At 42.1% G+C, this 144,179-nt stretch overlaps 1 protein-coding gene and 1 long non-coding RNA gene across 3 annotated transcripts in view; both read left to right on the top strand.

Annotated features, from left to right (window-relative positions):
- The window catches only part of MYRFL (myelin regulatory factor like), a 59,710-nt gene extending 8,931 nt beyond the window's left edge, over positions 1-50,779 (top strand). Inside the window, exons 7-28 of the mRNA XM_075126214.1 lie at positions 4-154; positions 6,272-6,467; positions 7,825-7,901; positions 10,700-10,810; positions 11,667-11,757; positions 15,957-16,157; positions 16,551-16,659; positions 19,915-20,024; positions 29,491-29,654; positions 30,316-30,379; positions 32,929-33,014; positions 33,693-33,764; positions 33,853-33,899; positions 34,005-34,163; positions 40,035-40,075; positions 40,668-40,786; positions 41,185-41,291; positions 44,572-44,659; positions 44,933-45,007; positions 47,186-47,294; positions 50,116-50,190; positions 50,286-50,779. Coding sequence (XP_074982315.1) covers positions 4-154; positions 6,272-6,467; positions 7,825-7,901; positions 10,700-10,810; positions 11,667-11,757; positions 15,957-16,157; positions 16,551-16,659; positions 19,915-20,024; positions 29,491-29,654; positions 30,316-30,379; positions 32,929-33,014; positions 33,693-33,764; positions 33,853-33,899; positions 34,005-34,163; positions 40,035-40,075; positions 40,668-40,786; positions 41,185-41,291; positions 44,572-44,659; positions 44,933-45,007; positions 47,186-47,294; positions 50,116-50,190; positions 50,286-50,372 — 2,339 coding nt within the window. The 3' untranslated portion in view covers positions 50,373-50,779. The remainder of the gene's footprint in view (positions 1-3; positions 155-6,271; positions 6,468-7,824; positions 7,902-10,699; positions 10,811-11,666; positions 11,758-15,956; positions 16,158-16,550; positions 16,660-19,914; positions 20,025-29,490; positions 29,655-30,315; positions 30,380-32,928; positions 33,015-33,692; positions 33,765-33,852; positions 33,900-34,004; positions 34,164-40,034; positions 40,076-40,667; positions 40,787-41,184; positions 41,292-44,571; positions 44,660-44,932; positions 45,008-47,185; positions 47,295-50,115; positions 50,191-50,285) is intronic.
- Positions 50,780-65,762: 14,983 nt separating this feature from the next.
- Positions 65,763-143,398, top strand: LOC125630202 (uncharacterized). 2 transcript variants are annotated; one of them, XR_012666778.1, is made up of 5 exons: positions 65,763-66,317; positions 68,695-68,802; positions 93,328-93,459; positions 141,577-141,745; positions 142,794-143,398. It is a non-coding gene; the product is annotated as an uncharacterized LOC125630202 (long non-coding RNA). The 2 variants fall into 2 exon arrangements; XR_007354587.2 differs by having other exon boundaries at positions 93,324-93,459.
- Positions 143,399-144,179: the final 781 nt, after the last annotated feature.

The raw sequence follows: 144,179 nt of genomic DNA, 5'->3' as shown, positions 1-144,179 counted from the left end.
CAGTGACAGTAAAGGACTGTGGCACTGAAGTGCAAGACTATGACAGCGATGGACAGAATGTAGCGGCTGTGGACAAATGTTATCAGGCTCTAACATGGCAGCCATATCAAACTTCTCACTGGAGCAGCTTATTTAACTATAGTTACGAAACACTGTAAGCACAGATGTTTACACTTGGATTTATTTTTGTTTGTTTGCACTGAGCTGCTGAAATAAATGGTACATGTAGTTTTCAGAATGAAATGAGGTGGGGAGGGAAAGTGACAGTCAGAAGTGAGGATGAATCTGATCACCAGATTTTAAGGAATCACTGAATGTTCATGCCAAGCATTCTGATATATTTTTTTCAGCACAGCAGAAGGACTCTAAATCAGGTGGCTTCAGGCATGAGAACACTTCCAAGCTAACTTAAATCTATTTGATTTTTTTTTCTCTTTTTGGCAAGACAGATTGGAGCAAATAACTATTGCACATACTGCACATCACCTTCCCATGGCCTAAGGTCCTCTTAACGTAGTTACCTTTGTTACTTTGTTATTGCTGCATGGGCTCTTGTAACCTATGCGACAAGGTTTTAATATTGTGCACCTGTTTTAGAGTTTGCCTGTACAGACACAGAATTTTGCAGCAGCAACAAAAGGGGGGAAAAAACCTCCGCAATATCAACATACCACCTTCGGAAAGGTCACTGCAAGTTCAGCCCTCCCTCCATCCCCCAATTTTCTATGTTCTCCTATTCAGAGAACATTTTTTTAGCAGAGATCCTTCCATGTCAGCTTGTTTATCTCCCAGGGTTGCAGCAATTAGTCACTGTGCACAGTAGAGAAGCCTTTTAAGTGCTAGGGTTAACTTGTATTTTCCTCCCGCTCCACCCTCCAAAAATAAAAAAAAACACTTGCCAAAAAGAACACTTTCCAAAAAAGGTTAATTTGGGTGCATCATGTTCAGCCCTGAACACTAGTGTCTTCCATTTATGCACAGACAGCACTATGTAGCTGCAATATGAGGTGTGGGTTTTTTTTTTTTAAACACAACCCCATGCTGAAGGGATTCAGAGTAGCAGCCGTGTTAGGCTGTATTCGCAAAAAAAAAAGGAGTATTTGTGTACTTAGTCTCTAAGGTGCCACAAGTACTCCTTTTCTTTTTACTCTGAAGAGACTGTCTTACGGGTGAGCCAATAGTTCAATGTCTCTGCCTTTCAAACCTTGGTGCCTTTGCTGGGAAAGCCTACGAGCCTCCCAGTCGGCTTGGAGAGGTGATTGTGGCCTGGATACCTCTCCACAAGGAAGTGGCCTGCCACAGCCAATATATTGCACATCCACTTTTAGTCAATGGCTACATTTGAGCTGTGAATTAGAGGTGATAGGCTCTGAATCCAGTCTTATCAGCTATTTAGTTCCCCAGATGTTGAACACTTAAAACAGATGTACTTTTTTGGCGCATTAAATCAAGGAACAGATACTATGATGATTACCATAAAAGTACCTAACTAGATAAATTATGACCATTATTTGGTCACTTAGGGGATTAGGATCTTTTTTTTTTTTTTTTTGAGTATAGGTCCATGTTAGTAGTCTTTCTCCCAAGATGCATTGTAGTTATGATCTGTGTACAGAATTTCTCTGCTTCCTGATATTATATCCTGTTTGTGTCAAAAGAACGTTCATATTATCACTGCTAAGTCTAGATAGATTGTCATTGAGCCTAAAAAACCTTACTGTTTCCTCTTTTTTTAGAATTTTGTTTCTAAGAAAAAATTACCATTTTCTTTTTAATCTTTTGGTATTTTCACCATCACAGTTTACAGCAGGTGGGATTCCATTCTGAAACATGTCTCGAGCCAATTTGTTCTTGTTATAAAAGCTAAGATGAGATGGAGCTAAAATTCTAGATCTGAAAATTCCCTTGTTCTGGGAAAATTTAAATCTGAGCTGTGTGGCTCTGGCCTGTTTCTATTAAAAAAAAATTCTCAAATTTCAGCTAACTCTTAAGTCATGGGTTAAGATTTTCAAAGGTAACTGCTGATTTTTGTGGGCCTCAGTTTTGGGATATCCCATCTGAAACCCCTGAAAGTGGCCTGAGTTTTCAGAGGGTGGATACTCCGCACTTTCAGAAAAGATGGCCCCTTTATGGTGTCTCAATTTGGACACCCAAAATTACTAGTTATTTCTGAAAATTCTGGCTATTGAGTGTTAGTTTTTCAGCCTTCAGCAGTCAGAATGTAAATGCTAATTAAAATTAAGTCAGGTGGTGATCCTGTAAACACTTAAGAATGGGCTTAATGTTATACACATTAGTAGTCCCATTAAGTTCAATGGAGCTATTCATGTGTGAAAATGTAAGCACATGCACACATTTTCCCAGGATTCTGGCCAGTATATATTTGAGAAATCAGTAATCCTAACTGCAGGAATGCAGTTCATGTAATCTTAAACTCACAGAATCTGTGAAATGAATAAACTTCCTGGAGACTTCAAATCAAGAAAACGAGAATAAATCTGTTTATTTTTAATTCCTAGCTACAAGTGCAAAAATTAGGAGGAGGAAAAAGTAATTCAGTGTTTATTTAGGGCAGCCAGTCTCAAACTATGGGTTGGGACCCCAAAGTGGGTCCCAACCCTGTTTTAATGGGGTCACCAGGGCTCGTGTTTGACTTGCTGGGGCCCGGGGCCAAAGTCGAAGTGTGAATCCCACCGCCCAGGGCTGAAGCCCAAGGGCTTCATGCCTGGGCGGCAGGATCAGGCTTCAGTCCTGGGTGGCAGGGCTTAGGTTACAGGCTACCTGCCTGGGGCTTGAAGCCCTTGGGCTTCGGCTTTGGCCCCCCCACCCAGGGTGGTGGGAGTAGAGCTTTGGCTTTGCCCCCATCTCGCCTGAGTGGGCAGGGCTTGGGTGGGCTCAAGCTTCAGTCCCCCTCATGGGGTCGTGTAGTAATTTTTGTTGTCAGAAAGGGGCTGTGATGCCATGAAGTTTGAGAACCCCTGATATAGGGGAAACAGAATTACATGTTTATATAAAAAAAACCCTAATCTGTTTATTTTCAAGTGCAAAAATGTTTACAACTCCCTTTAAACATTTAAATCCATCAGTTAACAAACTCGCCTCCACTTGCACTCTATCTATTTAATTTGCTGCTGCTGCTAAACGATTTATTTACAGCTACATTTTAAAGAGATGTGTAAGGCATTGTTAGTCAGTGCACTAGAAATGGCCTCATGTCACGGCTGACTGCTTTCATAACACACATACAGGGCATGATCTTCACTGTTTTATGTGCGTGATTATCCTTTTTCACATGAGCAACTTTACTGACATCAGTTGGACCACTTGTGCATAAACCTTCGTATGTCCTGGGCCTGAAGGTTCTGATCTTGCAGCCCCTCTGACCATGGAACTGATATCGACTTCATTGGCAGCTCCATGTGTGGAGGGCTTGAAGGAGTGGGGTTCTCAGTCTGTGATTTAACTCTGTGGATCAGATTACACCTCCCCTTAGATGAGTGGGAAGAAAGGTATGAGAGAACATTTCTCTTCCCCTCCCATACACCTTGGGCCTCTGCATGGAGTCCACACAGAGTCCCTCCCAGTGCTATGAAAGAAATACTGTTGGATTTGCTAGCAACCCAGGCAGAGGTGTGCTGATGTGGAGTGTATTCCAGGAAAGCTGCACTGGAGGAGCACTGTCAACATTACAGAGGCATAGACAGGTGAAGCATGCTGTCTCCTCATGCTAGCATTCCAGCCGTCTGCCTCCTCCCCAACCGCACCATGGCTCAGACTCATAAGAAATATCACTGAGCCCTAGTTAGGCAAAGGAACAGGCTCAGCACCTTCAAATCCCAATAAAACTCCTTGCAAAATCAGGCCTAGATACTCCATGTGTTTCTTAACTGCTTTATGAAGATGTGCCTGGGTACAGTAGGTAAGAATCCAACCATGACAGTACTCTTCAGAATAACCTTCAACCCAAATCATTCCTCTTGGGGAAGGAAAAGCTGTACTTCTATTTCTTGACCTGTGTGTCTGCATTGAAGCAAATGTTCAGAAATTGCTTTAAATCGTCATCTTATAAATTGGCATTGCCCTTACCTAGAAGAAATTTCAAAATTTATATAGAGGCTTAAGGAGTTTCTTCAGCGATGATGCTTTTAAAACCTGCTATACTCATTATTACTTATGTTAAAAAATAAGGGAGTTCAGAAGCAATATGGTAGTTTATGAAGCCTTTTTATCTTTGCTCTATATGCCAGAAAATCTATGATTAAAGTTTGTTCAGAAGATGATAGTCTTTATAAATCTTTTGTAAAATCTTTATATTAAATCCTTCCAACCTATAATGACCAAATAAATGGATTAGTCTTGAAAAGTTGTCATTAATGGTTGTGCTAATGAGGGGTTCCATAGTGGAACTTGATCATTATCGTCAAATCCCTCATTAATGAGGAAAGTCATTCTCCGTATCTGGAAGATTTGCCGTGTAGTCCTGTTACTTCAAGATTATCAGTCACTTATGTCAGCAGACTGCAACCATTGTCTGGGTGGCTAATTTGCTGGATCTTTCTGGAAGATCTTTTGACCCCTTTGCCTGATGTGCTCTGAATCAGGGAATATAAAGACAGAGAACTTTTCTCTCTAGCTGATAAATTATCCCTTCCAATAAGTAGAATAGGGTTCCATTACTTTGTGGATGAGGAACAGTACTATAAAACAGTGCTTTATGGAGATCTCTCCAGATGTGTCAACTGTTGTATGTTTGGCCTGAGTCAAACCCTACTCCACTTCAAAAGCTACTGTGAAAGTGTTTGGCTGCATGAATTCCGGAACAAAGCAAGATGTCTACTTGGCTGATTGGCACGTCAATAAACACAACGCATTTTCAGCTCAGCTACTTACAGTGGTGCATTTTGAGCTCTGGGAATAAACTGATATGGTTTGGAGGTATGCTTTTCTATATGATTTGTAAGCGAGAATTGTGTAAATTTCCCCCACTCTTAACCTTCCTATATGTAAGGTGCCAGAGTAGAATTACAAGTCAATTTAAAAAGAATTCCTAGTCCTACCCTTATGAAGATAAAAGAACAACACATGCATAGGTGCCGACTTCTTCTGGCTCCGGTGGGTGCTTGGCCTGCCTCTGCTCCCACCCCGCCCCGCCTCCAACCCCTTCCCCAAAGTCCCTACCCCAACTCTACCCCCTCCTGGACCCTATTCAATTCGTTCCCCAAATCCCCGCCCCAGCCCCACCTCTTTGCCGCTTCCTTCCCTGAGCACACCATGTTCCCGCTCCTCCCCCCTCCCTCCCAGAGCTTGCTACAGCTGTTTGGCGGTGGAAAGCAGGGGAGGGAAGGAGGGAGGGAGGATCGGAGACACTGTGCGCTGGGAGGAGTCGGTGGAGGAGGAGGTGAGGCGGCGGGGTGGGGCAGGGAGCTTGACTGCTAGTGGGTGCAGAGCACCCACTAATTTTTCCCCGTGGGTGCTCGAGTCCCGGAGCACCCACAGAGTCGGCATGTACACATGTAGATCTGTTGCTTGAGATTATACATAATGCCACTTTCATTTAATCCGTGTTACACTGTTGCAAAAAAATCAACATCATTCTGGGATGTATTAGCAGGAGTGTTTTAAGCAAGACACGAGAAGTAATTCTGCCACTCTACTCCGTGCTGATTAGGCCTCAGCTGGAGTATTGTGTCCAGTTCTGGGCACCACATTTCAGGAAAGATGTGGACAAACTGGAGAAAGTCCAGAGAAGAGCAACAAAAATGATTAAAGGTCTAGAAAACATGACCTATGAGGGAACACTGAAAAAACTGGGTTTGTTTAGTTTGGAAAAGAGAAGACTGAGAGGGGACATAACAGTTTTCAAGTACATAAAAGGTTGTTACAAGGAGGAGGGAGAAAAATTGTTGTTCTCAACCTCTGAGAATAGGACAAGAAGCAATGAGCTTAAATTTCAGCAAGGGAGGTTTAGGTGTCAGACATTAGGAAAAACTTTTGTCAGAGTGGTTAAGCACTGGAATAAATTGCCTAAGGAGGTTGTGGAATCTCCATCATTCAAGATTTTTAAGAGCAGGTTAGACAAACACCTGTCAGGAATGGTCTAGATAATACTTCGTCCTGCTATGAGTGCAGGGGACTGGACTAGATGACCTCTCAAGGTCCCTTCCAGTCCTCGGATTTCATTATTTAACTCCACCCAAAGGAACATGAGCAGGGTTTGTCACTGAAATGTATGTTTGCTTACTGCAGCTGTTCTTTATTCCTGTTTTCGTAGCCCTGATGTAGGATACCACATTGTCACAGACAAAGGATTTAATTTTTCAACAGCAGATGATGCTTTTGTATGCCAGAAGAAGAACCATTTCCAGATCACAGTCCACATCAGTGTTGTTGGGAATCCAAAATATGTCAAAACCCAGCAGGGGTTGAAACCTATCGAAAAGTTTTACTTGAAAACTTTTGGAATTAAGGTAATTCTCCCTGTGCTTTTAATTTGTCTTCATTATAAGTATGTGATTATCAGTAGAGCAGGAGGAATAGTGCAAAAAGCATTTGCAGTAATTTATTTGAATAAAAAACGGAATTCATTTCATTACTGTTGACCCTTTTTGTTAGTTTTTTGGTGTCTGGTAGAATGGGCAACATTTTGTTCATCAGGATGTGTTCAGATAGTGAGATTGTGCACACTTGTGCAGATGTGTGCTGAAGGGTGCAATGTTTGTACAGCTATCATAACACTGATTTCCCTCCTGTTAGTTTGTCATCCAATCAGGGAATGTAGATGGTACCATGTGACTTAGGTGGTCAATCACATACCATGAATAAGGACTAATTAAAAAAAGTAGTTCACAAAAATGGTAAAAATCGAATTCTATTCCCAGACAATCCACAAACAGAAAAAGGGCTAAATTGGTCATTATGAACAATTCTGCCAGCTTGATTTATCAGGCTTACTGTATACATAAACAGTCAGGGGTGGGAAGATGGTACATGATTTGGGTGGGGAATGATAGTTTAGAGTGGAATTTCTGCACAACAAAAGTGGAGGTCATCTTTGGATGATGGCAGAGGCCTGAATCTATGAAATTTAACCAAGCTCTCTCCAGCCAGTCAAGTGGAATCCAAAATTTCATTTCTCATCCTCAATTCCTTTTGTGTATAGCAATGCTCTTGTATTCAAATTCCCTTCTGTCTGAAAGATTTGCCCTAGGTTTTATTTACCAGAAGAGGGTAGTGGTTTTAAATATTTGTATAGGTATTTTTAAAGGATACTGTAGTTAATAACTTTGCTTCGCTTCATGCTTCTTAGAACTCTAATACATAGTTAACTGGTGGAACTCACTGTCACATGGTATTATTGAAAAAAGAGCTTGACAGGATTGGGAAAAGGTTTAGACATGTCTAAAAGAATTTCTGGAATTTCCTGGTTTGTATAAATATTCATAAAAGATATCCACACTCATGCTTCAGGACATAAACCAACCGTTAACAACTTGGGATCAGGAAGAAACTTCCCCCTTGACATATTATTGCATAACTGTCCATGAAGGAGGCTTTGAAATCTCTGTTACTTACTGGCTACGGTGGGATCCATGAGTCTGGACTAGTGAAACACTGCTCTGAACAGGTGGCGATTCCTATGTCGCTATATATGTGGTTCCACAACAATTGAGAGAGTTTGGTTTTCTAATTAATTTGTATATTGACTCTTGGTCTATTCTCACTACAACCTTTTACATTTATTTGTGAGAAAATTAACCTGTTAAAAGTGTAACCTGTCACGTTTTCAAATTTGTACTTGAAAAGGTTATTTCCTTTTAATTATAGGCGGACGCCCCAAATCAGATAATCACCATTGAACAGTCTCAGTCGGACCGAAGCAAAAAATCTTTCAATCCTGTTAAGTAAGAATTTTTTTCTCCCTCCCAATTCTCCTCACCAGAAATTGTTGTTCCATGGCAAATAGATAGTAATTCTAGGCCTGGCCCTACAGTCTTTATTCAAGTAAAACTCTAATTGACTTTACTGAGTCACAAAGTGAGGAGTGCATGTCAGCCCTGGAGCTGGGGGAGAGGCTGCAGCTGTGAGCTCCACCAGGGGGAGCCCAAGACAAAATGTGAAATAATAGCAGCGGTGAAACTGACGAGTGTCGATTTCATTGCTGGTAGGCTTCTTCCTGTGAAATTGAGCCCTGGACCAAGCTCACAGCTCAACCCTGGTGACTGGGAGGGCTCCAGATATGAGCCCAGCATGGCTGTCAGTTCCCCACAATGCCCTGCTACAATTTGTGTAAGTGCTCCTGGTAAGGACACGCACCACCAGCAGAAGGAGGGCAGTGTGGACACCAACAGCTGATTTCATTACTGCTGTGGCTGACCTAACTTAAGTCAACCTAATATTGTAGTGTAGACAAGCCCTAAGACAAACTTACTGAAAGCCTTTTGTACTTCCTCATACTTCCTTTTCCTCTCGCTGCTGATAGTCAGGCTATTTGTGTCAATATCAGACATCTCCTTTCTAAACCTGCTTCCCCTGACTTATTGCCTGATATCCTCATCCAGTGTTGCAACATCATAGCCATTCTCCTGAACTATTAATGTCTCAGTTGGTTTATGTAAAAAGGCCCTTGTCTCTCTGAAAACACAAGAAATGCTTTTTTTGGGGGGGTGGGAGGGCACTTTATTTTTGGTAAAACATGTTTGCTAGAGGATTCTTTTAATTTTGATGACATATATGTCTTTATTGTAGCAGGTGCCCAATGGTTGTGTAGAAATGCACATTCCCCCTCACATCAGCAACCAATCCAACAAAAAGCAAAGAGACCTGAGATTTTTAATTTATATGCAGAGCTCCTGAACACTTGGGACTTATACCAGAACAACAGTGTTTAGAGGAGTCCCTGACAACATGGACCCCCAGAGCACTAGAGAGCCAGAAGCAGAAGAGGGGGCACTGGAGTTGATTTGGAGATGTGGGGCACAGATGGCCCGGAAATCTCCAGCGATCTACAAGATCTGTGTGTTCCAGGCACTCAGAACTGCCTGTTCCATCTGAAGTTTAGGGGGATGGTTAAGAAAAATGGCAAGGGGAAGTGTGCATGTCAAAGCCTACTCCTAATGCGGGAGAAGTTCTGCAAGGATTTCCTCTCCTCCGGCTCCCTCCTGTGTGCACCGTTATATTTTATAATGAAAGGCAGGAAGAGCTGGTCCCATAGTATTAATCCAATAATGTATAGGTCTAGTGGATACAGAGTCTGCTTTATTTTTCAGTTCAACTCCTATTCTCTGAGTTTACTTAAAATCTGTCTGTCAGATGGATCACAAAAAAAAAAAAAAATGTATGTACATTTTTGGAAAAGTTTGAAAAACAAAACAAAAAAGACCTTTTAGCTGCAGAAGCAAAATATAATGTACAGCAGAACAGAACAAAAAAAAATTCTATAGGGGAGTAGTTTCTGTCTAAAAACCAGTGTGTTTATATCACATGTATCTTAGTAGTTTGACCTCTGTTAAACACTTCCCTTTTGTTACTAGTATAAATATTCCAGTTGCAGTCATGGACTGGAATTGACTGCGTCCTATGACCGAACATTTGCTTGTGGTCATAGAAATTTTGACAAAAACAACTCACACAGCAATGTGATTTATAGGTAAATTCATACCACTTTTCTACATGGATAAAAACATCTGACCAAAAACATTTTGGATGTAGAACATGCCAAGAGAAAAGCAGCAAAATTCTATAATAGAGCTCTGTGTGGTTCAAAAGCTTCTCTCTAACCAACAGAAGTTGGTCCAGTAAAAGATATTACCTCACCCATTTTTTCTCTCTAATATCCTCGGTCCGACATGGCTACAAAAACACTGCATGTCATATAGATACGACGTAGAGGAAAAATCGCCACATTAAGTTTCAGAAAAGGTTACATCTCCTATTCAAAAATCCACAGAGGTGAACGCTGAATTGGGAAATGGGGGACAGATTAGCCCGTAGACTTTTCCGCCATGGTTCTTTGTCTAGCTACCAAGGGATGGATTCTCAGCTGGTGTAACTTGATGTAGTGCCACTGACCCTGAAGGAGTAACACTGATTTACACCAGATGAAAAGCGAGTAACTGGATGATTCTTTGTCCATGAAAAAATTCATCATTACATGCAATAGTGGACACGAAAATGCAAATCAGATATAGGTAAAAACAAACAGGAGAGAAATTACGGTTTGGTTAATGTGTTACTGTAGGTTGAATGATCTATGGTAGTATCCTAAATTAGCAACAAATACCCATGTATGTCAATGGGCCTATTATGTGCAGCTATGCATGGCTCTTGGTGCAGAGATACTTAGTATATGAATATTACTAAGAATCCAAATATTCCCGCTCTTGATTGGGTACCGTATACGATTGACTACATTCACCCCCTTACTGAACTACCTGACGGATTGTTGTGATGGATTGATTAATGTGAGGCTGATGTGCTTTGGCACCAAAGTTGAAAGGTGCCATAAAAGAAGAAAATGTGACATTTTTATAAGTGGGGGAGCATTGCACATGTACTGAGGTGCCTCTGCTGTCAGCTCAGTATATAAAATCAGAAAAATGAAGCATATTAATCAGCTTGAGCAAACCTGCAGGACAATCGGAAGTGGTCTAGGTGGAGGGTGGTGGTTTGCCTCTTAACTTGTTTCCTTTTTCTGTTTTAGACTTGATCTACCAGCAGACCAGGCAACCAAAGTGACATTGGGAAGGTTACATTTCAGTGAAACAACAGCAAATAACATGAGAAAAAAGGGGAAACCTAATCCTGACCAAAGGTAGAGTGATGGTCCTCTGGGGGGCGGGAGTGTAAGGGAGGAGTGACCTGGCTTACAATGAGGCAGATATAGTCTGTGAAAGTTTGTGTTGCCAGCTCTCATGATTTTATCTTGAGTTTTATGGTCTTTGGTGTCTTTCTTGAAGACCCAGCTCCTGAAGTTTTAGAATTATGTGAGAGTCTGTTTTCATTTTACTACCAAAAAAAGAAAAGTTTCTAGTCCTCATGGTTGCAGCACAAAGCTGGAAAATATCATCCAGATTATACTTTAACGGCTCGGAAACCAGAATGCAAATAAAAAGAAACCTAGATATAGAGTTTAAAAGCTTATTTATTTGTAGCCAATCTCATGAGTTTTTGCGGGCCTGATACATGATTTCTTGAATGGTTGGAGTTAGCAATACTGAAATCTTTCTATTGACTTCAATGAGCATTGGCTCCAAAGAGTATTTAACAGAGAATGAACAAAACAGAGAGTAAGAAGTGTTAATTTTCCTCCAATTCTGCAAAATAAGTTGTATTTTAAACATACTACTATTGTTGGTAGAATAATTTGGCCAGAAAAATAGTGAGACAGTCAGAGTCTGGACCCCAAGAGGAGGGGAAACGGGGACTGGCAGGGTTGTAGGAGTAACCAGGCTGATGGAAGCCAGGGAGAGACCTTTATGTTGGTAGACTGGCTACTGTTATCAGGGCTCTGAGCTATGGCAGCACAGTATTAAGACACCCAAAATTATAAGGCAGGCAGTGACAGAAGCCCTTAATGGTCAGGGTGGTCCCCTACAGTCACAGATACGTTATGCCTGTGAGATTATTTCAGCTTTCTTGTGAAGTCATTGAAATTAATTTCATATTAGATACTTCATGCTGGTGGTTGGACTATATGCTGTCAGTCAGGACCAGTCCTATTTATTGTCTGCACATGTCTCTGAAAGGATCATTGTGAGGGTAGGTACAAGTTTATTTGAACCATGTTCTGATTTTCTTTTCACAAGGGAGAATCTTTTGTTTATTGTTGGGCAGCGTGCATTTTATAATTGTTTGTAGTACACATGGTGATTTAGGGATCTTCATGTTTTTGAGGGCTTGTTGTGAGGCTATAAATAGTTCTGTATATCTGTGTGTGTGCATGTGTGAAAGATGGACATGTTTTAAGAGGAGTACATATTGAGAAGGGAGTGAGAAGACATTCAAAAATATGGGGAATTTTAGAAAGCTCTTGGATTGTTTTTAAAGTATGCACAGTTTATAATCTACAATAGGCACCTTTTGAACAATTAATTTTTGAAAAAGCGTATGTGTTTGTATCATATTTAGGAAAAGGAATTTAGAGTAAGGGACGACTTTTGCTCTGTCCTTTGAAGACCACATTTAGGGCAGATCCAATTGGACCCAATTCTGCTCATTTTTACATATGCCAGGAATCCTCCTAAATAGGACTACCCATGCGAGAAATGTCTACAGGATGGGCCCATGAGGGGTAGTCTTCCCATGATTTTTAGACTGCAGTTCTATTTTATGAAGAGTAACTCAAAATGGCATTCTGAAGTTCCATATTTACTATCTCTTGATTATTTTTGTATCAACTGTGCTCAGTTTACAAATAATAATTTCTAACTTCTGGGCCTGCGAACTGTCTGAGATTGGGAGTCAAAAACTTCCCATTCCATGTCTCCTCACCCATGTCAAATATTCTGCAGGCTAATTTATGTCCTTCATGACACCTGTGCAGTTCCATTGCTTTCAACGGGCTTAGTACTGGAACTTAGTAAACAACTGTGTTGATGAGGTACAAGGTAGGATAGAACCCACAGCTCATGCTGTTGTAATTGTGTTGACTCTGCAGGGTTAAAAGGAGCTGAAAACAGTGAACCTTTATTTTTCTCATTGTAGTAAAATACATTTGACTCTGAATACACAAAAGGAATAGATATGCTAAATAAAAAAGCTATTTTTTATAATCACCATTGGACTGCACTCGAAAAGGAAAAGTTCATGTTCTTTTTTTGTAGAAATATTGAGAATTAAATAAGATGAAAGAGAACTAGCATGCAGAGCTGAAAAAAGAATAGATTTTGCAGTTCACTGTCAATGCCAACAAAACAAAAACACCACAAATTGTTTTCTGTTGAACCGCAAATGATTTTTTAAAAAGTTTTTGGTGAATTAAAAAAATTCTGGGTGAATGAAACATTTTGTTTTGATTTGAGCATTTGTAAACAGTTTTATTTTAAAAATTTTAAAATAAAATTAAAGGTAATTTCAAACCAAAGTGATTTCAGACAGAAAAACTGAATCATTTAGTTTCAAAAAATGTCAAAGTGAAACATTTGATTTTTTTCCTCAATTTTTTTTCAAAATGGACAACTTAGCAAAACCGATGTGAATTTGCTAAATGTTTTTCACTGAAAAAAGTTTTCATTGAAAAATTTCACCCAGCTCTAATTACATATGCCACTGACCTATTATCAGAAACATTTAATGTTTTTCTTTTTAATAACATACCTACTTCTTATATAGTACTTTTCATCAGTAGATCTCAAAGAGCTGTAGAAATGAGATCATATACACAGCTACTATAGTCATGTAGTATTTTTTGTGTGTGATACATGTACTTCATAACAATTTAATAGTTTGTAATAACTAGGCCTAGGTCCTCCCCTTCCCCCTTTAGTTTAGTTGGGGGGGGGGGGGGACTGGGCAGGGCAGTAATTGCTGCAGTCTGTTCATTTTTGTTATAAACATTTTTTTTAAATTGCCCAGGTGCTGAGAGCTTGGGCTGGGTGTTCTTTTGTGGGTGGATTTAGTATACATTTCTATAAATCAACGAATGAGGTCTGTGCTACTTTATCTCTCCTGTAGCCTCTGTTTTCAGTGCTCTGCTCCCATGAATAACTCCAGTGCCTGCCTCTGCTACTGCCCATAGTTTTTCCAAGCAGTAGCAGCATGAAACTGATCTGAGTCTTAGCAGTTTTTCTGTTGCTCAGATTATTTTGAATAGCTGCAGTACAACTGACCCCAGTACTATAATTCTGCTTTGCTGCTGCCTGGTAAAGCAGAGCTGTTGTAGGTGTCTGTTTGCAGATTCAGGAAGACAACTGCATTTTTGCATCCAATTCACATTTGGATCATTATCTTATGAACCATAAGGGCGAGTATCTTAATTTTTGCTTTAAATAAAAGCTTATGTTCTGCAGAAGTTCATGGTTTAGGCTCCCACACCCCCCAGATTTTTTTAGCACTTGTGCCTATGGTGCCAGTCAAATAAATAAATGATTGAATGGACAAAAATAGAGGACTGAGAATGTAAATAATGGCCATATCAGTAAAAGGACTATAGCAGCGTTCTGGTCTGATATGTTTGCAATGGAAGGCGGGGTCATGTATATAAAGACATCACTTACTGCAGTGTGGCAAAACTTACTGAATGCATCGCGATGGGAAAAACATACACTCTAGTCCGCCATACTGCAGAGTTAAAGATTAAAGAACTACAAACTGAGTAGTGGTTAACAGGCACATCAGCTCATGCTCTAATTGGTCAGTTAGAAGTGCACAATTCTCTGTATCACAGATGGTATAGCCTTGCAAAAACACAAGGCCTTTATAAAGGAGTGCTGAGTTTTTGGCACTTTGGTATTTTGTTTAGATCCACATTTTAATGTCTGAATTCAGTGTTAATTTTTTATTTTTAATAAGGAAATAAACAAAAAAGCATTAGGATTTTTGTTCATTGAGCTTTTTTCTCTGAGAGCAAGATTAATTTTATTTGATTAATGTAAAGTAATAGAGTTCGGACAAGGGGTAGTATTTTGTAGAATGTGTGGACGTGCTTATTTAGGGGTCCCTCATTGAAAATGACAGCTAACTTAACTTGTGAGTGCAAAAGTTATATATATTACAGATGGTGACTTCTCCAGGAACTGCTGTTTTTAAACCTTGCATGTCTCCAGGCCTATGCAAATATGTTTGAATATGATGGAAATTTCCATGTCTCAGTTGATAAGTAGAATTCATCTGGTAGCTTTGATTTGTTGCAACTGCCATTCCAAAGTCAATTTATCTATGTCCACTTTAATCAGCAATGTTATTATCCAGGCAAAAAAAAAAAAAAGTTAAGCCGTTAGAAAATCTCATTGTTCTATTCTTTTCCTGAGGCATCTTAATAAGGTTTAGGTTGTTCAAAGCACTTAGGGGTCATGGATTCAATACATTGCTTAATTGTTGTTTTTTGTTTCTGGAAACATCCTCGAGCTGCTAAGTGCTTTTCAGACATAAAAGAAGGCTGAGTCTCGGTCACAAAGAGCTTAGATTCTAAAAGACACAAACAGGCAAAGGGAAGAGGAAATTGGTACAATGTTGTTATTAAAGTAGCACTTTGGAGCCCTTGTCCTGGACCTGGACCCCATTGTGCTGGATGCTGGACAAATACAGAACGAAAAGATAGTCCTTGTTCCAACCAGTTTACAATAAAGAAGTGGTAATCAGCCACTTCAAGTAATATAGTTGTGGGATAGTTTCATAAACATAAGTTATTCCTAGGTACCCACAATGTGGACACCAATGTACCTTCAGTCTGATTTACAGTCCAGAGTGTGTGCATGTTGGGAATGCAGTATGCATGAATTCAAGCCCAAACCCACCTCTTATCTGTTCAGAATGGACCTCGGACAAAATAAAAGGAGAGTGTCTGAAAACGGGTAAAAAAAAAGAGAGAGAGATCTGTATGTTCAATGGGTTTCTTTAGGGAATGGGGAATCTTTCGAGTGAGATGTGTTAAAATCTGCCTTTCTCTCTCTTGTCCAGTGTCCAGTCCTTAGTGAGCTAGTAGGCTAGAAGACAGTTTGTTGGCAAATCAGAAATGATTCTGAGGTCTGATCACAAACCTAGTTACTTGAAAAGCTTTGAAGTTGATCATCTTCCTTAACATTATAGTAAAATATAATACAAGAAAAGGCTTTGCGGGCACTGCAAATGTTCTAGATGGGAAACGTTTCTTTAGAGGTTATCCATTTTGATGTGTCAAAGTTCAAAAATGTAGTTTAAATGTGAAAGATTTGTATGGCATTTCATATTCCTTTGGTAAATTTGATAAAGCAATAGTAAATCCGTGCTAAAGTGTCTTTGACTGTAACAAATGTTTTCAGGCATCTAACCCTGGGCAGTTTGAGAATGACAGTGATGTGTTGTGGCAGCGAGGACATGTTCCAGAGACCATAGTCTGTCATGGTCGAGTAGGAATTAACACAGATGCACCAGATGAAGCACTGGTCGTCTGTGGAAATGTGAAAGTGATGGGGACAGTCATGCATCCATCTGACAGTCGAGCAAAACAGAATATCCAGGAGGTGAGTGAAGTGGAGCTTTTAGGGCATTTACATTTACACCACAGTGCATGTATGAATTATCCTTCTGACACACATGAAGTAGATTCTGTTATCCTAGACACGTTGGAATGTTGGCCTTAGGAAAGTGAATGCACTGCTTGCGTTGTGGAGCCATCCTGTTTGAACTGAGAGGTGGGGGGGGGGACTTTGAACTTGGATGAGGCTGTGTCTGTAAATGAAGTGGTTTGACTGAAATGTAACTGGGAATACAAGTAAAAATAACAGCTGGTTAATGTTGAATAGGGAGATGTTTGATGGCAGCTGTGTCATGCTTCTCAATATGCTTGTGCAACCCTTGATGTGACTCTGATCCTTAATATTGGAACATGTGAAACGTGGTCTTTGTGCAATTAGGTTGATACAACTGAGCAGCTGAGAAGAATAGCGCAAATGAGGCTCGTTGAGTATGACTACAGGCCTGAGTTTGCATCTGTAATGGGAATAAACAATACCCATGAAACAGGTATTCAATCAACTCTTCTTCTCTTCCAGTGTCTGTCCTTTTATATTTGTATCATAATGATTAATTCCCTGGCATTCCAATCTTATTTTTAGGATCCTAAGGCCTTTTGCAGTGTTTTTCTTTTAAAACTGATGTGTATGAGAGTATGTGGGTGTCTGATTGTGTGTGTATATGTCTCCATTTTAGTAGATGCAATCAGCTGACATTTTCCACGGTTGGTGTCGGCCCGGAGGTGATACACCTTTTCTAAGGCTTTAGCCAAATTGCTTCAACCATTTTTGTGTGTATTTGAGCATTTAAAACATAAATCCATATTATTATTTACCTGTATTACCATGGTACCTACGAGCCCTCATCATGGACCAGGATCTCATTGTGCTACATACTGCCTTACATATATGGGCTGAAAATTTGTGCTTAAAACAAAACAAAAATGTCTATTGAATCTATTGAGACTTGGCTTCTTTTGTAAATCTTGTGGCGATCTAAGGTCCAAAACAGGTTGAATACCGTCATGTCTCTTTTCCTTTGTCTATAAGTGATAAATAACAGTCAGCATGGACTTGTCAAGAACAAATCATATCAAATCAACCTAATAGCTTTCTTTGGCAAGGTAACAAGTCTTGTGGGGTGGGGAGCAGGGGCAGGGGGAAGTGGTAGATGTGGCATATCTTGACTTTAGTAAGTCTTTTGATATTGACTTGTATGACCTTCTTATAAACAAACTAGCGAAATACATCCTAGATAGAGCTACTGTAAGGTAGGTGCATAACTGATTGGAAAACCATTACATAAGAACATAAGAATGGCCATACTGGGTCAGATCAAAGGTCCATCTAGCCCAGTATCCTGTCTTCCTACAGTGGCCAATGCCAGGTGCCCCAGAGAGAATGAAAAGAAGAGGAAATAATCAAGTGATCCATCCTGTTTCCCATTTTCAGCTTCTGGCAGTTTGCAGATGATACCAAGTTGGGAGGGGTTGCAAGTGGTTTGGAGGATATGATTAAAATTCAAAATGATCTGGACAAACTGGAGAAGTAGTTTGTAGTAAATAGGGTGAAATTCTATAAGGACAAATGCAAAGTACTCCACTTAGGAGGAGCAATCAGTTGCACACATACAAAATGGGAAAGGCCTAGGAAGGAGTACTGCAGAAAGGAATCTGGGGGTCATAGTGGATCACAAGCTTAAATATGAATCAATGGTGTAACACTGTTGCAAAAAAAAAAAAAAAAAAAAAAGAGCAAACATCATTCTGGGATGTATCAGCAGGAGTGTTGTAAGCAAGACATGAGAAGTAATTCTTCAGTGCAGAGTAGAGCGGATTAGGCCTCAGCAGGAGTATTTTGTCCAGTTCTGAGCACCACATTTCAGGAAAGATGTGGACAAATTGGAGGGAGTCCAGAGAAGAGCGACAAAAATGATTAAAGGTCTAGAAAACATGACCTATGAGGGAAGAAAAAATTGGGTTTATTTAGTCTGGAGAAGAGAAGACTAAGGGTGGGGGGGGGACATAACAGTTTTCAAGTACATAAAAGTTTGTTAGAAGGAGGAGGGAGAAAAAATTTTCTCCTTAACCTCTGAGGATGGGACAAGAAGCAATGGGCTTAAGTCGCAGCAATGGCGGTTTAGGTTGGACATTAGGAAAAACTTCCTGTGAAGGTGGTTAAACATTGGAATAAATTGCCTAGGGAGGTTGTGGAATCTCCATCATTGGAGATTTTTAAGAGTAGGTTAGACAAATGCCTGTCAGGGATGGTCTAGATAATACTCAGTCCTGCCATGAGTGCAGGGGACTGGACCAGGTGAGCTCTCCCTTCCAGTCCTATGATTCTATGATCTGACTTCTACTTGGTTATTTTTGATTTAGTATTTGTAATTGTTTTTTTCTTTTCTTTCCCCTTCCTCTTCCTTTCCATGTTGTTTTCTCCCTTCTTCCTCAATGTTCACTTCGAATCCGTAGCTTCTATTTTTACCCCTGTAACCTCTCTGTTTGCTGTTCCTTCCTTCCTATCCACTCCGTCCATCTGCACTATATGAAACCAAATGGGAAGAGAAATGTTTCACGTCACTGTCTTTTCCCTGCCCTTTACATGCTCTTCAACTTAGGTGTAGCAAATAACAAATTGCAAAGGGCAGAAAACTTGTAATTATTATTTGTATTGCAGGAGCACATTCAGACCTCAGACAGAATCAGGACCCATTGTGCTAGGGAGTGTCTAAAACATATAGTAAATTACAGCCCCTGCTCCAAATGGCTTGCAAATCTAAATGACAAGAAAGAAACAAGCTGAAGGAGAAGGAGCTTCCTCAGAGCCAGTAGGATGTTATCTATTACTCCTCCTCATAATACAAGAACAAGTCAATGAATTGGAAGGGCAGCAAATCTGCATGATCATCTGGTGGTTATGAGTTCCATAGGCTATTGCAGAGGCCAAGAGTTTGGCAATTTTATAAAGGATTAGACAACTAGAACATTATATTGGATGAGATTAAAAAATAAGGATAAAAGCCCTCTTGTTTCAGAGAATAAGCCAGCCTCTAACTGAAGGGGAAGTTGGGAAGAAACTTAAGCATCTGATTATGGCCAATATCAGAAATACAGGAAATTGGGCTAGGGACCCACCTGTTCTGTCCCTATAGAGCAAATTCCATATTTCTAATTGAGCCATCCAGTAAATAATATATATATGTAGAAGCAGATAGTAGTTCTAGATAAGGGAGTGTGTGGTTTAGAATGGTGAAGACTGAAATGATAAAAACCTGTAATTAGAGCTGCTTGAAAATTTTCTGAGGGAATGTTTCTCCATCAGAAAATGCTTTTTTGTCAAAATTGAAACATTTTGGAGAAACATGCCTGGATATGGGAAAAACAAGCAAACCAGAATGAAGCATTCTGATAAAGATGATTTTTCTTTCCATTTTTTAATTTTATATTTAGGTAATATAAAATACAAAGTCAAAACTGGAATGGAACATTTAGATTTTATCAAATAAATGTTTTGATTTACCTGCAATAATAATAATAATTAATATATTTTGAATTTTGGTTCTCAGGAAATTTGTTTTGTTCCATTTTGGAATGGAAAAAAATCAAAATTGCAGAATTTCCTACAAAGAGGAAAATCTGGTTTCTGCAGAGCTCGACTTGTAACTTTTAGGATGGCCACATTAGGGAGAATACAAATTACAATCTGAGAGTAAATTGTTTTTTTGGGTTTTTTTTACACTAGTTTTTCATTATTTTGCAAACAGGAATAATAGCCCAGGAGGTGAAAGAGCTTTTGCCGACAGCTGTAAAAGAAGTTGGAGTTATTACCTGTGAAAATGGAGAAAAAGTAGAGAACTTCCTCATGATTGATAAGGTATATTATTGGTTTACTGCCATTCATTTATACAGTGCTATGGTACTGGACATGAAACAAAGACTTTAAGACAATGCATTTTTAAAAAAATTCAGAAGCAAATGCAAGTGCTTTTTTGTCCAGAATCAGCCACATAGGTTTTGGCATTCAGAACTAATTTGCTTTTTTTTCCTTTGGGGAAAGGAAGCTTTGCTCTTGAACCATATTTTTTTATTAGTCCAGTGGTAGGACTTGGTGAAGATCCTGGCTGTCTAGTAAATCAGTTTCAGTTTAATTTTTTGCTGACCAACAAAAATTAATTTCCTTTTTCTTAATAATTTGGTAATGTGCTGCAGAAACATTTTTGAGGGTCTTGAGGCAAAATGCATTAAAGCGGAAATGACAGTTAAAGAGAGTTGCAAGTAAATAGTTCTTCTGGATTCTTTAAATACCTGTCTCTGTTAGTCACTTTTGGTCTTCAGTGTCTGATTCATATTTGCTGCCTTTAGTTCTCATTAAGGAGTCATGTGAAGAGGTCTATGTGGACAGTAAGGGCCTGATCCCGCATGATGATGTGTGTTTGTAGACCGCTGCCCCCATATGGAGCCTCACTGAAGTCAGTGGGGTTCAACATAGGCACAGGAGTCTGCACACATGGAGCCTAATATGCTCCTGCCAGTCAGGGGTATCTTAGTCAGCCAAGAGAGTGAAATTTCATCACGCTAACTTGATCACTAATTATTAAGGCTCACAAACAGGTAAGAAACTTCTGCTGGACCACATATTTTGTGTTTGTCAAGATGCAAATGTCAGTCTTTCAAATTTGAATTGATCTCCTCTCTGTAGGTATTTGACTAAGAGTTTTTTTTTAATTATTTGAAATCTTAATATAGTAGTATTTTAATTGAGAGATACTTAAAATGAAGTGTGGTCACACAAAATTTGGATAGAGATGTCTTAGTGGTAGAGCTAGAGCAGCCAATCTTATTACAACAAAAGTCTTTTGTGTCGGAAAGTCTGAATTAATTTAATGGTTCTTAAGAAGAATTAAGCTCTTGTGGTATTTTACTTCACAAACTGGTAACTTTCTTATTCTAATCCTCTTGCTTTACACAAATGTAAAAGCTAATTCTGTATGTGGTGTGTGAAATTTCTCTATCTTAGACCATTATCATAACTTCAAAATCCTACAGGAAGAAATGTGTATGGTACACAGAGAAATTAACATGCTTTAATGATGAAGATAATGCTGTTAGGTTTGTACTTTGCAGTGTCCTGCTATATTCTGATTTGTTGTGTTTCACAAATGTGTAGTCATAAGCTGAATGTTGAATAGTCAGAACAGTCGACCTTAGAAATCAAAGTGTCGTCTCTTCTAGTCTCTACAGTGACAATATCAAAAAGCAGATCTTACTGTGGAGGGTACTTATGTTATCATAGATAAAGATTATAGATTTGTGTGCATAAACCTGGGATTTGAGCAAAACTTGATTTAACAGGAAAAATTCTGCCAAAGTGAAATGAAAATTAGTAGGGAGAAGAGAACATTTATAAATATTGGAGGTAGTTACATTTGGTCTGAACGACAGCATGGCTATTATCCCATATTCATTGTTAACTATGTCATTTCAACTGATTTTTTATTCTGTATTTTATTGAAACTGTTGTATCAACCAGGCAAGGTACTAACAAGCTTCAACAGGACTTTATTTTCAAAGTGGAAACCTCTTTACCAAGCTATTGCCGCACCCTGTGTAGCTCTCTCCCAACCTCTCAACTCCTCCCCCCTCCTTCCTGTTTTCTGTCCTTTCAGACTCCCAACAGCCAGTGCTCTCAATTCTAATAATTACAAGCAACATCTAAACACCACATTCCCTCCTCTCTTAAGAAACTCTCCCAATTAAAATAAACATTATTGTTCTAACCACAAGAACAAATATGAAACAAGACACTATACTGTTGGCAGAAATATTACACTGAAAACACTGTAGATACTACATAACATAGTCTCTAGTCCAGACAGGTTGTTGTCTGGTTCAGACAGGCCATCTCTCAAGCCCTGGTTCCAGTTCAATGTCTTGTTGTGTTGGTACTACGGTGAAGTCATCCAATGCAGACTGGGTGTTGGCATAATCTCCTCTTGGTGCATAGGCAGGTGCAAGATAAGAAGCGTTCCATACCCACCCATCAGAAAGTCGATAGGTGTAAGGTCCCTTCTTCTCTATGATTTTAAAAGGAGCTGTGAATTTATGGTCCTTTGCATAAAATTCCAGGTTTTCATACTCTAATGAAGGAACCACACTCAAACTTTGGTTCCTTAGCACCCTGCCACTTGTCTGTGAAAGCCTTAGAGTTTGCTTGGTTCTGTTCAACTGTTTTTTCTCACATCATCGTCGTTTGGGGCCTCAGGTCGTGCCTTTAACAATCCAGCAATGTTCAGTTTAGTATTCATCTGTTTCCCATGCAGTAACTCTGCGGGTGGTCTTTGCATTGTGACATGTTGTGTAGCCTGGTATGCTTGCAAGAAATCAGTGGTGAAGGGTATCCACAATCGCCCTTCCAGTTTAGCCATTTGCAAACTCCCTTTCAAACTTCTGTTAAACCGTTCGATTTCCCCATTGGCTTGAGGGTGATATAGGGTCGACCTTCTGTGTAAAATGTTCCTCTTTGCTAGAAAAGTTTCAAACTCCAGGGAAGTAAATTGACTACCATTATCTGAAACCAGTTCTTTGGGGTTACCTTCACTGCTAAAAACTGAAGAGAGGAACTTAATTACTGTAGCAGAAGAGATTTGCGATGTAAATGCTACCTCAGGCCATTTACTGAAATAGACTATTAAAGTGATGGCATAATGGCAGTCAATTGGAGCAGTATCAAAGGGTCCTACAATGTCAATCGCCACTTTTTCCTATGCAGATTCAAGAAGAGAAACAGGCTGTAATGGAGGGGTACATGTCACTGCTGTCTTATCATGCATTTGGCAAGTGACACAGGATTTTATGAGTGCTTCAGTTTGAGAGTCCATCCCTGGCCACCAATACAGATCCCGTAGTCGTTGTTTGGTTCGGACAGTTCCTTGATGAGTATCGTGTGCCAGGTGTATGAGTTTTGACTGTAATTCTTCTGGCACAAGGAACTGGTGTGTACCTCGTAGCACACAGCCATCAAACAAAGAAAGTTCATCCCGAACTCTAATCAAATATCAAATAAGGCAGCAAAACTGAGTCAAGGTTTTTAGGGTTACTGAGCTCTTTGTCAGAAATTCCTGTAGTTTTCGTTGAATTGGACACGCTGAACAAGCAGCTTGAAATTGTTCTCTTGTAACTGCAGTGAGAGCACTTGTAATAAGCGCAACTACTACATCCTATCCTCCAGTGGACCATCTGGTGAAGGCAAAGGCAGGTGAGAAAGGCAATCAGCTACCACATTTTGGTTTCCAGGCTTATATTCCAGTTCATAATTGAAAGAGAGTAGTCTTGCAGACCATCGAGCAATACGGTATCCTGCTCTTCCCAGTCCTTTTGTGGTGAGCAGCATCGTCAAAGGGCTGTGGTCTGTGCGCAACTTGAATGTGCGGCCCCACAGGTAGAGTTCTCCATTTTTCAGTAGTCCAGACACAAGCAAGTGCTTCTTTTTCGACCGTAGAATATTTTCTCTCAGCATTACTTAGTGTCCTTGAAGCAAATGCAACAGTCCTCTCTGTGTTGTCCTCATGAAGTTGTGTGAGGACAGCCCCAAGTCCATAATCAGAAGCATTAGTAGTTACAATTGTGGGCAATGCAGGACTGAATAGTGCAAGTACTGGACTATGTACAATCAAGTCTTTCACCGTTTTGAAACTAGCTTGTGCATCGGTTGTCCACACTAAGGTTGAACTTCTCTGTAGTAATTCCCATAATGGTTCAATGACAGATGCATAATTGGGAATGAATTTTGCATACCAGGAGGTAAGACCCAAGAAGGAACATAAAGTTTGCAAATCTGTTGGAGGAGGAGCATTTGAAATTGCCAGGATATGATCTGGATCAGGTTTTAGTCCAGCCCGTGAAATTGTATGCCCCAGAAAGGAGAGTTCAGTTTGTCTAAATTTGCATTTGGACCTATTGAGCTGGAGGCCTGCTGTGCTGATGCAGTTTACTACAGACTGAAGGTTATTGTCATGCTTCTCAGAAGTATTTCCAAACACAATAATATCATCCAGATAGCACTGAACTCCATGTTGATTCTTCAGAATCAATGAAATCATTTTTTGAAAGGCACTAGGGACAGATGTGAGACCATATGGAACACGTTTAAAACGAAATAGTCCCTCATATGTAATAAATGCTGTGCTCTGCTATCTTCATGCAACATAACCTGGTGGGTATGCGCTCTGCAAATCAAGAGTAGAGAACATCCTTGTTCCACGGAGTTCTGCAAATACTTCTTCTATGTGAGGAAGAGGATGGCTGTCAATCACAATAGCTTTATTTGGCTCCCTTTAGTCCACACAAAGGCAAATGCCTCCACCCTTCTTCTGCGTCACTACTATAGGAGAAACCCATTCCAAGAAGTCAATCTCTTCAATAATGTCCTTTTGAATAAGTTTTCTAAGTTCCTCTGAAACAGCTTCCCTGACTGAAAATAAGTGCCGTAACTTCTGTCGTACAGGCATCACATTATTCCACATTTTAACTTTATGCAGAAACTCATAAGCACAGCCGAGTTTCTCCTCAGCCTGGTGTTGGGTCCCAGCTGAAACTGGTGTGTGTACCGCAAGAGTGCTTTGCTGAGGAAGATCAATTCGTCCATTAACTACCCTGAGATTTAAAGCACCCAATAAATCTCTGTCAAGGATAGGAGTGCCTTTGTGGACAATGTTACACAGCAATCACCAAAAGTAACTATTGCTGGCAGGCAGCCATGTACTGGAATATGGTTTTTCAAATAGCACACCAAGAGAAGTTTGGGTTCAGTAAAAGGCACATCTTCAATGTAAGGCAGATAGATGGAATCAGGTAGTATAGATACTGCTGAGCCAGTGTTCAACATTAGCTGAATAGAGTGTGGTTTGCCTGAGGGTATGATGGAAACGTTTACAGTGCACTTTATCTGTTCTGGAATATGTGCAGTAGTGATTTTGTCCATGCTCAGCACAGTAACATCTGGTATTGTAACTGCATGCACCTGTTGATTGAACTGGTTACTGCGACATATTTTAGCAAAAGGTCCAATCTTTTTGCAATGATTGCACTGAGCTACTTTTGCCGGACATCCTGTGTAGCTTGCAAGGTGTTGTGGGGATCCATAGCGAAAGCATGTTTTTACTGTATTTTGAATTTGCTGATTCGGTGGTTTTTCATTAGTTTTCCTCTTGCAGTTGTGTGTCTGCAGCGATAGTGAACTTTTCTGCAAAGGAGTCACAGCCTGGACTGCCTCCTGTATCCATTATTTTGGCTTCAGCTGTAGCTGACTAATCTGAGTAACAATGGTTATTGCTTTTCCTATTGTAAGTTGTGGTTCTAGAAATAAGCGCTCTCTTACATGAAGCATGATTGTTTTCTCAATGAGCTGGTCTCTAATCATCTCATCTGCCATATTCCCAAAGTCACAAATTACAATCTGACTCCTCAGGGAAGCAATATACTGCATTATAGCTTCCCCTGGTTTCTGCTCACGCTGGCAAAATCTGTAGCAATTAGCTACTACATTCACTTCTGGCACAAAAAAATTCTTTAATGCAGTGAATGGTCACATATTTATCATCTGCAAAGGGAAAAGTGTAAAATATACCTTGCCCTTCTGCTCCAAGGCAGTGGATTAGCAGAGCATGCTTGCTTTCTTCAGAAATCTCTGTAGCACTGATTGCAAGCAGATAAGTCTCAAACATATGGATCCACGTAGTAAAAGCAATTGGAGGCTCACCTTGGCTTTGCAGAAAGGGTGCAGGTGGGTTCAGAGGCAGAAGATCCATCCTCGTCACCAAAACGTTGTATCAACCAGGCAAGGTACTAACAAGCTTCAACAGGACTTTATTTTCAAAGTGGAAACCTCTTTACCAAGCTGCTGCTGCATCCTCTGTAGCTCTCTCCCAGCCTCTCAACTCCTCCCCCCTCCTTCCTGTTTCCTGTCCTTTCAGACTCCCAACAGCCAGTGCTCACAATTCGAATAATTACAAGCAACATCTAAACACCACAAAAATCTCAGATTGTGCGTATGGAATCCTACCTACCATTAATCAAACCCACCCAGCTCATATGAAAGAGCCATCAGGAGTATGAAATATTCAGTATTACACTTCACCTATATGTATCATATTAAGAAATAAGTTTACAAAGACAAACTTGAAAACAAGCTCTTTCTTGCCTATGCTGTAGTCCATATAAATGAAGCATTTGTCAAACTAGTAGAATAAAAGTTTTGTGATAGTGGTCCCTGTATACTCTTTACCTATATTCATGAATAGTGCTGGGCAAAATTGTTTGTCTGAAACAGATTTTCAGTGAAAAATGTGGATTCAGTGACACTGAAATATTTAGCAAATTTGTGTCAGTTTTACAAAATTCTTTGTATCTTTTCATGAGCCACTTCAGTTTTCAAAAGAACCATGGAAAGAGGAGACAAGAGGCAGAAAGCTCTGATTCCTCTCAATTGTGGCTTAGAGTTCTTATGTTCCTTCCTCACAGTGGTGATGGAAGCTGTAAGAAGTTTCATTCCTGTCCTTCACTGTTTGTGAAGTTCAGGCCAGGGCAGCTGTCCTGTGTGAAGGGCAGGCTGGCAAATTCAGACCACTCAATAATCTCCCCTCTGTAACAGGCTAGGACATGTTCCACTGTTCCATTCCATTTGTCACTTGAAGAGTATTCAATTTATTTTGCAGAATAAGATTGGATCTGAACTAGTTTGCCTGCTTCTGTGGAAGCAATAAGGAGAAGATGAACATACCGTCTTCACTGGTGGAGTTTCAACTAGTTTGGTGTTCTGGTGAAGCTGTGGGCTATGCCCTCATACCTGATGAAAACAGGAGGGGAAGTTCTAGGTTTACTATTGAAAGGAATTGTTAATGCATTTACTCTATTAGTTCAAGATGCCAAAGACTTGTGAGTGATTGGTTGGCTCTTCATCAAAAGCCATTGTTTAATGTTAGTGACAACACCAGTGTAACTACTGCCCTATACCAAATGTTCCTATTTTAGCAATGTTCATGGCAAGGCAGCTGCATCTTCATCTGGATTTTCTAACTTCGTGGATTCCTAAACATCTGCTTTACAGCTGTGTCACAGACCTGGCTGGATGCTCCTTTTTCCTCTCCCTAATATTTCCTCTCTGGCCTTCATCTTTTCCACCATCCTACTTATGTCCCTCACTACACACTTAACCTCCCTTGAGTCTCCCCTTGAGTTCTTCTTCTATCTGAGGGGCACCCCTAAAACTCTTCCTTTCCCCTCTTTTTCTCAGGGTTTCTCTTCCTATAGAACTAGATAATTTCACAGAGGATAGGTCCATCAATGGCTATTAGCCAGGATGGACAGGGATGGTGTCCCTAGCCTCTGTTTGCCAGAAGCTGGGAATGGGCAATGGGATGGATCACTTGATCACCTGTTCTGTTCCTTCCCTCTGGGGTACCTGGCATTGGCCACTGTTGGAAAACGGGATACTGGGCTAGATGGACCTTTGGTCTGACCCGGAATGGCCGTTCTTATGTTTCTATACTGTCCTCTTCCAGCCCCTCAGTTCCATGTTCACTATTCTCTTCCATTCCAAATCATCTCCTTACCAGGTCCCCTTTCTGCTCCTCCACAACCCCCAGTCTGTTCTCTGCTCCCTACCCATAGTATTTCCCCCTCCTGTATTTCCAGCCCCGCAAACTTTCTGCTGTCTCCTTTTCTGTCTCCCCTTCTGCCTAGGTCAAGACCGGAGCTGACAGAATGCTTCAGAAGTGGTTGCAACATCTGTTCAAATAAAAATAACTTTTACTCCAATGGTCTCCATGACTGCTTTTATTCTCTTTCTGCAAACCTTAACAGGAACCTATGTGAAAATGTATTTGTACAGCTTTCAGTGACTTTAATAGGAGATGGGAGGGGGGAGTCTAAGAATTTAGTGTAACATTTTGAAGGTGTATTTAACCGAGAGCTTTGGGGGTTTTTGTGGGACCGTGAGACTCAGTACCTCATCTTCAGTGAGGCACTAAAACTCGAATCTGCCTTTTCTTCCAAAGAAAACATTCCTTTATTTTGCCAGGTGAGTCATTTTTCTCAGCTTCTCGAAGCTGCCCAGGAGAGAGTCGTGCGTGATTTGAAGAGAACAGGAAAAGCAGCCGCTTCATATCACTGATATATGGACAAGTGATCACATCCTTAATTTCATGGTTCCAAGCACATGACGCTGTTTTGAAGTCACTTGTCAATAAACATGTTATAGTAATTGTTCAGTGTGTGACTTACCATCTCTACTCTAGTGCTGGTACATGGTATTTTCAATGAAAAAGATGCATCTATGTATGTGTCTTATTTCTGCATGGCTTGACCATACTGGAGCAACTCACCAATCTTTGGCAGAATAATTGCTTTATCCAAGTCTTAATGGGAACATTCAGGTTATGCACTAGCATGGGAAGTTTCAAACGCAGCAACAAAAAAGCATGCAGTCATCCCGCTCTTAGCATAGATCAATGAAAATTTCAGCTTAGAAATGGAAATGTGCAGGTGGTGAAATATGTGCTACCCAGATAAAGGTGGCACTAACCTTCCTAACAGAACTTTGGTACCAACGATGATGTATTCCTTGCGCTGGGATAAAACAAACAGGGTGTTAGAACTGCTGGGTTGGGCAATGAGCCAGCTGAAAGGTCTGGGAATTTACAAGAAGGTCATGGGAGGCCTTCTGACAGGGTCTATGTAGTGCCATTTATCCCGTCATAGCTGAATACTTTCCTAGCCCTGGTCCTAGTAGTAGCATCAGGGTCCCTCTTCCCCATCTCTCTCTCTCTCTCTGTGTCCTTTGGAAGTTCGTGTTTGGTTTACAGGATAGGCATCTGAGCTAGTTAGCCCATCCCATAGCTAAACAAGCCAGTGAGTATGTAAATCCTGGAGACAGCGTTAAGCTGCAATGGCATAAATCAAAATGTAGATGCTTGCCATGATACTTCTGGTGCCTAAATTTCAGCACAATGTTAATTCAAGACAAATTTTAGACTTGGGTCAGCACAGTTCTTCAGCTCATTCACTATTTTTCTTATACAAGTGCTCATATCCAATTTACCGCAAATCAAACACAAGCACTTTCTCAACATAGCTAGCAATCCAGCAAAAGGATTTTATGGTCCCAAGAGGCCTCACATTTATTTTGAATTAATTTGTGTTTGTATCTTAAATGCTGAAACCATCTTTGGATGTGTGAATTCTGTACACATCCTTGGTTGTGACATCTCATTGATTAATACAGTACATGTCTGCTGTCTGTCTGTCTCTCTCGCTCTCTCCTTTTTTTTTCTTTCACTCCTCAGGATCAAATTTTTATGGAGAATGTTGGTGCAGTTAAGCAGCTCTGTAAACTAACCAACAACCTTGAAATCAGGATAGAAGAATTGGAAGTGTGGAATAGAAAACTGGCCAAGCTGAAACGGATGAGCAGTTTGAAGTCAACAGTCAGTGAAAAGAGCACATTCAGGTATCCCAGGATCAATTCAGGAGAATTGTCTGATGATTCTGATACTGGAGATGATAAAACAGCCTGGGTGATAAAAGTTAGAACTAATTTAGTCTGGTGGGGGTTTCGTTCCTTTCCAGGTACTCTTACTTCTGAATTTTGTAATTATTTTTTTAATTCAAATCATGTGCAATCATACAAAGCTTTCCTATTTCTTAAGTCACTTCTTTTTTCAAAGTTTAAAATCTCCATGTCTGAAAAGCAGCAACTCAGTAGCAATCACTTCTGGAAGCTCTGCAGCCTAATAAAATAAGGCCTGAATGACTCCGGTTATAGGCCTGTAATAGCAATTTCCAAGTTAAGGGAAATCCACAAAAACCTCTTTGATGAAGAAAATCTTACTTACAATTTGTGTGAAATTGATGAGCATTTCATATTTCTAAATCTTTTTTCAATTTTTCTTTGAAAATAAATGTAGCATTTAATAGCATGTACCTGAGCAAGTTGACGAGTGCCCTTTGTTCTTGAAAACAAAGCTATGGCCCCACTGACTTTTTTTGTTCTTTTAAAATGTTGCTATCACAAAGGCATGTATCATTAAAATCCTACTCAGAAAACATCCCTTTCCCATTTATTACTGCTGAAGCACTTGAATGGTAATCAGTTTTTTTGTATTTTACAGCAAATTTAGTCGAGCTGCTAGTCTTTTACCACCAAGAAAACCAATCCCTATACCACACAGTAAGGTGAGTGAAATGTACTATACGGTGGGTGTAAGAGTGAGTGAGACAGAGAACGTTCTTTATAAGGCTTAGGCCTGGTCTACACTACAGAGTTTAGGATGATGTAAAGCAGCTTATGTTGACCTGACTCTGTAAGCAGTTACACTAAAATGTGACTCATACCAATGTAACTCACCCACTATCTCCACAAGAGACGTAGCGCTTAAGTCGATGTAGTGAGGTTGAGGCAGTGTCAGTGTAGACACTGTGTTGCTTATATCAACTGTTGCTGCCTTTTAGAAACCATCCCATAATGTCCAACACTGGCAGTTAAATTGGTGCAAGTGCTCCTGCTGAGGATTCACACTGCCAACAGAAGGAGTGTAGTGTGGACGTGTAAAACCAATTCAAATACTGCAGTGGTTGTACATCAATGTAACCTAGGTAGACCTAATTTTGTAGTTTAGCCTTGCCCTTAGACATAAGTGCTATAAGATTTGGTGGAAATGGGGTTTTTTGACATATGTTAAACCCCATTGAAATGCATTTTTTCAGATTGCATGAAAAATGGTATTCATGCCTCCAAAATAGAATTACATGCAATCAAAGAATTCCACTACCATGTTTGTTTAGTGCAATAGGAATTGCTTAAAACCAGGACAAAGTGCCTCAGAAGAGCAAGAGTACAAATCAAAGTGAATGTATGTATGAACGTAACAAAACAGTTGTTAATTTTGAGGGGAAAACTGTACCCCTTAAAAATCAGGAGTAGTTCACCAATGCAAGCACGACATGAGGGAAGTTCCTCCTGGGATCTGAAATTTTTGGCTCTAATAAAAAGGAAGCGTGTATGAAGTCTTGTAATACATCCCAGGTGACAGGGTCAGGCCAGATGGCTACAGGAGAGTGTTAGAAGGCAGATATATTAGTCCCAGATTAAGAAGGTACATTTTCCCTGGGTAAGGTAACGGGGCAGTTCCGGAACAAGACGGAACTTGCTGGAACAAATTCAGGCAGGCAGGCTAATTAGGACACCTGGAGCCAATTAAGAAGCTGCTAGAATCAGTTAGGGCAGGCTGGCTAATCAGGGCACCTGAGTTTAAAAAGGACCTCACTTCAGTTTGTGGCGTGCGTGCGAGGAGTTGGGAGAAAGAGGCACTAGGAGCTGAGAGTGAGGACGCGGACTGTTGGAGGACTGAGGTGTACAAGCGTTATCAGACACTAGGAGGAAGGTCCTGTGGTGAGGATAAAGAAGGTGTTGGGAGGAGGCCATGGGGAAGTAGCCCAGGGAGTTGTAGCTGTCGCATAGCTGTTCCAGGAGGCACTCCAGACCTCTGCATTCCACAGGGCCCTGGGCTGGAACCCGGAGTAGAGGCCGGGCCCGGGTTCCCCCCAAATCCTCCCAACTCCTGGTCAGACACAGGAGGAGTTGACCTGGACTGTGGGTTCCACCAGAGGGGAAGGTCTCTGGGCTGTTCCCCGACCCACATGGTGGATCAGCAGAGACTGCGGGGATTATTGTTCTTCCTTTTTCCCATGCTGGCCAGTGATGAGGATAGCTGAGTGAACGGGCAGGTTTGAGCCACTAGCAAAAGTGACCAAACTAATTTCCCCTCAAAATTAACAACTGTTTTGTTACGTTCATACATGCCGTGAATCTCTGAGGCAAGCAAATCTGCCAATAAGCGCAGGACCCACAAAGGCAGAGGAGGAACTTTGTCACACTGCCCATATATTTGAGCCTTAGTCTATCATTTTTGTTTATGTGATGCCTACTTACCATCTCTCTATGGCTCAGCGGTTGCACGCCCAGTATTGTACAGTGTTTCCTCCTTCAGATTCCAAAGCTATTGTGGTGAAAAAGTTAGAACAGTTAGAAGTTAAAACATGCAAAGTGTGCAACAGGAAGTCTCATCTATGGCCATGGGGACTCCCTCTGTCACAGCAATGTTCACTGTATTCTGATACAGAAAAGAAAGGGTTAAAGGGCATGTGCTAAACTATTTTGTCATATTCTTCTCAGTCTGATATCGTTAGTCCTGCCATTTCATATCACCCATCGCTATTGTTGGTGTCAATGTGCGCTCATAGGTGATGGGACAAAGCACTCTGTATCCAGTAATGATGATCCTCAGTCTCTCCATATTCTGAGACCATTTTTCCTCTTGCCCAAATGTACTTTCTTTTTGTATTTATATTAGATTCAGTTAAGCCTCTTCCTGGGCACATACTGGAGGTTCCTCCTCTCGTAGATGTGGTTGCCACCAATTAATTTCTTTGGTTTAAACAAAGGGGCGTTTCCTCCAGGGGTGAAGATAGCAGCCGAAGAAAGCAGCATTTTCTGTGATTATTACCAATGCTAATCCATTTTGGGGACAGCATTCTTTTCCTGTCCTCATCTTTCCATTTCCCTGAACTAGTGACTTCTGTGATTCCTGCCACCAGTCCATCAGGAGACGTGGGACCCCATTTTAGGGAAAATTAGCTTTATTAGTTATTTACCAACTGACAATTCGTCAGCTACATATTACTGGGTATTTCATGTCAGCTGAATGTTTTTTTTTTTTTTCTAGGTTTGTTTTTCTGAGAGAAAACAGTCATGGCCCAACAGGATTTTCCAGATCACGGTAATAGCTTTGGTAGCTGTTATGGCACTATGGTAAGAAATATATTATCCACACATTTTGTTTCTTCTCTTGCCCCCACCTCTTATCCCTTCAGAAATCAGATTCTGGTTGTCCATAAACATTGGCTCGAAAGAAACATTTTAAATTAGAATGTGGAGCTCCTTGCAGTAACAGTTGCAAAAAATGAGCGTAGTGTTTTCTCTTCACTACTAATATTCAGTGCATGGAATATGCTCAATTTATTAACTTGATAATAATGTGCCTCTAAATGAGGCAAAGTCAAAATATTTGTCCCTCATATAAGGGTTGCCTGTTCTGTTTTTTTTTATTCTAGAAATATTCTGGTCGTACACACCTAGAAAAGGGACAAGAATATTATTACTGCAGTGTCCTCAGCTAATGCTATAGTACTTTTGATAAGGGGACGTTGAACATATTTTCTGCTGTATTTACAACTGTACTGTTGCTGTTACCTCAGAGGAGCTCTCTTCCCACAATGCAATACTTCAACCCACACTCAGAAAGGAACACATCAAAAACTGCTGGGTCCCTTATGCCAGCTAAAGGCCTGATCCTAAATTGGGTCAATGAGAATCTTTCTATTAATGTCAATGGGCTTTGGAAGAAGGGAGCTTGCTGTTGAGATCCTATTAATACGTGTGTGCATCAGATGATGGGTATGAATCTACTGACTAATTATCTTTTTACAGTGCCTTGACAATATCCACCCTTTACATACTTAGCATAGAAGAGCAAGACATTAGTCAAAATCCCATTCACAGGCAAGTAGTTAAACTATTATGACTTCTGTTTCAATAAACAACTTCTGTAGATGTTTTGTAACTAATCGTTTTTCTTCTCCTTCACCAGCAATGCTACAAGTTCCATTACGCAGCATCCCTACACCACCGTGGCAGGTACTGTATCTGTTGTTGTTCCGTATGATGTGACTTCAGTTTCTGTGCTGCTGCAAAAAGTCAAGAGACAAACAGCACTATTGAGGAGTTGGTTGTTCTTTGTAGCACTCAGTGACAGCACAGCTTCTCCAACCATGACATCCAGCATTACAGTCCCCGAAGTGAATTTCTGTGACATCTTGCCTTGTGACAAGACCTATTGCTGTTCAATTCATCAAATACAAAGAAAAATTCCAAGATACCAGACCATGATGACAGAGGAGAGTAAGTTGAAACATGAATTCCTATTACAGTAACTCCTTCTCACTTAAAGTCGTCCCAGTTAACGTTGTTTTGTTGTTATGTTGCTGATCAATTAGAGAACATGCTTGTTTAAAGTTGTGCAATGCTCCCTTATTTGGCAGCCGCCTGCTTTGTCCACTGCTTGCAGAAAGAGCAGCCGGTTGGAGCTAGCTGGTGGGGGCTTGGAACCAGGGTGGACCTGCAGCCCCCCATCAGGTCCCCTAAGTTCCCTGTGTGGCAGCTGCCCAGCAGCCTATCAATTGCCGGCAGTTCAGCTGTCCCTCCCCCCACCGCCATGTGCTGCTCCTGCCCTCTGCCTTGGAGCTGCTCTCCGGAGCCTCCTGCTTGCTGTGCGGGGGAGGGGGAGGAAAGGGGTGCTAATATCAAGGTATCCCCTTTCCCCCCATCTCCTGTACCTTATCTCCACGGGGGGGGGGGGGGGGAAACACTACAGGGCTCAGAACTGAGGGAGGTTGCTGGCAGTAGCTGCTGTCTCAATTTGCTAATCTACTTAAAAGGGCAATGTACTTACAGTGGGGTCAGCAAATTTAAAGGGGCAATGAGCATCTCTCTCTCACACAGGGTGTGTGTCTCTGTCTCTCTCTGCCATGCTGTCTCCCCTCCCTCCGTTTGTGCTGCCTTGTAGAGTGTGAGGCTACATTAACAACAATGTGTTAACCCTTGAGTGCTCAGCCGAGTGCTAGTTCATCATATATCAGTAAGGCATTCCCTGGGAAATATCCCACCCTCTGACTTCACCTCAACCAAACTTCACAATCATTGCTGTGTACAGTATTAAATTGTTTATTTAAAACTTATTGTGTGAGTGTGTGTGTGTGTGTAATATATATAAAAACAGTCTTTTGTCTGGTGAAAAAAATTTCCCTGGACCTTACCTTCACTATTTACATTAATTCTTATGGGGAAATTGGATTTGCTTAACATCGTTTTGCTTAAAGTAGCATTTTTCAGGAATGGAACTACAACATTAAGCAAGGAGTTACTGTATTATTAGAGCTCAGCAGGAAATGATTTTTTTCTTCCTGGAAAATTTTTTGAGATTTCAAAACCAGTTTCCTGTTGTGCCTCAGGACAAAACTGAGACCTTTTGAAAGTTTTCATAAAAAAACAAGGAGACACACGCACCTCAGAATAGCCATAACCCAGTTGCACTCATCTGGGATGCAGGAGAAGCAGATTCAAGTCCCTACTCTGAATCAAATAGAACAGGGGCTTGAACCTAGGTACTCCATATCCCAGGTGAATGCTCTATCCACCAGGGTATTCTGTGGTGGGTAAAAGTTCTATTGAGAATAAGCACTTAGGATCAAATTTCTAAAGGTATTTTGGCACCTAAAGATGCAGATAGGCAGCTAGTGGAATTTTAAAATGTGGTTAGGTCATTTGAAAATCCCAGTGGTCACCTATCTACATCTTGAGGCATTAGTCTATAACATCAAGCTGGGAGCACTTCTTACTAGCCAGTTATACTTAGTTAATGACCCAAGGTGAAGCTGAGGGCAGCTAAATCCTTTAATAAACCATCAGATACTTTTGACAATGAATTGACTGGATGTGGTGGAGGGAGAAGTAACTCATGTTAAAAACTGATCAACCTGGTATAGTTCCAATGTGATATTTTTTCAGGGCATGCATAGTAATTTCACTGCCATAAAAGTGAAATGTAAAGTAATAAAAACTAAGAGCTTTCTCTTCAGGTACGGGTTTTCCAAGCACTGTGATCTAAGAGATGGCATTCTGAGACACTGCACTGTAGAATAAAATAATACTTATTACTAAAATACATTTCTTCATATTCTCTCTACTATATATATGGTAGCATAGGTAGTAGCAGAAAGCGGCATTTGGTAACTGATGGCGCTGTAACATTAAATGGGGCCCCAACCTGGAAAAGGCTCAAGACTTGATTTTCTCTTTACTTCCAGACCTTAAAATAATCAACACTTAAAAATGAATGTTGGTACTCTTAATCCCAACATTCATTCTCCTTTCTTCCCCTTTCGTTGACCTGAGGATTGGCCACTAACCAGTCAGGCTGCCAGGGCATGAATCCTTGCAATGACTACAGGGGTGTAGTCCCCATGGCCTGAGTCAAACGGCATGACTTTCACAATGTCAAGGCAGGGATAGTGCTGCATATCACACTGGCCCTGACAGACCCATCCAAGATCTTTACGGTACTTCACAAGGGAATTCAGTCAGGAGAAAAGAAGATTCTGAGCCCTGAAGTAAGGAGAGTCTTGTATTTGTAATGAACTAAAAGGAGCAGCCAGTACTGGAGTCCAAGACCCAGATCTGCAAAGGCCCTGGGTAGGCAGCAGGCCTTGACTCTTCTTGACACCTGGCAGAGAGACCTGGTAAAGGGACATTTAAGTTGTCTATATTCGCCATGATCCTGGTTCAACTTTTATGGATGGGCTATGAAAATCTTGCAATTCAATATACAATTTCAGTGGTGGTGACTCCTTGACCAGTATCTGTATCATAAAGTGCTGTCCTTCATTATTTTCTAGGGCTCTCAATTAATCACAGTTAACTCATGTGATTAACTCAAAACAAATTAACTCATTTAAAAAAATTAATCGTGATTAATCGCAGTTTTAATCATACTGTTAAACAATAATTGAATACCAATTTAAATTTATTATTATTTTGGATGTTTTTCTATATTTTCAAATGTATTGATTTAAATTACAAGACAGAATATAAACTGTACAGTGCTCACTTAAAAAATAATGTAATTACAAATATTTGCATTGGAAAAAAGAAACAAAAGAAATAGTATTTTTCAATTCACCTCATACAAGTACTGTAGTGCAATCTCTTTATTGTGAAAGTGCAATTTACAAAGGTAGATTATTTTTGTTATATAACTGCACTTAAAAACAAAACAATGTAAAACTTTAGAGCTTATAAGTCCACCCAGTCCTATTCTTGTTCAGCCAATTACTAAGACAAACAAGAACGTTTACATTTACAGGAGTTAATGCTGCCTGCTTCTTATTTACAATATTACCTAAAATCAGAATAGGCATTTGCACGGCACTTTTGTAGCCAGTATCGCAAGGTGTTTACATGCCAGATATGCTAAACATTATCTCCCATAAATGTAAACAAACTAGTTTTGTCTTAGCGATTGGCTGAACAAGAAGTAGGACTGAGTGGACTTGTAGGCTTTAAAATTTTACATTGTTTTATTTTTGAGTGCAGCTATGTGTTTTTTAAAAAAGTAGTTCTTTCATGATTAAGAGATTGCACGACAGTACTTGTATGAGGTGAATTGAAAAATGATATTTCTTTTGTTTATCTAATTTCTTTTGTTTTTCTAATTTCTTTTGTTTAATAAAAATTACATTTTTAAGTGAGCGCTGTACTCTTTGTTCTGTGTTGTAACTGAACTCAGTATATTTGAAAATGTAAAAAAATCCAAAAAAATTTAAATAAACGGTATTCTATTATTGTTTAACAGTGCAATTAAAACTGATTAATTGCGATCTTTTCAATCGTGATTAATTTTTTAAAATCATTTGACAGCCCTATTTTCAAATCATTGCTGTTAGTAAATAAGTAGTGGTTCTTATGATTCCAGCTGAACTAAGCCCTGTAAAAGTCATAGCTCAACACAATACATTAAAAAGGACAGCCCTGAATGACTTGTATTACTCTGAAGCTTGAATGAGTATCAAGATTTCCTTAATTAAAAATACACTAATCTAATTTAAAAGTGAGAGAACTTCATGAAAAAGAAAAAGCTGTCATCCCCATCTGGGTATCTTTTATATTAGATGATGAGAGTGCATTCCTATAGCAGGAAAAAAAGATGCACAGAACAATACCTACTGTTGGAATCTCATGCTCTAAATAGCATGAAGTATGGATCCAAGAGTGAAAATCTGCTCAGCACACAAGCTACTGAAATATAGCAAATCTACAGCAAACTTAATGAGGCTGAACAGATCTCCCAAACGGATGGTGGTAATGTCAATAATCAATCCAATTGCAGAGAAAATCAACAAGCAGCTTAATGTAGCTGTATCCAAAACAAATGAGAAGGAAGAGGTTGAACAGACCAAAAAGCTGAAAACTAAACACAGGGAAATAATCAGGACAAACGTGTATTTTAAGGAATCAGTTCACCAATCTAAGAACGTAGTCACTGAAGGTTACAGCTGTTTGCAAATACAGTGGAACCGAATGCAAAATCCAGAGTGCATTTCAGTGGGGCCTTTCTCTGATCTCCAGGCACACGCACACTTCGTGGGTGCCAACAGCAGCGCATACACTCCTGGGTGCACAAGTGCTTTCAGTGCAGATCCTATCTAAGTATGTTTCAGATTTGTGTAAAATGAACAGTTGTGCTAGTGAGACTCAATTGCTTGAATGTTCAAGGACAGCAGAAATAAAACCACGTCCAAGCAAGGCCAAAGCAATTCTTTAAAAAATGTCAGCAGATTTTCACAGATTACATTTTGTAGCATTTGCCTCACTCTAGTTGAACATGGTCCATTTCCCCACACATTATTTCCTCAAATAGGGCTATAGTTCTTTGTTTCCAGCCTAGCAGCCACTATGGCATATCTATTCATGCTAACTGTCCCTGAGGAGGAGGGACTGTCCTTATTTTTTAGCAAAATTTTGTCATTTCCTCCGTGTGCTTCCCCCCCCCAAATCATTGCTCCTCATAGAGCTCAATGAGGGCTAAAGGCTCATTACAATTTTTAACTGTACGTGTCCCTATTAGTTTCCTTCAAATGTTGTCATTTATGGATTCATAACAGTGTGCACTCATTAGATCAACATAACATGAGGTTATGATCATATTCAGTGTCCTCCTTTCATAGAAACGTGTTGAATGCTTTGGACATTTCAATGAATACCACTGCACTTCTTCTTGGTAATTTCTGATCCTCTGGAATGATGTTCTGTGCCTCCAAACAAAAAGGACTTTACCTAGAATTCTTTTTCCTGCATTTCATTTTGATCCCACCAATGGACAGGATAAAGCAGTAATTTGGATGGATGAGGTAATATTTTTTTATTGGACCAATTTCTGTTGGTGACAGAGACAAGTTTTTGAGCTCCGTGGAGCCCTTTCTTAGGTCTGTATATAACTTGGGTGGATCAGAGGAAATCTGGAAGACCTGGATACCCAACCCCATGCACTGCCCTCCTCAAAACAGTGAAATCTAAGTTAAATAAATTTACCTTTGCCCTAATTCTATGCGTCATTCAGAGCTTGTTAACTGAAAAGCCTAACGCTTCCATCATCTTCCATCTAAAGAATCCATGGTGGAACTGCTCCAGTGTTCCAGCCTGTGTACTGAATTTTCCAGCAGAGCACTCTAAAGTAGAAGTAGCAAGACTACAGGGAGAATGTCTGCTTTTCAGTGATCAGTCTGTCAGCTCCAGCAGAGGACTGAGGACCACTTTCAGAAGGACTCTTAATGAGCACACATGCTGCCAGGGAAGTTTGCAATGCGTTATCTAAAATTTTGATCAAGATTTTCCACTGCGAAGAACATCAGAGAGGAAAGAACAGGAAGGGGGGGGGGGAGGAGACACTACAGAGAGTTTGTAAATTTAAAAGAATGAATGAGCAAATAGGAATAAGGTGATTGTGGTGGGAGACAAAACTGGCAACATGTGAATTATTCAGAACAAAACACCTCTTGAAATTCAAGTTTTTTTTCTTGCATTTCATTTCTGTCATCTTGAGTCCTTAAACTTAGCCCTTTAAACTTGTCCTGTGCTGTGGGTTTGCCACAGCCAACGTGTCAACTGCACCTCAGTGGACAGATTGTCCATCCTGAAGACAGGCAAAGGATCCCTCAGCCTCTGCGGAAAAGATACAAAACCCCACTGCCATGCTTTTAGTCTAAGGCACAGACAGTGTAGTGATTATACTGTAACCCCTGTACATTTCAAGTGTCCTTATTAGAAAATAGAGACATAAACAGTTCACAAAACATACCTAGAATTCCTTAGTCTGGTGCTGATAGTCAAATCCTTGAACTTACAGAACAGAGATCAGTAAGTACAATGATCACATTTCTAGATTTCTCCGTCAGTTTCTCTAGACTGAAGTCTCAGGCCTGATCCACACTACGGAGTTAGGTCAGCGTACATCGACCTAACTCTGTAAGCGTCTACACTAAAATGTAGCTCCCATTGACGTAACTTGCCCACTACAGGATTTAATAACTCCACCTCTGCAAGAGACATAGCACTTAAGTCGATATAGTTAGGTCGACACAGTATCAGTGTAGACACTGTGTTGCTTCCATCGACTGTTGCTGCCTTTCAGAAACCATCCCAATTGGCCCACACTGGCCTTTAAATTGGTGCTAGCGCTCCAGATGAAGACGCGCACCACCGACACAAGGAGTGTGCTGTGGACGTGTAAAACCAATGCAATTACTGTGGTGGCTATATGTTGACGTAAGTTAGCTTGACTTAATTTTGTAGTGTAGACTTGCCCTCATCCCTCTGTCCCTGACGTACTACATTTTAGGTCAGTCCTTGTTGTCCTATCCCTTATGTTCAGAGGCCTTGGATATTCCCCTTGCCTATTTTTATGTAGCCAGGTATCCATTTAGCCATTGCCATACTAGCCGGGAGGGCATCCTTGCTAATGACATCTTTACAGTCAGATGTATGCAGGTGCACTGTGTTGGGAAGTGAATTAATATCTCTTTCTTTCCCTTGTACAACAGCCTATATATTCCATGCTTCCTGGGGAAAATCCTTTCTATTTGGTTGTTTATTTTTTTCTTCTTATATACCGTAGCATTTCAAAAGCTCATTTGATTCTGTTGTCCACAGTTCCCTTTCCTTTGTATGCACCTTGGTCTGAATGAAGCTGGTTTGCGTTTTAAATGAGTCCATCATTCATGGTACATGTGCCTTGGTGGTCTGTCATTTGGGGTAGAACATTTTGCTATCTGTCTTGTGTTGATGTTTTTCTGTCCATTTTTAACATTAGAATAGTTTGTATAGGGAGATCAATAATATTGTCCCCTTCCACAGGAGACAAAATTAAAGCACTACAAGAGAGGAGATTGATGGAAAAATTTGATCTTGGAATTGACTGTAAGTCCTCCTTTTAAAAGAAATACTTTAAATACATACTTTGACTACTTTTGTTTAACTTCCTGATGGCCTGGTTTGGGGAAATTGCTTTATAACTGGTGGTTATAGGAAATTGGAGTTCTGGAATCTGTTAAATACCTGTGGTCCACTATAATTTTCTTGTGGAATAAATTGCATAGAAGTGTTCTTTAGACTTTTACAGATCTGCCTGCAACCCCCTTTAAGGATTTATTTGTCTTAGACCTGGGGATGATCTGCATAAAGGTAGCACTGCATATGTTGAACTCATCTCAGCTGAACTTCTCTTGCACTTATTTTCTCAGTATACTTATTGAGCCAAAGGACTTGACTTCAAGTCAAATTAATGGAAGGTGTGTTATATACAGTTTTCCCCTCCCCCCGGCCAAGGTAAATGACAGCTCTCAACAGAAGCTATATCCTGCATGATGCTGAGGACTCTGGGCCCGATCCAGCAAAGAACTTAAGCCACTGAATAGGCTCAATAGCAGCAAAGGGACCACTCGTGCTTAAAGTTAAACACATGCTGAAGTGTAGGTGAGCAGGGTTGTCTGCCGTTTGGTGGCACAACTGCTGTCGGGTTTACAACACTGGTGGAGACTAACTTGTGTTAGAAACAGTGGGAATTTTTGCAAAACTTCCTGGTGCAGACAAGGCTCTTAATTTAACTGAAGACTTCCCCCTTTATAGGTTGCACAACACTATCAGATCCGTTCTGGACAAACGAATCACTGTGTTTGCATCTCATGGTTGCAGATAATATGAGAGTGCACTCTGGCATTGCCGAAGCATGAAGAGCATCAGCGCTTATGTTTAAGTTAGATGGTGTTTTGTTTCTAGCAGCAGCTTGTTTAAATAAGAGTCCATGTGATCCACTGGAGGGGGCACGGGCATTCAAGTCAGGAGACCTGGGTTCTATTTCCTGGTCTGCCCTAGACTAGCTGTGTGACTCTGGAAAATCCCGCACCTCTGAGTCTGTTACCCTCCCATCCTATGGCTTGGCTGTTTAGTAGCAAGTTCTTTGGGGTACAGACAGTCTCTGATGTGTATGTACCATGCCTAACACAATGAGGCCTTGATCTTGGTTGGGGCTTCCAGCATGCTGTAATACAAATCATAATAAAGTAGTGATGTCATGAAGGGAAGGTTACTAATGTACTAGATCTTTAAGGGACAAATATGGTCAATCTATCTAAGTTATTTATGCCATCTATTGCCATAGTAGCTGAGCACCTCACGATCTTTAATCCTCATGACACCCCTGTGAGGTAGGGAAGTACTATTATCCCCATCTCACAGGTGGGGAGCTGAGGCACGACAACACTAAATGACTAGCCCAATGTCATACAGGAACCTTATGGTGGAGCGGAGAATTGAGCCCATGTCTCCCAAGTCCCAGACTATTGGCCTAACCACTGACCTTCCTTCTAGTCTGGTAACAGCTTCCTTCCTCATCCTTTCCTGTAGTCATTACTGTCACAGTTAAGAGCAACTGCACCTGGGTTCCCCTCTCCAGGGCCCTGCAAGGGCACCCACTCTAGGCTCCAGGATTCTCAGACTTCACCTCTCTTGAGTGGAAGCCTGCATGTCTTTACCTCCTGATCAGGGTATTTCCAGGCTGCACAGTTCCCTACCTATACTGTAACCTCCCCAGCATAGTCAGGCTGCCTAAGCCAGCCTGCTTTCTTGTTCTCCTGAGAGACAGTAAATAGTTTAATTGCCACAGTTATTAGTTACCCACAGCTCTCTAAGCAAGTGCTTTATTCTTACGGTAAAAGCATTACTGAGAAAATATATTAAAAACAGTAAAAGAAGTTACACACATGCTAATAAGCTTACCAGAGATCACCCCCTATTCCAGTAGTTCTCAAACTTTTGTACTGGTGGCCCCTTTCACATAGCAACCCTCTGAGTGCAATCCCCCACCTTATAAATTAAAAACACTTTTATATATATTTAACACCATTATAAATGCTGGAGGCAAAGCAGGCTCTGGGATGGGGGCTGACAGCTCATGACCTCCCCATGTAATAACCTTGCGACCCCCTGAGAGGTCCCAACACCCTAGTTTGAGAACCCCTGCACTACTCCAACAAGGGCTGTGGGCGGCAGTTAGTCATTCAACCCCCCCCCCCCCCACACACACACACACCTGGAGTTTTTCCTGTGCTCACGAGTTCGTAAAAGCTTTCACTCAGGACTTAGCTCTCCTATGAGTTGGTGAGTGCCTCCTTTATCCAGCTGGGGCCTTTGAAGAGATCATGAATAGGTAATCAGACAGACCACAAGTTTTTCTTCAAGGCACAGCTTCAAAAGGATGGCTCTGAGAGTGGGTAATGTGTATACTCCCTGTTCCCAAGTATTTTCTAGGAACCCCACTCAACTAAAAATTTGGACTTGACTTGTCCATTGTTTTAAGAGAGTTCTTGGAAGCACATAACACTTCCCAGTGTTTACGTTAGTCCTGTCACCCCTAAAATATGAAATTCAGATACAGAATCTGAACCAAGTTCAAACTTCCGTAAAGTCTGGGGAGGTGGGTTTGACCTGGTGTTCGAGTTCAACACATCCTAAAGAGAAGGAAGAGAGACAAAGCTGAGATCTGAATTTCCCAAAATCTCAGGGGCTAGAGGTGGAGAGGGGGTTGATCTGGTGTTCTGGTTTGTCCTAATTCTAGATTTTAGCTGATCTGTTTCTTGAACCACAGTTTAATTGGTATGTAAGTGCATATGTACCCATGTTGTATCAAATAGGTTAATATAAAATCAAATACTTTTACGGAATGAAACATTTTCTGCAGGTGCGAATTCTTCGAAAAGTAATTCAAGGGATTCTTAGAAAAGTAATTCCATTCCATTCTGAATCGTTTATCTAGGAAAAGGCAATGATTTTCAAATTAAGGGCTGGTGTCTCTCAGATGTATCTGTGCAAGAGCAGCTCCTGTTAAGGAAACTAAATATGCAAATACACTCAGCAACTCTACCTTAGATGCTCTGTTCTAGGAAAATGTTTTAATATGAGGTGCCCAATATGTTGCCCATGGAATTCTGACATGTGACTTTTACTTTCAATCTCCCCTTTAACTGTGGAATGAGGATAAAGCTCATCAGCTGAAGGTTTCTATTGCTGGTGACTAGACCTGCAGCAACTTCTACCATGGATAATAAGGGGCTGGGAACTACGGCGTTAACTGCAATGTTATTACTGTCTTACCCCAAACTCCTGAAGTAATCGAGAAAAAAATTGTTCCTAATGTTTTTAGGGATTGATACAACAATCAGTTCCATGCAGATTTTGGAAACGCAGCAAAAAATTGACCGTCGCTATTGTAGTAAAGGTCGACAGTGCAGGTGGGTGAAATATTTTGTTACATTTTATTAGTGTGATGAGGTATGAATGCCATTAAGGTGGCATTGGTGCCTGCCTGTCCTCTCATGTGTTTTGATAAATATCCATTCCATTTTTCAAAGTTAATTGCAAATATTATTGTTTAAAAGAGACTTTTTACAGCATAATCTATTAAATGTTTTTTCTTAATCCAGATATAATTTTCATACTCATGCAGACAAACTTCATGAACTCTTTGGTGTTAATGTTGTCCCTTTATTGTTGCCAACATTTAGGTCTGGAAATTACAGCTATGTTATTCCTGTTAACAAATACACACCCATCAATGTAATACTCTCATTGGAAATCAAGTAAGTACAATCAATGCAAGTGTCTATAGGAAAAATGTGCTCTGGGCTTTAGAATGAAATTGCTTCTGCCGCATTTTTCTGGACCCCAGATGAAACTCATTCCTGTGCAGAGGGCCAGGACTATGTCTAGGCATAACTTAAGTCTTTGAAATAGCTCTGCAGTGGGATATACTGCATCAGGCTAGTGCCAGCACTCTGCACAAGGATGCATTTCACCCACTGAGACAGACGTTAAAATGTGATCGTCTTAGGCCCAAATTCTATAGATAAGCCCATATGTAACTTTACTCACTGCCCATAAGCATTTGAAGGATTGGGGCCTTCATTTATTGTGATTTTTCTTAATAAAGGAAATGTTAATTAAGAGACTAGAAAATAGTTCCTGTCCTTACCTATGCCATGGGGCAGAGCTAACCAACAGCAAAGCTCTTAGTCAGCAAAGGCTTCTCGTCTTGAACATAGGTTGAGTTCCATTCTGTTCTCTCAGAAGGTTCTTCTGCTCCTCTTCTCCTCCAGTGGAGGCTGATCCCACTCAAAATGGTTGTTGAATTGGGAATGCTTAGTTCTGCCTCATGACATTTCATTACTCTGATCTCTCAGAATTCCAAGGCAGAGTTTTATGAAGCTAATGGAACACGCTTTAAAGGCAATCTGCTGACCTCACATACGAACACTCTCGCTTGTAAGATTAGCGTGACCATAACAGGACTCCTACTGAAGTGGCTGTGCATCATCTGAAGCGGTAGAAAGAAACCTTTTGTTTAAGCGTGTGACTTTATGTACAAATGTTGCAGCCCTCGTGCATGGATATGAATGTGTCATGCTCATAGTTTTAGAAAATAGGGTGCTAAACTTATTGTCATGCTTCCGCTGTGTTCTCCAGTTCTTTTGCTCTGAATGTATTTCAGTGACCTTTCACTGACAAAACAAACCAACCAGAAATCCACAGACAATTCACATTTAATTGTGTGTGTTGTTATATCCAAATACTATGTTCTTATTTCCACTAAATAAAATCAAGTGAAGCCAAAATACCCCATTGCAACCTATCTAGGGCGCAGTATGTGGCATGTGCATTATACATTTGTACAATTGCTGTGTTGTACAAATGTCTAAGTAAAGCTGTACAAGCCCTTTTTTTCTCCTCCCAGAAAAAAAACAACCCTACATTTTTATGCCACCTTGCTGCTTCCATTTTTCTGTCACCTGTTGCCTCATCCAGCTTCTTCTGGATCTGTTTTTTTCTGACCCTCAAGTCCTATCACAGCTGCCCATGCTGGCAGGATTGGAAGGGCATGACCATGGTCAGATACTATTGGAAAAGGAGGGAGGCAGGGTCTTTTCAGTGGAAGGATTCTGACTGGAATTCTCTCCCTGGGCCAGTGTTGACATGGGACCTCAATCAGGGCAAAGCGCAGGATGTGCTTGTTCCCTTTTTAATTGCGTGCATGTTTGTGCACAGCAGGATTGTGGTTCTTTGTGAAGGTTCCTGTTCTAATGTGTGTGTTGGGCTTGTCTTCTGTCAAGGTTTGTTTACTGTCTTGTTATGGTGTCCAAAGGTTTTCTGGCCCTGGGGAATGATAAACTAAAGCATGTAGTTATTGTTGTTTTGGAGAGATTGGAATATGCTATAGCCTTTCGTCTGAACATCCTTTAGTGTTGGAGAAGTTTATATGCAGACATGGATTTGGCTTTGCAGTTAGATGGGCTGCACCAAAACTGCAGATGCAAACTCTCCCAGGAAAGAGTCCAGATCATGATTAGAGTTTCTGAGCCACAGAAACCCTAATTTCCTTTATTTTGGCCACTAGGGGCGTGTCTACATTGCAGCTGGGGGTGTGAATGGCAGCTGGTGCGGACGTGCCCACGCTAGCTGTACTCTGGCTAACTCGCTAATAATAGAAGTGAGGTTGCCATGGCGTGGGCTGCACATGTGAGTGTTTACTCCGGGGAGTGAAATGGGCTTGTGCAGCCTGTGCTGTGCCATTTCCTTACTTCTATTTGTAGCCCTCTAGCTAAAGGACAGCTAGTGTGGGCATGTCCACATGACCTGCCGTTCACACCCCCAGCTGCAATGAAGACACTACCCTTAAGAATTTGTTTTAGTTTTTTTACAGTCTGTCTTTCAGTTCCAAGCAGCAGAGTAGAACCTTGGATTCTTTTTCTTTTTTCTTGAAGCACTACGGAGCCATTAATCGTCTTTCAATGCAAAGTCACTTTTGGAAATATGTGTTCCTATCAGTCACGAAACAGAAAGAAAAGAGAGGCTTTCCAAGAAACCACCCAGGTAACACTTTTCTGAGTTGCAAAGATAAAATCGAGGCAAACCCAGGAATACATGTTCAATGTCCCCATGAACTTGGCCCTGAGAGGTATTAAGCAAAGAAATAATTTGTAACTAGTCTCGCCCTCTGTCAAATCATTTGGCACTTCTTAAAGACATCCCTGCATACATCTTTCTGAGACAACCCTGATACCTAAATTGCATGAGACTGTGGGCCTCAGTGATGCATTTTGGGATGTCTTTAGGAAGTGCCAGTATATGTTATAGATGAGACGATAAAACTTTGAAAAGGTTAGTCATAACTCATGTATCTGCTGAACGTCCCTCCCCAGTACAGGAGATGGAGACATTCAGGTTGTAATTCTGTGAAGCTGTGGGTGCTTAACTCCCTTCCCCAGCAGAAGGCCATCCTGGGGTGATCAAAGCACAGAGATGTGTTAGGGGTAGGGGACAGAAGAGCCTACACTCAGGAACTCCAGGCACATGCAAAGGCAGCAAAAGCAAGCCAACAAATCTCTAGGTTCAGTCAATTCCGCACTTGTGGGTGCTTGAAAAATATCAATGAAAAACAGATACAAGATTAAAACCCTCAAATTATTTTGGCAAACATATTAGGCCAAATTCTGCTCACAGTTTAATGGTGGAAATCCAAACTAAAATCCAAATCTAATAGAGTTAGTCTGCATTTCCACTGGTGTAAATGAAAGTAGAACGTAACCCATTAGTGCGAATCAGTTTGCTGCTCCACATTGCAAAAACTGAATTAATGATGGTTTAAGGCTCCCATTGGGCTCTTGTGAGGGTGGCTTTTTCCTGTCTTCATTTCTCCTCTGGCCTCTGTAGACTCACTCAAATATAAAATGCATGTTACATACCACTTGGGGTGCATGGACCCTCACAAACTTCAGAGCTGAAACTCTCCACTGGTGGTAAATACCTATGGAGGAAGATGTAACACGATAGGACTCTGGGGTGTTCGCCACCGTGGCCACATGGTGATGAAGTCCCCCACCCCCAAGCCCCTGGCCATCCTACTGCTTCCACTGCTAGTGAATTATGACTTTAAGGTGAAATCCTGGCTCCATTGAAAACAAAGGTAAAACTGCCATTTAGTTCAGTGGGGCCAGAATTTCACCTATAAAGCAATGTAGAGAGAAGCTTGCTGTGTGTAGGTGAGAATTATTTTCATATATTCTCTGGGATGTCTTGGGGGGAATAGAAGTTGTCCCAAACACCAGAACTTTTCCCTCCACCCAAGCCAGTTGGAGGTCTGATCCTGCCAGGTGTTGGGCACTCACTTCCAGCAAAGAGATGGGTGCCCTAAACTACCATTAACTTCAATAAGAATTGAGGCAGCTCAGTACCTCACAGGAATGGGTATTTAGTCTTTATTGTACTTGCCTGGAAGTGCGTCTGCTAGCTTAAAAAAAGGGTGGGAGTGGGGAATAAAGGTGGTAGAAAATTTGCAAATAAAATTCTAGGGCAAACCTACATGTCATGAACACTTGGGAGTCATGTTTGGCCCATTACACATCTGCTTTTAGCTTGGGGAACATACATGCTCCTTACACCCTGCATTCTTAAGTATTATTAAATTGCTGATTTGCTGCTGTGCTGATCAGCTGGAGCCCTGTCTTCCTCTACCTGCCCAAGATGACTTTCAAATGCCATTGAAAAAGATGTAGGGTTGCTGTGGCTACAGCAAATCATCAGGTACAAGCGAATGAAGATCCTGGGAGCTCTGACCTCCAGCTGTATTTCCAGCAGCCCCTGAAGCTCTGAGTCAAACCCAGAGAGTCTCCATATCTGCCCACGTAGGGATGTCATTGGGACTGACTGGCAGCAAAGCTAGTCAGGCTTCATGTGTCAACTTGAAATTCACATCAAAGGACTAAAGCTGTCTAGTTTGACCCATAGGTAAGAAACTGCTTCCAGCAGCTGTAACAGTGAGTTATTCAAGGTTGGCATGAGTCAGAATAAAAATGCTGCTATTGAAAGTATTTGTTTTCAAGCTTATTTTCCTGAGCGTAGAGAGATTTATTCCCCAGGGGTTAGTAGCCCAGCAGTCAGCTGGCCTCTGAACAATTTCTGCCTAAAATTTATAATGTGCATAATACCTATTGCCCCAGGGCGAGGGGGTAGCTGGGACTTTGATATCTGTGACATCTGTGAGGTCCTTGAATGAAATGTGAGTGCCAAGTCAAACCATTATAACATTGTTCTTCCTGGAAATAGTGGGGTTGAATCATCCCTATACAATCTCAGGGAAAAGTGTCAGAGCCAAAATACATTACTTGCATTTGTATGTGGTAGAGTGTTATATCACACACACACAACCAAATCTTGCATGCGGACATCTTCTTGCAACAGTCCTGGAGTGAAGATGCTGCTTTATGCCTTGGAATACATAGAAGCCTGTGCACACCCAGGGTATTAGTCCTGCTGCGGCTTGTTAATCAGCTGAATCACGTTTACCACTAGTGCACTGTAAACTTTACAGAGCACTTTGGCACCTCTGGAAAATTTTTAGTTTCCTAAAGGAGTCAAGAGGGAGCTTCGTGATTCACAGCCAGCCTAGAATGCTGGGAGCCAGATGTCTGTCAATTCCTGAGCTGATCAGAACAAAACCCATTCAGAACATTAAAAGTCAGCACTTTCCTTTTGTCTTTAAGTGTGCTGACTTCTCTCACTGTAGCTATCAAGTCTTGTTATCGCAATGACTCATACTGCATTTGGCAGTGAAATGCTTTCACAGCCTATCCTTCTCTCCAACTGAATGTAAAATGAGGTTATCAAATTTCTTTTTCTATAATTCATTATCTAGGGATGTCAGCATATTTGGATTCTCCCTGTAACTTGGTGGTATGACAGCGCATACCATTTCCGAGTAGCTGCACCGGTAAGCCTTTTTCAAATGGGAAATAGACCAAAAGACAAATGACATTTTAGCTGTGATTAGTTTCTACATTAATCTCCTTTATTTTTCTCCTGCAGGATCTTGCAGACTGTTCAACAGATCCAAATTATGCTGGGATATTTTTTACGGATTACTACTTCTACTTCTATCGACAGTGTAACTAAAATATTGCTGATCATTCTGTTTATTGGGGGGAGAGATAATACTCATGGTACCGAAAAGACTATTGTCTTAGTAAAAGCTTGCAAATGAAATGAGATGTGTGGAATGTTTCCTAGTTTTTGTTTAACCGTTAACTTTTAGAGACAAGTGGGCAAAAATAAATTATTTGACTGTAGTCCAGGCTCTGCATGTCAAGTCATTACTTGTAAAAGGACGTGATTTCTGAAAATCAATGGAGAGCTCAATGTGTAGATATTAAAGGGTTCCACTGCTCTTAGCACTGCTATAAAATACAGGAGATGGGGGGAAAAATAGTGGCATTCTAATATACTTCAGACTGTTCAGAAGACTTTGACATAATAAAAATATCAGTTGCAGCTGAGACTTGTTTTTGTCCTACAAGCATCTACCCTCCAGTATTGTCTGCCTCCTTCTTTATAGTATATATGATTTCTACCAAACAAAAGCTTTGCTATAGAGGAGGTTGTACAAGTACAAAATCTCATTGACGTAATAGCGACAAGTTTAGGAAACCTCGTTCCACAGTGCATGCAATTATTTCACTGCGTCATGTGGGCCAACACACCCGTGCTAACATCACACTCAGCAACAAATGTGCAACTTTAACACCAGTGATGTTGATGCTAGAATGAAGAGTATGTTTCAGATATGATCTTTTGGTTTGATCCGTGCAGAAGAATATATCCTTGGTTATTTTTTGGAGTGTGTCACGGCTGTGCTGTGCCCCAGCTTTTAAGCAGTCTCTTGGAGAAACCACTTCAGTGGGCCAACCCCAAGAGTTTCCCGTCAAGTAAGTCACTTTCATGCACATCATTCATTAAAAAGTTACAGAAAATTCCCACTTTGTTACAATGTGTAAAGACGTGTCAGTGTGCTGGAAGAGTGAGAGAACAGGAAAATGATAATGGGATGCTGTGCATAGTTTTGTAAGATAGACGTGTACTTGGTGGTATCTACATTCTTCTATGTTTAGGAAAATTGTTTTTTTAAAGATAAGGTTAGGATGACTGTCACTTAAGTTGTACGTTTGCTGTTGAGATAGAGGAAGTACATGAATTATGAGTAGTGGATGCTGTCAGTAAGTGGGTATAAGGAAAATTATTTGTATTGGGGAGGGAGGAGAAAAAGGAATATAATGGTGATATTCTAGATTTTGGGAAATTGATGAAATGTACATGTGAGCAATCTTAATCCTAAATTAAATCTATTGTTTGTTTTTTTTTGGAAATTTCTCTGGTTTCTAAATAAACATAACAATGCTAATATATATTCAGATGTTTAGCCATGAGGGGAAAAGCTCTGAAGAAAATCTTGCCTCTAAAAATCAGTTTACTTTAATCTTTGACCACAAACACTAAAATGTCTTAATTGTAATTGTATGGCTACTGTCTGACACCACTATAGGGCAGAATTAAGGTTGTCTGGGTGCCTTAAGTTTGTATTTCTTTAATGTAATCCTTAACTCTGAACTTTGTGGGTTTATAGAAGTTTGGGGATAATTGCAACCTCCCTGAAATTTTTTACTCCCAAATGACTAGCAGAAACTCTCAACCTTGACTCCATCTTTGCCGGGGAATATGTCATATAGATGACATATTCTATAATAGCCCGGAAATGGGCTTGATATGGAAGTCCGGATCCAAAAGGATTCAGAATCTGGACAAAACCAATTTCTGCTTTTAGGTTTCAGAGGAGAATCTCCTACATTGATGGTTGTCTCTTAAAAATTACACATGCTCGCCATCAAACACATGACCATACACATGCATTTTTAACAAAACTGTAGATCAATAGGCCTACCTGCTGTTCACTGCTCTTGGTAGATATATTGTTCTAACTGACCTGTAGCACTGCAGTGGGAGAATGTGGGTTTTCCACAATGTAACTTCATCAAAACAAACCTCTGGCTAATGCAAGTGGAGACCCCCCCCCCAACATTTTTGTGCAACATTTTCATGGTGTATTTTGTACAAATTGAATTTTTGACAAATTTAGTTGAAAATTCTGTAAGTTTCAACCAGTTTCACCCATGGCACATTTATCTAGCCACTCTCCTTTTAGGACTTGATGCAGGTTCAAAGGAATAGCTGTTGAGCAGAAGCCCATATTCTAAGTTGTCCAACGTAACAAAAGTCCAACTCTTGTTGATTATTTATAAAGTAAGCAAAAGACTAGTACAGTACAAACTGGATAGTCTAAGTTAAAGTAATTGTGATATTGGGTCTTCATAGCTTCTGGAAAAGTCTCCGCTTGGTATGACAAGCTGAGATTCTAGAAAGGGGAGGAAATGTTTATAGTTAAATAACCATGTCTTTTGTTTTGTTACTTGTAAATGGGATGAGGCTGTCACTGACATCTTCTTGGACACTGAGCTTACATTGAAATGTAGATAAACAGGCTCAGGCTGAAGCCCAACCCCCTCCCCACCTCTTCCGTCCATATAAGCACTTAGGACCCAGGTCCCAGAATCTGGTGGAGGATAAGTCCAAGCCTAAATCCCTCTGGGACTTGGGTCCAAATGTTATCATTTTGTAGTGTGGATGGAACATAGGCCTGGGTTCTCAAGACTCATGTCCTTAGAGACCACCAACACTATCCCATAATCCCATGGGCCAGTGTTCCTAACCCATTCCAAAAGTAGCCTATTGACTCCCAGGAAATGGAAGCAACCCCTCTGGTGCAAGTACAGCTGCTTGGCGTTTAACCCTTCCGTTTGATTCTGACCACTGAGCTGCAGACAGAGATAACTGTCTATGACCACTGACAGGAACAAGTCTTTGACAAGTGTGCTACTACCTGGCCACTGAACCACAGTCAGATACTGGTAAATCTCTGGTGTGAGATGAGCATGACATTCAAATTCAGTCAGAATCCCAGAAACGACCATGTGTACCAAGTAGTAGTGAACATGTTGATAGTGTTGGAGATTCACTGGACCTATGACCAATGCAGAAAGCAAGTTAAGCAACGCAAGAGAGAGTGCTGGAAAGTCAGGGATGAGAACAGCCCCTCGGAGAACTCACCATCATCCTGCCTCTTTTATGAGGACTGTGACCAGGTGCTCGATACTATGCCAAAACACTGATCCCACAGCAGTTCATGATAGCCTGGTCAGCCGGGATGGTGAGCTTTTGACCCTCAAATCCAATATAGCACTGGAGGGGAGCCAGCAAACAGTGGATCAGGCTAGCAAAGTGACTCTGATGCTCATACCAGTCCCCAAGGAGGCTTTGCCGATGGAGCAGCTGTCGCATGTCCTGGATCCAAACCTGGAAGAATTTGATGACCTCCAGGAGGAGCAGCTGGTCACAGAACAGGCAGCAGAAACAGATGAAGCAGAAGTAGCCCCGGAGCCTGGTAATTTTCTGGCTCTGTTGTTGTTAATGTACAAATGGGACTGATTTCCAGTTTGAGCAATTTTTGAGCAATGCAATTTTTGTTACAAGTCATGGGTAGTAGTGTGTATTTGGTACTAGAGAAGACTTCATGCCAGCCCCATGGCATTATCCCCCACACCACAACGTGGAATTCAAAATGAAGACCAGGAAGTGAAAAACAGTTAAGCATTTCATGTGACATTTTTACCTGATATGCACACATTCTTACAAAGATGTGCTGGGGTGTTCAGAGGAAGAATCTTATATTGCTTTGCTTTTCTGAGTACTCAGAATTTTTGAGCCTTGACGTTCCAAAGGCACTTTTCTCTGAGGATGTTCTGAACCTTTTTTGAAATTCCGAGGCAATAATGCACTGTGATATATCTGCTTTCAGGCCCTTCCACCTTTGCAGCTCAGTCTCAGTCCAACAGGAGACTGGTTTTTCAAACGGTTGGAGAGCGGTCCAAGAGGCAGCGTTTCCTCAGTTGCCTTAGGGTTGACATCCTGGACAGGGCCAATATGCTAGTCAAATACCAAAGGGAAAAGGATTCATGACAAATGGAAATGCCCAGGCAGGCTGTGGAGCATGAGGAGAACATGGCAGTGCACGAGGAAAGAGTGGCAGTGCAGTTTCTGGCACAGGAACATTGCTTGGGGGAGGAAGATGGAGCACAGCAGCAAGACCTGTTTGAGAGGCTGCTTGCACTAGTGGCCACTGGAGTTCAGGCTGCTGCTCCAACTGCACCACGCCCTGAGTTCTCTCCATGGTACCAGGTCCTCCAGACCAGGAATGCATTGGCCAATACCAAGGTTGGGTGGCCAACGCCAACATGGCTGAATGGTAGTTAGACAGGAAAACATACCTCCTGCAGTTCTTCACTACTTTGCAGTGGCACCAGCTGTGCGCTAAACATGGTAGAAACAGACAGGGGAATGGTAAACCAGGAGGCACACACAAGTAGAGGGTTTAATTATTTGCAGGGACAAAACATACTTGAAGATGTGTGATGCTGTGTAAAACAAAGGTGACCATTTATATCACTCTTGTTTCCACGGTTACACCATTCCACAAACCTTATACAAAGTGTATCATATAAGGTGTCAATGGAAAAGTTATGATTTGCTAAGTACGATTATCCTGTTTATATGCATATATCATCTTTGTATCTGAAATCATGAATATTAGCTATGTACTTGTATCTTACACATGTGTTGTATTCCTGGGTGACATCCCCCAGATAGAAGTTACATCAAGGCTAGACAGCTGTGTGTTAATGGCCCCGCTCATCAAGGATACTCAGCTGTCACAGTGGGCCATTGAAGAAACTCATCCCATGCAGGTGGCTCTTCCTGAGGATGCCTTCGACAGGGAGGGGCCAATGGCCGCTCCCTGTGAGTCACAAGCCATGTGATATGCTCATGTGACCCTGGACTCCACCTTGGGCCAGTAACTTTCCAGAAACAGGGGAGGTGGGCTTTCTTTGGGACAGTAAACTTCCATGCACCGGGCAGAGGATATAAAAAGGCATGTGAGCCGTCTTCGTTTTCTTCATTCTCGGCTTCATTTCTCTGGACGGGATTTCTAACAAGGAAGGTCTGAACAAGGACTGATGACCCCCAATCTGTTTGGGTGATTCCAGAGAGACTTTTGCAAGATAGCAGTTTATTCCATCACTGCTACAAACCTGATATAAGAACTTTGCAACCACTTGCATGATTCCTTAACCATTCAATAATTCTTTTCTTTCTATTTTTAATTTAGTTTTTACTTACTAAAGGATTGGCATCAGCATGATTATTGGGCAAGATCTGAGTTTTATATTGACCTGGCTAAATGGCTAATCCCTGGGGATTATAGGGACCTTATAGCTGATGAAATTGGTTTTCAGTAACCACTCATCATAAAGTCCAGTGTCTGGGTGGTGAGACAAGGGCTGGAATGCCCAAGTAGACTGCATCTCTGACTTCTTGTTAACCAGTGTGGTGAGACAGAAGTTCACATTTGTTCCTGGCTTGGTATAATCTAATGATAGAATAACCATCAGTTTGAGGTGAATCTGCCCCATTTCTCAGCAGTCTGTCCTGAATTTGACATTCTCAGCTGTGACCCGCTGAGGCATGGTGACAAGATGTACTTACAGTGAGCATTCAAAGGCTACAGCAGGTGCTTTACTAGAGGGCTAGGCTACTCCTATTTAGTATGATCAGATCTGGATGTCAAACCACGATGACATCCCATAGTAATACTTGAGTTAACATTTTTTACTTGACTTTCAAATAAACCACCTAGCCATCTCTTGACTCCTTCAAAAAAGACATCTTTAAAAACACTGTTGGAATTTCACAGCTTTAAACACATTGGTCCAGCCAGCAAGACCACTCTGTGTTACTGATTCAAAAGTGGTTTTTGGCAAACTGCCCTACACAGAACTGAAAGCAGATTCTAGGTCCCATCATTCACACATGTTCCCCTGAAATTGAGAACTACTGGGCATCATTGGCATAAACTAGATAAGATTGTCAAAAGTCAATGTTTAATCACTTTTTATAGGGTCTCCCTTCCGGATTCAGACAAGATTCCCATAGAACATCATTACCAGATTAAACTTTGAACTCCGCACTTAAAAATGTGAGAAAACAGTCCAGTGGGGATCAATCATTTCTTAGCTTACAAATATTTGTCACCTTATTTTTCCATCATATGGGTGGAACGGGAATACTGTATCCGTGCATAATCACCTTGCATGCCGTGGAAGGAGGCAGGGAGAGGTGGGGCGCATTAGTCCGTGAGCACAGAAGTGGCACAGGCATGTCCACGTGGCATGATAATTCTCTCTGCTTCACTCATGCATCTGAATCTTTTGCCCTCATATGTAAAGGAAGATGTGCATGAGTCCCGTGAGGGAGCCAAGCAGCTGGCTGACTTGTACTCAGTTCTGGCCCCTCTACTCAAGTGTGGAGAGTGCCTGGGGCAGAAAAAGTAAACCAAAGCAGGAGTAACTGAAGTTACTCACATGAGAGAGCAGATAGGATTGGATAGGAGAGTAGCTCTGTCTAGTGCCCAGAGGTGAGTAACATTCCCCCTCTCATTTGCACATCAGGTCTCTGGTTTCTCACTCTGGTTGTGGTAGCCATGGCGATTTACAATAATTGCTACCCTGTTCTTCTGCTGTGAGGTGTTTTATGTCTATTTGCTCTAAACATTGTTTCTTACATACTTCTCGTGTTTCTCTCGTGCTTCATGCATTTGGCTCTATGGACTTCCCTATCCACACAGTGTGCATTGCTTTTTTTATGTTAACTGTGCTATTATCATTGGAATACAGTAAGTGCCTCCAAAAGACCATAGTGCAATTGTGACCTGAATACCTAATCTATATTGTTTATTTTGTTGTCTCCTTATTGAGCTATGTATTTATTTATGTAACTTAAAAACATATCAGCGACCCTGTACAGTAGCTGCTGCTTCACGGTACACAGGGAAATCGTATGAGAGATCAGAACTGAGTTTCATATGTGACGCAAGATTTTTGAGGCTGAATTTCAGGGTATTTGTTTCCTTATGTGAAGACCTCATTCTTGTTAAACGTAGTGTCCCGTGCTTATGAAGCAGCAGTACAGACATATCGTGAAAACTCTCATGATAGAAACCACAAAGTCTCTTACACTGATTATGATCTTCATCTTGGACTAGCTCCGCTGAATGGCAGGTACGCAGCTAGCTGCACTGGAAACATGTAACTAAAGCCAAACTTTTAGCTTCCAACAGGGTCAAGGGAGGCTTGCTTCTTAGAGGAAAGAATCCAAAATGGAGATTGCAGCTAGAGAAGATGCAGCAAAACCCTGCATTTTGCCCTGTATTGTCATGTAGTTTTGTCCCACCTGCTGATTGGCAGCACTAATGCACTTGTGCTTTTTAAGGTCTCCTGTAAAGCTGCCTCTAGTCTATTGTGGAAAAATGTACTTTCAAAAAATGTCTGACGTACGCAGCAGACTGTTTGCTCAGTCCTTTCTCCTCTTATTGTTCAGATCACCAAGAATAGCCACACTCTGCTTGAAACCAGGATTTTGGAGCAACCGAAGTAAAGGTAGCCCTGATTGATCTATCCCAGCTTTTACATAAGACCCAGGACCTTCTCAGACAGGATATTTGGGGCAGGTTTAGTCTGTGCTATGCAGGTATGCAGCCAGGATGGATGGTTTAAATTAAAAAAAACTGCTAACTTTTATCTTAAGTGGTAAATGTGAGTGAGAATGAGTATTGGGGCTGCCAGCGAAGTCAGTGATAGTCGCCAGTGCTTAGCCCTTTTCAAAATTAACCCCCCCCTTCTATTTAGTAGCCAAGACGTGAATTTAGGTGCCTAACTTTAGACCCCAGGTTTGAACATTTTGGTCTTAACTCAAGGTGCTCATTAATCTGGGACGCAGCTGTCTACTATGTAAACACACGTTTAGAATATATGCAGTAAAAATCGTTATGAACAGTGGTTATAGAGCAACTTAAAGAACCACTTTCCACTGCTAAATACCTCTGTTGGTTAGCAGCCCTTTCTTTCTGCCCTTCTGTCTCTCTTGTGCGTGCCCACACACAATCAGACAGACAGCAAATCATGACCATGTTATGGATTTGTTTCGTGATACTTTTTTAAAGCTGATATTAGTGGTTTTGAGTTCTGAGTGGATTACTTGTGAAACTGAGATATTTATAAATATCCCAGTCTACTCACACACAGTTGCAGTAATGGAATACAATTCAAAGGCACTAAAATCAAGCTACTAAAACACTGGTGCTTCTTAAGAATAGGATCTATAAGGCATCCACACAATAGCTACCTACTGTATGCTTAAACACACAGATAAATGTTGTTTCTGCTTCTCAAATCAAGCAACAGGAAGTTCCAAAAACCTTTTCGTTATTAGCACTCAAATCACTGGCAGTCTGCTTACCTCCATACAAGATTCAGGGAGCCATGGTCCCAACCTTGATGAGTTTACACTCTAAATATACAGAGACAAATTGTACTACTGGCTGACTAAAAGATGAGTCTTTAATAGATGCCAGAAGATGTCAGCAGGTCACTGGGTAATGTGTGACCAGATTGGCTGTGAGTTTAAAAATGTCAGCAAGGCAGTATAGTATGAAATAAGTACATTTGATATGGATTCAATGTAGGTACAACCATTTTTAACACTCTCACATATCTTAAAATAGTCGAACTGCCTTTTACAAATGTAATCTCTCCCTCTCCCCCCGGTTCCCAAATAGCTTGTTTTACTGGCCTTAGATTTCTTCTTCGAATTTCATAAAAATTGGCATTTTCAGTCAAAGTACAAGCTGCTGATTTAAAATAATAGGTTTTATAATGGAAATCCTGACCCAGTTTTAACCTTCCTTGCCATAGTCCTGGAACAGGCTGGGGAGTCTACCCAGGGTCAGTCAATGTAGTAGTGGAACAGAAGCCTTTTATGACTATTTGGCCTGAATTCAGAGAGCCTGTTTTCCCCAACAGCTGACCACGGCCATGGAGAGGAGCAGACTTGAGGTTGCGTCCTCACTTGGCTCTTCAAGAAGGTCAGTTCCTCAGATCAGTCATCTTTATTTGGCGTCTGCTATTCCAAGCAAGGGTGCTGGAACAATTTTTATAGTGGGAGTGCTCAGAGCCATTGAACCAAACTGTAAACTCTGTGTATAATGGAAACTACTTCAAGACAGGGTGTGCAGCAGCTCCCCCCCACCATACCCTGAATTCCAGTACGTATGAGTCCAGTCAGACCTATTCTCCTGAAACCCATCTCTCCCTCTCTCTCTCTCTCTCTTTGGATTATTTGTCTTTATGGAGGAAAGGCCCTCACCTGCTGGCCTCCTACTTCAGGGCCTTAACTGACTATACTTCCTTTGGCCTGACAGATATTTTCCTAGTCATCCTGGGCTCCTGCTTTATCTTTTCCAAAGAAGGGAATTGTTACAATACTTTTAAATAATGAGATTTAAAAGAGGTCATTTTAGTAATGGGAATAAGGGAAGCTGCTTTTATGAATGGAGTTTGGGACAAAACTCATTTTGTTAAGGGGCAGCTTCTTTAATTTCCAGTTGGTATAAAATGTATCGCATCAATGTTGGTGCACAGTACTACAAGCACAGAATTTACAAATTCAAGTTTCATGTCCATTTCACTTGCAGGAATATTCAGCTGGGTTACACCATTGCTTTGCATTTCTTATCCAATCTTAATGTTACACTTTCCTGTCCACAACATAATCTAAATGATAGACCAGCTGGATGTATTGATTAAAATCCTTATTTGGCTTTTTTATTAATCTTCATGGTCCTGTCCTAGAATTATGAGGTGGCCAGGGTCTATCAGAAAAGAAACCTGTAGGAGCAAAATGCAATATTTACAAGTCAAGGCTTCTACCTAAAACATATTGCTGATTCCTAAAATAAGTTGATTTGTGAACACACTGTTGTACCCACAAAGCATTATACATTTCGGGGGAGGGATATCTCAGTGGTTTGAGCATTGGCCTGCTAAACCCAGGGTTGTGAGTTCAATCCTTGAGGGGGGCATTTAGGGATCTGGGGCAAAAATTGGGGATTGGTCCTGCTTTGAACAGGGGGTTGGACTAGATGACCTCCTAAGGTCCCTTCCAACCCTGATATTCTATGATTCTGTCTGGGATAAAGCTCTTTCAGACTAGATTACTTCTAAATGATTTGCATGTATTTTGCTGACACACTGGATGGCATTTTTCTCCATATACCTTGGTGAACACACAGATTAAGAAACACCATTAGGAGCTAGACATAATCTCATTCTCTGGACTGTGTGCCAAATCCTGCCAATCTAACTCAGGAGGAATGTTCATGTAAATCCTCTGCATGAACTGTCATCTTAAACTCCCCTGCAATGTCAGCAAGGAAGGGGGTCATGATGATCAGCCTCAGATGCCCCACATTCCCAAATGTATATTTGGAGGCACGGATGTTCTTCTAGTGCATAAACTGCAATAGCAGCCCAAAGGAGCTGTGCTTTAGCCCCATGCGCTGTCCAAGAATTCCATCCTTCTACCTTGGCTTGTACAAACTGCACAAAGTCAGTTTGTACAGGCAGGGTGAAATTCACCTGAACTGAATGATTGTCCTGAGCATCTTTGCAGTATCAATACTGTTGTGTTTTAGCAAAACCCATCATATCGTGATGATTTGATTTCATCACTAACTTGATGTGATAGGCAATCATTTTAGTGTATGTTTGTTTTTCCAATAACAAAATAAGGCATTAACTAAACATAACTATATTTTCATGGTCTCTCATCAAGGATAATTTAGACCCCAGATCTTTTTCTGTTACTCATTTAGAGTCTCGGACCTCTTTTAAATGTTTGGACTAACAGGGATCATTAGCATAAATAAAATTCTGTAGTTATGCCACCTCTAGTTTGGCCTGATTTGGTTCTGATTCTGCTCTCATTGAATGGTGAAATTCCTGCTGCTTTCAGTGGAAGAATTATTGGGCCCTAAAACTCTCTCTCATGCTCTTACTATGTCCGTGTAACTACATGTAATTGTTTCCCTCACCCTTCTTCTCTCCTTCTCTTCTGTTGGTTCACACTCACATGTTGAGTGTAGAGTCTAGTTTAAGACCAGACATTTTGGAGCAGGGACTGTGCTAGATGCTGTACACAGGTATGATTGGGACCTTGGGTGCTCCCACAATATAGATACAGTACAAATAAATAGTAATAATGGGAGTTTGGGACCCAGATCGGGCCCTTCTTTTTACTCTAAGTTTCCATTTCCCCTCTTTCATTATTCAACATAAATGGCTGTACTGATTGTGGATCCTTGAAGACTTTTTGAAATTTCAGGAATAACCCTGAGTTTTGTTAGGTGAAGAGTCCTGAGCCATAGATTTTTTTTTCCTAGCATCTTCTCTTGTTGCAAGGAGCTTGTAGTTTGAAGTGTCTTTAAGCAGTCTGTCTGCAATAGTGTTCAGTCTTTCCCTGGAAGGGTGATGGAGGAGTAGGGATGGGCCATGGGTCCGTGCTTCTTGTAAAACTTGAACACTACCCTGATTAGAACTGAATTTCTCGTCAAATGCCTGCTCTGGCCATTCGGAAATAGTCTTCTGGAGACGGAATTACTTTGTGGCCACCTCCTTCCAGAGCCAGCGCCCTAGTTTGCTGCAGTGTGTTCTGTAGGTCAGGGCTTCTCAACCTTTTTGATACCAGGGACCAGCCTGCTGCCTTCCTAAACTGTGTCAGGGAGATCACAGGGACTTGCGCTGGTCCACAGACTGGTCGTTGAGAAACACCACTCTAGGGCACATGTCTCATTTTCTAGAATGGTCTGGGATTTGCTGCATCTCCGTTATTCCACCCTGTTATCTTCCAAAATCCCCATTCTTTCTCCCATTTCAGGAAATCTTGGGCCCAGACAAGTCACTTCTGGCTTCCTTTTCCCAGTTCTGTTGTTTCATCTGTAGCAGTAGCCATAATCATTTTTGAAAGATTTAATTTCTTTAGGTACAGAAGCCTGCATTAGCTGGGTTGCCATGGTAACCATCTCACTGGATGCCAAGTGTTGACTGTATGAATCCCACAGGAGCATGAGTACCCCTTTCATTTACAAAAAAATGTTACTGGATATCAAGTTTTAATTTGTGCTCAGTGTTTTCGCTCAGACTGTCAGTAGTAGTGAGCTCTTGAGCTATGCATCCATTACTTTAAATGGTCATGTCACATCTCAGATGATTTATGTGTGCATCAGCATACCCACTGTATTTGGGATCATAATCTTGCCCATGGGATATAAAATTACCCAGAAGTGCATGCAATGCAGAACTCCCTGTGGCCCTCCCAATTCCCAGCTTGTTTCCCTGTAGTCCATCAAGAGCATGGCCATTCAAACCATGTTCTGTGCTACAGTTCCTGCGGAATCCATTTGACATGTGTTCGCACTCATTTGAATCGCTCCTCTAGCTCCTCGTCTCCTCCCAAAACAAGTTCAGGAATTTTGTCCTCTTCAAGACTGTACAGTTGTGCCCCTGCCTGTATTTCTGCTCTTGTCTCATCACATGCTTCCTCACCCTCCTTGTCAGCTCCTGTTAACCCCTTAGCTCACTTTTATTGGTGCCTTCTTTCAGGCCACCACTTTCCCAGGGGGCCAGCCTACTCCATTCTCTATGTAAATTCCTCTGAAAACCCACTACTTCCCTGAGGCCCACACCCACTAACCTACATCAATATTAAGTCATTAAATGCTAAGCTAACAGAGAGCTTCCCCTGGGCCTCCAAGTGGGTTTGCACCTGATTTGTTTTGTCTTAGAGCCTAATCCTACAAGTGCACCTGTGCGAGTTGGCTCCTGTGCCTGTGTGGAGACCTGTTGACTTCTCTGAGGCTCCAATGTGACAACAGGGTCCTCCCTTAAGACGCAGTTGCAGAATCTGGGCCTTAAGCTATAAGGCCAGAACCTCAAAGGATTTTAGGTGCCTAACTCCCATTGCTTTCAATTTCATGGGAGTTAGATTCTTAAATACCTTTGAGGATCTGGGCTGAAATTCCTCTGGGCTAGGTCTGTCCATACAAGTGTATTACACAGCACCAACAACACCTGTAACACTCAGCAAATAATATAAGTGCCCTGGCGCAACTTAAGGCAAAGGATGCAGACCTAACTCTGAATTTTTGGGCAGAGGCGTTTGCCACTTCATAGCATAATGTCATTCAGGGGTGCTGGAACGCAGTGGGGGTGCTGAGAGCCATTGAACCAAACTGTAAACCCTGTATATGATGGAAACCACTTCAAGCCAGGGGGTGCTGCAGCACTTCCCACACCCCTAGTTCCAGCACCTATTATGTCATTTTAATATCTTTTTTTTTTGTATTTATGAAAAAATAATTGGAAGTGCTCACCAACACAACAAATGACATTTGGGCTTTGCAGATCTCCCTTGATTCCTCTGTGTAGAAGACGGGGATCATTTGTCTTAACATAGTTTGCACCTTTAAGCACTTCAGTACTGTGCTGCTTCTGTCTGTGTAGGTTCCAAGAGCCATTTCCCCTTATTTGAATTGGTTTAGATAAGCTTGTTCTACAGGTCAGAACAGAAGCTGCATGTATTTGTGTACAAAGAATGATTGATTGTCAGTCCAGGTTAAATGCATATATAGAATAGTTCCAGCCCACAGGATTAGCAAAAAGCATTTCAAAGTCAATTGCATCAAATTAGATGGCTCAGACCCACATACTGTACATAGTACACTGCTTCCTTCCTCCTCTGTGTCTGTCATCTGGAAGATGAAAAATTATAAAGGCGGAAGCTGAAAGCATCATTAAATGTTAATCTGCTGGGGCTTCCTTAGTGCTACTGAGGTCAGTTTCTGTTTCTGAATATAGTGACAGATGGGGTGTCCGCTGTGAAAAAATGCAGCTTTGCCAAAAGCCATCAGGACATGAGCTGTCCGTCATCCTGCACGTGCTCCCACCATGCGCCCTATTAACAGTGAATGTGAGCTCTGTGTGTGTTTTAAGATGGAAATGTTCAGAAGGGAGCATAGGGGGATGTGAATTCCCACTAAGAATAGATAGGTAGAAACACAGGCATGGATATTATGTATTGACAATAAATTAGGGAGGATAGGCTTCAAAGAAGAGCCAGTCATGAGCTTTTGGCCGCTGTAGGTACATCTCCATTGTGTTTTAAAGGCAGAGAGTCTCAGAACCCAGGTGTTCAGACCCAGGCTTGTGGAACTTGCGCTGTGACACTAGAAACAGCTGTGTAGATGTTCGGGCTCTGGCTTTGAATCTCTCACATCCTGCAGCCTTCAAATGCAATTTTAAATTGGTTTGTGCAGAAACGTTAGGGTCTTTAAATTGTTGCTAAAGGCAATTTCCCTCAAGTTGGAGGACACGATGACTTTGCCACATTTGATTCAGGAATCAAACCTTGGAGGTTTACCCATTAGTACAAAATGATATTTGAGGTCATTAGCTGACAATCTTGGGAATTTTACTTTAATAAAGGAGAGCTCCATTGCTGTTTAGTTGGCTGAAATGTAAGAAAGGTGAATGGTCTTGCTTGGGTCTCTCTATATATACACCTGTTTTGTACTGTGTGTCTGGATTGCTATAGCTTTTACAGCATCTCTTTGTAATGTACCAGGGGGAGGATGCAGTGTAAAACAAACCAATACAGGCCCTCTCCACACAGCACTACACAGCCTATTATTAGCAAGCATGGTGCAATTACTGCTTCAATTGCCACCTTGTGCTACTTGTTTGACACACTGAATGCACTACGGCTGACGAGCTAAGGTATTGCTCAGCAACTCCAGGGAGAGTTGCTGGCACTGTGACCCAAAGCCTGTCTACTGGCAGATGAGACAATGGAGAAACGAGTGACTCCCTAGGCCCAAAGAAATCCTGCTATTTCACACAGTTATGTTGGCTAGCCTGCAAACCTGCTGGTTTCAGTACGTAAGGGGTGCTGTTCCTAATGCCCCTATGGAGCGCAGGCAAGTTCCTCTGTTGCTTTAGATGGATCAGAGACTTCCTTCCCTTTCTGTCTCTAAACTCCTGTGTGTCATTGCCAGTGCTGCTGTAATGGCTGCCCCCAATCCACTCTTGAGCTGGCTGTGTTTTGATGGTGGGGGAAGGGTTTCATGTATCATTCTACAGAGCATTCTGAGGCTTGCGAAAAGGACTCTATACATCAGCAAATAATAAAATTCCTCGAGTTTGCCACCCCGAGAGGACAGGCACACTCTGCTGAACGGATAAATAAGCCCAGCTGTTTCAACTCTGCCTGACCTTACTTAACTTCACTATTCTGCAGAGTATGCAATTTACAGGGCTGCGGTTATATTAGATAGGTTAATTGGACACGTCATTCTCTGGGCTTGATTTTCTTTTAAGGGCACAAAATGCTTCAGTGCTTGTATAATTGTGTACTGTAAAAGTCAGCAGATCAGTCCAGAACGAACCTTTTTACTCTTTTAAATTGGCAAAGTTTTATAGAAAGCATTTTCCATGTCAATAAGAGAGAGCCTACATATTCAGCCTCTTGTTTCCACTGAACTGAATAGCATCATGTCTGAAACAAACGGACTATCTAGCTGTGCTTATGCACAAAGTCAGACTCTGAATGGATATGGCCTTTCCACAAGAGAAGCAGAGGCTTGACTCTGAGAGGGAGGCTGTGTTGCAGAAGCTGCAAAAGCTGCAACAAAATTATTGAAATCCTGGAACACGCTGACTTCTAGGAACTGGAATTACAAAGAAAGCCTGGCTGTGGGTGTAGCCAATGATGCTTATTGAGGCTGTTCTGTTTTCTCTCTATCTTGGTACGTATGTAGCCCCAGTTACTGTTGTATCTGAGTCTCTCACAACCAGTAATAGAATTCATGCTCACAGCCCTGTGAGTAGACAGGAAGAACTATTATTCTCATCGTACAGACGAGAAACTGAGACACAGAAGGACAAACTTGGCCAAGTTCACTCAGGAAGTCTCTGGCAGTGGAGGGGAACCAGGACTTCTGAGTCCCAGGTAAGCCTGGCACCTAAACTACTGGATCATCTTTCTTCCCATATAGACATATCTCTATTAGGATTGTGTGAGTCTTGCAGGGACTGGTTTATCACCTGCATTGTGCAGTTCAGTTTTCAGGAGATCGAAATGAGCCAACTGAAACACTCTGCTGGGGAAATCCAGGTCTGTGAGCCACTGTGATGCCTCTCTGCTTCAGCAAGAGTGAGCTTTGCTGGTGATTAGACTGTGTCAGCTCTCTGCCACACCAGTCTGTCACCTCACCAGCAAACACCTCAGCACTCTACCAGTCTTCACCTTGCCTAGCAGGTAATAATCAGTGAACTCTGGTCCCTGAGCTTTTCTGAGATGTCTCGCTGCAATTCACAGCACTTACGGCTGTACAGTCATAGAAGATATTAAGTCCCCTATTATTTTAAAGTGTTTGTGGATTTGCTCACCTTGGAGCTTCACGGCAGCGCTCAGTTTGGCTGTTTTCATGAACCCACAGTCCAGGTCAACTCCTCCTGTGTCTGACCAGGAGTTGGGAGGTTTGGGGGGAACCCGGGCCCGGCCTCTACTCCGGGTTCCAGCCCAGGGCCCTGTGGAATGCAGAGGTCTGGAGTGCCTCCTGGAACAGCTATGTGACAGCTACAACTCCCTGGGCTACTTCCCCATGGCCTCCTCCCAACACCTTCTTTATCCTCACCATAGGACCTTCTTCCTGGTGTCTGATAATGCTTGTACACCTCAGTCCTCCAACAGTATGCGTTCTCACTCTGAGCTCCTAGCGCCTCTTGCTCCCAGCTCCTTACACGCACACCACAAACTGAAGTGAGGTCCTTTTTAAACCCAGGTACCCCAATTAGCCTGCCTTAATTGATTCTAGCAGCTTCTTGATTGGCTGCAGGTGTTCTAATCAGCCTGTCTTAATTGTCTCCAGAAGGTTCCTGATTGTTCTGGAACCTTCCCTGTTACCTTACCCAGGGAAAACGGACCTACTTAACCTGGGGCTAATATATCTGCCTTCTATTACTCTCCTGTAGCCATCTGGCCTGACCCTGTCACACTGGCTAATTCTTAGCTTAGATTCCTGCATAGTCCAAGGCTCTGGTTTTCCTTGTCTCCTCAGGTGAAGGAGAACTTCAAGTTTTTCTGTGTGCCCTTAATATCTCTAAGTTTGCCTTTGTTTTCAGGGTTAAGTGGGTTCCCTGGGATTCTGTCTCCTTCAGGGGGTTTACTCCATTTTGATTAAAGTGTCCCTTAGTATGTCCCAGTGTGTTGCTTCCTGAGGCAATTTTGCAATATAACTGCTCTGTTCCTGTAAGCTGTGATACAAATGAGCAGCCCATTGAATTTGGCCACACCAGGTTTGAGGTGTTGGCCTCTTTCCTTTGTCTGGAGAACATCTGTTTATCAACTTGCCCTGACATACCTGGTTTACAAACCTTTTAGTGACAGACTTTTAACTGTAACATCAATGAGTAGCCCTAATTCCACATACAACACTGTAACGTAAATTTCACAGTGATATTTTTGACCAGTGTGGTGTTAGCTTTCATATGATCCCTCACAAGACCTAGTTTGTACAAAAGTCACTTCAGCAGTGTTTAGCGCAGGGGTAGGCAACCTATGGCACGTGTGCCAAAGGCGGCACACGAGCTGATTTTCACTGGCACTCACACTGCCCGGGTCCTGGCCACCAGTCCAGGGGGCTCTGCATTTTAATTTAATTTTAAATGAAGCTTCTTAAACATTTTAAAAACCTTATTTACTTTACATACAACGATAGTTTAGTTGTATATTATAGACTTCTAGAAAGAGACCTTCAAAAAACGTTAAAATGTATTACTGGCACGCGAAACCTTAAATTAGAGTGAATAAATGAAGACTCGGCACACCACTTCTGAAAGGTTGCTGATCCCTGGTCTAGGGTATGAATACAGTGGTGCCTAGGGTCACGCCAAGTCACACAAGTTTATGTGGAGGTTTTGAGTTTGATAGACTGTCTCAGAAGGGAAACATGCCTCCTTTCCCAAAGCAGGGATGATTTTCACAGGCTATGAAACCTGTGGTGAGAGGGGGACCCAGCCTGGGATAAGTTTTATGTTTATGCTTCTCAAAAGTGCTGGCAAAAAAATCTGAGGTTGAAATTTTGCCTTGATTCAGTGGGGCACTTGGATCCTTCGCTGGAGAGCAGAGAGAAGGGAAAAGAGAAAATTCCACCAGCCATTTCTGAGGCGAGATGAAAGGAGAGGTAACAGAGACCTAAGAGTCTCTTCACCTTTGGCAGGAGGTGATGGGGAGCAAGGAGCAAAGTGGCTGGAGCCGCTATATCATTCACTGAGGAAGGTGGGGGAAGAGAAGGGTAGTTCCCAAATTGCTGCTTTTTCCATAGGACCTGTGGGCCCAAATGCAGGAGGAAGAGTGGAGAGGCAGAAGCTCTCCTGCACACCCAGTGTTTGGGAACAGCAGCAGAAGCAAGAAACCCTGCCATAAAGGACACGTAAGTGTGTGTGTTAGGGGAGTTATCGGGGGCAGAATCAGTAGGGAGTGGAATTGCTTTAGGGCAGAGCTGATTTATTTAGAAGCCAGAAAAGGTGAGAAAAGGGGCACAATTGATTGGACTAGGAGCCGGTAGAATTAATGGGGGATTTATGTGATTTATTGGGGGGAGGATGAAAAGATGTCAGTGGAAATTAAATCTGTATGGATTTGGTGGTGTGGTAGCACACGTATTCTTCACCCAGGTTATGTAGGTATAGTCCTCAGACAGGTAGGTGTTGCGAAATATTTCGATACCTGCTCCTAACTCTTCCTCCAGGCCATATAAGGAGTGAGTGAGAAAGTTGTGCCCTGTGAAACAGAGGAGACACCTTGCCCCTGACAGCCCTTCAGGTCTAGCCCAGACACACTGGAGTGGCCTGGTGCCTGACAGCACCTGGAGAGGTATGAGGGCAAGGAAAATCATATTTGGAAAGGATACTTTGATATCAGTGTATGTAAGAAAGCCATGAGGAGGGGGACATGGTCCTCTTCCCTTTTAGTTGCTATGTGTATTGGCTGCTGTCCTTACTTCCAGAATACAGCTACTGTGGCTTGAATGTTACCTCTGCCCCTGACTGAAACTGCCCCTGCTGGGTGGCTGCTGCTTCCTGTCCCTGCTTCTGCATCTCCTCTCAATTTTAATTGTAAGCATGGAGGGGAGCTGGAATGATTCAATGGGAAAGGGTTCGCTAGGGCCCCCTCCATACTGTTGGGGTGCAAGCTCCTCAGACTTCGTAAGGGGTGTATTTTGAGTCTCTTAATCAATTTTTGTAAAAAATATATATTGTGTTCAAAAATAGCCACCCAGCTGGGGGTGTAGGGCCGATCCTGTGGATCCGTGACAACATCTCAAATGATCTGCTTATTCTTTGAAATATACAGCATATAGTTGCCCTTCTTTTTTCACTGAAAATATCTGTAGTTATGCAACTTACCATGAAATTTGCTAGATCTTTTAAAAATCCCTACACCATATTAATATAATCTGAGAAGTGAATCCAACAGGCTGACTCTCTTTGTATGATTTAATTATACATTTATCCAAATGATATATCACCAGTTTTTGTGCTGACCAATCTGTTTAAATCCAACTGCAGTTTCTGTGTTTCTCACAGTCTTCTATAGCTTTTACTAACAAACAACTCAGGGCTTGTCTACATGGCAAGTTACTGCATGGCAAGCCAGGGCATGAATCTACAGCACCCCAGCTTGTCATGCAGTAATGTCCCATGTGGACCCTGTGACAGCACAGGGGGTGGTCCCAGAGTGTGACTGGGCTTCCTGCTACTTGCAAAGTGTGCGAGGCTGCTCTCCTGGGCGTTCAGTCCGCTGTAGCAGAGTCCACACGGGGGTGTTACTGCACAGCAAACTGGTGCTCCATAGATTGATGGGTACCCTGGCTGGCTGGAAAGTAATTCACCGTGTAGAGGAGTCCTGTTGTTTGTCACCAACAAACTTCTTATCGCTTGGTCTGCTTTCAGTCTAGAACAAGGCATTTGTGCTTAACCTACAGCTACGGATTTTCCTCAGTAACCTCCTATAAAGAACTTTATTTAAAAATAAAGGGTTTGAAAATCTATTTGACTATGTAGCGTGTGCAAAGTCAAACACACACAGACACTTTTGCAGGATCAAGTCTAAAAAGACCGACCAAGGGTGAGGAAAGGGACGCAACATACAAGCACAATGAATTAGATGATTGGCTCATGTCTTGTTTGCTCTCTAGCATTTAAAAGTGTGTTATTAGAATGTTCTCAGTTGCTCCTTAATGCAGCTGTTGTTAGCTGTTGTTTTTCAGAGGCATAGTGGTAGGATTGGGCTTCGAAGATGGATTTGAGTGTGAAGAGAGAGGCAGAATGAATTGTTACAGTATCCTACTATTTCAGCTACATATATCTAATCTATTTTTATTGTAATTTGGATTATAGTTTCCAGGTATCCAAAATGACAAACATAATGACAGCTACACTTTAAAAATACATCAGTGCATCCATATTAGTATCCCCAACATGACATTAAAATCATGGCAGGATGTGCTATTAAAATTCATAGGGAAGCATAAAAGATAAAGGGTGAGTTCTAAAGTTCTGTATAAGCCTACAAAGTGGGGTAGAGTCGCTTTCCCTAATTTGAGTTGTTGTGATGTATCACAATTAAGAGATGTGACTAACTGGGTTAACAATCACCCCTCCAAACACTTGAACAAGACTGGAGCCCAGCTATAGCTATTTATAGTATTTGTTGGGCTAAAAAGACCGAGATACAGGATCTTTATATTATTTACATTATTCTATTTTCCAAATTTACAAGTCAAACATTTTATTGTGAAATCTGGAATCAAGATGACTCTATCCAGACCTTTAACCACATTGGAGGAGTTGACCCTGGAACAAAAGGTTCAATTTCTAAGATGTATAGGATTCTGATTGAAAACAGATGTTGATAAGAAAACAACCCAGATGAAAAGAGAAGAGAGGGATTTGAACAAAGAAGTTGATCTGGATGAGTGGGTTTCTATATGAGAAAGGGGATATTTATCTTCAGTCTGTGTAGATAAAAACAAGAATAAGTTATTGCATAGATGGCATTTGACTCCAGTTAAGTCCCATCCTATTTTTGCTACTAGGGGGCACTCTGTTGGAAGGGTTGCAGGGAAAGGAGAACATATTTTCATGTATGGTGGTTATGTCCAGGAATTAGACAATTTTGGGAGGAAATTATTAGAGATTCATCTTATAACAAAATGCCAGCTTCCCACAGATCTCCTAAACTTCCCACTTAATGCTCCAGTGAAGGATCTAGATTTTAAACAGAACAACAAATTAATTTACTTTTTTATTGTTAGCAGCAAGACTTTGTATTGAGCATTATTAGAAAAATCTGTTTTTTCCTCTTATGGAATTGTGGTATAGTCAAATATGGACTGTCCTTGTAAAGTAAAAACTTTCACACCAAGTATGTACACAAGAGAAGCGCCAAAAAGAGGATAGGTATTTAGAAAGTTTGTCACCCAACAAAAAACAAATTAGGTTACATTTTATTGCAACTTTGCCTTAATAAAAAGTTCCGCTCCCCCCCCCCCCCGTACGCCCCCCTCCGCCCCCATCCTATTACTACTACTACTAACCCATTCGTTCAGAATCAGGGATCTAGATGTTGGAAGAAAAAATATAGGCTTCCATTACCTCAGATGCAAGCTAGATGGTGCTAAAGCATACTAATATGATGATGTTCAACTAACAGCTGTTTGAAATGACAATCTTGATGATCAGAAGGACCTGGAATAAAGGAGACTCTGGAGTTAAGATTTGGTTTTTTGTTTGTTTTTTGTATGGCTTTGCATATAATTTTCGACCTGACTGAATAACAGTAGGTCCTGGTTCCCTAATCCAACCAGCACAGGCCCTGCTCTTTGGGGGGCCTCGTGCTTCAGGTGGTCACAGGATCCAGGGGTCCTTGGGAGTTAGGGGGGGACCTGGCGCCAGCCTGCTCTGCTCTGCCCCGCTGGCTCTTGGCGTCACCCTGGGGAGGGGGCAGAAGCCGGAAAGGGGCGAGGGTGGGGGCTTGAGGGAAGGGGTGGAATGGGAGTGGAGCAGGGCGGGCTGGGGCCAGGTCACTTGCTGCTGCTGGGACCAGGCCCTCCACTAACTCCCCAGGCCCCGCTGGACCCCACGTCCCCCTGAAGCACTGAGCCCATGGCAGTTGCCCCAGTGTGTCATATGGACGGGACAGCTCTGAAAATATAAGCCCAAACGCTGGTGGAGCCGGGCCCATGTTCCTGAATATTGGTGGAGCACAGGCACCAGGGGCCCATGTAACAAGCCGCCTATGCCATTGAGGGAATGAGACAACTAACTTCAGTAAAATCATGCATGCACTTAAGTCTGCAAGTTCAGGGCCTTTGTCTGAACTCAGGCAACTCTCATTATCGGTCAGCATAGAGCAGGTACTCAGATTTTCCCTTTGGCTCCCATAGTGAAACGTAGCCCAGTGGAGTGGGCCCTGGACTGTGAATCAGGGCTTGTCTTCACTACTGTGCTACACCGGTGCAACTGCATCAGTGCACTTGTGCTGAGGTAGTGCATCTGGTGAAGACACACTAGGTCAACAGGAGAGCGTTCTCCCGTCAACATAATGACTCACCTCAAATAACTTTACATTTATAAGTTGCACTTTCATGATAGAGATCGCACTACAGTATTTGTATGAGGTGAACTGAAAAATAAGATTTCTTTTGTTGATCTTTTTATACAGTGCAAATATTTGTCATAAATAATAATATAAAGTGAGCACTGTACACTTTGTATTCTGTGTTGTAACGGAAATCAATATATTTGAAAATGTAAAAAAACACCCAAAAGTATTTATAATAAATGGTGTTCTATTATTTAACAGTGCAATTAAAACGGTGATGAATTGTGATTAATTTTTTTAATAGTTTGATAGCCCTGGAGCTAAATATTATTAAATATACATAAAGGGTTTAAAAATAACATTGTGGAAAGCTCTGTACATACAAAGTATTTAAATATGCCTAAAGGTTAATGGTTTAACTGACAGAGTCCTATATTTATGTACAAGTCTGTTTTGTGGAGCTCTTACTGTCCTGCTGTTGCACATAGAATCATAGAATATCAGGGTTGGAAGGGACCTCAGGAGGTCATCTAGTCCAACCTCCTGCTCAAAGCAGGACCAATCCCCAACTAAATCATCCCAGCCAGGGCTTTGTCAAGCCTGATCTTAAAAACTTCCAAGAAGGAGATTCCACCATCTCCCTAGGTAACCCATTCCAATGCTTCACCACCCTCCTAGTGAAAAAGTTTTTCCTAATATCCAACCTAAACCTCCCCCACTGCAACTTGAGACCATTACTCCTCGTTCTGTCATCTGCTACTACTGAGAACAGTCTAGATCCATCCTCTTTGGAACCCACTTTCAGGTAGTTGAAAGCAGCTATCAAATTCCCCCTTGTTCTTCTCTTCTGCAGATTAAACAATCCCAGTTCCCTCAGCCTCTCCTCATAAGTCATATGTTCCAGTCCCCTAATCATTTTTGTTGCCCTCCACTGGACGCTTTCCAATTCTTTTACATCCTCCTTGTAATGTGGGGCCCAAAACTGGACACAGTACTCCAGATGAGGCCTCACCGATGTCAAATAGAGGGGAATGATCACGTCCCTCGATTTGCTGGCAATGCCCCTACTTACACATCCCAAAATGCCATTGGCCTTCTTGGCAACAAGGGCACACTGTTGACTCTCATCCAGCTTCTTGTCCACTGTAACCCCTAGGTCCTTTTCTGCAGAACTGCTGCCTAGCCATTCGGTCCCTACTCTGTAGCGGTACATGGGATTCTTCCATCCTAAGTGCAGGACTCTGCACTTGTCCTTGCTGAACCTCATCAGATTTCTTTTGGCCCAATCCTCTAATTTGTCTAGGTCTCTCTGTATCCTATCCCTACCCTCCAGCATATCTACCTCTCCTCCCAGTTTAGTGTATCTGCAAACTTGCTGAGGGTAAAGTCCACGCCATCCTCCAGATCATTAATGAAGCTATTGAACAAAACCGGCCCCAGGACCGACCCTTGGGGCATGCTGTTTGATACCGGCTGCCAATTAGACATGGAGCCATTGATCACTAACTAACCTTTGAGCCCAACAATCTAGCCAGCTTTCTATCCACCTTATAATCCATTCATCCAGCCCATACTACTTTAACTTGCTGGCAAGAATACTGTGGGAGACCGTGTCAAAAGCTTTGCTAAAGTCAAGGAATAACATGTCCACTGCTTTCCACTCATCCACAGAGCCAGTTATCTCATCATAGAAGGCAACTAGATTAGTCAGACATGACTTGCCCTTGGTGAATCCACGCTGACTGTTCCTGATCACTTTCCTCTCCTCTAAGTGCTTCAGAATTGATTCCTTGAGGACCTGCTCCATGACTTTTCCAGGGCCTGAGGTGAGGCTGACTAGCCTGTAGTTCCCCGGATCCTCCTCCTCCCCTTTTTTAAAGATGGGCACTACATTAGCCTTTTTCCAGTCATCTGGGACCTCCCCCGATCGCCATGAGTTTTCAAAGATAATGGCCAATGGCTCTGCAATCACATCTGCCAACTCCTTTAGCACTCTCGGATGTAGTGCGTCCGGCACCATGGACTTGTGCTTGTCCAGCTTTTCTAAATAGTCCCGAACCACCACTTTCTCCACAGAGGGCTGGTCTCCTCCCCATGCTGTGTTGCCCAGTGCAGTTGTCTGGGAGCTAACCTTGTTTGTGAAGACAGATCATGAGGACGCACATGAAGATTGCATCTCTAGTTGTCTGAGACACTCTGCTCCATCTTATACACTCTCCATAACATCCTGTACAGTTCAGCCTGAACTGAAAGAAAAACATTTCTCTTCACCAAATCTATCCGAAAACTAGACTTCAATGTAGTGACACCGACTTGCACTGGCTTTTGGCTCTAGTCTAGTCTAAACCTTTGGAGGTACAAGAGCTGCTCCCTCTTGCAATCTGTGAATGTGACTGACAAGCATAGCTGAAAATGGTTACAATTGACAGAGGTGGGAGCTACTGCTATGCACGCTACTCTTAAAGGCATATACACTCAAATGTATTTTCAGATGAACACTGAAAGCAGTTATGCAGGCATGAAAAGTACATTTGGGTTGGTAATTCCATGGAGAGCATAACATTCCATTAAGATAAAGGTTGTACTGTTAACGCAACAGTCCGAAAATTGAAAAGTTAGGGGTGTGCATACAATTTTAATTCTGCCCATTTGCTCGTATTACGATAGTTATTAACTGCACAGTCGCATACAATTTCTCACATAATACAGTTCAATATACAGATTATATGCCATGTGTAACATCTTGTAATATTTTTGTTTCTTGTCTACTTGCACACATTACCTACCATGGTAATCCAGCATATCTTCACAGACGTAAATCTTCACAATAAGTTCTCTTCTCTTGAAGGGATATACTTTATTAACTCTTTGTCAGCACTCACGCACTATGCATTTTCTTTCAACCAGCAGCAGAGCCAGCCTGAGGTACAATTCAGGGAAGGAAAGTAGTTAACTATGAAATTAAATTAGCTGTGCATGTACATTGGGCCTGATCCTACACAAAAAGAAGTTACTGGGAGTTTTGCCACTGACCTGAATGCGAGAGGAATGCAAGCCATGCAGTACAGCCTTTCTTAGGGGCACTTCAGGGGATGTTGTGGCATTATCTGATTCAACTATGACCATGTAAATCATTGTTGCTACCACTGTTATATAATTACAACAAATCTTGTACAAAGGTTCTCAAGTAAGGTGTCTATGGAAAGGTTATGATTTGCTGAATATGATTATGCTATCTGTATGCATGTATCATTTTTGTATTTAAAGTTATGAGTATTGGCTCTATACCTGGATTTCAAATGTTTGCTCCTCGGGCAATGCCCAACAGGTATTTAGCCTGCACATTTTGGAGGGACTATTCCAATTAAGTGGCACATCAAGGAACACAACTCACAATGGACCATGGAAGACGCCTATCTACACTGAATGGAATTTCCTGCCATGACTAAGCAAAGTCATGCATGGACATGTGACTCCAAACTCCATCCTCTACCTGTAATTTTCCACTAGCTGTACTAAGGGCTTTGTTTGAAACAATCGGATTCCCTCCACATGGCAGAAGCTATAAAAGGTGCTGGCTGGAAACACCTCAATTTTGTCTTCTTCCTGCTCAACCCCTGGACTATGAATGTATACTAATGGGAGCATTCTAACCAAGGGACTGAGGACCTTCCAATGATTTGGAAGCAACCAGAGACTTGACTTAAGCCAGCAGTTTATTCCATCACTGCTACAAGCCTGATCCAAGAACTTTGCAATTACTGCATGTATTTGATTCCTTTAACCAATTTTAACTCTCACTTTTCTCTCTTCCTTTTTATAAATAAACTTTTAGAGTTTAGATACCAAAGGATTGGCAACAGCATGATTATTGGGTAAGACCTGAGTTCTATATTGACCCGGGTGTGTGGTTGATCCTTTGGGATCAGAAGAACCTTTCATTTGATGAAATTGGTTGTAAAGAACCACTCATCTTAAAGTCTAGTGTTTTGGGTGGTGGTTCAAGGACTGGAATGCCTAAGGAAACTGCTGTTCTGACTTCTTGTTAGCCAGTGTGGTGAAACAGAAGTTTATTTTTGTTGTTGGATTCGTATATCTTAAGGGAGAATAACTGCCAGTTTTGGGATGTATCTGCCCTATTTCTCAGCAGTTTGTCCTTAATTTGGTATTCTCAGTTGTGACCCACAAAGGCACAGTTACAGATGTTTACAGCTTTCTTCATTGCCCTATCTCAGATCCCCTGAGATCTGCAGCAGCAGGGTCACACCTTCCTATGGACCTCATACAGACTGAGAAAGGACTGGTTGAGGAGAGAGGGTTTGGGTAGTGTGAAGGAATAGGGACACCATTCCTCTGGGGTCGGAGTCCTGCAGCTGGCTGATTAGCCCCACCTGCTGCATCTGAGAAAACCGCTGGAACTTAATTAGCTGACGCTTATAAAAGAAGGCAGCAGGAAATGGAGGGTGGAGATGGCAACTTTGTCCAGAAAGCTGAGGAGTCAAGAGCAGGGCCGGCTTTAGGGGCAGGCAAGCCACGTGACCGCTTGGGTGCTGGGCTCCGGGGTGCTATTTTTGTTGTTAGGGAGAAAAGGGAAAATAGAGTGTTTGAAGTGTAATGTTTCAGTTATTCTGTATGTGGATTCATTTTTCTCTAACTTCCGAGAACGTCCTGGACCTTTGTAGAATCTTGTGGAACCTTTCAGACTTTCTGAGCACTATATTTTCCTCCATTTTCCTCGAACCTTCTAGAGCGTTGTCAGCCATCCCTTGTGGGTATATGAAGGGCAGGGTATCACCAGTCAGTCATTGAGATATAAGAATGAACTGAAGTGAAATGAGAGCCCAGCTGCTGCAATATTGCGAAGGTGTGTATATATATATTGTGCGATATTCAAAAGTTTAACAAATGGTTGGGGGGGAAGATGCTTCTAGCCTGGGGTGCCATTTGGTCTAGGGCTGGCCCTGGCCAGAAGCCATGCTCCCAATGGACTGCTACTGGAGCTACTGCTGAGAAGAATTGCTCTAGAAGCCTAATGGACAGAAGGGAGACTGTGTGATGTCCTTTGATGCTGAGGCTCTGAGGTAAGAGCCAGGAAATTTTGGGTTGCTGAAGTTACTGTTGTGAGGGACAGACTTGGGGAAGGGACTTTTCAGCCGGCACAGGCTTTTGAGGGAAGAGTCTGCCAGGTTTTGATTTTTTTTTTAAAGAAGGCTTAAAATAAAACAACTAACCACACTGGAAACTGCTTCCCTGGATTTCTTGAGTGAGCTCAGGCAGATCTGCCTCAGAGAGTGAACTGTCTCAGCAAGAGCTAAACCTGGTCCAATGGGAGGAGTGTGCTATAAGACAGGCCCCAATCCTTTACAGGTGGGAAGAGACCTTGTCCTTCTCTTTCCTATAAACTGTTAGAGCATTGCAGGAGGGGAGAGTTCCCTCCTGAACCTTTGGATGGAAAAAATATATTTTCCATTGATGAGCCTCCCTGGCAGTCAGTTGGTATTTTAAACTCAATCCTCGCATGGAAAGGGACCAGAGATTTGCTTTTAAGAGAGCTGACAACTTCATAAATCCTTTGATGTCCAACACCAAGTTCATCAGAGCTTATTACTCATGTTACTAACAAAAATGTTAGTTTGTAATTCCATATTAATTAACTTACGTTTGGGTCTGGTCTCTAGATCCCAGCTAGAATGAAATCCAGCAAAGTTGCTTCCATCCCTCCCTTCCATTCTGGGTCTTATTGTTTTTGCTACACAGCGGCCAAAAAAAAGTGAGAATTTGGGAGTTGTGTAAATATCTCTTTTAATATAAACTTTTATTTAGAAAGTAAAAACACTTTACAAATCATTACCACATAAGTACCAAAAATGCAATCTTCCTAATTACTGATTTTGGACGTAATAATTCAGGAATCTGTTTGTCTCTTTCACATCAGATTTTGCATAAAATTTTTACCTTTTCCCTGGATGTAACCTAACAGTTTTTAGGCTGAGAAGTCGTGTTAGACTGAGCCCAAAACTCAGTGCCATCACCATCAGTTACACAAAAAAAGGGTGACTGTTAATTCTCCTGGAATCATGCTGGGGCCATCCATGTATTGGCAAAAGGGGCATGCATGAGACTAAAGGGTTCAGTGTGCTGTCCCATACTACTCTCCACTTCTGCCAATAAGAGAGAAATATTTGGACATTAAACTCTGATTCCACTATTGTGGCAGTGTGTTGTGTTGAGACCAGGCTGGCTGCTAGTGAGAGTAATATTTTAACTCTTTTGCAGTACAAATTTCCCATGGACTTACACAATTTTTTGGGTGTTTGTGAAGTTTATGCAAAAATATCAACATTTCTCAAAAACCTGTTCTGTAAACTGATGACAATTTCTGGCTATGCAGTAAAGGAATAAAAGTTGAGGGGGAAAATTCGTTTGGAAGAAGATGTGTTGTTTGCCTGAAATTTAATTCCCTGTGTTTGATTTGCCAGGGATCAGCTACATGTTGCCAGCAAATCAACAAGAAATATTATACCAGCTGAACCCACTACTAATTCAATTGCATACTGCAAATGCAAGACACTTTGGGCACAAAATCATCCTAGGTTTGCAACTGACCCAAGTTCAAGAATCTCATTTCATGCTCATGGAAGTTCCGGGAACATGGACAAAAAATTTTCATACAGATGTAAAGCTGGCAAACCTCCCTCATCACTGTTGGCCTCCTTTGTTTCATCCTCATGAACACATGTAAGATGACCATGTGCTGTATAAAGAGAAATTGAGGCTATAGGGATAAGAGCTGGTGGTTGTGAGTTCCAACTTGTTGCCTAAACTTGAACCTCAAAGTGAAGTTGCAGGATAGGGTTCACTGTCAACCTTTGCAAATCAACTGCAGGGTCTAGTTTCTGAACGGAACCATGTGAGACTCTTACAGGGCTACTCCATATGTTTGCTTTACCACAAATCCTATTGCTTTGTGTTACCACAATTAGGGTATTCATGGGTATTCATTCCCTGCCAGGAATGATAAGGATTTGCTCTACAAGGACTTTTCAGCCCAATGTTAGTTCTGTCTGGAACTGGGTTATGTATGTGTTGACAAAAACTAAACCTGATACTGTTGCCATGAAGGGTTTTTCTTTTGGGAATTTAAATTTTTTCCAATCTGGAAATTCAACACTTATCATGTTCCTGCCAAAAATCATGTTTGGTCCCCTGAAGCTGAATCTTGTCTGTATCTGCCCCGTCTTTATTAAATCTTAGTTTTTTCTCCATTACATTTGTCCTGCTACTCAATGACTCTGTAAACAATCACATAGATTCGCTGTATATGAACATCCATTCTCTAAATCCTGCTAGGAATAATTTAGTTTTGTTCACTTGGAATTCAAAACAAGGTTTTCTGTCTTATGAATTACATGCATGTCCTGCCAGGAATCGCATATGGTAAGTATATCTGGCTAAGATCCAAGCCATTCTGTATGTTTGTGCTGTCGAGAGGAGGCCATGTGGTCTAGCTCAAAGGGCTCAGGGGTCCCAAAGGATTCTGGGTACTAATCTACACTGAGATATTTTCACACTGAGCGACCTTAAGTGAACGTCTGACTTCCTTGTGCCGCAAGTCAACCCTGCTGGAAAACTGCGAGTGGGGTGATAGGGCCTGCTGGATATTGTGTGTGTGTGTGTTATGTATTTAACTAACAAAATGATTCATGGATATTTGCCCTGCTGTGAAGTCAATTCCATATGTACCCTACCAGAGACACTTACATTAGATTTATCTTGACAAGAGATCAATACTTTGTTGCTCAAAATCATATACTGTACTGGTATTCTATTAGAAAATCAACCCCCACTCGCATGTCTGCCCTTCAGACATTTGGATTCCATATTATTTGTCTTTTCTCCTTTTAGGATTCCTGGGAGCACAATGTAACTATTATTTTTCTACTCTGAAATTCAACACTTAATAATACTAAAGAATAGTATTTTATTATTATTGAAACATGATGTTTTAATAGTAATCTGGTTTAACAATTGCTTTAAAAATTCAAAGAGCTTTAACAAACCTTTCTGTGGGATGATGTAGTTAAAGATGGCTTAACTGAACGTGATTTGCCCAAGGTAACCGCTCCGTGGTAGAGCTGGGAATAAAACCATTAGCCCTGCCTGTCATTTGCTGTAGCCACTATATAATATTACCTCAGTGATTTAATTTTTACCACTAATCATATACCTTTTTCTTAGCCCTAGAGTTTGTCCTATCTGAAGTTTAACAATTCTTTTTTTTCCCCTTTCTGAAATTGTGTTATATTACTGGGTTCTTGTCTGAAATGTGTAATCCTCTAGCATTTTCAGCCAGCAACCATACCTAATTGTCCTGGGAGGAATTAATTTTATGTCCCTGCTAAAATGTCTACACATACTGGTAGGGATGAAATGTATAGGGTTGGCCGGCCAGGATTGAAGATGTGGTAATAGTCTGGTAATGTTATTGTATGACTGAAGGACTTATTCTGCTGGGAAAATTTGATATATTGATCCCTATTGGAACTACATTTTTTCCCTTTTTTATTCTATATTTCAGGCATAAAAGATTAAATTTTTATTAGCACAGTTTAGATTAATGAGGTTGGGCTCGGAGGTAAAACAAAAATGTATTGCCAATATGACTTGTAGTCACTTACTGTTCTTAGTTGAATGTATGGAATTTGCTGACAGGAGTTCCTAGTTACCAGAGTTCTGAGGGTTGCAAATGCTTGAATAACTTAGAGAAAGCTCCTCCCGCTCTTGTCCTAGAATTGAAAGGAGAACCCACAAGATTCTCCGTGCACCAGTCCTGAGTTTATGGAACCAGGTCAAAATGGTGGTTTCTGGTGCTACTCAAAACAGTGTTCAATGTGAGGGAATAGAAGCAGCAGGTTTCTTCCGAGCCAAACTCTCTGTAAAATATGACAGAGCATTTGGTTGAGGGTGAGGACTGTTGGGCTACTTGAGCCTAAAAATTTACCCTACTTCTGAGCTCAACTGTAAGGAATGAGGTTAAATCATAAGGTGTCACAATAACGGATAACAAATGTTGTTGAGAAAAGTTGCAAAAGGGAGACAGACTAAATTAGCTCAAACAAAAAAGCCTAGTGATGTAATTCAAGGACTGTGTTAAGATAATGTCTGACAGACCAGAGACGTGTGGGACCAGAAATAAGTGAATCAAAATTGGTGTGTCAGAAACGGGGCCTAATTGGTGGACAAAATAATGAGGGGATAGGTTATTCTGCCCATTACTCCCTTTTGGGGTCCTTTAAAAATAATATAATAATAATAATAATAATTAATAAAAAAAGACTTTGGGGTGAGGGTGGGATTGGCTACTGGAGTGATCTTTACCATCATGGCTGCTACCCACACTCTCCTAGGACACTGGGCCTTTGTCATCCTAATCCTGAGAGCTGTCCTGATCAGACCAGGCCAGAGAGAGACTGACCTAGGCCTGGTCTACACTACGAGTTTGTCGGATTTAGTAGCGTTAAATTGAATTAACCCTGCACCCGTCCACACAATGAACCTATTTTTTTCAACATAAAGGGCTCTTAAAACCAGTTTCTGTACTCCTCCCCAATAAGGGGATTAGCGCTGAAATCGACATCGCTGTTTCGAATTAGGGTTAGTGTGGAAGCAATTGGAAGGTATTGGCCTCCGGGAGCTATCCCACAGTGCACCATTGTGACCGCTCTGGACAGCACTCTGAACTCAGATGCACTGGCCTGGTGTACAGGAAAAGCCCCGGGAACTTTTGAATGTCAATTCCTGTTTGGCCAGGTGAGCTCATCTGCATAGGTGACCATGCCGTCCCAGAATCGAAAAAGAGCTCAAGCATGGACCGAACAGGAGGTACTGGATCTGATTGCTGTATGGGGAGAGGAATCCATGCTATCAGAACTACATTCCAAAAGACGAAATGCCAAAATATTTCAAAAAATCTCTGAGGCCATGAGGAACAGAGGCTACAGCAGGGATGCAACACAGTGCCGCATGAAACTTAAGGAGCTCAGACAAGCATACCAGAAAACTAAAGAATCAAACGGATGCTCTGGGACAGAATCCCAGACATGCTGCTTCTATGCTGAGCTGCATGCAATTCTAGGGGGGGGCCACCACCACTACCCCACCCCTGTCCGTGGACTCCGATGATGGGGTACTCTCCGCCATGCCTGAGGATTTTGCGGACGGGGAAGATGAGGAGGATGAGCTTGAGGAGAGCACACAGCACACTCTTCTCCCCGACAGCCAGGATCTTTTTAACACCCTGACTGAAATACCCTCCCAACCCAACCACGCTGGAAAAGGGACCTCTGGTGAATGTACCTTTTTAAATAGAATACATGTTATAAAAGCAAGCATTTTTTAATGATTAAGTAGCACTGAGGACTTGGGATGCATTTGTAGCCAGTACAGCTACTGGAAAAATCTATTAATGTGACTGGGGATGGAGCGGAAATCCTCCAGGGACATCTCCATGAAGCTCTCCTGTAGGTACTCTAAAAGCCTTTTCAGAAGGTTTCTGGGGAGATCAACCTTATTCCGTCCTCCATGGTCGGACACTTTACCACACCATGCTAGTAGCAAGTAATCTGGTATCATTGCATGACAAAGCCTGGCGGTGTATGGTCCTGGTGTTTGCTGGCATTCAAGCAACATCTGTTCTTTATCTCTCTGTGTTATCCTCAGGAGAGTGATATCATTCATGGTAACCTGGTTGAAAAAGGGGAATTTAATTAAGGGGACATTCAGAGGTGGCCGTTCCTACTGTGCTGTTTGCCTGTGGCTGAAAAGAAATCCTTCCCGCAGTTAGCCACGCGGTGGGGGGGGGGGGGGGAGGGCATTGTCACTGAGCTGTTCACATTTGACTAGCAGGGATCTTCCCTGATACCAGCCACACAGTGGGGTGAGGGGTAAAGTGATCACCCCAGAGAATTGGATGGGGTGGGGGTTAGTTTGGTTTCTGCTGCTGCACATTAACAGGAAAACCGCAGCACTAAATGGCCAACTCAATGTGCTTTGCTTGGTATGGGAGAGGAGGGCGCTGCTATTATGAAGGTTGCAGAAGCCGAAAGACTATGGCTTATCATGGCCGCCTGCAAGCCGAATTCTGTTGCCCGGCACTGCGTGTGTGATCTCTGACTCCAAAGCTCCAGGCACTCAATATAAGATGCAAAATGCGACCTTTTACCAAAATCACATCTGCTATGTAATGTGAATAGTGTTGCTCACTGTGAAAGAGTATAGCCATTGTTCTGTAAAATGTATCTTCACTCCCTTTTTTTCCTCCAGCAGCTGCAAATGTTTCAAGCCTCCCTCCTCCATCCCAAAGGCTATCTCAGATAAGGCGGTGAAAAAAACACATGCGTGATGAAATGTTCTCTGAGCTCATGCAGTCATCTGGCATTGACAGAGCTCAGCAGAATGTGTGGAGGGACACAATAGCAGAGTACAGGAAAGCGGCCGATGAATGTGAGGAGAGGTGGTGGCAGGAAGATCAGAGGAGAATTGATGCAACACTGGGGCTACTGCAGGATCAAACGGACATGCTCCGGTATCTGGTGGAGGTTCATGAACGGCAGAAGGATTACAGTCTGCCACTGCAGCCCTGTTTAACTGCCCTCCCTCCTCCCCAAGTTCCGTAGCCTCCTCACCCAGATGCCCAAGAATGCCGGGGCGGGGGGGGAGGAGGGAGGCAGGTACCAGGTACCCAACCACTCCACCCCAGTGGACAGCCCAAGCAACAGAAGGCTGTCATTCAACAAGTTTTGAAGTGGCCTTTTCCTTCCCTCCTACTCTCCTCCTACACCCAACTGGGCTACCTTGTGAGTTATCTCCCTATTTTTATAATCAATTAATAAAGAATACATGTTTTTTTAAATGATAGTGACTTTATTTCCTTTGCAAGCAAGCTGTGATCAAAGGGGGGAAGGCAGGCGGCTTACAGGGAATTTAGAGGCAACCAAGGGGGCGGGTTTTCATCAAGAAGAAACCAACAGAAGTGTCACACAATACCCTGGCTAGTCATGAAACTGGTTTTCAAAGCTTCTCTGATGCGCAGCGCTTCCTGCTGTGCTCTTCTAACTGCCCTGGTGTCTGGCTGTGTGTATTCAGCAGCCAGGCGATTTGTCTCAATCTCCCACCCCGCCATAAACATCTCCCCCTTACTCTCACAGAGATTGTGGAGCACACAGCAAGCAGCAATAACAATGGGAATATTGGTTTCGCTGAGGTCTGAGTGAGTCAGGAAACTGCGCCAGCAACCCTTTAAACGTCCAAATGCATACTCTACCACCATTCTGCACTTGCTCAGCCTATAGCTGAACAGCTCCTTACTACTGTCCAGGGTGCCTGTGTATGGCTTCATGAGCCAGGGCATTAAGGGGTAGGCTGGGTCCCCAAGGATAACTATAGGCATTTCAACATCCACAACAGTTATTTTCTGGTCTCGGAAGTAAATCCCTTCCTGCAGCCGTTTAAACAGGCCAGAGTTCCTGAAGATGCGAGTGTCATGAACCTTTCCCAGCCATCCCACGTTAATGTTGGTGAATCGTCCCTTGTGATCCATCAGTGCATGCAGCACCATTGAAAAGTACCCCTTGCAGTTTATGTACTGGCTGCCCTGGTGGTCCGGTCCCAAGATAGGGATATGCGTTCCGTCTATAGCCCCACCACAGTTAGGGAATCCCATTGCAGCAAAGCCATCTAATATGACCTGCACATTTCCCAGAGTCACTACCTTTGATAGCAGCACCTCAATGATTGTGTTGGCTACTTGCATCACAGCAACCCCCACAGTAGATTTGCCCACTCCAAATTGATTCCCAACTGACCGGTAGCTGTCTGGCGTTGCAAGCTTCCACAGGGCTATTGCCACTCACTTGTGAACCGTGAGGGCTGCTCTCATCTTGGTATTCTTGCACTTCAGGGCAGGGGAAAGCAAGTTACAAAGTTCCATGAAAGTGCTCTTACGCATGCAAAAGTTTCGGAGCCACTAGGAATCATCCCAAACCTGCAACACTATGCTGTCCTACCAGTCTGTGCTTGTTTCCCGGGCCCAGAATTGGCATTCCACGGCCCAGTAACACCATGATCTCCAAATTGCCGGGGACCGCGGTTTTAGAGAAATCTGTGTTCATGTCCTCATCGCAGCGCTGCCATCGCCTCCTCGCCTGGTTTTTCAGGTGCTGGTTCTGCATAAACTGCACGATAATGCGTGAGGTATTTACAATGGTCATAACTGCTGCAGAGAGCTGAACGGGCTCCATGCTTGCCGTGCTATGGCATCTGCTCGGGCAATCCAGGGAAAAGGGCGCAAAATGATTGTCAGCTGTTGCTTTCACGGAAGGAGGGAGGGTTGACTGACGACATTTATCCATAACCACCCGTGACAAATTTTTGGCCCCATCAGGTATTAGGAGCTCAGCCCAGAATTCCAGTGGGCAGTGAGGACTGCAGGAACTGTGGGATAGCTGCTCACAGTGCACTGCTTGGAATGTTGACGCTTGGCATGGTACTGTGGATGCACACCGCTGAATTAATGTGCTTAGTGTGGATGCATGTTCTCGACTTTGTACAATCTGTTCCCAAAAATCGACTTCTGTAAAATCGGAGTACTTTCATAGTGTAGACATGGCACTACCATGTCTACTGGCTCTGGTTGACTCCCAGTCTTTCTCTCTCTCTCCCAGCCCTGACATGTTCATGACCTTATTCCGTCTCTTTCCTACCCCTCTTCTCTTTCCTTCTGTCTAGTAAGAGTCCAGCTTAGTTGACCAAGACTGTATATTTTGCAACTCTGATGTAAGCCTGTGACCAGGAAGAAGAAACTCAAAGCAATGCCTCAAAGAACCCAATGCTGGTATAAGTTTTCCAGGTCTCTGAGTGTCTGATGAGAACATGTGCTCTGCTTGTTTTTCCCCAGCAGCAAGACTGCAAGTGAGCATCCTCACCAGAGACAGATGCTGCATTTTCTCTCCCCTTTTGTGTGTGTTTCTCTGGAATTGTCTGCTAGGAAATGAAACTGGACTTTAACAACTGCAACAATGATGTCTCCAGCCTAGCTCTACTAACTTCTTTTTTCCCCCAAAAGCACAGTTATTGCCATCTGTGATGCCATCTAAAAGACTGTTAAACAAGGGGTGGGGGGGTTCCTTCTCAAAACTCTCCATCTAAAGAGGGCAGGAACAAGGGATGTTAAAATGAAAACCTTACCTTACATTTCAAACGCTTTAACTGTTTGTCCTTCTTTTCTGTAACTTTTTAATGGTGTGTTTGTAATACTAAGAAGGCTACGGTCTCTGTATACCAAACCTCAGTATACTTGTTTAAAACTGTTTAATGTTGGACAATGACTCGGATATGTTAGTACCTTTGACCCATATATTCCATCTAAATTAATATAACAAGACTCAGTCCCAGAATTATTGGAGAAAGTACAAAGGATAATTGCATGGACAAGTCTCTACAACCATTGCAAAAGATCTGTGTATGCTTCACAGTCAGTGCTAACTGGCTTTAGGTTTAGCTTTGATGTGGGAATTATATTTGAATTTCAGCCTGGTTGTGCTAACGTAATACTGCCAGGTGAGATTTATCCCGGGTACGGTTAGAATTTCATGAGAAGTAATTCATTTTGTCCTATGGGCAAAAACTAGCTACTGACTAACCTGAACTTTTTCTTTGAATCCATGTGCTAGGGCTAGTCTGCTGAAAACAAAGGTAATGCCTTCACTCTCCAGTGATACCACCTCATCCTTCTCTTTGTTTCTTTATCCTTTTCCTATTTATGGGGCTGATCTTCCACTTGAGGGAGTCAATGTCAAAGGTCCCATCAATAGTGCAGGATCAGGTCCTTTCGGTCTTCTTTCATGCTGACTCATGCCTGGAACAAATTGCTTATAAAAGTGCACCAGTCTCCCACTCTATTAATCCTTCCTGAAAACACATGAACACTAGCATATATCACTGTAATGTCATCAGAATTAATGTAGTGTGTGTATATATGAAATATTAAATAAGTGTTATAATTATTTTCTGAGTTCTCTAGTCTTGTCTGATTTTTGGAAGTACATTTTGGGCACCAATCCTGCCATTGACTGTTTATGGGTGGACTGTTAATTGAAGGATTGAGTGTTTGGATTGTAAACTACTGATCCTGCAAACACTTACTCATGCTCAAATTTAAATTTATGCATAAAGCTTTATAGGACTGGGGCCCATGTTTTGTTTGCACTTTGTACAGCAGGAAGCATACAGTCAGTGTTTCACTAATAATAAATTATCCCCAAAATGTAGTTAGATTTCAATTAAGATACATTTGTTGGAATCATTGTTAAATATATGTGGCTTGCTAAATCCTATTTTATAGCATTTACCAGAAACTCTATCTCATAATTTTATAAATTAAAATACTCAAGATGAATACTAAATACAAATATTTTAAGTTAAATAAAAAAATCTGCCTAAATTGTCAGTAGCCTTATTTATAAGACAGCAATAAACCTAAAATGAAGTAAGAAAAAAAATTAAAGTCAAGCAAGAGAGCATGTTCTCTCTTTTGTATATTCTAGGGACCTCAAGGAATAAAGTCATATGGGATGAAATTTCTGAGAGTCTGTCTCTTTATTATAGCTAGTGCTCTAGCAGGCTGGATATTTCTGTCACATCGGTACTTAGGTAAGTACTGTAGTTTACACCAGGCATGAAATGAAACTGGTACATAAACTAGGTAATCCTGAACATTTTGTCAAAAACTGCACTTCCAACGATCTAGCTGTAGAAGTTCTGTGGGATTCTTTGGTTCAGCTGCCACAAATGCCTGGAACTGAAATTCAGTGATAAAAATTATGTTTGTATTAGGCTCTCGACTTGGCGGACAGCCTTGGACTCTTGTGAAAGATGAAGCCCATACGGGGAAACATGGAAAGTGTTTCAGACAATATGGGGGATACATGAACAAACAATGAGGAGAAAGGGTTTGTAGAGGCAGACTGATAACCGCCCTTCAGCCAGCTGCTCTAAGCAGGAAACACGTGACCTTCTGTAAATGCCTGTCATGGTTCTGCTAGTATATATTCTGGTTATGAGGGTAACAGAAGGTTGTTTTCCTACTTCTGCTCCATTATCTGGTTGAATCTAAAAGCAAGTTGCTTTATCTTCCTGCCCTAACCTTTACCAATATTTCAGAAAAGCACAGCATAGGTAAAAGGTACAGTTCTCAAGTTTGTTTGTATATTCTGAGTGGCTTTCTCCAGTAAAAGAACATCGTGTTGACAAGCTGTGGGGTTATGAGCCTTTGGCTCTTTGCCTGGTTCTCAGGGTAAGTGTACAGCTTTTTTCCCCCTCCATCCATCAACATACTAACACTGTTGGTTTGCAATTGACTTGCCGCCTTACAGTAAATACAAGTTGTACTTGAAGCGCATATTGTTATTTTCACAGCCCATATGTTCTTAGCAGGGTTCTCAGGTGCCTAGTGCACTGTAAAGAGAGGCTGGTCACTAGTGACTGTAGTAACTGCTGCTCAGGAGGACTGGTGAAGAAGAGGGAACATCCAGCCCCCAAACCCATGGTTGCCTAATTGGCAGCAAGGATCACTGAGATAAAAATTAGTTTCCTTGACAACATAAGAAATTATTTGTACAATTAATAGATTTTAATGCCAGAAGGGACCACTAGACCACCTAGTCTGACTCGCTGCATAGCACAGCCTGTAGAATTTCACCCAGTTATTCCTGTATTGGGGCTGGTGGCCCACAGAAGAGGGCAAAGAGGTGTTCCAGTGAAAGCTTTTCAGCCTCCTAGCACTGTTCACAGAATCATAGAAGATCAGGGTTGGAAGGGACCTCAGGAGGTCATCTAGTAGAACCCCCTGCTCAAAGCAGGACCAATCCCCAATTTTTGTCCTAGATCCCTAAATGGCCCCCTCAAGGATTGAACTCACAACACTGGGTTTAGCAGGCCAATGCTCAAACCACTGAGCTATCCCTGTTCTGTTTGGGGAAATGCCTTTACAAGTGGAATGTTGGAATAAAACTGGTCTAGGAGATTATTTATTTCAATGGAGGTATGCCTGGATTAATTTGACACACTGGCTGAATTTCTGCCAAATCTAAAAAAAACCCAAAAAACAAATACCCCTATAAAAGGCTCTTACTATCAACTCTATGTTAAAAATATTAGAATAACAGGCCAAATAGCCAGAGAAATAGTTCTAGTAGAGCTAGTCCAAGCCATTATCATATCTCCAGCTCAAAGGTTTGTCTTCCTAAGGTTCTTTGGCATTGCCTTAGTCTTGTAACATATCTCACTTCTTTTTAATTTTCTTGATTTGTCTATCAATTTGATATTTATTAGCAGTACCTACTTGAATCATATTGTAAATAAAATAAACAACTCATGATAAACATAATCGGGACAGAGCAGACCACCAAATACTTGTCCAGACTGAATAAAATCCAGTGAAATCAATAAGGGATTTAAATAATTTAAGAATCCTGGAGACAATGTGGTAGTTTTTAATTTTATTTTTAAAGTGGCATTTTCAAAAATGACTTGAAAGTCAAAGTCCCAGTGACTTTCAATAAGAGTTGGGTTTCTAAGTGCTGAAGTCACTTTTGAAAATGGGGCTTAGGCTCCTAGGTCACTTGGTTGCTTTTTGAAAATTTTACCCAAAATGTCGTGTTGGATTTGCATTTCATTCTCAAAAAGCAATGTAGCTTGATTTGAGGATAGCATTTGCTGGTTTTGCCATAGCTCCTGTTTTTTGTAAGTTGAACTCAAATGTAGAGTTTAGAAAGGCCACATCCCCCAAAACTTAGGCACAATCATATCTTCGCTCATTTAAGTAGTTTCACTGAGTTTCATGGGCTACTCATTGGAACTAAACTTCAGGACATGTTTAAGTGTTTAGTAGATTCGGACCTTAGTGAAGGCTCAAGAAGAAGCACATGAAATGCATAGTAGAGCTCTACCAATGTAGAAGAAAACCAAGTTATCTCCCATGGTGTAATAGATCTTATTCTTGGATTCTAAAACTACACATTTTATTCTTGTGTACGAGAGATTCAGGCAAAATAGTAATAATACTTTACACTTCATCCAAGGTGTGGCACTCTGTACCTCAAAGCAGACCCTTGGAACCTCCATAGTCACAATGTCATATAATTGTGATATATTTCATACAAAGAATCCCATGTAAGATATCATATGAAAGGTCATGATCTGCTGAAACCCATTGTTCTGTCCAAGTATGTATATCGTTCGTGTGTATGAAGTTATGAGATTTGCTGTATTGTTGTTACTGAAATATGTTGCAAGTTTGAGAGTCTCTACTGCTAGGTGGTGATCCACTCCCAATAGGGTGTTAAGCGACCCTTAATCAGCAGGGGAGTTGTAGACAAGGGATTTGCAATACTGTAAGAGGGCTGCACCAGGACCTCACAATGGGGAATTGCTCAACTCTGTGACTCGGCAAAGCCCACCAGGACAGTGTTTTCTAGGCATGAAGACTGAGGATATAAAATTGGTGACAGTGGCATATGCTTTGGCCTTTCTCCTCCCCCACCTACTCTGAAAGCAACAAGAACACTAAGAAGACAAAGACTTGAACTGAGAAGACTGGTCCCAGGCTTATAGGGGAAGCCTGTGTATTAAGAACTATAACCTTCCTGCAACATCCAGTGTGGGTGAGAAAACTGCTCGATCCAAATACTGCCTAATGTAATAATGTTTAAGATTTAGATTGTGTGCTTACCTTTTATTTACTTTGGTAACTATCTTTGACCTTCTGTGCCTTCCACTTATCACTTAAAATCTTTCTTTCTGCAGTTAATAGATCTGCTTTATATTTTACCTAAAACTGTGTGTTTTGTTGAAGTGCTTGGGAAATCCCAGCTCAGTTTACAAAGGTTAGTGTGTGTCCTCTCCACATCGAGGTGGGGGTGGACTGGATAATAAACTTACACTGGTCAGGCTTCTGACCAGAGCAAGATGGTGCAAGGCTGGGGAGCTGGGGCTGGGGGAGGAATTGGCTGGTGCCTTTCTCTGTGTGATTCGTGAGTGGCTTAGGGAGCATTCATGCAATTTGGCTGGGAGTGGGGCTCCACATACTGTTCTACTGAGTGATAACAGTGCCTGGAGGGGTTTGTTGTTTTTTATTGGCAAGAAACAGTGAGAGACAGGCCAGGCTGGAGAGCTAAGATACCCCAGGTCCAGTTTGTACCCAGGGGATCCTGTCACACAAGGGTTTAAAAAAACTTTAGAAATGTTAAGACTCACAATGCTCCTAAGAAGAAGCTAAGTATTACAACACCCATTTTATAAATGAAGAAACTGTGGCTCAGAGAGGTTGATTTTCCCAGTGTCACTTAAGGTTAGTCTAGGTTAGGAAAGCAGGTCAAGGTTACATCCTGGTTAGCTGATAGGTATTAGCTAACCTTAGCCTAACCATAACCTTTCCTTAATATGTGAACTGCGATAGGGTCAGGCCAGATGGCTACAAGAGAGTGGTCGAAGGTAGATACATTAGTTCCAGGTTAAGCAGGTCCCTTTTCCCTGGGTAAAATAACAGGGACTATTCCAGAACACTCGGAAACTTTCTAGAACTAATTAAGGCAGGCCAGCTAATTAGAACACCTGTAGCCAATTGGAAAGCTACTCGAATTAATTAAGGCTAATCAGGACACCTGGTTTAAAAAGGCTGTCACTCCCGTTAGTGAGGTGTGCACGTAAGGAGCTGGGAGTGAGAGGACGTGCTGCTGGAGGACTGAGGAGTACAAGCGTTAACAGAAATCAGGAGGAAAGTCCTGTGGTGAGGACAAAGAAGGTATTAGGAGGAGGCCATGGGGAAGTAGCCCAGGGAATTGTAGCTGTCGCATAGCTTTTCCAGAAGACACTCTAGACAGCTGCAGTCCACAGGGCCCTGGGCTGGAACCTGGGGTAGAGGGCGGGCCTGGGTTCCCCCCAAACCTCCAACTCCAGACCCAACACAGGAGGTTCCATTAGAGGGGAAGGTCTCTGAGTTGGTCCCCGACCAACATGGTGGATCAGCAGAAACTGCGGGGACTGTACTTACCCTTTTTTCCCCATGCTGGCCAGTGATGAGGTTATCTGAGTGAATGACAGATTTGAGCCACGAAAGTAGCCAAACTGAGGGCTCCAGTGAATCTCTGAGGCGAGCAAAATCCGTCAATAAGCGCAGGACCCACCAAGGCAGAGGATGAACTTTGTCACAGAACATAATCTGAACTGTGTTGGAGAAAAGCCTGGGGTTAGCTAACCCAAATTTAACCTCAATTTTTCTTTCTAATCTAGACAGTATCAGTGACAGAGCTGGGAATGGAATTCAGCTGTCCTCTGCCCTAACAATTGAACAACAGAAATCTGCAGATGAGGAAATCCATGTCATACCATACTTGAAATGACTAAGATCTGGGCCTCAATAATTAAGGTAAGCTAATCAAGTCAGGTACAAAATGTAATTCCATTCTATCCTGAGGTACAGTATCTGAGCAAGCTTTCTGCCCCCAAAGGCAAATAAAAGGAACCAAAAATATTGCTTTTTAAAAAATTTAAGCTAATTGCATGATTTTGAGTAAGCCTGACTCATGATGTTTGAACACTCACGAGTGGTAATGCTGCACATGAGTAGCCCTGTTGACCTCAATGGGTTATTCACATGCGTAAAGCTACACCCATGCATAAGTCTGTGCAAGATTGAGGCCTACATTTTAGATAGAAGACATGAGTTACAAACAGTAGTGGAGGGATAGGGTGAAGAAGGCTGAGTGAAATAGCATAGTGCTTCAGTTAAGGGTTTGTTTTTTAGGAAAAAATGTTACCTTTCTCAGTATAGAGCATTCAGATAAGACAGTGAATGTTAACGATTCAGGTTTCAGAGTGGTAGTCGTGTTAGTCTGCATCAGCAAAAAGAATGAGAAGTACTTGTGGCACCTTAGAGACTAACACATTTATTTGGGCATAAGCTTTTGTGGGCTAAAACCCACTTCATCAGATGCATGCCTACTGTATTTTCCACTGCATGCATCTGATGAAGTGGATTTTAGCCCATGAAAGCTTATGCCCAAATAAATGTGTTAGTCTCTAAGGTGCCACAAGTACTCCTCATTCTTTCTGTTAATGATTCACTTATTCTGGGCATCCTGGAAGAGATGAGTTTTCGGGAGTGATTGATTTAAAATGAGGAGAGTGTGGTGTCATGCTGGACTAGAGTAGGGAGGGCATCCTCGTGCATAGGCTGAAAAAACCCTGTAGTTTAAAGATCATGTGGTTTCAACCAGATCTATAAACCTTCCCAGCTGAAATCTTTGGCCCACCCCACTCTCAAATGGGCCATGACTGGCCTGAAGATTGACACCATGAGGTCTGGGCAAGGCAAGAAATGAGGCCCCAAGGCTCTTGGTACACGCACAGGAAAGAGTCATTCCTGTGTGCAATGAGAAGTCCCTTTTTCCGTAGCTCAAAGGCTGTCAAGGAGGTGGATCTGAAGGGAAGAAGATGAAGCTGCTGTTACCACACCTTGATGGGTAAGAGGGGTGACACTGAAGGCTCTGTGGCTACTCCAAGGAGTTACACAGGCATTTCTTCCTGAAGCTGCTTCCCGCTGCCCACTAGCAGGTCCTGGATGCACTACATATGGCCATACGCATTTACATGGCACCAAATCCAAAAAACTCTAAAAGTGAGGGAATATTGGCTATATCCCTGGTTTGGGTGCATCTCAATCTATGTGTGTTTTTGTTGCCTAAATGTTCTGATTTTTATCAGTAGTTCTACGGCCACGTGTGTGTGTGTGTGTGTATATATACACATATATATTGGTGAGTTATATAGCACACCATAAATCAGTGCTCTGGGAAGTGTTTTCCTTGGCTTTTTAATTCTCTGTTAGCTTCATATGACAAAAAATGATTAACAGACATCTGTGAGGGATGCTATGTATAGGGATGTCATTGTTTTACTAACTCAGAAACTGCATTCCGGAATAAACTGATGGGCCACATCCAGGTCAGTATACAATGTTACGACTTCAAAGGACTGAATAAAACACCCATAAATCACTTATTAGTGCACTGCACACACATTTCCTCCAACTCACGCTGTCTTATGGGCTGATGCATGAGGATCAATAACCCTTGTAATTTTTTTCCACAATAAATTCTAGTTTGTTAGGAGCAAAATAAACTTTTGGAGAAAATACTTGCAGATTGTATTTCAAGAGAGTTTCCTGGTGGCTTGATAATGCTCTTAGGTTTTCTCTGAGCTATAACACTATAAAGTGTTTATACACAGATTTCAATTAAAGTTACAGCTGTGACTGATTCTGGCTGACATGAAATATTTAGTAAAACATTTCAGTGCGTTAGCATTTCCTAGCTATTTGGGCCATATATCTCTCCTATTCTACTTCACGTCTGTGCACTTGCTACCCATGGTGTCCATCATGTATTGATGCCATCTCACCCTGCTTAGCTTGTGAGGATTCACAGAGTCAGAGCCCAAGAGTAGCTCCAAGCAAAGGAAAAATTACACTGGGCCCAATTTTCTCAAGGCCTTGCACCCTAGGCGGTCAATTAGTGTGTGTAAAACCCTACCCGTTTACATTTTTACAGTTTACAGTTCATTTTGCAAAGTGTAAATGATAATGTTTGGTGCTATTGTAACACAAATAACATGCAAGATCACGTTCACAGGAAGAAAAGAATGTTCTCCAACTTCTTTGCCTCTTTATCCTTTCCCCCTATTAAACGGAACTCTAGCCAATTAGTTCATTTTATCATCCACTGATCATTGTATTATGTGATGTTATGGCAAATTATATGCTATTTCATATATAGTCAATGTGTCCTAAATAGATTGTATGATTATAGAAGTATAGCACTGATAAGTATTTTGGAGTGATGAGTGTGTATTAGGTCGATAAGTAAAGCGTGGCTGAAATGCAAGGCTGAGACCTGTAAGATTTTAGCTTAGCCATATTAGGCTGTAGGCTTACAAATGCTTGACATGCGTTGGTGACCTAGGAATAAGCCTATGTCCCAAAGGTTTCATGATTACTGTAAAGATATGCCAACAGGTGATTGCAATCGACTGTAACATGTTGTCTAAGACCACAAGACATCTGATTGTAACATCTTTGAATGTCTGTGTTGACCACATGGTATATACTGTGCGTAGACACAAATGAGAATAAGAGGAACTATAAACAACCTAAGAAAAATGGGCACCCCAATATTCATGGTGTGGAAGTCCAGATAAGGAAAAAAGGGCTGACACCTTCATGCATACACATAAGGCGTTAGGTGTAGTTAGAATTACAATATATAAAGGGTTCCCTGGTTGGGTAAAAGTGAGAATACTCATGGGAAAAACCCCAGCAGGAGCTATCCCCTCTACTGATGATCAGTTGGTGAGAGGTCCATTGGGCCCTAGAATATCTTTGAGGATGTGAGTATGACTACAGTTATAATTAATGCATAGGCTTATGTAGGATATCTATATCCATGGATAATTGTAACTTTACTTATTGCTTTAAGAAAACTTGTAGTACAGACAAGACTTTGTCTTTGTGATTGTGTCTGTGGTCATTATCCTGGGCCTTCGTGTGTTCCGAGAGCCTCCAAATTTGAGAAAAGCACCAGAGGCAATTTTACTCTGTTGAACTTGAAACTATAGCAACTAGAGCCAAACCAAGGGTGGGGTAATACATCACTAGATTCATTTTAAATAAAATAAGACTACAGAATACAGTGAAACAAACGGCATTGGCTCAACTACATGTGAATGTAGATAAGCAACTTCACTAAATGACCATACTGAGGAAGCTTTTTTTAATACATATCTAGTACGTGTCAGAGGATTATCCGTAGGAAAAATTGTCAAAAGGAGACCCAATCCTATCCTTTTTAGTGATCATCAAGGTGGGCCATTTCCAGCAGTTGACAAAACGTGTGAGGAACAATAGGGGGGTGGGGAATAAACATGGGGAAATAGTTTTCCTTTGTGTAATGACACATCCATTCCCAGTCTTTATTCAAGCCTAATGTAATGGTGTCCAGTTGCAAATGAATTCCAATTCAGCAGTCTCTTGTTGCAGTCTGTTTTTGAAGTTTTTTTGTTGAAGAATTGCGACTTTTAGGTCTGTAATCGAGTGACCAGAGAGACAAACAGAAGCATTTATTATAATGTCTGGATTCTAATTATATTACAATTGATTATTCAGATAAAAATCTGCTCAGAGATTCACTTTGCATGGTTCTTAAAGTGTAGTTTTTGATAGCATCGTCTTCATTTATACCATCATCACTCCCATAACGACATTGGTCGTTGAGGCACCATCACTGATGAGCAATCAACCAACTGTCTCCACCCCTGATGATTGGGTGTCAGTGCTTGAGTCTCCGCAATGTCCATTCCTGTCCACTCTTACGTTGCCAATCAATCTCTTCTTCTTTTCCCCGTACTGTCCCTTGGAAGATGATCTTGGATAGGTCAGATGATCTTGTTACATGGCCATACCACTTCAGCTTGCGCTTCTTCACGGTCATCAGGAGGTCTTCATATGACTCAGCATGTTGGGTGATGAAGTTGTGGACTTCTTCATTAGTGATGTGGTCAAATTAGGAGATGCCCAGGATTTTATGGAAGTATCTCATCTCTACTGCCGGTATTTTCCATTCAAGTTCTGCTGTAAGGGCCCATGTCTCACAGGCATACAGAAGAATGCACAGTACGTGCAGCAGTTTCAGTATGGATTCAGGGAGATGTTCTTGTTCCTCCAAACTGGCTTTAGCTTTGCCACTGTTGCTGCTGTTTGCGCAGTTCTTGCCAGAATTCCTGCCTTTGATCTTTCATCCATGATGATTGCCCCCAAATACCTGAACTGTTTCACTGTCTCCAGCTCTTGTCCACTGACAGTGATACGTGAGCTGATCCCATCACATTTATTTGTCATCAGCTTGGTTTTCTCTGCACTGATTTCCATACCATATTTTGCAGAGGTTTCATCCAATCGTTTCACAAGATTGGCAAGTTCATCTTTGCTATCTGCCAGGCCATCAATGTCTTCAGTAAACTGAAGATTTGAGATTGTTCATGCCTCAATGCTGACTGTGCATGTGTGATATTCTGGGGCATCAGTCATTATGCACTCCAAGTAGATGTTGAACTGTGTGAGTAAAAGAAAGTAGCCTTGCCGGACTCCAATAGTGATACGAAACCGCTCTCCTGTTGTGCCATTGACGAGAACTGCACTGCTGGCCTTGGCATACAGTTGTTTAATGCTAAGAATAAGCTTACAACTGACATTGTACTTCTTCATAGCTGCCCAGAGAGCTTCATGCCATACTCTGTCAAACGCCTTCTTGAAGTCAACAAAACTGTGGTAGATGTCCTGCTGGTGTTGTAAGTACTCCTCACATAGAACACGAAGATTGAAAATCTGTTCTGAAGTACTTCTTCCAGCACAAAAGCCAGCCTGTTCTTCAGCAATGATATTCTTCACTTGTGGCTTCAATCTGTTCAATATGGCTTTCAATGTCACTTTGCTCAGATGGCTAATTAAACTTATGGTCCGGTAATTTTGACACAATTGCAGGTTTCCTTTCTTTGGCAGAGTGATGATTAATGATTGTGTCCACATGAGGGCCACTCACCGGTCTGCCAGATCTTACTGCGGATCTTGTGAGTACATCTATTACTATTTCTCCTCTGAATTTCATTAGCTCAGCTGGTATGTTGTCAATACCTGTAGCCTTTCTGTTCTTGAGTGATTTCATTGCTCTCTCCACTTCTTCACACACCCTCCTCATCCTCCTCTGTTGAATCTGGGCTGTCTAGGACACTAGGATCTCCATTTGTCTAGTGATTGTACAGATCAAAGCAGTAATTTGTCCACCTATTTATGATGTCTTTTTCTTCTGTAAGACTGTTCCCTTCTCTTTTTTTTGACTTGCATTAAATTTGGTCCATCTTTCCTTCATCAGATCTTTTACAATCTGGAAGGCTCGTTTGCTATTTTTATTATTGATACACTCTTCAATTTTAGAGCATTGTTTTTTGATCCATATCTCCTTAGCCACCTTCATTCCTTTCTTGATCTTTTTGTCAATCGCTCTGTATTTATCAGCTCCCTCAGGGCTGTGCTGTTCTTGTCTCTCTTGAGTTCTCTTCTGATATCACACATCTGTAATGTTTCATTTGTGACCCAAGGTTTTGTCTTCTTACGGTGTTTCCAAAGAATGTCCATTGCTGCCCCATTCATTACAGTGTTGAAATTGTTGGTCATTGTTTCTAGAGCAAGCAGCAGAGCAAATTTTCCACTGATCTTTGCTTGGAATGACTCTGCAATGCTTCGGTCTCTAAGTCTTTCTAAGTCAAACTTAATTCTGGTGAACTTTGGCCTAACGATTTTCCTTAGCCACAGCCAAAAATTTAGCATCATAAGGTCGTGATCACTTCCAATATCAGCACCAGGGAAGCTCCTTGTTTTAGCTCTGTTGATCCCAGAATGAAATTGGTTTTGCACCATCATGTAGTCAAGATGACTGTGATGTAAACCATCAGTAGCATGCATGCCATGTTAAACTATTATTTGATATCTGCTATGGTATAAATGCCATGTCAATCAATGTGGCATATTTATACCACAGCAGATATCAAATAATAGTTTACTAAAGACAGCAGGATTTTCTCTTCTAGAGGTATAGTTGAGCAGTAATCAGGATACAGTGTGTATTTTGACTATGGAGATGTTGCTGTGTACAAATTGCTCCAATGTCTTCCACAGACTGCAGTGTAGCTCACCTGTTTTTGCTTCACTTAAATGGTACGGTTCAGTTTATAGCATAGGTATGAAAATTAATTTGATTTTTCTGAGGCCTGGTCTACACTACGAGTTTAGGTCGAATTTAGCAATGTTATCTTGATTTAATCCTGCACCCGTCCACACAATGAAGCCCCCCCCCTTTTTTTTTTTACTTAAAGGGCTCTTAAAATCGATTTTTTTACTCCACCCCCAACGAGGGGATTAGCGCTGAAATCGGCCTTGCCGGGTCGAATTTGGGGTACTGTGGACGCAATTCGACGGTATTGGCCTCCGGGAGCTATCCCAGACTGCTCACTTGTGACCACTCTGGACAGCGCTCTCAACTCAGATGCACTGGCCAGGTATACAGGAAAAGGCCCGCGAACTTTTGAATTTCGTTTCCTGTTTGGCCAGCGAGGCGAGCTCACCTGCACAGGTCACCATGCAGAGCTCATCATCACAGGAGACCATGCAGTCCCAGAATCGCCAAAGAGCTCCAGCATGGACCGAACAGGAGGTATGTGATCTGATCGCTGTATGGGGAGAAGCATCCGTGCCGGCAGAACTCCATTCGAAAAGACGAAATGCCAAAATATTTGAAAAAATCTCCAATGGCATGAAGGACAGAGGCTATAAGAGGGACCCGCAGCAGTGCCATGTGAAAATTAAGGATCTCAGGCAAGCCTACCAAAAAACCAGAGAGGCAAATGGCGGCTCCAGTTCAGAGCCCCAGACGTGCCACTTCTATGATGAGCTGCATGCCATTCTAGGGGGTGCAGCCACCACTACCCCAACCCTGTGCTTTGACTCCATCCAAGGAGTGGCAGGCAACACAGAAGCAGGTTTGGGAGGTGAGGAAGATGATAGCTCACAGCAAGGAAGTAGAGAAACCAGTTTCCCCAACAGCCAGGATCTGTTTCGCACCCTGAACCTGTAGCCAGTACCCCCCAAACCCACCCAAGGGGGGCTCCCAGACCCTGAAGGCAGAGAAGGCAGAGAAGGGACCTCTGGTGAGTGTACCTTTGTAAATATTATACATCATTTAAAAGCAAGCATGTTTAATGATTAATTTGCCCTGGCATTCGCGGCCAGTACAGCTACTGGAAAAGTCTGTTAACTTCCCTTTAGCCCAGTCTTCCGTACTGTATGCAATTTGATAATTGACCTTAACCATTCCAAGAGTAAATTTACTAGAAATATAGAGCCAATGTAAAAATGTCATGGTGGCAATATTCATTAAAATACTGTATGTATCATTCTTTCACTAATGATTTATTTAATTGTATGTCCTGGAATCATAGTGCTATGTTTGGAATGGGTTCCACGTTTTGTAGCTATGTTAGAGTTTGACTATACTTGAAAATTAATCCAGAATCAGATTAGGTGTGAATTTAAAGCAGATTAACTATTCCTGATTAACTCCATGTCTTAATTAAGAATAAGGTACTCTTATTCCGGAATAAAAGCATTCTCATATGGAGTTAATCAGGAATAGTTAATCTGCTTTAAATTCACACCCTACCTTATTCTGAATGAAACAGAAATAACTATACCAGAATAATATGTAGAAAAGGCCTTACACTTGTTTAAGGTTTTATCTAATTTTATCTCATTGACCAATTGAAAATGTGAGGTTTTTTTGGTTTTGGTCACTAAAGCAAGCAGTTATCACTCTGAATATACACAGGGAGCATATCTTTTGAATACCATGATGCATTTTTACAGTCACTTTTCAGTGTAGAACTCCACTTGAATGTGGCTCCATGCAACTGCAATTTGGTTTATATTACTGACCTTAGAATTTTTTCCTCCCTTTGATTTTTTAAATGTATGTATGTGTGACATAGTTATTGGAAGGACCACACTGAGATTGCTCAATCCGGGCAAACTGCAAAGAATGGAGAAGACAATGCCCAAAACTGGTGGTTTATTCTAATAATTAGATTAGCCTAGCCAGCTACAAAACCTTACTGGTTATCCAGAAGCTAAAAATACAGCTCTCTTAAAGCAATCCAGCCCTGGGCTCCCACCCAGACAGCCAACTCCGATATGGTGAGGATTACTTAAAATCTTATTCACCATACATAAAGTTCTACCAATCACAAGAGATCGGACACATTACCCACCAGGTCAATGAATATTTCAAATCTTACCCAAATATATGCTTACAGCCAATTCTTATTTATAAAGATAAGATTTAATAAATCTAAGATTTATTAAAAAAAGAAAAGAAAGAGAGTACTATGGTTAAAAGATCATTATACATACAGATGTGAATAAAGTTCTTAGGTCACTTTCATAGCAGAGATGGTGAGTGCTGAGTTGCAAAAAGTTCTTCCAGAATCAGTTCCATAGGTTATAGTCCAATAGGCATTCCATGTTCAGAATCTGTTTAAATTCATCCGTGAGAAATTGCAGGGTAATCTAAAATGGAGCTAGAGTCCTCAGTCTTGCAATTTAAACTTCCCCTTACCAAGCTTAAGCAGATCAGAGATGACAGGATCAGGCCCTAGAGTTCTTTTATAGATGTCTGCCAGGCTACAATAGCCGTTTGACACAGATAACACAGTGGGCATTTCTTGGGTGAAGAGTAGGCAATATACATTAATGCTTTGAAGTCCATTCTTATTTCCTATGTATACGCAGGTAATTAGTTGAATTGATTAGCATAAGGCAATTTACCATTCAAAGGTTCACAAGTAATTTACTACAAACTTCAAAGAGAAATAAAGACTGATATTATTACACCACACATTTCATCAAATTGCTAATATTCCCTTTTGATCTCTGAATCAATAGAACATAGTAACAGACAGGAAAAGAAATTTATCATCTTACCAGCTAATGAGATCACATTGTGAAGCTTCTAATAGATAGGCAAACACAAATGTAATTAGTATTTACTTCTAATTCTCTGACCATGCAGACTTACATTTCAGACATTCTGGTCTATCTAACATGACTTTGTTAGCTATTTACAAGAGATGGCCCAAGAGATGGAATTTCTGGTCACAAGCAGAGAGAGTAAGCCCTGGTCTACACTAGGACTTTAGGTCGAATTTAGCAGCGTTAAATCGATTTAAACCTGCACCCGTCCACACAATGAAGCCCTTTATTTCGACTTAAAGGGCTCTTAAAATCGATTTCCTTACTCCACCCCTGACAAATGGATTAGCGCTTAAATCGACGTTGCCGGCTCGAATTTGGGGTACTGTGGACACAATTCGATGGTATTGGCCTCCGGGAGCTATCCCAGAGTGCTCCATTATGACCGCTCTGGACAGCACTCTCAACTCAGATGCACTGGCCAGGTAGACAGGAAAAGAACCGCGAACTTTTGAATCTCATTTCCTGTTTGGCCAGCGTGGCAAGCTGCAGGTGACCATGCAGAGCTCATCAGCACAGGTGACCATGATGGAGTCCCAGAATCGCAAAAGAGCTCCAGCATGGACCGAACGGGAGGTACGGGATCTGATCGCTGTTTGGAGAGAGGAATCCGTGCTATCAGAACTCCGTTCCAGTTTTCGAAATGCCAAAACCTTTCTGAAAATCTCCCAGGGCATGAAGGACAGAGGCCATAACAGGGACCCGAAGCAGTGCCGCGTGAAACTGAAGGAGCTGAGGCAAGCCTACCAGAAAACCAGAGAGGCGAACAGCCGCTCTGGGTCAGAGCCCCAAACATGCCGCTTCTATGATGAGCTGCATGCCATTTTAGGGGGTTCAGCCACCACTACCCCAGCCGTGTTGTTTGACTCCTTCAATGGAGATGGAGGCAATACGGAAGTAGGTTTTGGGGACGAAGAAGATGATGATGAGGAGGTTGTAGATAGCTCACAGCAAGCAAGCGGAGAAACCAGTTTTCCCAACAGCCAGGAACTGTTTCTCACCCTAGACCTGGAGCCAGTACCCCCCGAACCCACCCAAGGCTGCCTCCTGGACTCAGCAGGCGGAGAAGGGACCTCTGGTGAGTGTACCTTTTAAAATGCTATACATGGTTTAAAAGCAAGCATGTGAAAGGATTACTTTGCCCTGGCATTTGCGGTTCTGCCTTTGCAAAAGGTTTCTGGGGAGGGCAGCCTTATTTCGTCCTTCATTGTAGGACACTTTACCACTCCAGGCCAGTAACACGTACTCGGGAATCACTGTAGAACAAAGCATTGCAGTGTATGTTTGCTGGCATTCAACCAAAATCCGTTCACGCGGTGGGAGGAGGCAAAATGCGACCTTGTAACGAAAGCACATGTGCTATGTATGTAATGTTAACAGCAAGGTTTACCCTGAAAGAGTGTAGCGACTGTTTTATAAAATGTGTCTTTTTAAATACCGCTGTCCCTTTTTTTTTCTCCACCAGCTGCATGTGTTTCAATGATCACAGGATCTTCTCCTTCCCAGAGGCTAGTGAAGCTTAGAAAGAAAAAAAAACGCACTCGCGATGAAATGTTCTCCGAGCTCATGCTGTCCTCCCACACTGACAGAGCACAGACGAATGCGTGGAGGCAAATAATGTCAGAGTGCAGGAAAGCACAAAATGACCGGGAGGAGAGGTGGCGGGCTGAAGAGAGTAAGTGGCGGGCTGAAGAGAGTAAGTGGCGGGCTGAAGACAGGGCTGAAGCTCAAAGGTGGCGGCAGCGTGATGAGAGGAGGCAGGATTCAATGCTGAGGCTGCTGCAGGACCAAACCAGTATGCTCCAGTGTATGGTTGAGCTGCAGCAAAGGCAGCTGGAGCACAGACTGCCACTGCAGCCCCTCTGTAACCAACCGCCCTCCTCCCCAAGTTCCATAGCCTCCACACCCAGACACCCAAGAACGCGGTGGGGGGGCCTCCGGCCAACCAGCCACTCCACCACAGAGGATTGCCCAAAAAAAAGAAGGCTGTCATTCAATAAATTTTAAAGTTGTAAACTTTTAAAGTGCTGTGCTTAAAGTGCTGTGTGGCATTTTCCTTCCCTCCTCCACCACCCCTCCTGGGATACCTTGGTAGTCATCCCCTTATTTGTGTGATGAATGAATAACGAATGCATGACTGTGAAGCAGAAATGACTTTATTGCCTCTGCAAGCAATGATTAAAGGGAGGAGGGGAGGGTGGTTAGCTTACAGGGAAGTAGAGTGAACCAAGGGGCGGGGGGGTTCATCAAGGAGAAACAAACAGAACTTTCACACCGTAGCCTGGCCAGTCATGAAACTGGTTTTCAAAGCTTCTCTGATGCGTACCGCGCCCTCCTGTGCTCTTCTAACCGCCCTGGTGTCTGGCTGCGCGTAACCAGCAGCCAGGCGATTTGCCTCAACCTCCCACCCCGCCATAAACGTCTCCCCCTTACTCTCACAGATATTGTGGAGCACACAGCAAGCAGTAATAACAGTGGGAATATTGGTTTCGCTGAGGTCTAAGCGAGTCAGTAAACTGCGCCAGCGCGCCTTTAAACGTCCAAATGCACATTCTACCACCATTCTGCACTTGCTCAGCCTGTAGTTGAACAGCTCCTGACCACTGTCCAGGCTGCCTGTGTATGGCTTCATGAGCCATGGCATTAAGGGGTAGGCTGGGTCCCCAAGGATACATATAGGCATTTCAACATCCCCAACAGTTATTTTCTGGTCTGGGAATAAAGTCCCTTCCTGCAGCTTTTGAAACAGACCAGAGTTCCTGAAGATGCGAGCATCATGCACCTTTCCCGGCCATCCCACGTTGATGTTGGTGAAACGTCCCTTGTGATCCACCAGAGCTTGCAGCACTATCGAAAAGTACCCCTTGCGGTTTATGTACTCGGCGGCTTGGTGCTCCGGTGCCAATATAGGGATATGGGTTCCGTCTATAGCCCCACCACAGTTAGGGAATCCCATTGCAGCAAAGCCATCCACTATGACCTGCACATTTCCCAGGGTCACTACCCTTGATATCAGCAGATCTTTGATTGCGTGGGCTACTTGCATCACAGCAGCCCCCACAGTAGATTTGCCCACTCCAAATTGATTCCCAACTGACCGGTAGCTGTCTGGTGTTGCAAGCTTCCACAGGGCTATCGCCACTCGCTTCTCAACTGTGAGGGCTGCTCTCATCTTGGTATTCATGCGCTTCAGGGCAGGGGAAAGCAAGTCACAAAGTTCCATGAAAGTGCCCTTACGCATGCGAAAGTTTCGCAGCCACTGGGAATCGTCCCAGACCTGCAACACTATGCGGTCCCACCAGTCTGTGCTTGTTTCCCGAGCCCAGAATCGGCGTTCCACAGCATGAACCTGCCCCATTAGCACCATGATGCATGCATTGGCAGGGCCCATGCTTTCAGAGAAATCTGTGTCCATGTCCTGATCACTCACGGGACTGCGCTGACGTCGTCTCCTCGCCCGGTATCACGTTGCCATGTTCTGGTGCTGCATATACTGCTGAATAATGCGTGTGGTGGTTAATGTGCTCCTAATTGTCAAAGTGAGCTGAGCGGGCTCCATGCTTGCAGTGGTATGGCGTCTGCACAGGTAACTCAGGAAAAAAGGTGCGAAATGATTGTCTGCCCTTGCTTTCACGGGGGGGGGGGGGGAGGGAGGGAACGGGGGGCTGACGATATGTACCCAGAACCACCCGCGACAATGTTTTAGCCCCATCAGGCATTGGGATCTCAACCCAGAATTCCAATGGGCAGCGGAGACTGCGGGAACTGTGGGATAGCTACCCACAGTGCAACGCTCCGGAAGTCGACGCTTGCCTCGGTACTGTGGAAGCGCTCCGCCGAGTTAATGCACTTAATGCACTTTAGAGCATTTTCTGTGGGGACACACACACTCGAATATATAAAACCGATTTCTAAAAAACCGACTTCTATAAATTCGACTTAATTTCGTAGTGTAGACATACCCTAAGGGATAACTCCCATTAGCCAATAGTCTGGTAGTTGGGGCATTCAGCTGGGATGAGGCAAACCCAGGGTCAAGTCCCTGCTCCAAATCAGGAAGAGCAGGGACTTGAACCTCAGTCTCCCCCATCCCAGGTGAGTGCCCTAATGACAAGGCAGTTGGCTGTTTTGGAATGATGTTGGTCAGTGTCTCCCTCCCTCCTTCCCAGGTAAATGCTCCAACCACCGAGCTATTGGGTATTCAGAGGTGGGTGTCTCCCTCCTTCCCTCTCCAATGCGGAATGAAACCGAATGTTTAAACCTTGACATTTTTCATGAAACAATTCTTGTTTTCTAACCAGCCCTAGTTACAATATCCAAGCAATCAGACAGCCACAGTGAAACACCCAACAAAATTAAGTCAGAATGAATCTGAAAAGTTTTAATCCTTTTTCTCTCTTCTGACTGCTGAATGCTGCCTTTTCTAAGTGTTGCCTCAGGCCACAGCCTGGCAAAATACATCAGTCAGCCTTTTCCTACTCACTATCCCTTCTCTACTGCATGAAACACACACTTCTGGGTGGGAAGGGGTTGGGGCCAATAGGAACACAGGAGAGCCTCAGTCCTAAAACATGACCCCGATGAGGCATGGTGGGGTGTAAGGCCTACAAGGTTTTCTTGTGCAGGGAATCATCTGGTTTTTAATTATGATGTAATACAATAAGGATGGTACTGTGTAGGGCATGTTGACTTTTTTCTAAACTTTTTGTCTTCATTTCCTCTTGTCTTGAAATAGTACTTTTTATATTTAGTAGCCAGATAAAAATATTGGTGTTTATTATTTGCCTTAGTACTTAGAGTCCCCACTCAGAGACCAGTAGGCACTGTACACACACACAGTTATACTGACTGGAACTTTAAGAAACAGTATGAAGTTGACAGTCTGAAATCTGACTTAAAATTATTATAATTTCTAGAGAAATATAATTTGGATCAATTTTTTCCTCTAAATTTTTAAATAAAAATTAACTTTTTATAGGATATAGTCCACATTTTGTGATCTTTTGCAACAGCACATAATTAACTCTAATCCTAAATTGTGCATGTGGATCAAGGATATGGATACATAAAATAAGCTCCACTAATTTCAAGTTACATTAGGAACACAGGAATGAAAAAAAATCTATGTATGATAAATGAAAAAAAGACAAAATTAGAAGCAATTTTATTTGCAGTTTTCTCACGGATTTTATTACCAGGAAACGTAACAACTATTAAAACACTAAGTACCTAAAAGGAAAGGTTTTGTTACTTGGGGTCTGAGATCATCTGGTTCAAATACTCCATTTAGGCTCTTTTGGTTTCATCAGTTCTTATACTTGGTAATTTCTAGGATGGACAATAGTAACATATAAGATAAGGCATGCTCCTGTAAACCTTTACTCACATGAATAGCCTCATTCCAGCCAATGGAACTACTCGTGTGGGGGCCCATAGTCATTTACTTTATCCAAATTATACTGAAGTCATTTTTGATTAGATGTTTATTAGCTGTCTGGGTGAATGTGGGTCTGAGAGACCAATTCATGCACCAGGAGGGTGGGCCAGATCTAATTAAAGATGAAGCCTATGTGTAGGGTTACCGGACATCCCATTTTTAACAGGACAGTCCTGTATTTAAGCCCTCCTGCAACTGTCCTGAATTTTTCTTAAAAATGGGCAAATTGTCCGGTATTTTCTGTCTCCCCCACCATCAGTACTGGCGGGTCCTGCTGCTGGCTGGATCCCTGCTCACCAGCCACCCGCCCACCAGCGGTGAGTGGGACGGTCAAGTGGTCGATGATGGAGGTGGGTGTTCAAGGCTGGTGGCGGGGAAAAGCTAGCGCTGTCTACACCAGGAGTTAGGAAGGCTTAACTATGTAGCTCAGGGGTGTGGATTTTTCTCACTCTTATGTGACATAGCTGGGTCGATCTAGCTTTTTAGTATAGACCTGGCCTAAAATAACTAATTGATCAAAAGCACTGAGAGAGAGAAGCGTTAACACCTTCACTTAACTGAAACAAGGACTGAATTATGGAATAACCAACACATTCATCAAACATATAATAACTGGGGGAGGAGGGAGAGTATTTTGTAGTAATGCGATGTACGATTTGTAAGAGATTCTTTTTTATATATTTTGATTTTCTTTTTAGGAGTACTGTATAGCTTTAACTTTCCAAAATGAATACTGGGAAAGCCTTTTTTAAAAAAAATTTAATAAACCCAACTGTGCTTTCATACTGGTATAGATGAGCAGTAAATCCATTGAAGACAGTGGAGTTACCCTGGTGTAAAATTTGTCTGACCAGATGGCTCATGCTGTATCTTTTGCTCCTTTTCATTGAGTATCTTCTCTTCCTTTTTTATCCTCCATAAAACCAAGCTTAATCTGAGCGGACAAAATAGAAGTTTTTGGGGGTGATTTATTTTTTCTTCTGGAAGAATATCTCATTTGAATAAGGAATGATACTAAAGCAGGTTGAATACTGTAACCAAAATAAAGCTGTGGAGCAGTAAGAAATAATTACCATCACTAACAAGTGTAGAAGTAAAATAAACAAACCATTATTTTCCACTCCTTAAATTATCTGGGTGTTTTGTCTCATTTAGATGCTTGTTATAAACAGAGCTATAGAAGCTTTCTAATAATAGGACAAGGATATAAGCCACTGTTCTAAAATAACAATAGCAACAAATTAGGTTCCTTGTTTTATCCTATTAACGGATTCATCACTTTTCCGGAATCAGTGATTACTTTAATGAACCTCTTATCTTTTTATGGTAATTATGGGTATGCAGTGCTGTTTTCTTCCCATGGGAAAGGCTTTGGAGAATATAGGTTGTTCAGAATGTGGACATTTTTGGTATTTATAGCCATCACATTTCATAAGCAATAACTAAAAAAGCAGCTATCAAATCTCCCCTCATTCTTCTCTTTTGCAGACTAAACAATCCCAGTTCCCTCAGCCTCTCCTCATAAGTCATGTGTTCCAGACCCCTAATCATTTTTGTTGCCCTTCGCTGGACTCTCTCCAATTTATCCACATCTTTCTTGTAGTGTGGGGCCCAAAACTGGACAAAGTACTCCAGATGAGGCCTCATCAATGTCGAATAGAGGGGGACGATCACGTCCCTCGATCTGCTGGCTATGCCCCTACTTATACATCCCAAAATGCCATTGGCCTTCTTGGCAACAAGGGCACACTGCTGACTCATATCCAGCTTCTCGTCCAATGTCACCCCTAGGTCCTTTTCCGCAAAACTGCTGCCTAGCCATTCGGTCCCTAGTCTGTAGCTGTGCATTGGGTTCTTCCGTCCTAAGTGCAGGACCCTGCACTTATCCTTATTGAACCTCATCAGATTTCTTTTGGCCCAATCCTCCAATTTGTCTAGGTCCCTCTGTATCCTACCCCTGCCCTCCAGCGTATCTACCACTCCTCCCAGTTTAGTATCATCCGCAAATTTGCTGAGAGTGCAATCCACACCATCCTCCAGATCATTTATGAAGATATTGAACAAAACTGGCCCCAGGACCGACCCCTGGGGCACTCCACTTTACACCGGCTGCCAACTAGACACGGAGCCATTGATCACTACCCGTTGAGCCCGACAATCTAGCCAACTTTCTACCCACCTTATAGTGCATTCATCCAGCCCATACTTCTTTAACTTGCTGACAAGAATACTGTCGGAGACCGTGTCAAAAGCTTTGCTAAAGTCAAGAAACAATACATCCACTGCTTTCCCTTCATCCACAGAACCAGTAATCTCATCATAGAAGGTGATTAGATTAGTCAGGCATGACCTTCCCTTGGTGAATCCATGCTGACTGTTCCTGATCACTTTCCTCCCATGTAAGTGCTTCAGGTGTCACATAAAGACAGGTAGCTGGAGAGGAAACATGATCACTTTTGTAGAGGGAATGAGGATGAAACCAGGCACTGCAAACATTTTAAACCTTTGTGGGGGACCCTACCACGTTATCTAGGCCTAACAAGTTCTCTAAGCCTTCTTCTACCTTACTGGTTTCCCCCCTTCTCTGGGCTTACCAATCTCCCAATTCCCTCCTCTCAGGGAGTAACTGTGGACTAGGCTTTAGCCCCTAACGTACCTCCTTGCTCCCAGGGAAGGACCTTTTCTGTTGTCCACTCCTGGGCTTTATACAAGCCCCTCCTGTTCCTATCCAGCTGAGCCTGCTCCCAATCAGTTCCCTGCTTAAGGTGTCTTAAAATACTTTTTTCAGGCTACCAATCACAATATCTCTAAATAATGAACTTGTTAATAAACAGCAACGAAACCCCCTAAACATTAGCTTGAAAATGCACAGCTAAAGTTTGCAGCAACTTCCCCTCAGTTAAAGTGAATGCAAAAAAGGGGCTCTGTCTCTAGCTCATCCCCAGAGGCTGAGAATCAATTAAATGTCTACACTATAGTGGCTTCGCTACAGCACTGCAGCTATTCTTCTGTAGCACCTAGTGTAGGCTCTTCCTCCACTGATAGAAGGGGGTTTTCTATCGATCTAGTTAATCCACATCTCTGAGAGGTGGCAACCAGATCAAAAGAAGAATTGTTCTGTTGATCTAGCTGCATCGAAACACAAAGTTAGGTTAACCTAATTACACTGCACAGGGCGTGAAATTTTTCACAGCCCTGAGCAACATAGCTAGTTAGATATAACTTTTAAGTGTAGACCAGACCTTAGTCTTTGACAACCTTCATAGTAAAATTCAGACTGATAGTCAAGCATGTCAGGCATCAGCTACGAAGGTCAGAAATGTGTAGTTTCAAGGAGGACAGTCTATAAACCCCATTGTTTTTTGTGGTTTCTGTCATATGTAGTGATTGGGTAGGCCCAAGTACCAAGTTCCCCCCCAAAATAGAAAATCCCCCTAACTGAACTAAAAATGTTTTTTTAAATTTAAAACTCACTAATATAACTGTATTACAATCACTGCTCTTCACTAAAGATAGGGATGGTAATGGCCAAAAAGCTACATGAAATGGAGGGAGCTCTGACGTGAGCAGGGACACCCGGGGAGTGGGGGGGCAAGTGGGGCAATTTGGCCCAGGGCCCCGCAGACAGGGCGGGGGCAATTTCAGCGGCAAGTCTTTCAGTCCCTCTCTTCCTCGTCGGCAGCACTTCGGCGGCAGCTCAATCGCTCCGCTTCAGTCTTCTGCAGTGGGGTCCTCCTGTCCTCTTCTTTCTTTGGCGGCACGACTTGGGTTTTTCTTTTTTTTCTTCTTCTTCGCCGCTTGGGGCGGCAAAACTAACTTTTTCTTATGGAAGGGACCCCTGAAATTGCTTTGCCCCATGCCCCCCGAATCCTCTGGGCGGCACTGATGTGCTGAGCGGTGGCTAGAAGGAACTGGGGGGGGGGTGTAGAGGCCATGTCTCCTTACATAACCTTGCATGGATTGTTCCATGGCTTGAGGCAGAGTCCAGGTGGCCACCAAGAGACAGAACCTCTTAGAGGTTTCTGGGCTTTGCGTGACAGGAGCAAGCACATCCCTATAAGGTGGGATCTGTACTGATGGACCATACTTGAAAGGGAAGAAATAATACAGCTCCTGGCAGAAGTATCGCTTGTGTAGAGACCTTCATCCCTGGGCTGTCCCCAGGAAACTAAGGCTAGGAGAGGCCCTGGTAGTGCAGCTTCACTGGTGCCACTTTGCCAGGGAATGGAGTAGGAGGGCTGGACGGCCGGAATCTGTGCAGCTGCATCATTCACTGAACCCCAGCCATCCTCCGCAATGAATGAGACCGGGGTCCTCTGGGAAAACTGGCGTGTGATCATATAATATGACACTGTGTCCTATCATCCATAAGCCATGCTGAATTTGTAATGAAAGAGACGCTGGGGATCAAGTCATTTTTTTACATTCATAACTGGTGCAGCAAGCCCAGAAGTGCCGTGGCTATGAACTGCCAAGCCTAGAGGTGTCAGGGCTCTGTTCTGGCAAGCCTTGGCACAACTTAAGCACTGTGCATAAGGGGTTGGAATTCAGGTTAGCTCAAGCAGGTTGTCTGGGGATCTGTTGGGCTGTAGCGGGTAGAAATGTGACTCAGTCTAGCATGGGCAGCCTTGCTCTCGATGGAGTAATTTGAAAAAAATGCAATAGGGAATTCCTTACAGTGTTTCTGCTCACTTTTTTAGTGTGGGGGAGGTTAATCAAGGCCCTGGAAATGTAACTTAGGTTTGCAATATGCTCCTTTAAAGATCAGAGCCTATTTTCAGTGTAATCAATGGGAGTTTTGCTATTAACTTCATTAGAACAGGATTAAGTATTGAGAGACTTATTGTTAAATTGGCCTCTCATCTACGCAATGAAACATCCAGAAGATTAAACCCTGATCCTAACTTTGCCTCTTATGCCATTCCATACAAAAACACACAGTCTTAATTCTTTCAAGCCACTTCTTTGCCTTCCCATTTTTGAACGTTCAGTTAAGCTCATAGAATGAATTATGTATTTCTATAGTTTTTAATCTATTTATTCTTAAACGTATCCATTATTCACCATAAAAAGAAAAGGAGTACTTGTGGCACCTTAGAGACTAACCAATTTATTTGAGCATGAGCTTTCGTGAGCTACAGCTCACTTCATCAGATGTTTACCGTGGAAACTGCAGCAGACTTTATATACACACAGAGAATATGAAACAATACCTCCTCCCACCCCACTGTCCTGCTGGTAATAGCTTATCTAAAGTGATCAACAGGTGGGCCATTTCCAGCACAAATCCAGGTTTTCTCACCCTCCACCCCCCACACAAATTCACTCTCCTGCTGGTGCTAGCCCATCCAAAGTGACAACTCTTTACATAATCAAGTAGGGCTATTTCCTGCATAGATCAAGGTTTTCTCACATCCCCCCCACCCCCATACACACACAAACTCACTCTCCTGCTGGTAATAGCTCATCTAAACTGACCACTCTCCAAGTTTAAATCCAAGTTAAACTAGAACATCTGGGGGGGGGGGGTAGGAAAAAACAAGAAGAAACAGGCTACCTTGCATAATGACTTAGCCACTCCCAGTCTCTATTTAAGCCTAAATTAATAGTATCCAATTTGCAAATGAATTCCAATTCAGCAGTTTCTCGCTGGAGTCTGGATTTGAAGTTTTTTTGTTTTAAGATAGCGACCTTCATGTCTGTGATTGCGTGACCAGAGAGATTGAAGTGTTCTCCGACTGGTTTATGAATGTTATAATTCTTGACATCTGATTTGTGTCGAATTGGAATTCATTTGCAAATTGGATACTATTAATTTAGGCTTAAATAGAGACTGGGAGTGGCTAAGTCATTATGCAAGGTAGCCTGTTTCTTCTTGTTTTTTCCTACCCCCCCCCCCAGATGTTCTAGTTTAACTTGGATTTAAACTTGGAGAGTGGTCAGTTTAGATGAGCTATTACCAGCAGGAGAGTGAGTTTGTGTGTGTATGGGGGTGGGGGGGATGTGAGAAAACCTTGATCTATGCAGGAAATAGCCCTACTTGATTATGTAAAGAGTTGTCACTTTGGATGGGCTAGCACCAGCAGGAGAGTGAATTTGTGTGGGGGGTGGAGGGTGAGAAAACCTGGATTTGTGCTGGAAATGGCCCACCTGTTGATCACTTTAGATAAGCTATTACCAGCAGGACAGTGGGGTGGGAGGAGGTATTGTTTCATATTCTCTGTGTGTATATAAAGTCTGCTGCAGTTTCCACGGTAAACATCTGATGAAGTGAGCTGTAGCTCACGAAAGCTCATGCTCAAATAAATTGGTTAGTCTCTAAGGTGCCACAAGTACTCCTTTTCTTTTTGCGAATACAGACTAACACGGCTGTTCCTCTGAAACCTGTCATTATTCACCATGTGTGTTTTAAGTTAATTTGTTAATAAGACCCAGCAAAAAGCTTTGCAGCAGTGCGAAACAGATGTGCAAATTATTAGGTCTGGCTGCTTGCTACTTATTTTTGCAATTATTATTTCCAAATAAAACTGGTCAATCTATCCCCTCTTTAGACATAGATGATTACTGCTTGACTGGCTAATAAGATCTGGTTTAGAACCGACAACTGGAGAAGCCTCATTTTTAGACACAAGAGAAACACTGGTTTTGTAGTTCTTTTGCAGAATTTGGGTCCCATTTAAATAAATGAGAAAACTGCTGGCTGTCTCCTTTAGAAAAGTATAAATGGTTGCCTCTCAAATTGAAACATTCAGCGTTATTTTTATGCCTTTCATGTTTTGACAACTTACTGCCTCACTGTAGATGGATATAAGCTCCAGTGGGACCACACTGAAAATGGAAAATAATGAACTAGTGAGACATTTTAAAAAATATTGAATATTATTTTACAGTAACATTTTGAAATATAACTTGGGGGAAAACTTTCCTCCATTGTGGATATGTATGACTCAGAAATACTGGGATATTCTGATGGCAGAGAGAGCTAGATTTGACTAGGTGTAGTGATCCAGGGGTCTGATGTCTGTCTTATGCAGTTTGCTGTTTTGACTCGTGGTTAGGGCACCGTGTCTGTCACGGGGGTCAGGGAAGTCATGGATTTTGTGGCTTCCTGGGACCTCTGTGACTCTGAAGCAGCCCCATGTGGCCTACCCCAGGGCTCAGGAGGCAGTGGGAGCAGAGCCTGAGCAGCGGCAGGTGGGCAGGCAGCCGGATCAGCTGCTGCTTGGCGGCCCCCAGCAGCTAGGGCCACTGGCCTCAGGGGCCCCCCACGGGGTTTCCTCCAAGTAACAACCCCCCCCTCCAGCTAAGATTTAGTCAGAGGTATTTATCGTACAAGTCATGGATAGGTCATGGGCCCATGGATTTTTGTTTATTGCCTGTGACCTGTCCGTGACTTTACTAAAAATACCCATGTGACTAAATCGTAGCCTTACTCATGGTTATACACTGAGTGAAATTCGCCTCCGTCCAAACAGGCAACAAAAGGTCAATGCACCACTTACACCATGTTTTATGCTCTCAGTGAGACTTAAATCATGCATACCCTTGTGCTAGTCCTCTACAAAGCGGCAAATTTCACCCAGTCAGAGTACTCTGAATATCAGAATCCTCTCGGGCTTTGTCCTACTGTGCGGATTTACCAGCCATCAATGGCCAGATATCCAGTGCAAATGCCTAATATAGAGAAGGTAAACTGCTCTAAGCCCTGACTTGCATCCATGCAATTTACACAGGTTTCAAATAGGGTACAAGGCCAAAATTTTCACTGGGGGCTTAGTTGCAGCTATACTATTGGTTGGCATTAAGACAAATCCCCAACAGTGTGAACATGACCTCAGTACCAACAGGTCTGTCAACAGGATTACAAAATTGACTGGAGATGGGGTAATAACTTCTGCCTCATAAATGGTACCTTTTTCTTCTGTCACCTTCACCCTAGTTTCAAACAGGACTTGAAAAAAACCTCAGAGGGATAGCTTTGGATTACAATTACACTGTTGTGAATCTGGAGTAACTCCACTGACTCCCTGGAGTTACTCCAAATATACACCTGTCTAAATAGGATCAGAATCCGATCTGACGACTTTGCATGGTTATCAGATAAGGATGTGCAGAAACAATTTACAGCAGGAACCAAAGATTTTCTTTTTAACAAACAGTGGTGCGAACAAGCCTTTTATATATGATGAGACAGATTTCTGAAATGAAACGCAGCAGGTACAGCAGGAGTATCCTGCACAGATTGCAAATAAGACCTGATGTCTGTTTGCTGGAGTCCGTTGTGTTTGTTTTGTTTTTAAAGCTCTGGTTTCAAACCCATTCTCTAAACATTAAATCCAAGCCAAATCTCTAAGGTAGGTTATAATGAAGGCTCTGATGTAAAAAACTGTACTCTCAAAATAAATAATTTAAAGTAAAATAAACACTAATGCTACTATTAAGGGGTGCATAGAACCTTTACATTAAAGGATCATTGCAACTGTCTTAGATGCTGTAAATTTTGCATGTTTGTAAGCGTATATGAAATGTGAGTATGAAATTCACAGCTACTCTAGTAAAAGGCATGCAACAACTAAACTGAATTGCTCCATCTCTAGGAGTACCCCCTCCAATGTGTATCTAAGGAAGGAAATGACTTGCGGTGACTGGGGAAAAGGCGACATCTTTTTCACCATATTTTTTGACAAAAAAGTCCCCTTTTTTTCATCAATTTTGAAATTAATTTTTTTGCCTGGCTCTAGAACTGGCCTGTTCTCAGGAGCTAGGTGGTGGGACTCGTGGGAGGATGTACAAGGAATCTCCCCTCTCCTTTGTTATATCTCACTCAAGGGCTTGTTGCTGTTGCAGTCTCTCCACTTGGGAAGGTGCAGCGACTCCCTAATCCTTGTGCCTCTAGGGTATACCATGCCTCAAAGAGACCAGGAAGAGGGGCCACTATTGCTATATCCTCCCCCAGTCCAACAGAATGGGCACCACGCAACTCTGGGCAAGACTGTTGCTCCCTGAGGCAAAAGCCGGTTGGAGTTCCCTCCACCCCCAGTGAAAGGCTTTGTCTACAAGGTGCAACTCAGCCCTAAATGAATACGAGGTGTGCAGTGTTTAATAAGGACTCAAGAGTCTGGCTTTTCTGGAAAGAAGGTGCAGCACTTTATCAACTGCATTAACACTCACTTTGGATTGAGTCTACTAGAATCAACCAATTCACATTGTCAATGCTCAGAACATTCACGCATCTGTGAGCACAGTGTTGCCCCTTTGGCCTCTGTGGTTAGTACATATTTGGGGCCTTGCCAGCTTGCTTCCATGGGTGGAGAAATGGATGATAGGAGCCCAGTATTGATAAAGAATGTACACAGAGTCCTGTTCTCCTGAACACAGTAAGAATAAACAACAGCAGACAATTTCCTTGCACGCAATTTCCAAGTCTGCCTTTCCAGTCAGTTCTGTGCTCAAGGAGCTGCTCCTTCTCAGGCCACACTAACCACTGTTTCTCTCACTGTCTTCTAGCTTCTCTGCCTCTAATACACACACAGTGTGCCAAATCAACCCCTAGTCCTTGCATTTTCACCCAGGGAAACCCTCAGCCCACATGATGCGGCAGTTAATCAGGCCTTGTCATGCAGCCCATTGCCTAGGATGGTGACTTCCACAGTTTCCAGCTATCTCACTCCAAAATGGACTTAATTGCTCCTTCCATTTAGTCTGAGAGAAGGGTGTTTAGCACACCCATCAGCTTTAACCTGGTCTGTGATTGTCTGTAGATCAAAGACTTACTTGATGACAGCCATTAACACCTTCCAGCATAACAATCACTCCTGTGCTAGCATTACATCCTCTCATTAGCCTAGTTATTTCCTAACTATTAGATATATAGCTATATTTCTACTATCAACTGCTTGTAGCTAATTCAGACCATGACTGGCTGTCAGTCCTAAACATCTTTTATAGTTTTGTTCAGGTCGCGTATTCTTCGTTTCCTGACCTAAACATTGTGCAGTGTGGTGCATTGTTAAGCATCTGCTATATTTCACTAAAGAGACTTCTGCATTTCAGTCCTTGGTGAATTTGTACCTGTATGTCACTTTTATATCAGCTGAAAGGTCTGATTCTCCACGGCTTTTTACCTGGGGTGTGAGCTGTTACCATCCATGTAACTGAAGGCTGAATTCTGATTTGGTAGCATTTTAAACCCACTTTGGCTAGGTGTGAACAATTATGCAATGTGCAAGGCAATGAAAAATAAGGCCCTAATCCTGTAAAAGGTTTTCGGATGAATGGCACTATATAAATGTAAAAAATTGTTATAAATATTGGAAATAATAAAATATAGTGCAATACAATGACTCAGTGTAATCAAGTGATTAGCAACAAATAAAGACTCAAGTAACTGCATAAAAATGTTGGACTAACATCAGCCATGTACCCTGTAAAATCCAAGTGTTAGCAAATAAACTACCAATTTGTTAATCTCAAATCCTATCATTACCCCAGTTTGTTCGAAAACCTCCAGGTAGTAAGCCTGTTAATTATGATAATAGATGCAGTGGCCGTTGAGAGACTGGACTTTAATTTTCAGTGTAGGTGCAAAACCAGCAGAAGTCTGTAATTAGCAACGATTTTCTGAACTTTTATATTTACTGACAACAGTAGTCAATTAAGTGGCCAGCACTGCTTGGGCATACACAATGGGATCAGTGCCTGATATGAAGTGAGGGATATATATTGCAGTGCCATGAACATAAAGTTAATTAAGGTAACCCAGGTTGCAAATAGAAAGTCTGTGTACAAAGGAGAGGTAAAAATACTAAAAAGAATTCCTGCTTTTGCATTGCTAATTGATACAAAATACTACTTGAAAAATTAATTCAATTTGGTGTGGATCAAGGAGTTCACGCCCACAAGGTGTGTAATTTTAAGAGCTGCCGTCCTAATGATGTATAGGAAACACCTATTGCCCATGGATGAGAAAGAGCTTAAGGATCCAAAGGTGATGCTGATATACAGTATCTTATTAAGCTACTGCTAAGGTACCTATGTTCCCCGGTAATGTCCATTCATATGCATTCATGGCAGGGAGCAAGTGCAAGAACTTAAGGAAGAGAATGAGAGGAAAAGTAAAAGATGAAAATACGATGAGTAAGGGAAGAATGATGTCAACAAAGAGGAGCAGAGAGAGGGAATTCAGTGGAACCCTGTTAGTTAATGACCGGGAGTCCTGCGGAGGATAACCCCATGCATTAAGCAAACAAATGCTATTAAAAACATAATTACATTGCTTCACAAAATGTACTTTGTTCATTTATTCTGAGGAGTGTAGTTTAGTTTTAATTAATGATATCTTATGCTGTATAAGTAAACGTAGTGCAGAACATTTTGTAAAAATAAAGAGCCATCATTAATGAATCTTCAGGCTTGTTCCCACTGCAGAGCTAACTTTTATAACTCGCACACCAGCTAGGTTAACTCATTGCTACAGCAGTATATATCTTTCCAGTCTAGACCTATCTATAGACCAGGGGTCCCAAAATGTGGGGCACGGCCCTCTAGGGGGCCAAGGAGGAATATTTGGGGGGGTGCAGTGGGGCCCAGGCCAGGCCCCATGGGGAGTGGAGAGGAAGCACCACTCAGCTCCGCTCCCCTCCCAGCTCTACTCTGACCCCCAGCCATGTCACCGTCCCAGCCCCCAGCCTCAGCCCTTGGCCACAGCTCCATTCCCGCCCCTGGCCCCAGACCCGCCCCAAGATGCAGCCCCAGCCTCAGCCCCCTTACCTCTGTCCGCCACCCTCCACCCACCCAGGAGCCGGGACCCTGCTCCCAGCCTGGTTCCCCATCAGGGGGGCACGGACAGGGGTAATGGGGGGTGCAACCCTGAAAAGTTTGGGGACCACTGCTATAGACACTCATTCAGTGTGAACATTTAGAATATGTAGCTAATCATATCGTATAAGGGTTTTATATTAATGTTAACTAGGTTAACGGCTTTAGGGGAATCACTGCATAAATAATTATTGTAGGAGAATCAGACTTGGGAAGTGGCCATGGAATTCTAGTTTCCTTGTCTGAGCATAGGCGCTGACTTCTGCTCCCTCCGGCGAGTGCTCGACCCTCCTCTGCCCCCAGCCCTGCCCCCACTCCACCCCTTTCCTAAGTCCCCACGCCCGCCCTGCCTCTTCCCACCCCTGCTCCACTCCACCCCATTCCCATTCCACCCCCTTCCCCAAGTCCCCACCCCACCTCTTCCCCCTGAGCACACTGTGTCCCCGCTCCTTCCCCTCCCTTCCACAGCGCCACTAAATAGCTGTCTGGTGGTGGGCAGAAGTGCTGGGACAAAGATAGCGGAGAAGGAACGTGGCGCACTCAAGGGAGGAGGCAGGAGGAGCTTGGCTGCTGGTGAGTGCAGAGCACCCACTAATTTTTCCCCATGGGTGCTTCAGCCCTGGATCACCCACTCAGTCGGCACCTATGTGTCTGAGTTCCACATAAGAACAGCCATTCTGGGTCAGATCAATGATCCATCTAGCCCAGTATCCTGTCTTCAGACTGTTATCAATGCCAGAGGCTTCGAAAGGAATGAACAGACCAGGGAAAATATCAAGTGATCCATCCCCTGTTGTCCAGTCCCAGCATCCGGCAATCAGACGTTTAGGTGACACCTCGAGCATGCGGTTGCATCCCTGACCATCTTGGCTAATTGCCATTGATGGATCTGTCCTCCATGAACTTATCTAATTCTTTTTTGAGTTCGGTTATACTTTTGGCTTTCACAACAATGAATGAGTACCTGGCAATGAGTACCACAAGTTGACTGTGCATTGTATGAAGAAGTATTTCCTTTCTTTTGTTTTAAACCTGCTGTCTATTAATTTCATTGGGTGACCACTGTTTCATGTGTTATGTAAAGGGGTAAATAACACTTTTTCTCATAATTGTATAGGCCTCTATCATATCCCCCTTAGTCGTCTCTTTTCCAAGCTGAACAGTCCATCTTTTTAATCTCTTCTCATTGGGAAGCTGTTCCATACCCGTAATCATTTTTGTTGCCCTTCTCTGTACCTTTTCCAATTCTAACTTTTTGACATGGGTGTTCTGGGCCAAGGTGTTCGCAGCACCGCAGGCTGGCAGAGGTACTCTGAGAAAACGAGACCCACACGCAGCTAAGCAGCGAGTTATCGGCTTTATTGAAGGTTAGTGACACACCTGCAACGGGGACTCCAAGCGTTGCTGTCATGGAGGTGGAGAACCCAGCACACCGGAGCTTTGCCTGGGACGGAGACCACCGAAGGGGTAAACAGCGAGCCCTAATAAGCAGTACACACAATCAGCTCATGAATATATAATAAGGTACTTCCCAACAGGGGCTTTCTGTTCCCTGGCAACAGGCCATGCAAGGCAGACAAAACCAGCCTAAAACCAGTTAGAGTTGGTTCTCCATGTCCTACAGTGACCGGGTGGCTTCGAGAAAGCGGAAGTTCCCTAGCTAAGCCGTAACAAAGTCTTCCGCAGTCCCTTACACGTGGGGCAAACAGAACTGCATGTAGTATTTAAGGTGTGGGCATGCCAGGAATGTATGCAGTGGTATTCTATTTTCTGTCTTATTATCTATCCTTTTCCTAATAGTTTCTAACATTTTTAGCTTTTTTGACTGCTGCTGCACATTTCACGTTTTCAGAGAACTACCCACAATGACTTTAAGATCTCTTTCTTGAGTGTTAACAGCTAATTTAGACTCCATTGTTTTGCATGTACGTTTGGGATTATGTTTTCCAATATGCATTACTTTTTTCATTTAGCAACAATGAATTTCATCTGCCATTCTGTTGCCCAGTCACCCAGTTTTGTGAGATCACATTGTAACTCTCTGAAGTCTGCTTTGGATTTAACTATCTTGAGTTATTTTGTATCATCTGTAAGGCTATACTTAATTAGCAACACTGCAGAAATGGCAGATCCCACAATATTAGGCTTCCACTGCAATTTTGATTTTAATTAGCTTACTTTGCACAGTCCACAATTTTGCATACATTTTGAGGTTTGCAACAGAAATTTTTCCCCCCACTAGTACACTAGAATCCCGTTTATCCCAGCGATAGCAGCTGGGACTTGAGCAGTCAGCCGCAGGCACCGCAGGGCTCCCGCATATTAATGACTGTAATTTAGTTGCAGCAAAATGGTTATAAAAAAAATTAGCAAGCATGACATACTTGAGCAAAATTTTCTCAAACAAATGGTCTTCTCTGGCTTTTCCAAATTACCCCAATTAATAAAGGTCCATTATTACTTTTCTGTGATTTTCCATGTCTTGTCTGCAACTCAGCTGCAATTATTTGACAGTCATCCCATAATTCAAGCAAAGCCTTAATCATCTGCAAATTTTGCCACCTCACTGTTTATCCCTTTTTCCAGATCATTTATGAATCTGTATTATAGCACTGGTCCCAGTACCATCCCTGAGGGACACCAATATTTACTTCTTTCCATTCTGAAACGTGAACATTTATTCCTGCCTCCTAACCAGTTACTGATCCATTAGAGAACCTTCCCTCTTATTCCATGACTGCTTAGTTTACATAAGAGCCATATTTGAGTTCCTTTAGAACTCTTGGGTGAATATTATCTGGTCCTGGTGACTTATTACTGTTTAATTTATCAGTTTGTTCCAAAGCCGCCTCTACTGACACTCAATCTGGGATATTGCCACAGATTTATCACCTAAACAGAATGGCTCAGATGTGAGAATCTCTCTCACATCCTCTGCAGTGAAGACTAATTCAAAGAATTCATTTAGCTTCTCCACAATAGCCTTGTCTTCCTTGAGTGCTCCTTTTGCACTTTGATCACCCAGCGGCCCAACTGATTTGTTGGCTGGCTTTCTGCTTCTGATGGAGACTCTGCTGGTTGGAAGGCATGAGATGCACTGTCCTGAGATGGGGGGTTCCACGACCACCACTCCCAAGAGAAGGAGATGGGTGGTGGTGGTCAGGGACTCTCTCCTCCGGGGGACTGAGTCATCTATCTGTCGCCCTGACCAGGAAAACCGAGAAGTCTGCTGCTTGCCGGGGGCTAAGATTCACGATGTGACGGAGAGACTGCCGAGACTCATCAAGCCCTCGGATCGCTACCCCTTCCTGCTTCTCCATGTGGGCACCAATGATACTGCCAAGAATGACCTTGAGCGGATCACTGTGGACTACGTGGCTCTGGGAAGAAGGATAAAGGAGTTTGAGGCGCAAGTGGTGTTCTCGTCCATCCTCCCCGTGGAAGGAAAAGGCCTGGGTAGGGACCATCGAATCGTGGAAGTCAACGAATGGCTAGGCAGGTGGTGTCAGAGAGAAGGCTTTGGATTCTTTGACCATGGGAAGGAGGAGTGCTGGGCAGGACGGGCTCCAAATACGAAGAGAGGGAAGAGCATCTTTGCGAGCAGGCTGGCTAACCTACTGAGGAGGGCTTTAAACTAGGTTCACCGGGGGAAGGAGACCAAAGCCCTGAGGTAAGTGGGAAAGCGGGATACCGGGAGGAAGCACAGGCAGGAATGTCTGTGAGGGGAGGGCTCCTGCCTCATACTGAGAATGAGGGGTGATCAGCAGGTTATCTCAGGTGCTTATATATGAATGCACAAACCCTTGGAAACAAGCAGGGAGAACTGGAGGTCCTGGTGATGTCAAGGAATTATGACGTGATTGGAATAACAGAGACTTGGTGGGATAACTCACATGACTGGAGTACTGTCATGGATGGTTATAAACTGTTCAGGAAGGACAGGCAGGGCAGAAAAGGTGGTGGAGCAGCACTGTATGTAAGGGAGCAGTATGACTGCTCAGAGCTCCGGTACAAAACTGCAGAAAAACCTGAGTGTCTCTGGACTAAGTTTAGAAGTGTGAGCAACAAGAGTGATGTAGTGGTGGGAGTCTGCTATAGACCACCGGACCAGGGGGATGAGGTGGATGAGGCTTTCTTCCGGCAGCTCGCAGAAGCTACTAGATCACATGCTCTGGTTCTCATGGGTGACTTTAATTTTCCTGATATCTGCTGGGAGAGCAATACAGCGGTGCATAGACAATCCAGGAAGTTTTTGGAAAGCGTAGGGGACAATTTCCTGGTGCAAGTGCTAGAGGAGCCAACTAGGGGGGGAGCTTTTCTTGACCTGCTGCTCACAAACCGGGAAGAATTAGTAGGGGAAGCAAAAGTGGATGGGAATCTGGGAGGCAGTGACCATGAGTTGGTTGAGTTCAGGATCCTGACACAGGGAAGAAAGCTAAGCAACAGGATACGGACCTTTGTGCATTCAGGAAAGCAGACTTCGACTCCCTCAGGGAACGGATGGGTAGGATCCCCTGGGGGACTAACATGAAGGGGAAAGGAGTCCAGGAGAGCTGGCTGTATTTCAAGGAATCCCTGTTGAGGTTACAAGGACAAACCATCCCGATGTGTCGAAAGAATAGTAAATATGGCAGGTGACCAGCTTGGCTTAATGGTGAAATCCTAGAGCATCTTAAACATAAAAAAGAAGCTTACAAGAAGTGGAAGGTTGGACATATGACCAGGGAAGAGTATAAAAATATTGTTCGGGCATGTAGGAATGAAATCAGGAGGGCCAAATCGCACCTGGAGCTGCAGCTAGTGAGAGATGTCAAGAGTAACAAGAAGGGTTTCTTCAGGTATGTTGGCAACAAGAAGAAAGCCAAGGAAAGTGTGGGCCCCTTAATGAATGAGGGAGGCAACCTAGTGACAGAGGATGTGGAAAAAGCTAATGTACTCAATGCTTTTTTTGCCTCTGTCTTCACTAACAAGGTCAGCTCCCAGACTGCTGCGCTGGGCTTCAGAACATGGGGAATAGATGGCCAGCCCTCTGTGGAGAAAGAGGTGGTTAGGGACTATTTAGAAAAGCTGGACGTGCACAAGTCCATGGGGCTGGATGAGTTGCATCCGAGAGTGCTAAAGGAATTGGCGGCTGTGATTGCAGAGCCATTGCCCATTATCTTTGAAAACTCGTGGCGAACGGGGGAAGTCCCGGATGACTGGAAAAAGGCTAATGTAGTGCCAATCTTTAAAAAAGGGAAGGAGGAGGATCCTGGGAACTACAGGCCAGTCAGCCTCACCTCAGTCCCCGGAAAAATTATGGAGCAGGTCCTCAAAGAATCAATCCTGAAGCACTTACATGAGAGGAAAGTGATCAGGAACAGTCAGCATGGATTCACCAAGGGAAGGTCATGCCTGACTAATCTAATCGCCTTCTATGATGAGATTACCGGTTCTGTGGATGAAGGGAAAGCAGTGGATATATTGTTTCTTGACTTTAGCAAAGCTTTTGACACGGTCTCCCACAGTATTCTTGTCAGCAAGTTAAAGAAATATGGGCTGGATGAATGCACTATAAGGTGGGTAGAAAGTTGGCTAGATTGTCAGGCTCAACGGGTAGTGATCAATGGCTCCATGTCTAGTTGGCAGCCAGTGTCAAGTGGAGTGCCCCAGGGGTCGGTCCTGGAGCCAGTTTTTTGTTCAATATCTTCATAAATGATCTGGAGGATGGTGTGGATTGCACTCTCAGCAAATTTGCGGATGATACTAAACTGGGAGGAGTGGTAGATACGCTGGAGGGCAGGGATAGGATACAGAGGGACCTAGACAAATTGGAGGATTGGGCCAAAAGAAATCTGATGAGGTTCAATAAGGGTAAGTGCAGGGTCCTGCACTTAGGACGGAAGAACCCAATGCACAGCTACAGACTAGGGACTGAATGGCTAGGCAGCAGTTCTGCGGAAAAGGACCTAGGGGTGACAGTGGATGAGAAGCTGGATATGAGTCAGCAGTGTCCCCTTGTTGCCAAGAAGGCCAATGGCATTTTGGGATGTATAAGTAGGGGCATAGCGAGCAGATCGAGGGACGTGATCATCCCCCTCTATTCGACATTGGTGAGGCCTCATCTGGAGTACTGTGTCCAGTTTTGGGCCCCACACTACAAGAAGGATGTGGATAAACTGGAGAGAGTCCAGCGAAGGGCAACAAAAATGATTAGGGGTCTGGAACACATGACTTATGAGGAGAGGCTGAGGGAACTGGGATTGTTTAGTCTGCAGAGGAGAAGAATGAGGGGAGACTTGATAGCTGCTTTCAACTACCTGAGAGGTGGTTCCAGAGAGGATGGTTCTAGACTATTCTCAGTGGTAGAAGAGGACAGGACAAGGAGTAATGGTCTCAAGTTGCAGTGGGGGAGGTTTAGGTTGGATATTAGGAAAAACTTTTTCAGTAGGAGGGTGGTGAAACACTGGAATGCGTTACCTAGGGAGGTGGTAGAATCTCCTTCCTCAGAAGTTTTTAAGGTCAGGCTTGACAAAGCCGTGGCTGGGATGATTTAATTGGGGATTGGTCCTGCTTTGAGCAGGGGGTTGGACTAGATGACCTCCTGAGGTCCCTTCCAACCCTGATATTCTATGATTCTATGATGTACTTTAAAAAAAAAAATCAGTTAGTTTGTGTCTTTTACTAGTTGCTTCAAATTCTTTTTAGGCCTGCCTAATTATACTTTTACACTTGGGTTGCCAGAGTTTATGTTCCTTTCTATTTTCTTCAGTAGGATTTGACTTCCAATTTTTAAAAGATGCCTTTTTCTGCCTCTTTTACGCTGTGTAACCATGGTGGCATTTTTTGGTCCTCTTACCTTTATTTTTAAATGGGATATACCTGTCGTTTGAGCCTCTACTATGATGTTTTTATAGTTTCCATGCAGCTTCCAGGCATTTCACTACTGACTGTTCCTTTTAAGTTCTGTTTCACTAGCCTCCTCATTTGTGAGTAGTTCCCCTTTTTGAAGTTAAATGCTACTGTGGTGGGATTATTTGGTATTTTTCCCTCCTACAAGGTTGTTAAATTTAATTACATTATGGTTGCTATTACTGAATGGTTCAGCTATATTCACATCTTGGACCAGATTTTGTGCTCCACTGAGGACTAAACCAAGAAATTGCCTCTCTTCTTGTGGGTTCCAGAACTAGCTGTTTCAAGAAGTAGTCATTCATGGTGTCTAGAAATTTTATCTCTGCATCCTGTCCTGAGGTGACATGTTCCCAGGCAATCTTGGGGATAGTTGAAATCCCCCATTATTATTGGCTTTTCTGTTTTTATAGCCTCTCTAATCTGCCTGAGCATTTCACAATCACCATCCTGGTCAGGTGGTCGGTAGTATATTCCTACTTCCATATACTTATTAATCAAGCATGGAATTTCCATCTATAGAGATTCTAGGTATTCTTTGATTCATTTAAGATTTTGACTCTATGCTTTCTTTTCTTTCTATACTTGACTCTATGCTTTCTTTCACATATAGTACCACTCCCCAATCAGCACCACCTACTGTCATTCCCATATATTTTGTACCCTGTAGTATCATGTCCCATTCCGCCAAGTTTCTGTGATGACTATTATATCAATATCCTTGTTTAATACTAGATACTCAAGTTCATCCCGCTAATTATTTAGACTTTTTGTATTTGTATACAAGCACTTATAAAATTTGTCAATATTTCATTGTCTGCTATCATATGATTGAATGGGATTCTTTTTCACTTGACTGTTTCTCTTCAGTTCCTGCCTGTACTTTATCAACTTTCCTTTTTATCTGGATATAGAGTATCCTTTTTAATCAATATTCCCTTAAAGGATGTGTCGGTCCGAACAATGTGCTCCTCTGCATCTGTCAGCTTTCCCCCAGCACTTAGTTTAAAAATGCTTTAATTTTAAGTGCCAGTAGTCTAGTTCCATTTTGATTTAGGAGGAGCCCATCCTTCCAGTATAGGCCACTCCTTTCCCCAAAAGACTTCCAGTTCCTAATAAACCTCAATCCCTCCTCTGAACACCGTTTCAATCTGTCAGGATCCCAACAAAGGCATTCGGGATCAAAGATCACAGCAGGAGCAAACCTGAGGTGGGGGAGTAGCAGAGAAATGCGTAGTCAGGTTCCAGGCCAGGGTCAAAACAAAGGGTTAGAGTCTGAGTCAAGTTTCAGGATCCGAGTCAGGAGGCGAAGTCCAAATCAAGCCTAGTCGAAGCCAGAAGTTCAGCAGCAAGGAGCAGGAATGGTCGTGGTAGCTACAGGAGATCCACACTGGTTACAGCTGCCACTGGGAGGCAGAATAGAAATGCCAACTGCCTGCCAGTGATGCCGGCCTGGGTTCTAGACCTGTGGGGCCTTACACATCCATGCATTGAGGCTCCACAGTTCTGCCTGTCCAACTGGCCCTGCAGTGGAACTGGAAGATTGCAGCAAATGCACACACATACCACCTGCCCACAAGGCATGTAATCATACATGCTGCATTCAGTGCAATAAAGTGGATAGCCCCCACTCTGGTGCTGGGTTTCTGTCTTCGTTATTTTTGCTCTTGCAGGGGTCTCTTCGTTTGTTCTTTGTGAGGTTTTACTGGGGAAACTATAAAGGTAGGTTGGATTCTGAGAGAAAAACGATGCTCAAACCATTCTACTAATACATTCTGTTGTCTGATTGATGGAACAGGAGATATCCAAGATTAAAAATATAATTTTTTTTGGAGGGGAGGGTGGAAGTTGAAGGCAGAGGATTTAATTAACCCTTTGATTTTTCTGATTGGTGAGCCCTCCGGACCTAACTGGTTTATTGCAACACTGAAACTCCAGGGGAACATGTACATATTCTGCATGGTGCATAGGGCCATGAAGGGACCACTCATTTGGCGATGTGTTGAATGTTTTCGGGAGACTGTATTAGTAAACCTAAAAGTAGTCATTGATTTCCTTTTGAGTTATACTTAGAATCAAGATTTGTATTCAGTTTATCAAACATTCCCACTCTCATGCACCCTGATATGGTCTTCGTGATGGGGTGTATGACCTGACAGGGGACAGGGACTGTCTAGATTGTGGATGGGTGAGCGAGTGCTAGGGGGGGTTCAGAGTGGGAAGGCAAAGGTTAACAGTGGCCTGGGAAGGGAAGCTACTTTGTTGGCGGCTACTGAGAATAGGAAAGCAGTCTTGTGTGGCTGTGTTCCTAAAGAGGAAAACACTACTAACTATAACAAGTAATAATGCTTGATTTACAGCTTGTCTGGAAAGGCTTTAATCTGAATATCAGTGAAAACACCAGAGACTGTTTTTGAAGCAGCCTGCTTTCCAGCCTTGCTTGTTTGGAGGGGAGAAAAGGAACTCCAAGGACTGTCTTTGCTAACAGCTTGCTCACAAGACTTGCTTTGTTTGTTCTGGAAACAAGAAGGAACTCCAAGACTTCACTTGTTTATAGCCTGGCTGTGTTTCCTTTGCCCTGCTCTGAAATGGGAAGGAGTCCTTAGGACTGTTTATAGCCCTCACTTTACTTTGCCCTGAGAGAGAGGTGGGGACAATAGGAGGGCATCTGGGAAGCTAGCCCAGCCTTCTTCCTTGTCTGTTCCTAGGCACTTTTCTCTCCTCGTACCACTGAGGCTTTGTCTACACTGCACTTTCGTCGTTATGACTTTTATCGCTCAGGGGTGTGAAAAAAAAAACACCCCTGAACGGCAGAAGTTTTAATGACAAATAGCACTGTTTCAGACAGCGCTTAATCAGCAAGAGACCTGCTCCCGGCAATGAAGCTACCCCCCCCCCCCTTTGGGGGGTAGTTTTCTTTTGTCGCCGGAAAAGTGGCTACACTGCACCGCTTACAATGGCACGGCTGCAGGGGCGTGTCTGTGCCGTTGTAAGGTGCCGTTGTGAGGTGTGCAGTCTAGATATAGCCTTAGAAACTGCTGTAGGAGCTGCTCAGTACAGTCAGCATCAGCATCCTGATCAACATGCCTCTCAGACATAGGTTACAACTTGTCCATTACCCAGATAGCATTGTCAGCTTTCTCGATCTTACCCTGGGTCTTGTGACATTTGATATAATAGCTCCAGTTCCAGGAGTTAATTGCTTATGTGAGAATCTCAGCTTTGTTTCTTTTCTTTTTTTCTTAAGTAAGTTTCTAGCCCTCCTGGTTGTGGAGAAAATTTTGAAAACATTACTTTATTATGAAGGCTCAGAAACCAGAATGCAAAGAAAAAGAACCCTCACTTTTTAAATTTTTTTTTTAACTCATGATTTCTAAGTCAGTCTTATGGCTGGAAGTTGAAGCTAGGCCAATTCAGAATGGAAATAAAGTGTATATTTTTAACAGTGAGGGTAATTAGTAGAGCTGTTGATTATCCACAGTTAACTACGCAATTGACTTAAAACTTAATCATGATTACAAAAATTAATTGTGATTAATCACGGTTTTAATCGCACTGTTAAACAATAGAATACCAACTGAAATTTATTAAATATTTTGGATATTTTTCTACATTTTCAAATATATGGATTTCAATTACAACACAGAACACAAAGTGTACAGTGCTCACTTTATATTATTATTTGCACTGTAAAATGATAAAATAGTATTTCAATTCACCTCATACAAGTACTGTAGTGCAATCTTTATTGTGAAAGTGCATCTTACAAATATAGAATATTTTTTGTTATATGACTACATTCAAAAATCAAACAATGTAAAAATTTAGAACCTACAAGTCCACTCAGTCCTACTTCTTGTTCAGCCAGTCGCTAAGTGCCACGGGAATGCCTGTTCTCATTTTCAGGTGACATTGTAAACAAGAAGTGGGCAGCATTATCGCCTGCAAATGTAAACAAACTTGTTTGTCTGAGCGATTGGCTGAACAAGAAATAGGACTGAGTGGACTTGTAGGCTCTAAAGCTTTATATTTTATTTTTGAATGCAGGTTTTTTGTACATAATTCTATATTTGTAAGTTCAACTTTCACGATAAAGAGTTTGCACTACAGTACTTGTATTAGCTGAATTGAAAAATACTATTTCTTGTTTTTTACAGTGCAAATATTTGTAATCAAAAATATAAAGTGAGCATTGTATACTTTGTAGTCTGTGTTGTAAGTGAAACCAATATATTTGAAAATGTAGAAAACATGCAAAAATATTTAAATAAATGGCATTCTATTATTGTTTAATGGAGTGATTAATCGCAATTATTTTTTTAAATCTCTTGACAGCCCTAGTAATTAACCATTGGGCCAATTAACCAAGGATTGTGGTGAATTTTTCAGTACTGACAATTTTAAAATCAACTGTAGATGTTTTTCTAAAAGCTATGCTCTAGGAATTATTTTGGGGAAGTTCTATGGCCTGTGTTATAAAGGAGGTTAGACTACATGATCACAGTGGTCCCTTCTGGCCTTGGAATCTTTTTTTGTATTTGTTTTGTTTACCAGAGGCGTGATTCTTTAACACTTAAAGCCAGCTAAGCAGAGCATGTTGTCCAAAATTCCACAAGAACAGTACAAAAAAAACTGAGCACATTCCTGGGAAGAATTCCCTTTAGATTGTAGGGCATGTCCACACCTTGCCTCAATACCTCTTGAAGTAAAGCTAGCACCCATTTAGTCCCCTTATTCTCTAGTGAACAGTGAGGGAAATGTTAAAACCACTGATATTTAACATAAAGATAATTGAACCAAACAAAAACTTATCTACTATTGGTACACAGCATCCCAAGTAGGTATTTGACATTAAGCTATAATTATAAATTATATACAGAACTCTCCACTTTATATACCCTTATTAATTTTCTACGAATATATTTCAAACCCACTGTGTTTATTTCTAAAAAAATGAATATCTAATTATATGAACAAATAGTACAAACTATGAAAATTTTCAATTTTCCAGAGCTTAGAAGAAGGGAGACTTCATGCCAGTTGTCCTGGCTAATCAATCATATGATAGTTATTTGTCGCCCTAAATGCTGGATCCTGCTTCTTTTATTTAATCTTGGTTTGAGATAATTGTCTGGCAACTTCAGCTGAGCCAAAAATGGGTGGATGTAGTTTCTTGTCTACAAAGTATACTCTGAATCTGCTGCAGTGGAAATGCTTTTCCATGTCCGTTCCAGAGCTTGGAATAAGTTAACTGAATATAATGTCTTCTTGAGGCTGAAATCTTAAATCTGTGATCTCAAAGAGATTTTTTGAAATTCTTCCAGTCTGAATTACTGATTAGTAACCTGCAAAAAACTACACTGCTGGATTATTATGGTTACAGAGCAGCATTTTGACATGTCCCGTCCCAAAAAATATGATCAGAAGTTCTTCTCTTAATTTCTGTAGTGTCTTTCTGTAAATGTCACTTTTAAATGAGTGTATGACGCATACCAGATGGCATGTCTGGGATGCACTCAGGAGAAAGTTGCTGTTTAGAAAGTTAGATCAGTACAATGGCAAGAGGAAAAAATACTAGGTCATTGTGAAAGCAGATGTCAAAATCAGGTTTAGTTCTGCTAGCATGTCATCCAAAGTAACTGCATTTGTAGTCTGAATTTTGATACCTTTTGGATGTTCCAACCTATTCACACAAACGAAAGACTAATAATGGTATCTAGGTGGTAGTATCAACACAGTATATACTTTAGGTAAACTATTTCCAGAATTAAGGATTGTTTTATATTTAATATTAACATAGTCTGTTGGGTGGCTTAGAAAACCTCATATAAGCTGCTATTGATGGAATGTATACAGTATGTATATACTAAACAATGCCAACTCTAGAAAGAATGTACAATTATTAGTGAAAGAATCCTTAGACAAATGACTGCAGATGTAAACAAACATAAAGAGGTTCTTTCAGCATTGGTATTTTGCTTCTATATGAACCAAATAAAGGTGAAATCGTGTCCCCACTGATATCAATGGGAGTTTTGCCTTTGAATTCAGTAGAGCAAGGATTGCACCTCAGAACTTTAATCTGTATACACATTGGAAAGCTAGGGTTCGTTTAGTGTCACTGAACAGGTTTATGTTGCATCTAAGGCCTCTATTCTGCCCTCAGTTGGGTGTGTAACTCCTTTAAATCCCAGTGAGAACTACTCCCATGTAAGTGTGGAAGAAGTAAGATTGGCATATGTACAATCACAGATAGATCATCTGTTATCATTAATAGGAACTATGGTAGTTGGAACCAAGATTAGTGATCAGATAGTTTAAAGCAATTTCTCCTGAGAATAATTCAAAGAGGTTTGGATGCAGATACAAAAATATCACTCAGAGTTCTGGGAATTACTCTAAACATAACAGCAGACTAGTAAAGGATCTTTGATGTTTTTTCCTACGGAAGGCGCTGCAGCTGGATAAAAATAAAACACAAAAGAAGCTCCCATTTATTTGTAAAGAATCTGGATGTCCTTTAGCAAATTATATTTCTGGATGCCATAATGGCAAGCTTAGTGGGTGTCTGTAAAATGGATGTACACTCTCAGCTACTGACTAATGGGAATCAGATGCTATCGAGCAAAACTGGTAATTGTACATGTAATACTATGCTTTTGGGCTCAGATCCTCCATGGTATCTGTAGCGAAGCAACGACTCACCGGTGCAGCGCCTCCTGCTGCTCGTCTTGGGAATTACCTCTTTCCAGCTTGGAGCTCCCTCTGCTGACTGGTGTCTCGCCTGCCTCACGCCCCGTGTCCCTCCCGGATCCCGCTGCCCCTTTTTCTCAGGGTTCTGCCCCCAGCAGTAACCCACAATCTGGGTCTCCCCTCCCAGGGGAACCCCCAACCCTCTATCCCCACCTTGCCTCAGTGGCTACTGCCAGTCAGCATCTACCGCCGCTCACTTGGCAGACTGCAGTCTGTAAACCACTCATCATTGGCAAGGGGGTTTGGACCAGCTGCTCTGCCTAACCCTGTCCCCGTACTTGCATAGGCCTCGATCAAGGCCTGCAGCGTGGGGAGTTGGCAGGCTGGAGCTCCCCAGCTCCTCCTCCTCCTCCCCGCCCCCCCCTTTCCCCAGCACCGCTCTGTCCCAAGTACCCTTCTCTCTCAAGCCAGGTCCTTCTCTCCCAGCGCCTGGCTCACAGCCCTTTTATAGGGCCTGCGGTGGACTGATTGGGGCATGGCCCCAGCTGTGGCTGCTTCCCCAATCAGCCTAGCCTTTTCTCTCAGGAGCGGGGTAACTGCCCCACTACAGTGTCAAGGTGCCTCACTGTCATTCATTTGAATGGGAGATAGGTGCCTACCTTTGAGAATTTAAGCCATGGTTACTGCACAAAGGTTGATGCATCTGTAGCTGAAAGGATCTGCATGTTCATAGTGAGAGAAAGAAGCCGATATATGGTGGCACTTCTTTACTAATGTCCCTGTCACGCTGTCTGGAGTGACTCATGACTATGAGTGCCTACCTCTGAGCAGACTGTCAAAAGCAGGGAGGACACCCCAAACTGGTGGTATGTTCTGTGATTAGATTTCACCAACCTGGTACCAAATGTGAACTCCCAAAGTACTGCAATATTCTTATAATGGATTCACAGACAGTCCCCTTTAGACACGGCTGTCTATCTTGCCACCCAGGCAGGCCTGCCTATGTGGTAAATAGTCACTTACACCAAAAATCACAAAAATTCCAGGTTACGCTCAGTCTCAAGACGAGTCACTCACCCAGGTCAAGTTGCATCCTAGATCTCACACCAAAGACAATGCTGGTAGCCAATTCTGTAGTAAACTAACTAATAGTTTAAGAGCTAACAAAAAGAAATGAGTTCTTGAGAAGTTAAAGCAGGCAAAATATATGTACAGGTGAGGCATGGCGGATAGTTCCAAATGGTAGCAGAGATGATGTAATCTGCCAGTTTCCAAAAAGTCTTTCAGGGCTACACAGAATAACTCTGGGGATCTCCATCTTCTCATTCAGTTATTCTGCTCTGTTAGAATCCAGACCGTCTGGAGATGAAGGGTTTTCTTTGGTATCCATATTTATATTCATTCTCTTAGAACAATCTGACAGGACAGCTATCAAGTGGTTTCTTCTCTGATGGTCAAGAGAGAGGGATACTTTTAGAGACTTTGAACTCTGAATGTACTACACAGTGTCCACTCACTTGAAGTCTCCAAGATGCATTACCTTTCCAATAAGAGTCCTTCATTTGCTTTACACTAGGCTTCTTTGGATGATTACTTAGCTATTGGGGTCATATACAATGCACTATACTAACAAAATACAGATAAGTGAAAAAAAATCTCATTCATTATATGAACTTTAAACACCAAACACATTCACATAGTCTCTTTTGATCTGATAATACACAAGTGAATTGGCCTGTGAAGTTTTATCAGTTTTCAGCTAAATCTACAGATTTGATCAGAGTTGGCATCAGTGTCCCAGTCCCATATGGGATTTTTGAGTTAAGACATGTTCATTCCTTCAACAAATAACTTTTATTTTATTTAAATAAAAGTTGTTGCTAGTACTTTGTCTTCAAAATTGGAAGTGGGTCACAGTCTGGAACCTCACACGTAGTTACAAGAGTCAATAACTTCAAGCTCAATCCTCCTGTGAAGAGCTGAGTGCCTTCTTCACTGTCTTCAGTGAGTCATGATTGTGAGTGCTTTGCACCCTGGAGGATTGGGCCCTTATATTGAAACGGTGCATGATTATTAAATACAGCTATGATGTGTTGTTTCTGACCAGATTATTATACATGCCATGGCATGTGGCATCTTGCATTGTACCATATTCTATGACAATGGGACATGGATAGTTTGAAATGGTGATAGAGTGTGAAAGAAGGAACCTAAAGAAACTTGGGTTATGCCTAAACTGCAGCTGGGAGTGAACCTCCCAGCCCAGGGAAAATAGACACATGCTAGTTCCTCTTGAGCAAGTGTGCTTAAAAAAAGCAGTGTGGACACATTGCCACAATGGAGGCATCTTGCTGTCTTAAGCCCATCCAGCTCCCTGGACCTGAGCTCAAGTGGCTAGCCCAAGTGTCTGATGGAGCCATAAAGACTATAATGCTATTTTTAGCATGCTAGCTACAGAGAAGCTAGTATGAGTCTGTCTATCCAGGCTGGAGGACTCACTCCCAGCTGCCTTGTAGACATACCCTGGGTGGCCTATGGGCCAATCAGGGTCCTAAGGAAACTACCATCAACAACTAACCTCTTTCTGATATAAACAGGAGTGTCTATATGTCACATCTTAGGGGCGGAGGGAAGGACTAGGCCACCTGCTGTACATTTTCACTGGAATTCTTCCCCAAAACAATGTAACAGGTTCTCATTGACCTACACACCAGAAATACTTGGCATGGGTGAACCAAATATTTATTTCCATATTAAATTTATATTGGGTAAATAACCTTCCCAGTATTATGTTGCATTGTGAGTGCTGCAAATTCCTCTGATATTCTGCTGATATTTTGTTCTTAAGAAAATGTTGAGCCTTCTATTTTGAATCTTTCTGAACTGAAATTGACCAGTCAGTTCAGGTCCTTTTCTGTTGCTTATGCTCACTGTTCTCTATTGATTGTTAATGCTGTATTTAAGTGTAGAAAATGTGATTGCTGGCTCACTTGGGACCCTCACAAACATGAGAAGTGTATTTTATGAAGTTACCTCAGTGAACAAAAAAACTATATGATAGCAAAATGAAGAGAAAATAGGTTAACAGTAGCAGAAATTCTGTTCAGCAGTCTTGTTTAATTTCAGTGACAAAATGTAGTCTTCACAAATTTCCATTGAATTTGTTTAGCCATTGTAATCTCGCATTATAATACATCATCAGGAGGTCTTTTATGCATATTCAAGATCCCATTACATGTATGCTAGAATCTTTCTGCCACTGCAATGACACAGTGATGGGTTTTTTTCTAGGATTTAGTTGTTTTTTTGTTTTGTTTTGTTTTTTTATCAAGCATAGTAATGGTATTTTAATGGCATAATCAGTCAGACTAGAAAGATTAGCGATAAAAACAATAACAGAAAATGTGGAAATGGCAGAAGTGCTAACTGACTTTTTTGTTTCAGTTTTCACCAAAAACTTTAGTAACAATTGGACCTCTAACTTAATGAATACCCGTGAAAATGAGGTAGGATCAGAAGGCTAAAATAGGGAAAGAACAAGTTAAAAATTACTTAGACAAGTTTGATAGCTTCAAGTCACCTGGGCCTGATGAAATACATCCTAGATTACTCAAGGAGCTGACTGAGGAGATATCTGAGCAATTAGCGATTATCTTCTAAAAGTAATGGAAGACGGGAGAGATTCCAGAGGACTAGAAAAGGGCAAATATAGTTCCAATCTATAGAAAGAGGAATAAGAATAACCTGTGAAATTATAGACCAGACATCTTAACTTCAGTACCAGGAAAGATCATAGAGCAAATAATTAAGCAATCAATTGGCAAACACCTAGAAGACAAAAACGTGAAAAAAAAAAAGGGTTTGCTTAGCCTGGAGAAGAGAAGTCTGAGGCGGGACATGATAACAGTTTTCAAGTACATAAAAGGTTGTTACAAACAGGAGGGAGAAAAAATGTTCTTTTTAACCTTTGAGGATAGGACAAGAAGTAATGGGTTTAAATTGCAGCAAGAGTTGTTTAGGTTGGACATTAGGAAAAACTTCCTAACTGTCAGGATAGTTAAGCACTGGAATAAATTGCCTAGGGAGGTTGTGGAATCTCCATCATTGGAGATTTTGAAGAGCAGGTTAGACAAACACCTGTCAGGAATGGTCTAGATAATACTTAGCCCTGCCTTGAGTGCAAGGGACTGGACTAGATGACCTCTTGAGGTCCCTTCCAGTCCTAATATTCTATGATTATATGACAATGAAATTATACCATTAGAATTTCACATATTAAAGTCTTAATAGTAGGCTTTAATTGTATTTATTTATCTCTCTAGATCAGGGATCAGCAACCTTTGGCACACAGCCCATCAGAGAAATCCGCTGGCAGGCTGGGACGGTTTGTTTAGCTGCGGCATCTGCAGGTTCAGCCGATCGCCACTCCCACTAGACACAGTTTGCCATTCCAGGCCAATGGGGACTGCAGAAAGTGGCACGGGCTGAGAGATATGCTGGCTACTGCTTCCCGCAGCCCCCATTGGCCCGGAACGGTGAACCACGGCCAGTGGGAGCTGCGATCAGCTGAACCTGCGGACGCTGCAGGTAAACAAACCTTCCTGGCCCGCCAGCGGATTTCCCTGATGGGCCACGTGCCAAAGGTTGCTGATCTCTGCGCTAGATATATTGTAGTAGCACTGAAAGGTCCTTCTCAGGATCACGGACACATTATGCTAGGAGCTGTAAAAAAAATAAAGTAGGAAGACAATCCCTGCTCCAAAAAATAGGAGGAGAGGCTGAGTGAAACGGATTGAACATAAATGCAAGGGCCTAGTCCTGCAATAGAGTTTGCCTGTGTGGATCTGATTTCAGGTTTGAGGCCAAAGTGATCAGGGCAATGAATGGCCCCAATGCTGCAGATGTGCTGTATTTTAAGTTTATTAATCAAAGTCGTAATCTACGTTATAGCTTTGTGTCTGTTATGTTTACTTAGTTTTCTCTTTTAAAAGTGTATTTATTATGACTTTTGTCTTCAAATGAACATTAGCACTTGTTTACTTTCTCATTTTGTATGTTATTTTGAGTATTTTAAGTCATTGACTATCTATATGGATGACTGATATTAATTTACATGTTTTGTTTTTAACCCTATTATGTTTTGTAATAGTCTTTTTACTGAAAAACTAACATTTGCCTGCTGACTTTCTCTCCTTGCATGTCCACCCTAAGGTCATTTCTACCCCTAGGTACAAACCCAAATCCTTGTGTACTTCAGTTTTTAGTTACTTGGGTACTTCAGTTCTGAGTTGAGTTGACAACATAGGTTTCTTAACATAGCCAGAGTCCCAAAATGTGGTGCTGGTCCATCCCATCATTGCCCAATACTTAAGGTCTGTCTGCTTGAGATGTAGTTTGTTGATTCCAGATATTGTGGCTAGTAGGGTGTGTCGGATGAGAGCGTGAGAGAATGGATGGACGTAAGTCGATTGTGGATGCACAATAGTTAAACATGTCAGCCATTTAAAACCATTTTGTTTCGCAGATTCTCAAAGACTGTAATAGGAATTTCATATATATCATATGCATAAATACTATGTTAAAAGAAGATTATTAAAGTTGCATAATCAAGCATTCTAAAGTTAGGAAATGATAGAATAAAGGTCATCGGTTCCACATTAAATCAACAACTTCTTTTGAAGTGTAAGATGTGTGCATTGAATAATATGGAGGGACGGCTTCAGTCAGGATGCATCTTGCTATTGATTGCATTTGTGATCACAAGGTAAGTTATTTTCAAAGCAAGATGCAAATAAACATTCTCAAGAGAAATCAGTCCTCTTTCTTCCTAGTAAATTCCTTTGCCACAGTAAGGCCAGAATATGCCCTCTGAATACTGGCCTTGCCCCACAAGAGAGACTGTAGAGACCAAATTCATCCCTGCTGTAACTCAGCTGAAGTCAATGGAATTAAAAAAGAAATGAATTTGGCCCTAAGTAGTTATCCTACTGCTATCTATGACTCTGATCGCTAAAATTCTCTCTGCTGCTCCTGCTTCAGTTGGATATGCTATTGCTGGCTCCTTTGTTGCCTTTCTTTTTGGTCATGTCTATGAAGAGAGTAAAATCCTGTGAATATCTAGGACTCTGCTATGCCTCAGAGCAGGGATCTGCAACTTTTTTAGTAGCATGATTCACATTTTACCAGTGAAAGTGCCTTGTGGACCTTTCTTTTCCTATGCAAGGACCAGCTCTCTTCCCATCCCATTCACGAGTTATCTTCTCTCCCATCACAGTTGCGCAACATCCATTGCTTATATGGAAAGGTATGGTTACGAAATTATTACGTTTATTGTAAAAAGTCTTTAATGGGAAAAATCCATGTATTTTTGCTGTTCATTTAATCTCTTCTCACATCCATATATGTTCTTTGTGTCTCTCCCTTGCTCCCCAGCACATGCAGCTTTGTCAGTTGCTGCCAGTTCCTCCTCTTTCTCTGCACATACTTCCCCGATGACTGCTCCCTCTTTCCCCTTAAACATACGTCCCTGCCCTGCCAAAAGGCAATTTCAATCAATGACAGCTCTTCTTGTGCAATTAGCTCCAGTCTGAGTACAGAGCACCATCTGACTTACCATCCAGTCTTTTTAAACGTAAAGACTAAACCATATATTGAAAATAGAAATTTGACTACATGCTGAACAACATCAAAATCAGAAGAAGAAAAATCTAACTGATCCATCTTCTGCACTTCACACCACTCTTCATGCCAGTGCATGTAATAACCTAGATGTTTCTCTTGTCTAGATCTCAATACTCTTTGACTCATTGACTCATCTTTCTCAAGTTCTTTGGCCCAGCTCCCTCCCACTGCACAAGCTGCTACCTACCATCCTCTCAAATCGTGGCCTTGATCTTTCACCTGCTCTTTCTACCATAATTGATGTCTGGGATTCATATTAATTGTCCGTTGGTTATTGATCCATGGTTGACCCACTACCCAAAGATTAGAACACATCCCTATTAAAGAAACCATGGTCTTTAATAAACTGCAAAGTATCTGAATTCCAGGTCCCCTGAGTTGAGTTGTGGACATATCCTTACTCTGTTTTAGGGGAAACTGAATGTCTAATGGTATTTGCAAATACAGTGCAAACAGTTCCTTCTTCATATTATGTATGTCATAAATATAAAGGGAAGGGTAATCACCTTTCTGTATACAGAACTATAAAATCCCTCCTGGCCTTTCACCTGTAAAGGGTTAAGAAGCTAACCGTGCTTGACCAATGAGGAGACAAGATACTTCAAAGCTGGAGGTGGGGGGGGGGGAAACAAAGGGTCTGCCTGTCTGTGTGATGCTTTTGCCAGGAACAGATCAGGAATGCTCTTCATAACTCCTCAGAACTTCTGTTAAGTTAGTAAGTAATCTAGCTAGAAATGCATTAGATTTCCTTTTGTTAAATGTCTGGTAAAATAGGTTGTGCTGAATGGAATGTATATTCCTGCTTTTGTGTCTTTTTGTAATTTAAGGTTTTGCCTAGAGGGATTCTCTATGTTTTGAATCTGATTACCCTGTAAGGTATTTACCATCCTGATTTTACAGAGGTGATTCTTTTACTTTTTCTTTAATTAAAATTCTTCTTTTAAGAACCTGATTGCTTTTTCATTGTTCTTAAGATCTAAGAGTTTGGGTCTGTGTTCACCTATGCAAATTGGTGAGGATTTTTATCAAGCCTTTCCCAGGAAAGGGGGTGTAGGGCTTGGGGGGATATTTTGGGGGGAAGACATCTCCAAGTGGGCTCTTTCCCTGTTCTTTGTTTAACACGCTTGGTGGTGGCAGCATAGGGTTCAAGGACAAGGCAAAGTTTGTACCTTAAGGAAGTTTTTAACCTATGCTGGTAAGAATAAGCTTAGGGGGTCTTTCATGCAGGTCCCTACATCTGTACCCTAGAGTTCAGAGTGGGGAAGGAACCTTGACAATGTATATGAATGAAACCTGTCAGTGAAACATAGTCAATTACCCATTGTTTTGTTGTGCAGGACCTTCTACATCAGATGAAAGTTTCTGCTGACAGAGACCATCTTTTGGATGCAAAGGATGATCAGGATGATCCTGGAAGGTCATTGGAATCTCAGGAGAATCAGCAGACAGAAGCAGTCATTCCACACCTACAAGATATAAACAACATTATCTAGCCAGGAAGCACAGGTGAGAAGTGATGGGCAAAAGCAGTTCCAAGAATAGGTAAAAGAGGTCATTCAGATGATGTTCCTATTTCCCTTTCCTTCTAAAAGTGCCTAACTCATTCATCTTATGCAGAGATAGTTCCCCTCTGGAAAGACTGTAAATGTATAAATTATGTAGCAGACCTGGCAGAATAAGTATTTTTGTATAATGCTGTGGAAGATCTGCAGCATAAGTATCTTCAGTGTAAGTCTTATTTGCATGTTTATCCAGTGGCCTCTGGGATTTGTGTAACCCACACAGAGTTCTGGGAGGACCATAGACTGATTAGTGTTTATGGGAGGCAGTATTGTCCAGGCTGCTGCTGATGTACTGGTTGACTTTCCTTAAAGTTGCAAGTATTTTCTCTTCAGGTTCCTGTGCAGTGGTATCCCAATACCTTTTTGTGTCATCTGAGCAAAGTCTGATACGAGAAAATATTGAAATGATGTACCCTATAGCAACGGTGTGCCTTATGTACAGTGTCTGTATTTATTAATAATGTAATCTAAAATGCTGGGTCTAATTTTGTTACTTGTCTCAAGAAAGAAACAGTGCATATGAGACTGAAAAAGTATAGAAAAGGGTAGCAAAGTTAGAGGTACGATGGGACTTGGGTTTAATGAGAAAATGTTTTAAAAAACCCCCAGAATTATTTACCCTGGAAAGGAGAAGATTTAGTGAGGACTTGATTGATTTTGATGGGTATAGTATAAACAGATCAATCTGTTCTTTTCACCCTGCTGCATAATACAAGTACATAGGGATGCTTGTCTAAATTAAAGGGCAGTAAATTTGAAAGCAAAAGGGAAATATCCCCCCCCATATAGTAAGCCTGTGATATGCACCGTTGCAAGAGGTCATTCAGACAGATTGTGTGGCTAGATTTAAATGAACCTGTGCTGCATGAAAAAGGAGCAGAGAATATTTTCTACAAGGCAGCAATGGAGTTCTTTACCTAGCTCTCCTCTTTAGCTGGTTAGAGAGTAAATTGATAAGCTCTTAAAAACAATGATTGCATTTTCTTTTACAGTCCACAGTGTCTAAAGTCTGGTAGTTTAAACAAGGAGTCCCAATGTGTCTCATGATGGGGAGATCAGACTTAATGAAAGTGGCCTCCACCCTATTGTTACAACTAGATTTCAAATGAATATTGGCTCTTCTTGCCAGCTGGAAGTATTAGAGATGTCTCAATACTCATCCCTTGCTTATATACCCAGTGTAAGTAATGTAATTCTAATTGTACCATATATAAATTGACACAAGATTACTGAAAGTAATTGTGTGAGTTACTATGTGTGTATGTACAACATATTTATGGGTATGTTATGTTTACATTCTCAATGTATAATCTACTTTTCCTGTTCTACTATGGAAATTTTCTGTACCATCTGCTCATCAACAGTTGCTATGTCTTGGTTTATACCACCAGTTCCCATAACTGATTTAATAGTATATTTGTGGCAATGTAATTCCTTTCATTAGTGTTCCTAACATGCAGTTAAATATTTCACAATGTATTGCTTTTTTGTGACTGTTAATTTATCATATGATGTGCTAATTAATGTTAGGCTTGGCTCCATGTCTGTGAATCAGGTTCTTCATTTATAACTAGCAGAAACAATGTTGTTTATCCATGTTTTTTGGAGTCATGTTATATTTTTTAATACGCATGTGAGATGTGTGCTTTAAGGTCTTAATATACCAGGCGCTGCTGCCCGCTGCAGCCATGAATGCAGCCGTGGAGCTGAAGTGGCCCCCTCAGCCTCAGTGCTCCCTCTGTGCTGAGGGTGACAGTACACAGGATGAATATAGCGGTGGATCTTTTGGCTCTGCCCAAGCCTCATTTCTCACCAACCCCCAGAGTCCTGCCTTGGAGCAGATCTCCATATTGCACGGGGGTGCCATTTTAGTGTCTCAAATGGTTTCAGACTAGGCTGCCTCGGTCTCCACATGGCTACTGAGGTAGCAGTGCCCCGATAGGCAGAACCCATTACTGGTACCACTGTAGTCAGAGCTTATACCATTATTTAGCACAGCTCTTATCACAGTGATATTCATTCACCACTATTGAAAGAAGAGAAATAGTCCCCTGAATATGATGTGTACTTTTTCTGCAGAAAGTGTAAAGAGATGAGATTCATTAACTAGCTGCAGGTGCAGATTCAGATCAGGTCTGGGTGCTTATCTGTTCCCACTCAACCCCTGACCCCTAACAGGTCCAACTTTCCTCTACCAGAGTTGCGGTGCTCTCTTGAGGAGAGGAAGATGGAGGGTGTTGGTTGGATTGCCTACTCCACAGTCTCATGCTCAGAGAGCAGTCAGTTGGTCCACTGTTCTGTACGCAAGCCATATTCTGAAGACCCGTGGCCTCTTCAGCTTGATGGCTGGATTGTTCCTTCCCTCCCTCTCTATTCTT

The sequence above is a fragment of the Caretta caretta genome, chromosome 1 (assembly GCF_965140235.1).
Source record: "Caretta caretta isolate rCarCar2 chromosome 1, rCarCar1.hap1, whole genome shotgun sequence".
NCBI classification, from domain to species: Eukaryota; Metazoa; Chordata; order Testudines; family Cheloniidae; genus Caretta; species Caretta caretta.
The sequence above is the reverse complement of the archived record's forward strand: the minus strand, read 5'-3'. Positions and strand labels throughout refer to the sequence as shown.